This window comes from Eleutherodactylus coqui, chromosome 7 (assembly GCF_035609145.1).
Source record: "Eleutherodactylus coqui strain aEleCoq1 chromosome 7, aEleCoq1.hap1, whole genome shotgun sequence".
In the NCBI taxonomy this organism is placed as follows: domain Eukaryota; kingdom Metazoa; phylum Chordata; class Amphibia; order Anura; family Eleutherodactylidae; genus Eleutherodactylus; species Eleutherodactylus coqui.
In genome coordinates this window covers 2,272,829-2,417,007 of record NC_089843.1, presented here as the reverse complement: position 1 = coordinate 2,417,007, position 144,179 = coordinate 2,272,829, and the positions used below count along the sequence as shown (strand labels likewise).

The 144,179-nt window shown below is 48.5% G+C and overlaps 2 protein-coding genes across 4 annotated transcripts in view; both read right to left on the bottom strand.

The window, feature by feature from the left end:
• LOC136572304 (zinc finger protein 665-like) overlaps nt 1–190 on the bottom strand; it is a 26,147-nt gene extending 25,957 nt beyond the window's left edge. Inside the window, exon 1 of one of the 2 annotated variants that reach the window (XM_066572768.1) lies at nt 143–190. The gene's annotated coding sequence lies outside the window, so the exon portion shown is untranslated. Of the gene's footprint in view, nt 116–142 lie in introns of those variants that run through there. The other variant, XM_066572769.1, reaches the window with a different exon arrangement.
• Nucleotides 191–68,973: 68,783 nt separating this feature from the next.
• Nucleotides 68,974–142,113, bottom strand: LOC136572296 (zinc finger protein 420-like). Of its 2 annotated transcripts, XM_066572757.1 has the most exons (10): nt 142,016–142,113; nt 140,785–140,941; nt 140,524–140,676; nt 140,329–140,452; nt 140,138–140,220; nt 139,917–140,027; nt 139,656–139,808; nt 139,411–139,584; nt 84,412–84,469; nt 68,974–71,701 (listed from the first exon to the last, which is right to left on the bottom strand). In XM_066572757.1, exons 2-10 carry the CDS (start codon nt 140,890–140,892, stop codon nt 69,831–69,833), a joined length of 2,835 nt encoding a protein of 944 aa, XP_066428854.1. In that variant the 5' UTR covers nt 140,893–140,941; nt 142,016–142,113; the 3' UTR covers nt 68,974–69,830. The 2 variants fall into 2 exon arrangements, with proteins under 2 accessions (XP_066428854.1, XP_066428855.1); XM_066572758.1 differs by lacking the exons at nt 139,656–139,808; nt 139,917–140,027; nt 140,138–140,220; nt 140,329–140,452; nt 142,016–142,113 and having other exon boundaries at nt 68,975–71,701; nt 140,785–141,480.
• Nucleotides 142,114–144,179: the final 2,066 nt, after the last annotated feature.

Sequence of the window (144,179 nt, the reverse complement as noted above, 5' to 3'; positions counted from 1 at the left end):
GGTTACATATTAACCCTGTGTCTCCCATACACTCCAGCCGCTGCAGACATGGAGCTCTCAGAGCTGTCGTCATGGTAACGATTGCTGGGTCTGTCCCGGCCCTCCCGCTGCATGATGGGAGATCTAGTAGAGCCTCACTCACCGCTCACAGCAGTCCTGCCGTCCCTCATCCAGCAGCGTGACGTCACCGGAAAGGGCAGGGCCACTGCACAGCTCCGCCCATACAAGCAACAGCTCATCTGGGGAATTACATAGGACTGTATGTGGGGGAGGGGTGGTAGTTACATGGGACTGTATGTGGGGGAGGGGTGGTAGTTACATGGGACTGTATGTGGGGGAGGGGTGGTAGTAACATGGGCCTGCATGTGGGGGAGGGGTGGTAGTTACATGGGGCTGTATGTGGGGGAGGGGTGGTAGTTACATGGGCCTGCATGTGGCGGGGTGGTGATTAGGGAGTGTGTCCGTCTAATATCTCCCTCACTGTGGCACGGCCCGATCATATGTATTCGGCCCGCAGTTTGGGTTTTGTTATCTCTCCCTTCTGTGTCATATAGGAAGGCTGGGGTGTGAGAGATCAGAGACAGACAGAGAGAGACAGACAGAGAGACAGACACACACAGTGACAGACAGAGACAGACAGAGACAGACACACACAGAGACAGACACACACAGACAGACAGCCACACACAGAGACAGACAGACACACACAGAGACAGATAGACACAGACAGACACACACACAGACAGAGAGACAGAGACACACACAGATAGACACACACAGAGACAGACACACAGAGACAGACAGACACACACAGAGACAGACAGACACACACACACACAGACAGACACACACAGACAGAGACACAGACACACACACAGACAGACACACACAGACACAGACACACACAGGCACACACAGAGACAGACACAGACAGACAGACACACACAGGCACACACACACACACACACACACACACACACACAGAGACACACAGACAGAGACACAGACACACACACAGAGACACACACGGACAGACACAGACACACACAGACACACACAGACAGACAGACACACACAGGCACACACACACAGACAGAGACACACACAGACACACACAGAGACAGAGACACACACAGACACACACACAGACAGAGACACACACAGGCACACACACAGACAGACACACACACAGAGACACACACAGACAGACACACACAGACACACACAGACACAGACACACACAGACACAGACACACACAGGCACACACAGAGACAGACACACACAGACAGACAGACACACACAGGCACACACACACAGACAGAGACACACACAGACAGACAGACACACACAGACACAGACACACACAGGCACACACAGAGACAGACACACACAGACAGACAGACACACACAGGCACACACACACACACACAGACAGACACACACAGACAGAGACACAGACACACACACAGAGACACACACGGACAGACACACACAGACACACACAGACACAGACACACACAGGCACACACAGAGACAGACACACACAGACAGACAGACACACACAGGCACACACACACAGACAGAGACACACACAGACACACACAGAGACAGAGACACACACAGACACACACACAGACAGAGACACACACAGGCACACACACAGACACACAGACAGACACACACACACAGAGACACACACAGACAGACACACACAGACACACACAGACACAGACACACACAGACACAGACACACACAGGCACACACAGAGACAGACACACACAGACAGACAGACACACACAGGCACACACACACAGACAGAGACACACACAGACACACACAGAGACAGAGACACACACAGACACACACACAGACAGAGACACACACAGGCACACACACAGACACACAGAGACACACACAAAGACACAGACACACACACAGAGACAGAGACACACACAGACACACACACAGACAGAGACACACACAGGCACACACACACACACAGACAGACACACACAGACAGAGACACAGACACACACACAGACAGACACACACAGACACAGACACACACAGGCACACACAGAGACAGACACACACAGACAGACACACACAGGCACACACACACACACAGACAGACACACACAGACAGAGACACAGACACACACACAGACAGACACACACAGACACACACAGAGACAGACACACACAGACAGACAGACACACACAGGCACACACACACAGACAGAGACACACACAGACACACACAGAGACAGAGACACACACAGGCACACACACAGACACACAGACAGACACACACAGACAGAGACACAGACACACACACAGAGACACACACAGACAGACACACACAGACACACACAGACACACACAGGCACACACGGAGACAGACACACACAGACAGACAGACACAGGCACACACACACAGACAGAGACACACACAGACACACACAGAGACAGAGACACACACAGACACACACACAGACAGAGACACACACAGGCACACACACAGACACACAGAGACACACACAAAGACACAGACACACACACAGAGACAGAGACACACACAGACACACACACAGACAGAGACACACACAGGCACACACAGAGACACAGGCACACACAGAGACAGACACACACAGGCACACACAGGGACAGACACACACACACAGGCACACACACACAGACAGAGACACAGACACACAGACAGAGACACACACAGAGACACAGACAGAGACACACACAAAGACACAGACACACAGAGACACACACAGAGACAGAGACACACACACAGACAGAGACACACACAAAGACACAGACACACAGAGACACACACAGACACACACAGAGACAGAGACACACACAGAGACACAGACAGAGACACACACACAGACAGAGACACACACACAGAGACACAGACACACACAGAGACACAGACACACACAGAGACACAGACACACACAGAGACACAGACACACACAGAGACACAGACAGAGACACAGAGACACAGACACACACAGAGACACACACAGACAGAGACACACAGGCACACAGACACACACACAGAGACACACACAGACAGAGACACGCACAGAGACACACACAGAGACAGAGACACACACAGGCACACACAGAGAGACACACACACAGACAGAGACACACACAGGCACACACACACACACACAGAGACACAGACACACAGAGACACACACAGACACACACACAGACAGAGACACACACACAGAGACAGAGACACACACAGGCACACACACAGACAGAGACACACACAGAGACACAGACACACACAGAGACACAGACACACACACAGACACACACACAGACAGAGACACACAGGCACACACACACAGACAGAGACACACACACAGACAGAGACACACACACAGACAGAGGCACACACAGACAGAGACACACACAGGCACACACACAGACAGAGACACACACAGGCACACACAGAGACACAGACACACAGAGACACACACAGACACACACACAGACAGAGACACACACAGAGACAGAGACACACACAGGCACACACACACACAGAGACACAGACACACACAGAGACACACAGACAGAGACACACAGGCACACACACACAGACAGAGACACAGACACACACAGAGACAGAGACACACACACACAGACAGAGACACACACAGACACACACACAGACACAGACAGAGACACACACAGAGACACACAGACACACACACAGACAGAGACACACACAGACACACACACACACAGACAGAGACACACAGACACACACACAGACAGAGACTCACACACACACAGACACACAGAGACAGAGACTCACACACAGACAGAGACTCACACACAGACAGAGACACACACACAGACAGAGACACACACAGAGACAGAGACACACAGAGACACACACAGACAGAGACACACACACAGAGACAGAGACAGAGACACACACAGAGACAGAGACACACACAGAGACAGAGACACACACAGAGACAGAGACACACACAGAGACAGAGACACACACAGAGACAGAGACACAGAGACACACACAGACAGAGACACACACACACAGAGACAGACACAGAGACACACACATAGACAGAGACACACAGAGAGACAGAGACGCACACACAGACACAGAGACACACACACAGAGACAGAGACACACACAGAGACAGAGACACACACAGAGACAGACACACACAGAGACAGAGACACACACTGACAGAGACATACACAGGCACACACACAGAGACACACACACAGAGACACACACGCACAGAGAGAGAGACACACACACAGAGACACACAGACAGACACACACACAGAGACATATAGACACAGACAGATAGACAGAGACAGATAGACACAGACAGAGACAGATAGACACAGACAGACACACACAGAGACAGACAGACACACACAGAGACAGATAGACACAGACAGACACACACAGAGACAGACAGACACACACAGAGACAGACAGAGACACAGACAGAGACACACACACACAGACAGACACACACAGAGACAGACAGACACACAGACAGACAGACACACAGACAGACACAGAGACACAGACACACAGAGACACATACAGACACACACAGACAGAGACACACACAGACAGAGACACACACAGGCGCACACACACACACAGACAGACAGACACACAGAGACAGAGACACACACAGAGACAGACACACACACAGACAGACACACACACAGACAGAGACACACACAGACACACACACACAGACACACACACACAGAGACACACAGACACACACACAGAGACACACACAGACAGACACACACACAGAGACACAGACACACACACACAGAGACACAGACACACACACACAGAGACACAGACAGAGACACACACAGAGACAGAGACACACACAGGCACACACACAGAGACAGACACACACACACAGAGACACACACACACAGACAGAGACACACACACACAGAGACAGAGACACACACACACACACACAGACAGAGACACACAGACAGAGACACAGACACACACACAGAGACAGACACACACACAGAGACAGACACACACACAGAGACACACACACAGAGACACAGACAGACAGACACACAGAGACAGATAGACACAGAAAGACACAAACAGAGAGACAGACAGACAGAGACAGACAGACACACACAGAGACAGACACACACAGAGACAGACACACACACACACACCTTCGCCCGAGTTATATATATATATATATATATATATATATATATATATATATATTAGCTGATATACCCGGCTTCGCCCGAGTTAATTTGGTACTGGTGTTTATCTGGTGTTCACACGGAAAATCTTCTGAAGTCGTGGTTACTTTAGAGATACTGAGGAAAAACATATGTTCACCATTTTGCATAGTTCTCTGCGTTACCCAGGAAACACCACGGGGAGGTAACCATGCGACGTTTCCTTCATATAAAATGACATCAGGAAGTGAGAGAATTAGATTCCATACGTAAAATTTGGACGCTAATTCTTTTGCGCTTAGAATTGAATAATCGAGTTGGGACCTATTAACTTTTACTATTTATGACATAATCAATGCCCGTGCCAAATTTCACGTTTCTATGACATCGGGAAGTGAGAGAATTAGTTGCGACTCAGTGAGTCAGTCAGTGAATCAGTGAGTCAGTCAGTCAGTTAGTCTGTGAGTCAGTCTGTGAATCAGTGAGTCAGTTAGTCTGTGAGTCAGTCAGTGAATCAGTCTGTGAGTCAGTCAGTCAGTCAGTCAGTGAGTCAGTCAGTCAGTGAGTCAGTCAGTCTGTGAGTCAGTCAGTGAGTCAGTCAGTCAGTGAGTCAGTCAGTCAGTGAGTCAGTCAGTCAGTGAGTCAATCAGTCAGTGAGTCAGTCAGTCAGTTAGTCTGTGAGTCAGTCTGTGAATCAGTGAGTCAGTTAGTCTGTGAGTCAGTCAGTGAATCAGTCTGTGAGTCAGTCAGTCAGTGAGTCAATCAGTCTGTGAGTCAGTCAGTCAGTGAGTCAATCAGTCAGTGAGTCAGTGAATCAGTCCGTCAGTCAGTCAGTAAGTCAATCAGTCAGTGAGTCAGTCAGTCAGTCAGTGAGTCAGTCAGTCAGTGAGTCAGTGAATCAGTCAGTCAGTGAGTCAGTGAATCAGTCAGTCAGTCAGTCAGTGAGTCAATCAGTCAGTCAGTCAGTCAGTCAGTCTGTGAGGGCTTTCGTCTTTATATATATATACACACACCCCGTGTGTCAGAACTGGTTGTCATCGCCTAGGAGACGGCAGGGATTTGTAACCGTTTCGTATCTGACACTCGGCTGCTCCCCTCATGTCTCTCGGCTTACTTCCCTCTGGCAGCCGGGGGCGACCCCAGGTTGGGGTAAAGTATAATATCTCTAGGCTTCCACCAGACGTTATGCATAGGGGAGCGTGTGGGGAGAGCCGGCAGGACATGTGTATCTCTGCTCTGCAGAGCCTTAAAGGGGTTGTCCCGCCGCCCAAACTGATTTTTTTCCCCCCACTAATGCCCTGTGGAGTAGAAGCATCACACGCTACAGCATCACACGCTGCGGCATCACACGCTACAGCATCACACGCCGCAGCATCACACGCTGCGGCATCACACGCTACAGCATCACACGCCGCAGCATCACACGCTGCGGCATCACACGCCGCAGCATCACACGCTGCGGCATCACACGCTACAGCATCACACGCCGCAGCATCACACGCTGCGGCATCACACGCTGCGGCATCACACGCTGCAGCATCACACGCTACAGCATCACACAGCATCACACGCCGCAGCATCACACGCTGCGGCATCACACGCTGCGGCATCACGCACTACAGCATCACACGCTGCGGCATCACGCACTGCAGCATCACACACTACAGCATCACGCACTGCAGCATCACGCACTGCAGCATCACACACTACAGCATCACGCACTGCAGCATCACACACTACAGCATCACGCACTGCAGCATCACACACTGCAGCATCACACACTGCAGCATCACACACTACAGCATCACGCACTGCAGCATCACACGCTGCGGCATCACGCACTACAGCATCACACGCTGCGGCATCACGCACTGCGGCATCACGCACTGCAGCATCACACACTACAGCATCACGCACTGCAGCATCACGCACTGCAGCATCACACACTACAGCATCACGCACTGCAGCATCACACACTACAGCATCACGCACTGCAGCATCACACACTGCAGCATCACACACTACAGCATCACGCACTGCAGCATCACACGCTGCGGCATCACGCACTGCAGCATTGCACATAATCGATATTCTGCTCACCTTTTTATTCCTTTTCTTCCCCTTATAAAGCTGGCCTGAAGGATTTTTCAAAGATGGCGCCGCTGGGTAGTTCCCATGATGCACTGCTGCCTCTCTCTCCATAGCGTGCGCGCTTCCGATGACACCGGTCACATGACTGGAGGACCAGCGTCATAATGGAGACGCACGCTTCACTGCAGTAGCAGGAGAGCGTGATCTCTAGCAGCACTTTCAATGGCAGAGGATCGCGATCCTCTGCTATTGAAAGTGAAAGTAGCACCAAATATGCCCCCCCCACACACACGGCCCCCCTCACAGTGCCCCCTCCAGAGCCCACACACAGTGCACGCCCCCACAATGACCCCCCCCACAGTACACCCCCTCAGTGCCCCCACCACATACATGCCCCTCTACAGTGTCACCCCCCACAGTGCCCCTACCACATCTCCCCCCCCCCACCTCCGCAAGAAGTCTATGTGACAGCACCCCACGGCGACAAGTCTATGTGACAGCACCCCCACCACCGCAAGAAGTCTATGTGACAGCACCCAACAGCGACAAGTCTATGTGAAAGCACCCCCACCCCCGCAAGAAGTCTATGTGACAGCACACCCCACAGTGACAAGTCTATGTGAAAGCACCCCCACTCCCGCAAGAAGTCTATGTGACAGCACACCCCACAGTGACAAGTCTATGTGACAGCACCCTAAAAGCGACAACTCTATGTGACAGCAAACAGCACAGCGACAAGTCTATGTGACAGCACACCCCACAGCGACAAGTCTATGTGACAGCACACCCCACAGCGACAAGTCTATGTGACAGCACACCCCACAGCGACAAGTCTATGTGACAGCACACCCCACAGCGACAAGTCTATGTGACAGCACACCCCACAGCGACAAGTCTATGTGACAGCACACCCACCCCCGCAAGAAGTCTATGTGACAGCACCCAACAGCGACAACTCTATGTGACAGCAAACAGCACAGTGACAAGTCTATGTGACAGCACTCCCACCCCACAAGAAGTCTATATGACAGCACCCAACAGCGACAAGTCTGTGACAGCAAACAGCACAGCGACAAGTCTATGTGACAGCACCCCCACCCCACAAGAAGTCTATGTGACAGCGCCAAACAGCGCCAAGTCTATGTGACAGCACCCCCACAGCATCAAGGCTATGTGACAGCACACCCCACAGCGACAAGTCTATGTGACAGCACACCCCACAGCGACAAGTCTATGTGACAGCACACCCCACAGCGACAAGTCTATGTGACAGCACCCCCACAGTGACAAGTCTATGTGACAGCACACCCCACAGCAAACAGCACAGTGACAAGTCTATGTGACAGCACCCCCCCCCCCGTGCTAAGTGATAGCCCAACTCCTCCACCCCCCCCTGTGCTAAGTGACAGTGCGCCCGACTCCCGTACCCCCCTGTGCTAAGTGACCGTCCGCCCGACTCCCGCACCCACCCCCCCTGTGCTAAGTGACAGCCCGCTCGACTCCCGCACCCCCCCCCCCCCGCTAAGTGACAGCCCGACTCCTGCACCCCTCCCCCCCGTGCTAAGTGGCAGTCCGAATCCCGCACGCCCCCCCCCCCCCGTGCTAAGTGGCAGGGCGACTCCCGCATCCCCCCACCCCCGTGCTAATTGACAGCCCTTTCCCCCCCCCACCCCCGTGCTAAGTGACAGCCCGAATCCCGCACGCGCCCCCCCCCCCCGGTGCTAAGTGACAGCTCTCCCCCCCCCCCCGCGCACCCCCGTGCTAAGTGATAGGAAGAAAGGTTTCAATAAAGACTTATGGAACACCCTTTGAACCCTCCATGTAGCTGGCAAACCCAGTTCGTAGGCGAGAGGGTTCACCACACGTGTGATGACAAAGGGACCCATGTAACGTGGCGCCAGCTTCAAAGATGGGACCCTTAATTTGAGATTTTTAGAAGACAGGTACACCTTCTGTCCCACCCTGTACGGTTCAGATACTGACAGACTCCTCCCACTACGCAACTGCATATGGGCCCCCGTTGCTTCCAAGTTTCTCTGTACCTCTTTCCATACTCCTTGCAGCGCATCTGTGGCGACATCAGCTGCAGGACAGACAGATGGAGTAGGGATCGCTATAAGGAAGCGAGGATGCTGACCGTATACACAAAAGAATGGAGATACCCCAGTGGAGGGACAAGTGCGGTTGTTTAGTGCAAACTCTGCCAAGGGCAGGAACTCTGCCCACTGATGAGCCTTCTCGCTAGCAAACAACCGTAAATATTGCACTAAATCCTGGTTCTTCCGCTCAGTCTGACCATTAGTCTGCGGGTGGAATGCTGAGGAGAAGGAAAGTCACGTTCCCAGGTTTCTACAGAAGGCTCGCCAAAACTGCGCAACAAACTGAACCCCGCGATCAGATACGATGTTCTCGGGAACCTCATGTAGGCGAACGATTACTTTTACAAAAATCTTGGCAAACTCTTTTGCCGAAGGTAACTTCTTTAACGCCACAAAATGTGCCATCTTTGAGAAGCGGTCGACCACCACTAAGATAGTGGTGCACTTCTGGGATTCTGGTAGATCAGTGATAAAATCTACCGATAACTGCGACCACGGACTAGAAGGTACCGGTAACGGTCTCAGAGGACCCTCCGGAGGATGCCGCTGACTCTTATTGCGAGCACAGACCGAGCAACCCCTCACAAAGTTGCGGATCTCCTGAGACATGCCTGGCCAACAGAAGTGTCTAGAACAAAGATCCAGGGTTCCCTGAAACCCTGGATGACCCGCGAGAACCGACGAGTGAGATTCACCCATGACTCTAAGACGTAAGGTCTCTGGCACAAACCATCTGCCCTCCGGCACCCCCAAAGGAGCGTCCTGCTGAGCATTCTGTAGTTGAGGGACGAAGTAAGACTCTACAGCTGCCACCACCACGCCAGGTGCCAAGATATTCTCGTGGGTCATAGTCTCACTTTCCGGCACCCCGAAACTCCGTGACAGGGCGTCTGCCTTCACGTTCTTCTCTCCTGGGATATATGTCACGGCGAAATTAAGCCTGGCGAAGAACAACGTCCACCTGGCTTGACGAGCTGTGAGTCTTTTAGCATTGGCGAGATATACCAGATTCTTGTGATCAGTATATACGGTAATTGGGTGTCTAGCACCCTCAAGATGGTGTCGCCACTCTTCCAAAGCCCATTTGATTGCCAGTAACTCACGGTTACCCATGTCGTAGTTGCGTTCTGCTGAACTAAACTTCCGTGAAAAGAACGCACATGGGCTATAACCAGACCTCCCACTGACTTCCTGCGACAATACTGCCCCCGCCCCCACCTCAGACGCATCTACCTCAATGAAAAAGGGTAGTCGTGCGTCCGGCTGTATTAGCACCGGGGCAGTCGTAAATGCCCTTTTTAGATGACTAAAGGCCTCTAGGGCTGCAGGCGACCATTTTACTAAGTCAGCCCCCTTCTTAGTCAGATTGGTCAAGGGTTGAGCAATAACCGAGTAATCCTTAATGAATTTGCGGTAAAAATTTGCAAAACCCAAGAACCGCTGGAGAGCCTTGAGGTTGTCTGGTCTGACCCATTGGGAGATTGTTGCTACTTTGTCAGACTCCATCTGGATCTCCGTGGGTGAGATTACATAACCAAGGAAAGATACTTGTTTAGAACCAAATGTACATTTCTCCAACTTGACAAAAAGTTGATACTCGCGCAAACGGGTCAGGACCAACCTCAGGTGCTGCACATGTGAGTCCCAGTCAGGCGAGTACACCAGAATGTCATCAAGATAGATGACCAGAAATACCCCCAGGAAGTCGTGAAAGACAGCGTTCATAAAACCCTGAAACACAGCGGGGGCATTACAGAGTCCGAAGGGCATGACCAGACATTGAAAATGTCCTAACGGGGTGTTGAACGCTGTCTTCCATTCCTCTCCCTCTCAAATGCAAATTAAGTTGTAAGCCCCCCTTAAGTCGAGTTTGGAGAACCAGTGGGCCCCTACCATCTGATTCAACAAGTCAGGAATTAGGGGCAAGGAGCACTGGTTCTTCACAGTGATTTTATTCAAGGTCCGATAATCCACACAAGGCCTCAATGTCCCATCCATCTTCTCAACAAAGAAGAGGCCTGCCCCGGCAGGGGACCTGGATGGCCGGATATGTCGGTTGACCAGAGACTCCGAGATATAGGACTTAAGGGCTTCGTGCTCACGCCCAGACAAATTTAAAATGGCTCCCTTAGGGATGGGACTGTCGGGAATCACATCAATACCACAGTCCCACTCTCTATGGGGAGGCAAAGCCTCAGACAGTTTTTTGGAGAACATGTCCTGAAAATCCGACAAATATTCCGGAATAAGCACAGTATCTGCGGAGCACATGGCTATAGTAGACAGGTGACTATGACAGGATGATCCCCAATGAGTCAACTCCCGGGTGGACCAATCAAATTGGGGATTGTGCAGTGCCAACCAGGGCATACCAAGCACTACATCAACGGACATCCTTTCCATAATCAGGAAGGACAGATTCTCAGAATGGAGAACACCCAGTGAACTGCAGAATGGGAGTCCTCCATTTAACAACACCTGCGGAGAGAGGGGTCGAATCAATACCAATGAAGCGTATGGGGGGCTTCAGCATGGAAAATTTGGTTATTAGAGGTCTGACAAAATTTAAATTAATCAGATTGACGGCAGCACCCGAATCAATAAAGGCTTGACCGGACCGAATAAAATTCCGGAAGCCAATCTGACAAGGCACCAACAGCCTAGGGAGTACCTGTGATCCTAGGCGACCCTTCAGAGAATCGCCCAGGATCGGTAGTTCTTCCGCTGCTTCAGACTGATGTTGCCGTTGCTTCTGTGGACAGGTTGCTACTTGATGTCCCCACAGTAGAGGCAAAGATGGTGAGTCATCCGGAACCGTCGCCGATCCCCGGGACTTAGCTGGTCCACTTCCATAGGCTCGGCCCCTGGAGCTGGCATGGGGGAAATGGGAACGGAACTACAGGACTCCCTAGTTTTACAGGCCTGACGTTCCTTTTCTCTAGATCTCAGCCTCCTGTCAGCCTTTACTGCCAATACCATCGCCTCATTAAGTGTTGCAGGAGCGGGATGGGAAAGAAGTAGATCCTTGACAGCATCAGAAAGGCCCAACAAAAACACATCTTTGAGGGTGCCATCATTCCAGGAGGTTTCACCGGCATACTGTCTAAACGTAGAACAATAGTCTTCAACACACTGCTGCCCCTGACGCAAAGCCATGAGGTGAGATACGGCTAACCCCGCACGGTCCGGCTCATCAAAAATACCTCCTAGTTCCTGAAAAAACGAATCAACAGACTGCAAGCAAGCCGACCTCTCAGGTAAGGAGTAGGCCCATGTCTGGGGGGACCCTGCAGTAGGGACATAATCAATCCCACCTTCTGGGACTCAGAGCCGGAGGATCCGGGCGCATCTGGAAATACAGTCTGCATGCCTGCTGAAAAACAAAAAACTTGCTTCTCTCCCCAGAAAACACCTCAGGGAGAGGAAATTTGGATTCAGGAATAGATGGGGCGGCAGGAACCTGCGCCAACATCCGCTGCTCCTGGGCCACCACATGACCAGACAGGTCTTGGATCACGCCCACTAAACCCTGCAACTGATTAGCAAGGACACTCATAGTCTCCATTGGAGACCGAACAAAACCCGTAGGGAAATTTTAAGGGCAAGTTATTATGTTACGGGATCCAACCCAATGATACGCCAGCCCGGGTGCCCTAGATCTCACCCACAAACCCTGTACCTGCCTACTTGCCTCCACTCCTGGCTAACCCCAGGCGGGCAACTGGGCGGCGGTCCCTACACTCGCTAGGGACTGAAGAGGGATGCTGGCGTACCAAGATGGAACAGGGTAAGAAACCGACAGGAAGGGTAGGTGAATAAACCAACAGAAAATATAAGCAGACCGAGGCAGATGGGATAACCTGGCAGATAAAGCAAAGGCAGAGAACAAGAGACTGTCAGAGGCAGGAAGCTAGCAAACTGCAACACAAACCAATAACTGGCAGTGAACGGACCTCACTGCCAGCCTTATAAACAGAAGCCTCCGCCCAGGGGCGGAGAGGGGGAGGCGCTACCTCCCAGCAGAATCCCATGACAGGGACTCGTGCATAGAGCTGCACTCACAGACGCCTTGCACACGCCGCCGCCCGGACCCACGAGGGCGCGCACCGCGCCGACCAACCACCCACGGCCCCGGCAGCCGCCACATAGTAACACCGACTCCCGCACCCCCCCCCCCCCCCGTGCTAAGTGACAGCGCGCCCGACTCCCGCACCTCATGCTAAGTGACAGCCCGACTCCAACCCGTCACATCCAACCCCCCCCCCCCCCACACCCAGACTAGTGATATGCCGGCGCCCGCAGCCCGACCCCACCCCCCTTCCCAGTGACTTACCCAGAAGGACGGTCCACCGGGGGAAGCTACTCCTCTTCTGCCGGAGCCAGAGGAAGCCGTTGCCATGGAGCAGCAGGAGAAGACTGCGCATGCGCCTGCATCAGGCACGTTGACAGGGACCTGACCAGCCAGCAAGATCTACAGCGCCTGCGTGACTGTTGGGAGAAGAGCCACCGCTGGAATGGTCGTGTCCAAGGCAGCAGACAGGTAAATAAAGGGGGGCACCAGATCAGGTAGGTATATATCTTCTGTATGGCATAATTACAAAGCACACATTATATTACAAAGTGCTTTGTAATAGCCATACAGAAGTATATAGAGCCATTTTGCACAGTGGGACAACCCCTTTAACCTGATCTGTCTGCGGATGACCGGACTCGGACTCACCGGATGGCCGGACTCGGACTCACCGGACGACAAGATGGCCGGACTCGGACTCACCGGACGACAAGATGGCCGGACTCGGACTCACCGGACGACAAGATGGCCGGACTCGGACTCACCGGACGACAAGATGGCCGGACTCGGACTCACCGGACGACAAGATGGCCGGACTCGGACTCACCGGACGACAAGATGGCCGGACTCGGACTCACCGGACGACAAGATGGCCGGACTCGGACTCACCGGACGACAAGATGGCCGGACTCGGACCCACCGGACGACAAGATGGCCGGACTCGGACCCACCGGACGACAAGATGGCCGGACTCGGACCCACCGGACGACAAGATGGCCGGACTCGGACCCACCGGACGACAAGATGGCCGGACTCGGACCCACCGGACGACAAGATGGCCGGACTCGGACCCACCGGACGACAAGATGGCCGGACTCGGACCCACCGGACGACAAGATGGCCGGACTCGGACCCACCGGACGACAAGATGGCCGGACTCGGACCCACCGGACGACAAGATGGCCGGACTCGGACTCACCGGACGACAAGATGGCCGGACTCACCGGACGACAAGATGGCCGGACTCACCGGACGACAAGATGGCCGGACTCACCGGACGACAAGATGGCCGGACTCACCGGACGACAAGATGGCCGGACTCACCGGACGACAAGATGGCCGGACTCACCGGACGACAAGATGGCCGGACTCACCGGACGACAAGATGGCCGGACCCACCGGACGACGAGATGGCCGGACCCACCGGACGACGAGATGGCCGGACCCACCGGACGACGAGATGGCCGGACCCACCGGACGACGAGATGGCCGGACTCGGACCCACCGGACGACGAGATGGCCGGACTCGGACCCACCGGACGACGAGATGGCCGGACTCGGACCCACCGGACGACGAGATGGCCGGACTCGGACCCACCGGACGACGAGATGGCCGGACTCGGACCCACCGGACGACGAGATGGCCGGACTCGGACCCACCGGACGACGAGATGGCCGGACTCGGACCCACCGGACGACGAGATGGCCGGACTCGGACCCACCGGACGACGAGATGGCCGGACTCGGACCCACCGGACGACGAGATGGCCGGACTCGGACCCACCGGACGACGAGATGGCCGGACTCGGACCCACCGGACGACGAGATGGCCGGACTCGGACCCACCGGACGACGAGATGGCCGGACTCGGACCCACCGGACGACGAGATGGCCGGACTCGGACCCACCGGACGACGAGATGGCCGGACTCGGACCCACCGGACGACGAGATGGCCGGACTCGGACCCACCGGACGACGAGATGGCCGGACTCGGACCCACCGGACGACGAGATGGCCGGACTCGGACCCACCGGACGACGAGATGGCCGGACTCGGACCCACCGGACGACGAGATGGCCGGACTCGGACCCACCGGACGACGAGATGGCCGGACTCGGACCCACCGGACGACGAGATGGCCGGACTCGGACCCACCGGACGACGAGATGGCCGGACTCGGACCCACCGGACGACGAGATGGCCGGACTCGGACCCACCGGACGACGAGATGGCCGGACTCGGACCCACCGGACGACGAGATGGCCGGACTCGGACCCACCGGACGACGAGATGGCCGGACTCGGACCCACCGGACGACGAGATGGCCGGGCTCGGACCCACCGGACGACGAGATGGCCGGGCTCGGACCCACCGGACGACGAGATGGCCGGGCTCGGACCCACCGGACGACGAGATGGCCGGGCTCGGACCCACCGGACGACGAGATGGCCGGACTCGGACCCACCGGACGACGAGATGGCCGGACTCGGACCCACCGGACGACGAGATGGCCGGACTCGGACCCACCGGACGACGAGATGGCCGGACTCGGACCCACCGGACGACGAGATGGCCGGACTCGGACCCACCGGACGACGAGATGGCCGGACTCGGACCCACCGGACGACGAGATGGCCGGACTCGGACCCACCGGACGACGAGATGGCCGGACTCGGACCCACCGGACGACGAGATGGCCGGACTCGGACCCACCGGACGACGAGATGGCCGGACTCGGACCCACCGGACGACGAGATGGCCGGACTCGGACCCACCGGACGACGAGATGGCCGGACTCGGACCCACCGGACGACGAGATGGCCGGACTCGGACCCACCGGACGACGAGATGGCCGGACTCGGACCCACCGGACGACGAGATGGCCGGACTCGGACCCACCGGACGACGAGATGGCCGGACTCGGACCCACCGGACGACGAGATGGCCGGACTCGGACCCACCGGACGACGAGATGGCCGGACTCGGACCCACCGGACGACGAGATGGCCGGACTCGGACCCACCGGACGACGAGATGGCCGGACTCGGACCCACCGGACGACGAGATGGCCGGACTCGGACCCACCGGACGACGAGATGGCCGGACTCGGACCCACCGGACGACGAGATGGCCGGACTCGGACCCACCGGACGACGAGATGGCCGGACTCGGACCCACCGGACGACGAGATGGCCGGACTCGGACCCACCGGACGACGAGATGGCCGGACTCGGACCCACCGGACGACGAGATGGCCGGACTCGGACCCACCGGACGACGAGATGGCCGGACTCGGACCCACCGGACGACGAGATGGCCGGACTCGGACCCACCGGACGACGAGATGGCCGGACTCGGACCCACCGGACGACGAGATGGCCGGACTCGGACCCACCGGACGACGAGATGGCCGGACTCGGACCCACCGGACGACGAGATGGCCGGACTCGGACCCACCGGACGACGAGATGGCCGGACTCGGACCCACCGGACGACGAGATGGCCGGACTCGGACCCACCGGACGACGAGATGGCCGGACTCGGACCCACCGGACGACAAGATGGCCGGACTCGGACCCACCGGACGACAAGATGGCCGGACTCGGACCCACCGGACGACAAGATGGCCGGACTCGGACCCACCGGACGACAAGATGGCCGGACTCGGACCCACCGGACGACAAGATGGCCGGACTCGGACCCACCGGACGACAAGATGGCCGGACTCACCGGACGACAAGATGGCCGGACTCACCGGACGACAAGATGGCCGGACTCACCGGACGACAAGATGGCCGGACTCACCGGACGACAAGATGGCCGGACTCACCGGACGACAAGATGGCCGGACTCACCGGACGACAAGATGGCCGGACTCGGACTCACCGGACGACAAGATGGCCGGACTCGGACTCACCGGACGACAAGATGGCCGGACTCGGACTCACCGGACGACAAGATGGCCGGACTCGGACTCACCGGACGACAAGATGGCCGGACTCGGACTCACCGGACGACAAGATGGCCAGACTCGGACTCACCGGACGACAAGATGGCCGGACTCGGACTCACCGGACGACAAGATGGCCGGACTCGGACTCACCGGACGACAAGATGGCCGGACTCACCGGACGACAAGATGGCCGGACTCACCGGACGACAAGATGGCCGGACTCACCGGACGACAAGATGGCCGGACTCACCGGACGACAAGATGGCCGGACTCACCGGACGACAAGATGGCCGGACTCGGACTCACCGGACGACAAGATGGCCGGACTCGGACTCACCGGACGACAAGATGGCCGGACTCGGACTCACCGGACGACAAGATGGCCGGACTCAGACCCACCGGAGGACAAACTTTCCATGGTCCGGGTTCCGTTCTGAGGCTCTGCACCACTGGATCCGTCCTTGTGGAGCAGCGAGTCAGTGCTGCTTGTGCGCTGCTATCTTTCCATATGTCCAGTTTGGGTGGTAATGGTCCCAGGTTTAGTGTTCCTCCGTATATGTTCTCCCAGGGGTGCGGACCGGTGGAGCTGCTTCTGTTAAGAAGGAGTTTGCACAACAGCTTTGTCTATTGGCATTATTATAGTTTTTCCCAATGAACTCTGGGCCAGAATTGAAGCCATATTCAACAATCGTTGACATCGCAGTTGTCAGTCGGTCCTGCGTCTCCCAGGATAGTGCCAGCCTCTCCTCTCTAGTACCATGTTTAACGCCTACTTACCGCCATAAGCTGTCTTTTACTCACCAGGTTCAAAATAGCAGAGAGCTGTCACATTCCTCTATATAATGAAAAAGGGGGAGGGACTTGTTTTTTGTATAGCGCCAACTTATTCCACAGCAGTTTTAGGTACTCATCTTACCGACCTCGGAAGGATGAGTCAACCTTGAGCTACCTGAACCACGCGGGGATTGAACCGGCAACCTTCAGGCTGTGAGTGAGAGCTTAGGACTGCATTCTGCTGCGTTAATACTCTGCGCCACATGAAGTAAAAGTGTTAGTAAAACCCCCCCCCCCCCCCCCCCGGTAAATTGGCTATGAGATGACCGGTGATGGACGGTTTGCCGGCACTTTTGCTATACTTTTCATGTGAGTGTTTAATAAAGAGCTGGGCCCGTGGGACTCAACCACTAGGGGGTCTGTTCCTGGTTTAGGTAAAATGGTTCTCACTGCTTCCTTCCTAGACGTGGGGGGCTCACACCTAGGTTCAGCTTCATGACGTACCTCTATAGTAGGTGCGGCAACAGACTCTCCCCAGACGTCTTCTACATCTCTGTAGGCGAACGGTTCTGTAGGAGTGTAGTGCCTCTTGGATCCCCCGAGCAGCACGGCGTTCTCTCTGCTCTGGTGATGAGCAGGTCAGCCTCAGATTGGCCAAGTATTGCTCCCTCTGTCCTTGTGTTTTGTGGAGTCTGGAAGAGTACAAGGAACAGGAGGAACACCTGGTCTCACTGATCAGCAAGGTGTCCGCATCCATCCTTCCCTATCCCTTAAGCCAGTGATGTCTGTGGAGCCCTCCTGGGTCCGAGCCATGGCCGTCTGCAGGCTGTTGGGAGTTCCTGTCCCGGCACGCTTCATCTGTGTTTGATCTGTGGGATATTTAGAACGAGGAGACCTCGAAGCTTCCATGGTCTCCCATTCTGTGCAGACGGTTGTTGTTGGAGTATTACATGTGAAGTGTTCCTCCGTTAACCAATATGTATTGGAGCCACACTGTTAGTCTCCACGGGAGCGCCTCCCACTGGTCATTGTTGTTTCTCCAGTGACACAGGAGAGTGCTCTGATACTCAGCTGTCCCCGTGGTAATCTAACTCCCACCAGATCACGACGTGACTTCATGGGCTCATACTAGAGTGACGGCAGGAGTATTTAATAGTCTTCTTGCAGCAGGTGCCCCAGTGGGGTCGGGTTTCCCTCACTCCTGGTTCGCTCCATCCTTACTCTATTCCAGTAGGGGGCGACATCTGCATTAACATCACCTACCACTAGGATTGGGGTGTTTGGAATTCCCACCATGAATTCTAGTATTTGGCGCATTACTGTGCCATTTCAGGAAGGTGAAATATACGAGACAAGAGTACAGACACAGATCTAAAATTTACAATGCAAGCAGTCAGACCGCCCGCAGAATCCATCTTGGGAGAGAAGCAATGACATGGGCTTTATGATTCAGAATGTTACCTTGCCTAAGTCATTTGTATGTACTGAATGAAAGCTCTTCCCCACCCGGCGTACATGAACTGTCCGCAAACTGTCCTAAGATAGCTGCGTTTCTTGCAGACAGAGTACCAGTGGGTGATATGGCTTTACTCTGTGGATCACTCATGCCACGTATGCTCTATGAGATAATCTTAAGCTTCTCACCATAGCAGAGAGAAATATATGAATGTGCAGATGTACATACCCAGTTGGCTCCACAAGTAACCAGTAAACTGGATAATGGGAGTGATCGGGCCTGGTCAGCGCATGTGAGTATAACAAACATAAACCTTCTCCAGAACGAAAACTATAAACCTGTAATAACCCTGTCCCCCATCACCAGTCCTCCCATCACCATTACCCCATCGCAATTCCTCCACCACCGGTCCTACGATTATCAGTCCACAACTAGAACTCCCATCATCAATCCTCCCACCACCAGTCCTCCCACCACCAGTCCTCCCACCACCAGTCCTCCCACCACCAGTCCTCCCACCACCAGTCCTCCCACCACCAGTCCTCCCACCACCAGTCCTCCCATCACCAGTCCTCCCATCACCAGTCCTCCCATCACCAGTCCTCCCACCACCAGTCCTCCCATCACCAGTCCTCCCATCACCAGTCCTCCCATCACCAGTCCTCCATCACCAGTCCTCCACCACCAGTCCTCCACCACCAGTCCTCCACCACCAGTCCTACCATCACCATTACCCCATCACAAGTCCTCCACCACTAGCACCCCATCATCAATCCTCCCATCACCAGTCCTCCCATCACCGGTCCTCCCCTACCAGTCCTCCCATCACCAGTTCTCTCATCACCGGTTTTCCATCATCACTCCACCCATCACCAGTCCTCCCATCACCAGTCCTCCATCACCAGTCCTCCATCACCAGTCCTCCACCACCAGTCCTCCACCACCAGTCCTACCATCACCATTACCCCATCACAAGTCCTCCACCACTAGCACCCCATCATCAATCCTCCCATCACCAGTCCTCCCATCACTGGTCCTCCCCTACCAGTCCTCCCATCACCAGTTCTCTCATCACCGGTTTTCCATCATCACTCCATCACCAGGCCTTCCATTACCAGTCCTGGATCATCACTCCTGCGTCACCAGGCCTCCCATTACCAGTTCTCCATCATCAATCCTCCATCACCAGTCCTCCCATCATCACTCCCCCATCACCAGTCCTGCATCATCACTCCCCATCACCAGTCCTCCACCACTAGTACTCCCATCATCAGTCCTCCATTACCGGTCCTCTACCACTAGTCCTCCATAAATTAAGCAGTGTTCATTAGCAAAGATATTATTCACACTGTCTTGCCTGTGTTCACACAAGTTGCTGACCCGGGTATCTTGCCATTAATGTTAGGGTCTCTGCTGGGTTTGGCCTTCATTTGAATCCAACCAGACCGCAGCAGCTTATGCCATACAGCAGAGCTCTCGCCCTCGCTGGACTTACCATGGGGAATGTGCAAATGTGTCTGGTTATTTGGGAACAGTATGAAGGGATGATAAAGTCCTGACACCTAACCCATCTATAACATCGCCTATTCTGGAAAAACCTTTATCAGTCGACCAGTTGAATTGGGAAGGAGAAAGACCAGGTGGGAATTGGGATTTAAAAAACAATGGTGCAGCTGAACCCATTGCAAGGGAAGCTTAGCTTTAAGTCTGTCCTACATTGCCAGATTGTGGAAGGGTTGGACACATAATGGTTGGCCCAATCCTAGAGGGCAGCCAAGGACTAAGGTAATGGGGTCATTTCAGCAAGCTAAGGCCTGGATTTCCTCCCATAATGGTATCTGAGCTCACAAAAAGATTTGTGATACTTGAGCTAACCATCTGCGGCTGCCCGAACCCCCTGGAGTAAAGCATGCATCGTCTTGGCTCCTACCCTCCATCCCCTTAAGTCTCAAACAGATTTTAAAAGCTCATGTAAAATCTCTTTAAGGGCTTCGATAGGGACCTTAATAGGGAGAGTTTGAAAGGCATAAAGCAGTTGCGGTGAAACATTAATTTTTATAGAAACTGTTCGCCCCAAGCAAAACCATTAGATTGGATCATTTTTGTAAATCCCCTCGTATCATTTTAACCCTTTGCAATCCAATTTGGATTCAGGGTTTCCTAGGGGGCTTTCTCTTTCTGCCTTTTTACAATGGCGCCGTCTGCTGGCTAGAGCCAGTACTGCGGTATGGGACATGCTGCAGAGGCTCCCGACAACAGAGCGGCCAGTACTATACAGTACGAATACCCTGCCGGATGTCTTCCGACATCGGAGCTGCGCAGGTTGCAATCAGAATGTCTTCAGACAGTGAATTGGAAAGGGTTAAACAAGGGAGGATAATTGGCCCCTTACAGAGTTGATATAGAGTGAGTTAATTTCACCCCGATGGACGGTAGACTGACTGCCATATAAAGTCACAGTTTAGCTGAAGAAGCTTTACAACTCTTTGCTGTAGCTTCATATTAAGAGCTCGCGCCTTAGATGTTGAGAATAGGGTGTGTAGAGACATACGCAGCCGGGGAGTCCCAGAACGACCTACAGTGACGGCGCGGTTCCAGGAGCTCTGCCCGAGCATCCCAGTTCACCGACTGGAACCTGACAGAGTTCATAGAGCTTTGCAAGCACAAAATCCAAACGGCCCCCCAGGGACATTGTATTAAAGCTCCACTTCCACCGCACTAAAGAGCACTTGATGCACGCGATCGTCCCACAAGCCAACATTCCAGGGCCTTGACTACCAGTTGTTCCCCGATCTGGCACCATCGACACTATCCAAGAGGAGGGCCCTCAAGCCGTACTTACTGATCCTGCAACAGGAAAGGATACAATCCAGATGGGGGTCTCCATTTAATATGACGGTCTCACATCAGGATAAGGTGCACAGCGTTCCATCTCCTGAGGGTGCCCGACGCTGCTTCCAAGAATGAAACCTTCAACAACCTCCACCTCAGCCGGCCTCCACAGCTTCATCTCCTACATCCCCCTCACCTCCTATACCTACACCTGGAGTCAGGGAGTTCCTCTCATGGCTACAGATATTATACGCCCATCCCAGGGCCGTTGTGCACTACAGGGACTTCTGCTCAGACATCTCCCCGATCCACCGATGAACCCACAGGGTTGCCTTTGTCCCCTTTACTCTTCATTCGGGCCATAGAACCCCTGGCTATTAAACTTCACAATAATCCTGATATAAAGGGGATTGAGGTCGCTTCGGTTCACCACAAACTATCAAGGTTTGCAGATGATTTTCCAATGTTCATATCCTCCCCTCACACCACCATACCCAACCTCGTGGTGGAACTATCCAGATTCGGGTCTATCGCCAGTTTGACAATTAACCATGCAAAACCCAAAGCATTTAACCTCACGCTATCTGCTGAGTTGGTAGACGGGCTCCAGACAAACTTTTCCTTTCAATGGGTGACGGGCTCTTTGGGCTACCTGGGCATCCAATTGACAAACTCCCATGCGTCCTTATATAGTCAAAGCTACATCCCCCTCCTCCACAAAACAAGGGCACTCTTAGAGAGTTGGAGCCGATACCATATATCCTGGATTGGGAGAGTCAACGCCTTAAGGATGACACTCCTTCCTAAGCTTTTATACTGTTTCAGAGCTCTCCCGATACGGGTACCTGGATATATGCTGGAAACTCTTCAGCAGATGTCCCTTCGATTTGTTTGGAGTGACTCGGTTCCAAGGATCTCGTGATCCACCTTGTATAGACACGGACGGAAGGGCGGTTTAGGAGTCCCTAATTATTTAAAATACTACCAGGCGGTTCAACTAGCTCTCTTGCACTCCTGGAGAGTGGTGGCTTGGCTTGGAGTGAAGCTGACGTATAGGAGCGGGGCGTCAGCCGCCACGAAAGGCATCCTGTGTGGTGCCAGTTGAGGTGTGATCTGGGGTGCCAGGGATTGTTGTTCATCTGACAGGGAGTCTTGAGATCCATAAGGGTCATCTTCTTGTGGAGACATGAAATGGACCTTGGGGGTAGACGTATTGGGAGGTGCAACGTTAAGTTCTTGTATACTCGTGCGAGCCGCTTGGCTCTTACGTAAGCTGGGCTTCGTCAGTGAGTATTGTTCTCCTGCTCCCTCTGAGGTCGTCGTCGTTGAATGTCGCTTTGGCCTTGCACCATAATCCCTGTTTGCTAAAATGCCAGTATCCCGGCGGCGCATTGGTTTCAGAGGAGGTGGTCGGCCTCGGAACTTTTCTCCAGACCTGGTGACTCCTGTTTCCCCATCTTCCTCACTGTCTTCCCCACTGTCTGCCCACCAATCTTCATCTTCCTCCCTGGGGGGGGGGGTAGATCAGGGCCCCCCTGAGCTCCACCTTCACATTCCACAGGTCCAGTGATCAGCTGATCACTAGTAATTGGCTGCTCCCCTACGACTGGTTGATCTGGAAACAGAGGAACAGTTTGTCTCTGTGCTTGTAACATTTGAGGATCTATCACTGGATATAGTGGAGACATGGCAGGTGTATTGTGTCTCTGAGGTGTAGCAATATGGCTGCCTTTATGAGTGGATGGCTGGGTACTAGGCCTCTGGGGTGTACCAAGATGGCCATCGTAGGGAGTGGGTGTCTGTGCACTAAGCCTCAAACACCCCTCTCTGGGTATCCCAGGAAGCAAGTGGAATACACCCCCTTACTACCGACTCCATCTTATGGATACCGCCTAAACATAGGCCCCCAATTAGTAATCCCATTACTAGCCACTCCCTTCATATCTGGGACTCTATAAAGCATCCAGGGAAGCTAATTCCCCCTCACCTACCTCTTATGCCAATCCTGCAAAACCCTATGCTTCCACCGGGAATGGATTTACCCAAGTCGTTTGGGAATTGGACGAGATCAGGCCCCATCAGTGTACCAATTGTTCTCCATAAATGGACCCACTCCTCTTCCTTCCCTACAGGAAAAATTTAACTTGCCGCCTGCAGAAGTGTTCCGATACCTGCAGCTAAAGCATTTTATATCCTCCTCCCTTAAGAACATGAGCTCCCCATTAACTTTAACCCCACTTGAGAGATATTGTTATAAATACCCACACGCAAGAGGCCTCATCTCGCAGATTTACTCAGGACTGGTACACTCCCTCTACCGTACGCAATTACCGTACATATCGCGTTGGAGAGGGATCTAGGGGAAACGCTTTCCGAGGAAAACTGAATGGGAGTCTTCTAACAGCAGCGCCAGAAGTCTACTAATGCTAGAAACGTCATTGAAAATCCTGTTCCGCTGGTACTTAACCCCAGATCGAGAGCCCATGCAATACCCGGACGCTCTCCCAACTGTTTTCGTGGATGTTCGGTTTCGGGAGTTATGCTCCACTTCTGGTGGTCCTGTCCTCGGGTTAGGAGGCGATGGATTCGAGTCTACTCCTTAATATACTCAGTCACAGGCCACAACATATGCAAAACCCTTGGGAGGCGTGATTAATGAAAAGTAAAATCCCCCCGACTCTAGGAAACTAATTTCCTTCCTTTTTCTGGCCATGAAACAAGTCATTGCTGTTCGTGGCACGAGGCTTCCTTGGACTTTACCGAGGTCAGGCGCAGGATGGACTGGTATCTAAAAAATGAAAAACTGACCTCTATTCTAGCTAATAGGCATGGGAAATGTTTGAGAATATGGACCCCGTGGCTGAATAGTCCCCCCGCCTGTAAAGTAATAGACCCCTAGCCTCCCTGTGGAAGCAAACGCAGTAATACATGCCTACCAAATTACCACCCAATAGCCCGAGGCTCTTTTGTAGCGTCCACCCCATGGGAAAAACTCCACCTGTCTCAGGGGTCACCCCTTCCCCCGTCCCTACCTTTTCCTAAATCTTCCCAATCCCCCCTTTATCCAGGTTAGGCCCTGGCCCGGCCGTTAGTATTCTGTTCTTCTCAATTTACAGTCTAGTTTCAAGATTGGAGCGGGACAATGGGGAGAAGACTGTTCAAAAATTGAATTTCTGCCATGGTGTCTTCCTTCTTTCCCCTAATCTAGATCCTTGCGAACTGAGACTGCGATGCATCCCCGTTTATTGCATTATTGTAAAATTTGAACATTTCAAGTAAAAATTACAGTTAAAAAATAGCTAGTTCACGACTTTGTAGTATTCAGCTGTAAATCGGAAATCTCAGCATTAAGTGAAAAAGGTTCACAAGAGTTGTTAAAGGGGTGAAGCCATAAAAAGTAAATAGTCTGCAAATAAGGCCTCCGTCCACAGGCGACACGGCATCGCCGCCAGAAAATCGAAGTGATATTGCATCGCTGTATCTTCTCATGACAATACTGCGATTTAGTAGCGCTACAAAGTCACAAATAATAAGCTGTAGCTGAAGAGGGAAAAAAAAAAGTATACATCAGCTCTCCTGCACTGTCTGGGCGCCGCCGCTCTACTGCACTGTCTGGGCGCCGCCGCCGCTCTCCTGCACTGTCTGGGCGCCGCCGCTCTCCTGCACTGTCTGGGCGCCGCCGCTCTGCTGCACTGTCTGGGCACCGCCGCCGCTCTCCTGCGCTGGCTGGGCGCCGCCGCCGCTCTCCTGCGCTGGCTGGGCGCCGCCGCCGCTCTCCTGCGCTGGCTGGGCGCCGCCGCCGCTCTCCTGCGCTGGCTGGGCGCTGCTGCCGCCGCTCTCCTGCGCTGGCTGGGCGCCGCCGCCGCTCTCCTGCGCTGGCTGGGCGTCGCCGCCGCTCTCCTGCGCTGGTTGGGTGCTGCCGCAGCTCTCCTGCACTGTCTGGGCGCCGCTCTCCTGCACTGTCTGGGCGCCGCCGCTCTACTGCACTGTCTGGGCACCGCCGCCGCCGCTCTCCTGCACTGTCTGGGCGCCGCCGCCGCTCTCCTGCACTGTCTGGGTGCCGCCGCCGCTCTCCTGCACTGGCTGGGCGCCGCCGCCGCTCTCCTGCGCTGGCTGGGCGCCGCCGCCGCTCTCCTGCGCTGGCTGGGTGCTGCCGCAGCTCTCCTGCACTGTCTGGGTGCCGCCACCGCTCTTCCCGGGTCCCGGCACTGATCATCTTCTGGCCGGGGATTAAAAAATCCCCGCCTTCTGAAGCGCTGGCTGTGGTTGGTTCAATCACAGTCATTCATCGAGCACTGGCTGATTGGCTAAGCGTCAGATGATGAAGAGAAAGAGTGTCGGGACCTGGGGAGAAGCTGCAGCGTCGTCGGACAGCGCTTCTAAGGTGATGTATGTCTTTTTTGCATTTTTTTCTGCAGCTGGGGCTTAGCTTAAGCTTTGAAAGTAGGATTTCCTGCTGTCAAAGTTGCATCGCACCGCACAAAAGTCGCATTGTCATGCAATGTGATGCAACAGCAAGGAAGACTCCATAGGGAAACATGAGCGACAAGACGTCATGAGTCGCGTGCAGATCGCCGGACGGGCGAGGTTTGTGTGTTGGGTTGTCACATGCTACAAATCATCGCATGTATAAAGTAACCCACAGGAAAGCACGGGCTTCACTTACATGCGATGTGTAGCATTGTAGCAGCGCGACAAAATCACGTGACTGTCGGCCGTGTGAAGGAGGCCTTAAGCACACTTATGTTCTCTCGCTCCTACACTAAATCCCGTAAGTTAGGACACTGATTGTTCTCAGTGAGAGAAACCAAATAATCGTGTAGATATGAGACCGTTTAATGGCCAACACAAATACAGGATGTTACAGCGAGCCGAGAACCTACTTGGGGTTCTTCCTCAGGCTTATGGAATAGATCCAAAGCAGCAGGCATTTCTATATATATATACATATGACCCGGCACAGACAGGATGTGATTAATTTGCACTTTAAAAATACCAGAACAGGATGAGTAGAGGATGGTTGCTACAAGGGGCTCCATCGCCAAAATAAACAGAATTGGCAAAAGCGGGCACCGCTGCCTTGTACCTCTAAAAATATGGAATGGAACAGATCCAACCCTGTAATATTCACCCTATCTAGAGGAGCCCCATAGGATACCCTCAGCATAGACAGAAAATTAGGACCAAATCCGCACTTTGTAAGGCGAGATAAAGATAATCCCAGCTGATAGAACCAAATGCTTTTTTCAGGTCTAGCGATCATAAGATCCCCTCACCGCAGGACAGATGACCAACCCAATGAGGTTGTACTAAGGATACATCACCCTCGGTGTCTGATCTGCTGCTTGTCTTCCCGGATGTGAGCAGAGATGCAAGGTGAGAACTCCCCGCATCTGTCCTCTAATGCCATCCTGGCATATATCACCACTGTGGGGTTGGATAAGCCGCAGCACCGGCAACAGGCAGAGAGACTCAGATCCCTGAGCTCTGCAATGCCATGACACACTGCAAGCACAAAGAGGGGAAAGCTGGTGGCTGGGAGATCCAAGAAGGCGAGGGTGCACAGAGAGCAGCGGCGCAAATGCCCGACACTGACTGGGGCAGGAACAGACCCCCAGCCAGAGTAGGACAAAGCTCAGGAGGCTCCTAGAGACTCCACAAGCAATGGAGCAGCTGAACGGGCGCTGAGGGTATTATCAAACACCTTGCAACAGCTAGCTACACAAGTGAAAGACCACAGGAGACGGGATCCATCATGCATGCAGAGCCTACACTGAGAGGAATACCGGGGGTTATTAACCAGTGCTATACTGCCCTAGGTACATTACACAGCAAGTGGGGCCAATACCGGAGAATATGGGGCATATTAGACAGGATATGCAAAAAATGTCTGAACACATGACAGCAGTGGAGGATCAGATGATACCACTAGAGTGCGACACGCAGAGGCCGGACAGACTGTTTAATAGAAGACGATCTGGAAAACCGCACACAAGGCAACAGTGTCCGTGTTACTGGCCTCTCTGAGAAGCTAACGCACAACGATCCTTCAAATTAGTTTGAATCCTGATTAATTAACCTATTTGGCAGAGACTCCCGGCACCAATGTCTGTGATAGAGCATCCCATCACCCGCCACCACCAGGGGGTCCTCCATGGCCCATACCCATTAAACCCCTACATTTTAGGGCCCGGACTTAATTTTGTGAAAAGCCAGGGAGCAGAAAAATATACTTGTGGATGGGGCCAAGATATCCAGCCGATGCTCAGACAAAACGTTTGTGACTTTTCAGAAGGTTAAACACGCCTACAAAATCCACTAAGTCCAGCGAGGCCGAGAGCTCTGCTGTATGGCATAAGCTGCTGCTGGTTGGATCAAAATGAAGGCCAAATCCAGCAGAGACCCTAACATTAATGGCAAGATACCCGGGTCAGCAACTGGTGTGAACACAGGCAATACAGTGTCAATAATATCTTTGTTAAGTTACAGTTAACGAACACTGCTTAATTTATGGAGGACTAGTGGTAGAGGACCGGTAATGGAGGACTGGTGATGGAAGTACTAGTGGTGGAGGACTGGTGATGGAGGATTGATGATGGGAGGACTGGTGATGGGAGGAGTGATGATGCAGGACTGGTGATGGGAGGAGTGATGATGCAGGACTGGTGATGGGAGGAGTGATGATGCAGGACTGGTGATGGAGGATTGATGATGGGAGGACTGGTGATGGGAGGAGTGATGATGCATGATTGGTGATGGGAGTACTAGTGGTGGAGGACCGGTAATGGAGGACTGGTGATGGGGGAGTGATGATGCTGGACTGGTAATGGGAGGCCTGTTGATGGAGGACTGGTGATGAGAGGAGTGATGATGCAGGACTGGTGATGGGAGGACTGGTGGTGGACTGGTGATGGGAGTACTAGTGGTGAAGGACTGGTGATGGGAGGAGTGATGAAGCAGGCCTGGTGATGGAGGATTGATGATGGGAGGACTGGTGATGGGAGGAGTGATGATGCAGGACTGGTGATGGGAGGACTGATGGTGGACTGGTGATGGAAGTACTAGTGGTGGAGGACCGATAATGGAGGACTGGTGATGGGGGAGTGATGATGAAGGACCGTTGATGGGAGGCCTGGTGATGAGAGGACTGGTGATGGGACGACTGGTGATGGGACGACTGGTGATGGGGGACGGGGTTGTTAGAGGTTTATAGTTTTCGTTCTGGGGAAGGTTTATGTTTGTTATACTCACATGCGCTGACCAGGCCCGATCACTCCTATTATCCAGTTTACTGGTTACTTGAGGAGCCAACTGCGTATGTACATCTGCACATTCATATATTTCTCTCTGCTATGGTGACAAGCTTAAGATTATCTCATAGAACATACGTGGCATGAGTGATCCACAGAGTAAAGCCATATCACCCACTGGTACTCTGTCTGCAAGAAACGCATCTTTCTATGGAAAGTTTGTCCTCCGTGAGTCTGAGTCTGACCATCCTGTCCTCCATGAGTCTGAGCTGGGCCATCTTGTCCTCCATGAGTGAGTCTGAGTCCGGCCATCTTGTCAAAGTGATATATTGGGTCTTATATGATTCAGGACTTCTCTGTTTGTTCCTCTCGCCGTCCAGGGCATATGCAACAGCTTTCACCAGCAGCTCCAATGCATCAATTCTATCGGCTTCCCTCACAGTCCCGCTCTCACATTCATACATGGCTCTGGTGAATACAATGGTTTGCAGTCTCCTGTGTTCAGTTGCTACACTGATATCCCTACTTTTCCCGATTTTGTCCATGTTTAGCATCGTGCTTCACCCCACTGCTATCCTACGTTTTATCTCTGGGTCAGTTTTTGAGTGACGTCCCGCACACATTCCATCACCTCGTTGATGATTTTTTTATTTGAATTTGGCCATAATTTTAGTCTTCTTCACATTCAGACCCATTTTATCACTTCCAGTGTTAATCTTCCATATCAGCGGCTTCTGTTTCTGCAAGCAGAGTTGTGTCATCCGTAGAATGGAGATTGTTGATGTTCCTTCCACCTATTTCCAGTTCTTCCCGGTCCATTTTCTGCATGATCACTCTTGCATATAGTGAGAGGATGCAGCCCTCTCAGATGCCTTTTCCACAAGGCGCAGAAGGACTGCATGTTTAAGATTAGCGACACTATATAACCCCAAAGAGGAGAGTGGTTTGCTCTGCTTAATTCTATGGCAAATTTTCTTGCCTCTTAACTACAACACTTTAACCCTTTCCAATCCAGTTTCCCCAGTTCGTATTTATTTTGGGTGGGAAAGCACTTTGTAGGTTCCTTTTAATTACTCAACAGAAACACAGAAAGATGAACTCAAATGCTGAATTTATTAGAAATTGTTTGAAAATTAAATGTGAATTAAGATGCATATTCTGTATGTATTGCAGTAGTGCAGTACACAGAAGGGCCTGTAGAGGGACAGAGACAGGACTTCCGATGAGAGGGTTAACCAAGGGGTGGAGCAGGAACCAGATAAAAGCCAGTTCCTGCCAAAGAGTGAGGGGGAGAACCAGCGCAGCAGAGTGAGGTGCTGCAGGCTGGTGGCCTGGAAAGGCAAGAGGTTGACAGGGGGACGCCCCTAACCTCAACACCCAGGTGGGGTGTGTTTATATGGACTTTATGTTGTACTGAAGTACGTTATCTGGACTCTGTTATGTTGTTGGTGCCGTGAATAAAGACTGGCAGGAGCCAGGGTTAAAGAAATTTCCACGTCTCCAGAGAGTGTTTCTACACGACTGGTGCCCATTCCGGTCTAGAAGTTAGCGATCCCGCAGGCAAGAGTACCCCCCTTGCCACAGTATGTATAATATTCTGTATGTATATTACAGTATGCAGAAGAGAACTCTGAGGACGGGCTTCCCTTCTGCCTAGTGCTAGACACGTGTCCGACCTCGCCCGACCGGAGAGCTATGCAGAATCCGGTCTGACACTGGATTAGAAAGGGGTAAGGGATGGGCCTTAGAAGATGTAGGCCTCATGTCCACTGGGTAAATGGAATTGCGGATTGCCGCGGAATCCGCAGCGGGTTTTGCCCATAGGGAATCATTGCCATCCGCGGGTCCATTAAATTGATTTTTGCACCCGCAGATGGCATTTTAAAAGAATTGCGTTTTTCATGCTCGGGAGAAAAAACGCGGCATGCTGTATTTGCCGCGGAATCCGCGCGGATCGGCAACATTGCGATCACATTGATAGCAATGTGTGCGGATATCTGCATGCAAAAAAATACCATTTAAAGCAAATCCGTGCGATATCCACCACGGAAATCCGTGGCAGATTCTGCGCGGATGGTATTTTTTGAGTGGACATGAGGCACTAGAGGCTTTGAGGTTCCCGGACCGGAGACCGCAGGTTATAGAGACATAGTAACATAGTTCGTAAGACCGAATGAAGACAATGTCCATCTAGTCCAGCCTGTCTATCCTCCTGTGTTGTTGATCCAGAGGAAGGCAAAAAACCACAAGAGGCGGAGCCAATTAGCCCTTTTGGGGGAAAACTCCTTCCTGACTCCCTAATGGCAATCAGACTGTTCCCTGGATCAACCCCTAATAGTTCCTACCTGCCTATATACCCGGATTGACACTTAACCTAAGATTAATATCCTGTAATATCCTTCCTCTCCAGAAAGACATCTCGTCCCTCTTAACCTCTTCTATGGATCCTGCCATCACCACGTCCTCAGGCAGATCAGGTTAAGGCTCTGCAGAGCAGAGATACACACATGTCCTGCCGGCTCTCCCCACACGCTCCCTATGCATAATGTCTGGTGGAAGCCTAGAGATATTATACTTTACCCCAACCTGGGGTCGGCTGCCAGAGGGAAGTAAGCTGAGAGACTTGAGGGGAGCGGCCGAGTCTCTCAGATATTAAAGGGAGCGAAAAAAAACCTGTTACAAATCCCTGCCGTCTCCTGGACGATGACAACCAGTTCTGCCACACGGGGTGTGTGTATATATATATATATATATCTGTGTGTGTGTATATCTATCTATGTGTGTGTGTGTGTGTGTGTATATATATATTGTAGGGATGTGCTACAGAAGATGGCCTGTAGGGGGCAACAGACAATCAGTCTGATGCCTGAAACAAGAGGGAAAACACCCACAGGTGTGGTGAGTGATATAAAAAAGGGTTGTTCCTATGACAGAGAGAGAGTCAGTGTCTGGCTGAGAGATCCAGAGAGAGAGTGCGGGGCTGCCAGGCCCAGTGTGACAGCGCAGTGGAGCTGGGGCTGCCAGGCCCAGTGTGACAGCTCAGTGGAGCTGGGGCTGCCAGGCCCAGTGTGACAGCGCAGTGGAGCTGGGGCTGCCAGGCCCAGTGTGACAGCGCAGTGGAGCTGGGGCTGCCAGGCCCAGTGTGACAGCGCAGTGGAGCTGGGGCTGCCAGGCCCAGTGTGACAGCGCAGTGGAGCTGGGGCTGCCAGGCCCAGTGTGACAGCTCAGTGGAGCTGGGGCTGCCAGGCCCTTTGCGTGGCTGAGAAGGCCAGAGGTGGACAGGGAGACGCCCCTCACCTCAACACCTAGGAGAGGTGTGTGTGCCTGGGAGATACAGGCTGCAGTTACTCGGTGACTTCCAGTGTAACCAGAGAGGCGCTGTGGACGAGGCGCTGCAAGCTTCCAGCAGGATCCCTGGTGACCGCCTGCCTTGGACTAGAGACTGAAGGCACTAAAGACTGAGGACCAGCTGCGCCCTGGATACCCACAGGTCTGTGCAGAACCTATGGACTTATGTGGTCTCCTCAGCTGAGGATTTACCTGCTTTGCCCACGGACTGTAAAGGGTTAAAGCTATAAGAGCCTTTTGTCGTTTTCAATCATTTCTTCTTTATCTGGAGACCCAGTCGTTTGTGTTGGTTAAAGTTATGTGAATAAAGAGCAAGTAAAGAAGGAAGCGGCCGTTTGGCGTGATATGTAACCCCCGTGTTGTCACAATAGATATATATATATATATATATATCACACCCCAGCCTTCCTATATGACAAAGAAGGGAGAGATAACAAAACCCAAACTGCGGGACGAATACATATGATAGGGCCGATTAGTCACAGTGGCAGAAATAGTCCTTATATATCAAATCACCGAAAAGAACGAAAATATAACTTTTCTTATGAAATTTTAAAACTTAAGGGCCTGTATTTATTTTTACCACTGAGAGGCAGGAGACGTACATCAACGCAGATCCACGAAGAGGGACGATGTTCGTTACGGACGGCGCAGAAGTTGGTTCATGTCTCGGTGGGTGTTGATCCCACTAATACGGTGCGGTAATGTATTCTGATGCAGGCACACTGCTCTCCTGCTATTGGTGAGTAATCCCCATGTATTAATGTAGTGATAGAAAGGGAGAGAGATGTTAATTAATAAGGCAGTGGGCGGGTCACTAAGGGGTTAATAAGGATAACACTTAATCAGCGGCTCTTCTTCATTCCTTATTGAGCCGATGGATTAATAAATAAAAGCTACCAAAGGAAGAACGTTCAGTGCAGCCAATCCTCCATACACGGGTGTGCGGGCCAAGTTATGGGCCACAACAGTGATTAACTACACCGGATATATATATATACCAGGTGGTACTTATCTGGGCACCTGATTCTGCTGGTATTTCACAGCTGGTGATGAAGATCTGAGGAGCCATAGCTCGGGCCTATATTTCACTGCTGAAATAGAAAATGAGAGCCTTCCCTTCTTGGACCTACAGATTTCATGCAGCAAGAAGGATTGGTACAGACGACTATTGTGCACAAATCTACCACCACAAGTAGTCTGTTGCACTGGGGCAGCCATCAGCCAGCTCCCCTGAAGAGGGGTATTCCTAAGGGGCAACTAATACCAGCTACGGGAAACGGCTCCAATAATGCCGACTGGACACAAACCTGATGAGATGGCAGGGCGATCGGAGAGGAGGGATATTCCAAGGACATCACTCAGGAGGCCCATCGCTGGATAAGAGGAGACATGAGGATCCGAAACAACAGGAGCATAGGGATGTCCGTATCAGAGGCACATATGATGATTGTTCAAGTGAAGTTGGCAGGATTATCCCAAAGTACTGGGGAGTATTATGTAAGGACAAGGATGGGTCTGACTGCATTGTGGAGAGACCCCTGACCACATATAGAAGGGGCAGGAACATGAAGGATGGAATAGTGCATCTGCAACCGAAGCCTTCTCCATCAACTTGCCTAACTCTGAAGCCAGTTAAGGGGTCGTACCCATGTGGAGGGTGCCGAGCCTGCAGATACAGTTAGGGCCAGAAATATTTGGACAGTAACACAATTTTCGAGAGTTGGGCTCTGCATGCCACCGCATTGGATTTGAAATGAAGCCTCTACAACAGAATTCAAGTGCAGATTGTAACATTTAATTTAAAGGGTTGAACAAAAATATCTGATAGAAGATGTAGGAATTGTACCCATTTCTTTACAAACACTCCACATTTTAGGAGCTCAAAAGTAATTGGACAAATAAACATAACCCAAACAAAATATTTTTTTTTCAATATTTTGTTGCGAATCCTTTGGAGGCAATCACTGCCTTAAGTCTGGAACCCATGGACATCACCAAACGCTGGGTTTCCCCCTTCTTAATGCTTTGCCAGGCCTTTACAGCCGCAGCCTTCAGGTCTTGCTTGTTTGTGGGTCTTTCCGTCTGAAGTCTGGATTTGAGCAAGTGAAATGCATGCTCAATTGGGTTAAGATCTGGTGATTGACTTGGCCATTGCAGAATGTAACACTTTTTTGCACTCATGAACTCCTGGGTAGCTTTGGCTGTATTGGCTGTATGCTTGGGGTCATTGTCCATCTGTACTGTGAAGCGCCGTCCGATCAACTTTGCCGCATTTGGCTGAATCTGGGCTGAAAGTATATCCCGGTACACTTCAGAATTCATCCGGCTACTCTTGTCTGCTGTTATGTCATCAATAAACACAAGTGACCCAGTGCCATTGAAAGCCATGCATGCCCATGCCATCACGTTGCCTCCACCATGTTTTACAGAGGATGTGGTGTGCCTTGGATCATGTGCCGTTCCCTTTCTTCTTCCCATCATTCTGGTACAGGTTGATCTTTGTCTCATCTGTCCATAGAATACTTTTCCAGAACTGGGCTGGCTTCTTGAGGTGTTTTTCGGCAAATTTAACTCTGGCCTGTCTATTTTTGGAATTGATGAATGGTTTGCATCTAGATGTGAACCCTTTGTATTTACTTTCATGGAGTCTTCTCTTTACTGTTGACTTAGAGACAGATGCACCTACTTCCCTGAGTGTTCTGGACTTCAGTTGATGTTGTGAACGGGTTCTTCTTCACCAAAGAAAGTATGCGGCGATCATCCACCACCGTTGTCTTCCGTGGACGCCCAGGCCTTTTTGAGTTTCCAAGCTCACCAGTGAATTCCTTTTTTCTCAGAATGTACCCGACTGTTGATTTTGCTACTCCAAGCATGTCTGCTATCTCTCGGATGGATTTTTTCTTTTTTTTCAGCCTCAGGATGTTCTGCTTCACCTCAATTGAGAGTTCCTTTGACCGCATGTTGTCTGGTCACAGCAACAGCTTCCAAATCCAAAACCACACACCTGGAATCAACCCCAGACCTTTTAACTACTTAATTGATTACAGGTTAACGAGGGAGACGCCTTCTGAGTTAATTGCAGCCCTTAGAGTCCATTGTCCAATTACTTTTGGTCCCTTGAAAAAGAGGAGGCTATGCATTACAGAGCTATGATTCCTAAACCCTTTCTCCGATTTGGATGTGGAAAATCTCATATTGCAGCTGGGAGTGTGCACTTTCAGCCCATATTATATATATATAATTGTATTTCTGAACATGTTTTTGTAAACAGCTAAAATAACAAAACTTGTGTCACTGTCCAAATATTTCTGGCCCTAACTGTATATATCCCAGGCTAACGATTTGATTTAAGAGGGATGCATTTTGTGAGACAGGCTTCATAGGAGAAGGGACTCTCAGTTGTTTTGCCTTATATATGGGGCTAACGATTTGATTTCAGAGAGATGCATTTTATGGGGCTGGTTCCATAAGGAGAAGGGACCCTCGGTTGTTTTGCCGGTATATAAGGGGCTGACAATTTGAAAATTAAGAGGGATGCATTCTATGGAGCGTGTTATTATTATTATTGTTGTTCTAATATGCGTAAGACCTTATTAAAGAAGACAGAGCCCCTTATGGGCTGCCGCTGTGCGGATCAATTGATGGCGGAGAGACAAGGGTCACAATCTGTAGAATGTAAGAAAACTTATGAAAATGTGTGACATCGACCCGCATGGTAGATTACAGTATGGTGACTAGGAGGTTTTTAGGACCAAGAAGCGTGCCTTGAAAGACCAAGGTTTGCTAGAAAGTGCTGGAGTGAGGAGGAGAGAGAGAAAGTTAAGTATGTACACATTATTTGTCTAAGAAAGTATCCGTAAGTGAAATGTTGGAAAGTACAGTAAGTGATCAAGTGGCTGTCGGGAGAGTGTCTATTGAAGGTTACATTGGCAGCAAGGTAGGGAGAGAAGTATGGGAAACAAGCAAAGTCGAGAGGAAAGTTACAAAGCATGTGATTTGTTGGCAGAGAGAAAGAAGAAAAGGTGTATAATACAAGATAGATAATAGATATATATGTATATACTGTATGTGCAAATAGTTAACTGAGCTTGCTTTTAGAAGAGAAGGGTTTGTTTATGTAAAGCTGCAGCTTGTGTTTAGTTTTCAAGGTCAAGCGATAACAAAGCAGAAAGAATGCAATAATAACCCTGGATAATATCTTTGCTTGCTTAAATGGAATGAAAGCTTATAATGAATTTAATTAATTATACTGTCTTAGTAGGCAGGAAATATAGCAATTTCTAAGATATATTCTTACTTATACAGGGGTTGAAAATGAACATGTTGCAAGGTCCCAGCATATGTGTTAATTATGAGTTCAAATGCAGGGAATAGTTAAACTAAAACAACTTATTCAGTCTGTGTGTCATATTCGTAGAGAGATAACAGATATTTTACAAAGGTGGGGGCTTTCAGACTTGACTCAAACTCAGGGTCACAGAAACTAAAATACTTCAGCGTTTAATATAGCATATAATAGCTTCAGTAAATAAGAAATATAGAATGTCTCAGTCACTCAGCAAACTTTTTCACATAATTTGTCAAAGATAGCGCTCATTCACAATCTCATCTCAATAGAATCATGTACTTTATAACATTATAGCACTCACCTCGGTGTTTTTCAACTGATGTATGTATGTTTGTCAAACTTTTTTTTTTGTCTGTGCATCTGTATGTACTGGTACACCTTCAAAGGGGGTGACGGGGCAGACTTGAGCGCATGGATGGATGAGAGTTAATGACTGGGGATAAAAGTCCCCCCCCCCCCCATGCATGGGACTTTACTTGGTTGTGGTGTGGATGCTTAGACTGTTAAGCTTAAATGAAGGTTTGAAAAAAGACGCACGCAGCCAGTATCGAAGGGGTGGAGCTAGATGATGTAATAGTACGTAATGTGGGTCATCCCTCTTGTCCATAAGGGAGGGGGTGAGGATCTTGAGCAGCTAGTAAAAGTTTTTTTTTCTCTCTCAAATTTGATAAGACATTGCAGGCAGGAACAGATTAATAATGAATTTGCTTAAAGGAATATCACATTTCAAATATTAATAGATGTTTGTAGATTATTCTGCCCTGATGTAACTCATGTCTCTGTTATTGGTGCTAACATCTTACAGGCCTTATCTGCATCCATCAAATCTTTTTACAATGTTGTACTAACTTGAACCCGGCTACTATTCTTCCAATTGAGTACCCTGGTTCAAAGGGGGGGAGGAGAAGGCATAGGTGATCCAGGTATTGCAAATCAGCCATTTTTAAATTTTTTGCAACAAGATTCTAATCTTTTTGAAATAGAATACCAGCCTGATTGTCTAGCATTGATGTAACAAGAAAATTTAAGTTTTAAAAAGTTACTGAAAGCCCTTGTTAACAATGCATATTTTGAGTTGTTTTTTATAGATGGTACCCAGGGTGATTGACGACTCCACACTGGATATGCAATGGTCACACAACAAGATGTCCTAAAAACAGAATGCCTCCGCATGTCGCAGTACAAGAAGCAGAACTAAAAATGCCCTCGCTGAGACGTGTAGAGTGGTAGAAGGTAAGACGGCAACCTTTTACACTGACTCCCGGTATGCATTTGGCATAGCTCATGATTACGGCCCAACATGGAAGGCCAGACAGTTTTTTACCTCAGTAGGACAGCCAATTAAGAATGATGCAGCGGTGCAGAGCCTCATGGAGGCCCTACTTACTTCTACCTGACAAAGTGGAAAGCTCACACCTATTCCTACACCGGAGAAGCAAGAGGCAACGCCATCACAGACCACACAGCAAAAGCAATGGCCCTCAAGCCATGGAAGAAAAGAAGAAAAGAAGAATTTAACAATAACTTTGGACTTTGACAAAAAAAACTTGGACTTTGATAATAACTTTGGACTTTGATATGAACTTTGGACTTTGATAATAACTTTGGACTTTGATATGCTAAAGACTTTACAGTTACAAGCCAGCAAGGAAGAAAAGGAAAAATGGACTAAAAATGGACGGTGTATGGCGAACAGTCAACAGAACTTGCCCACCACGATCCCTGTGCCCTGTGATGGCCCAGCTGACACACGGAAAGACGCACCTCTCAAAGCAGCAATGATGTCAACGCTTGAACAAGGACGGGTGGCTCCTGGGTTTTCTGTAGCTGCTGCATCATTTGTCCAGTTTTGCATGATCTTTGCCGTAAGCAACAGGGCAGAAGTAAATTTGCCACATAACACTTGCCTAGACCACTCTACCCATTTCAGGGATTGCAAATTGGCTACACTCAGCTCCCACTTGTTGGGAAGTATGAATATGTGCTTGTTGTTGTTGATGTTTTGCAGGTTGGAGACCTACCCTGTTACCAAAGTAAATAAGCAGGTAACCGCACAGAAGCTCATGAATGAGGTAATCCGCAGATATGGGGCATCGGAAGTGATTGAGTCAAACAAAGGTACAAACGTCACAGGTGAAATAATGCAACACATCATGTCTGCTTTGGGTATATTTCAGGCTTTTCACACACCCTACCATCCGCGGAGTAGTGGGAAAGTAGATACAAAAGGCAATGGAGGAAACGGGCAAATCTTGACTTGAGTGTCTTCCATTAGTTCTTTCTCCGGAGGGTACATGCCACAGTAGCAGAGTTTGGGGAATGATTTTCTTGTTAATTTTGTCATAGGCCTCTCCAAGGAATTGTCAATAATGCATTCTGCAGTCTCTGCTTTTCTCCCAGATCCTACAGATGAGTGTCACAATCTGAAACCAGGTGACAGGGTCTATGTGAAAAAGTTTGAAAGAGAAACCCGGTTTGAATGTCCCTACCAGATGTTATTCACCACCCCAACTGCAGTCAAGCTCGAAGGAAAGCCCACTTGGATCCACACTTCGCACTGAAAAAACTAATGATCCTGCATATCCCTTACATGCTATAATGTGGTACAATTCCTCTAACACACACCTTTAACTACTGTACACTAGCCCCCTGTTTCAGAACAAATTAATACAATCAAATGTGCAATATGAAGCCTACACTGAGGGTGAGAATCCAACACCGCATCGTGCTAAGAGAGAAGTTGACGCTCCAGGTGGTAGCTTTAATCCACATGTACACATAGATGTAATAGGAGTGCCAAGGGGGGTGCCAGATTAATTTAATTCTAGAGATCAGGTTAAAGCAGGTTTTGAGTCCTTATTTGCTATTGTCACTGTTAATAATAATGTAGATTGGATGAATTATATCTATTACAATCAGCAGAGGTTTGTAAACTATACCAGGGATGCTTTTGCAAGGGTTAGCTGACCAGTTAGGGCCCACTGCATCCATGGCGTTCCAAAATAGAGTGGCCCTGGATGTGATTTTAGCAGAAAGAGGTGGGGTATGTAATTTCCTGTTTGTGTATTATCCCTTTGATCAAAAAGAGTATGAGTAAGGGACTGGACAATGTGACACCAAAATTTCCCTTGTTTGAAAAAAGATGAAGAGCCAGTTCCGATAGTGCCAACCACGTACAATACCAGAAAAATGGAGAAATGTACTAGTACTGCGCCTGCCCTGATCTCCTAAGATGAACTGTCAGTGGACTTCCCATTTGCCTAGGGATAGTGCAGAAGACCTTAGGTTCCGGCGAGGGCACATCCTGCGGGGTGTTAACTTGTACAGATAGAGGGTATGGATGCCCGGAAATAAGCCCAGGGAATCCATGGCCTCCTTCTGAGGTGAGGTAGGGATCCCCCCCTCCTAGGAGTAGGGACTTACGGGCAGTGGAGAAACCCTGACGCAAGGGAGAGACGACCGAGGAAGAGTGCAAGGTCTGATGCTTGATCTCCATATAAGTTTTTAGGGGGGTTTGTGAGGGTATATGTATATATTGCCATATGTTCTTTATGCTTTTATACCTGTATGCAAGTTCTATTCAAAGTTAAAATGAGAAAAACTTATATGTCGCCTTACATCAGATATGCCAAGAGGCCTTGCAAGGCGAAGACAAAAAGTATCTTGAACACAAGGAATAACCAGACAGGAAGGCCGCGTGTACTTGGCCGTTTTCCCAGAAGCGCCATATCTAGATGAAGACCGTTCAACTATGCATCTGAACTTTCACTGTCTCAGGCCGGAAATCCGGACTTCCCATATATGGTTATGAGCCCATCACCCATTTCTAGTGATGAGACCAAAGGGTATAAGATCTCATGTAATCTGTAATAAAGCGCAGCGCAGTCATGTCCCCGTGTGAGAAACTATTCCAGACCTCCGTGTGGTGTTTTCTTCTTTCCGCCGGCAGCGGGGCAAGTGGGGTGGGCCTGATTGGTGCTGTACTAAGAATTTTCCCTGACACTTCCCTCCATCGTCTTCTATGATTTCTCCTGCATTATTTGTTAAAGGGCCAGCGCTCTCCCTGCAAATCCTTTTGCTTTTAATATAATTGAAAAATAGTTTCGGGTTGTTTTTGCTCTCTTTGGCGATCCGTCTTTCCGCCTCCTCCTTGGCAGTTTTGATCGTATCTTTGCATATTTTATTTTTTCCCTGTACGATTTTAGCGCTTCTTCGCTGCCTTCTTGCTTTAGTAGTTTGAACGCTTTCTTTTTTTCATTTATTGCCCCCTTACCGTCTTGTCGAGCCACATTGGTTTACTTCTACTTGAAGTTCTTTTATTTTTGAAGGGAATGAACTGCTTACATGAGGTGATTAGGATCCTTTCGAACTCCCCCCATTTGTCCTCTGTACTGATATTTTTGAGGATGTTGTCCCAATTAATGTTACCGATATTAGTTCTAAGCTGATCAGATTTTGCTTTACTAAAGTTTAGTTTATTTGTCGCTCCCTGATAAGGCTTCTTATTGAATGACAGCTGGAAGTTGATTATATTGTGGTCACTGTTCCCCAAGTGTCCCTCAACCTGCACCCCCTTTATTCGGTCTGGTTTGTTAGTTAGTACTAAGTCCAGAATGGCCCTCCCTCTTGTTGGCTCCCGCACATGTTGGATAAGGTAATTATTAGAGATGAGCGAACGTACTCGTCCGAGCTTGATGCTCGTTCGAGTATTAGGGTGTTCGAGATGCTCGTTACTCGAGGCGAGCACCACGCGATGTTCGAGTTACTTTCACTTTCATCTCTGAGACGTTAGCGCGCTTTTCTGGCCAATAAAAAGACATGGAAGGCATTACAACTTCCCCCTGCGACGTTCCAGCCCTATACCACCCCTCTGCAGTGAGTGGCTGGGGAGATCAGATGACACCCGAGTATATAAATCGGCCCCTCCCGCGGCTGGCCACAGATGCATGGTGACAGAGATCAGGGAAAGTGCTGTCTTGCTGTAGCTGCTATAGGGAGAGTGTTAGGTGTTATTTTAGTCTTCAAGAACCCCAACGGTCCTTCTTAGGGCCACATCTGACCGTGTGCAGTACTGTTGAGGCTGCTTTTAGCAGTTTTGCACATTTTTTTTTTTTTTTGTATATCGGGCGTGCAGACCATTGCGTCCTCAGTCTGCAGTCATTGTACAGAGTATTGGGGCAGTACTGGTGAGGCAGGGACAGTGGGAAAGGTGAAAGAGATATACTGTCTATATAGGCAGTGGGCTTTTTCAAAAAAAATTGGGGGAAAATACTATATTTGGGCTGCCTGTGACCGTCTTCAGTGTACTGCGTGTCTGCTGGGGGTAGTAGTCCTAATTAATACGCAGCTAAGCGTTACAGCAGGCGTGCGCAAAATTGTTTCCTGGCTCTGCTGTGCCCGTTACATCACCGCCGTCATAGCACCAGAGGGAAACAGTAAACATAATATACGCTGCATACAGTATCTGTCTGGTGTTTCAGCTCAGCATTAAAAAAAAGGGAAGCCAAATACTTAAGGCGTACCACTGCCCTTTGGCCACTTGACTGCTTCTGCGCTGTGAATTCCACTAGCTCAGTCCTACGCACCTACGTCTCACTACAGGCGTGCGCAAAATTGTTTCCTGGCTCTGCTGTGCGTTCCGTAAGCGAAGTCAGCCTCCAACCACAGGCCAATAAGCGGCACATTTAATTACAGCATTCTGTTTCTGCTCTACTCGTAATACACCATGCTGAGGGGTAGGGGTAGGCCTAGAGGACGTGGGCGAGCACGCGGAGGCCCAAGTCAGGGTGTGGGCACAGGCCGAGCTCCTGGTCCAGGTGTATCGCAGCCAACTGCTGCGGGATTAGGAGAGAGGCAAGTTTCAGGGGTCCCCAGATTCATCTCACAATTAATGGGTCCACGCGGTAGACCTTTATTAGAAAATGAGCAGTGTGAGCAGGTCCTGTCGTGGATAGCAGAAAGTGCATCCAGCAATCTATCGACCACCCAGAGTTCTGCGCCGCCCACTGCTGCAACTCTGAATCCTCTGGCTGCTGCTCCTCCTTCCTCCCAGCCTCCTCACTCCATTACAATGACACATTCTGAGGAGCAAAAGAAATGAAAAAGGAGGGTGGAGCAAGACCCAGTGAGGGTAGTGGAATGTTTATGGAGTACAAAGAGTTTTCAATGATTGAGTATTTTGAATGGTGGAGGTGCTGCCAACCAGATGACGCTCCACCAGTGTGGGCGTAAGTGTAGCGAAAAGGAAGTGAAAAGAACTGGTATGGAGGCGCAACACTCTAAGCTACTGGAAGATGTAGATCAAAGTCCAATGTGTGATGGTGAAAGCACTTCTTTTTTATTATTTTTTCAGAAATTAAAAACCAGCAATGGAATACGCGTTTCGGGGAAGAACCCCTTCGTCAGTTCGGCTGGATAGGACAACAGGATGCCTAGGGGTGACACGATTCCAAAGATGTATAGAATGTGTCGGAGGTCCTGTGTGCAGGAGGACAGGGGAGAAAAAAAATGCTTTTTTCTCCCCTGTCCTCCTGCACACAGGACCTCCGACACATTCTATACATCTTTGGAATCGTGTCACCCCTAGGCATCCTGTTGTCCTATCCAGCCGAACTGACGAAGGGGTTCTTCCCCGAAACGCGTATTCCATTGCTGGTTTTTAATTTCTGAAAAAATAATAAAAAAGAAGTGCTTTCACCATCACACATTGGACTTTGATCTACATCTTCCAGTAGCTTAGAGTGTTGCGCCTCCATACCAGTTCTTTTCACTTCCTTTTCACATTCTGAGGAGCAGGCAGACTCCCAGGAACTGTTCTCGGGCCCCTGCCCAGAATGGGCAGCAATGGTTCCTCTCCCACCGGAGGAGTTTGTCGTGACCGATGCACAACCTTTGGAAAGTTCCCGGGGTCCGGGGGATGAGGCTGGGGACTTCCAGCAACTGTCAAGAGCTTTCAGTGGGTGAGGACGATGACGATGAGACATAGTTGTCTATCACTCAGGTAGTAGTAATTGCAGTAAGTCCGAGGGAGGAGCGCACAGAGGATTCGGAGGAAGAGCAGCTGGACGATGAGGTGACTGACCCCACCTGGTTTGCTAAGCCTACTGAGGACAGGTCTTCAGAGGGGGAGGCAAGTGCAGCAGCAGGGCAGGTTGGAAGAGGCAGTGCGGTGGCCAGGGGTAGAGGCAGGGCCAGACTGAATAATCCACCAACTGTTTCCCAAAGCGCCCCCTCGTGCCATGACACCCTGCAGAGGCTGAGGTGCTCAAAGGTCTGGCAGTTTTTCACTGAGAGTGCAGACGACCGACGAACTGTGGTGTGCAAGGTTTGTTGCGCCAAGATCAGCCGAGGAGCCACCACCACCAGCCTCACCACCACCAGCATGCGCAGGCATATGATGGCCAAGCACCCCACAAGGTGGGACGAAGGCCGCTCACCGCCTCCGGTTTGCACCACTGACTGTCCCCCTGTGCCCCAACCTGCCACTGAGATCCAACCCCCCTCTCAGTACACACGTACGACCGTCTCCCAGCCTGCACCCATACCCTCACCTCCGCTGTCCTCGGCCCCATCCAGCAATGTCTCTCAGTGCAGCGTCCAGCCGTCGCTAGCGCGACAGTTTGAGCGCAAGCGCAAGTACACCGCTACGCACCCGCACGCTGAAGCGTTAAACGTGCACATAGCCAAAATGATCAGCCTGGAGATGCTGCCGTATAGGCTTGTGGAAACGGAGGCTTTCAAAAACATGATGGCGGCGGCGGCCCCGCGCTACTCGGTTCCCAGTCGCCACTACTTTTCCCGATGTGCCGTCCCAGCCCTGCACGACCACGTCTCCCGCAACATTGTACGCGCCCTCACCAACGCGGTTACTGCCAAGGTCCACTTAACAACGGACACGTGGACAAGCACAGGCGGGCAGGGCCACTATATCTCCCTGACGGCACATTGGGTGAATTTAGTGGAGGCTGGGACCGAGTCAGAGCCTGGGACCGCTCACGTCCTACCCACCCCCAGACTTGCGGGCCCCAGCTCGGTGGTGGTATCTGCGGGGGTGTATGCTTCCTCCACTAAACCACCCTCCTCCTCCTACACAACCTCTGTCTTGCAATCAAGATGTGTCAGCAGCAGCACGTCGCCACCAGTCGGTGTCGCGCGGGGTGGCAGCACAGCAGTGGGCAAGCGCCAGCAGGCCGTGCTGAAACTACTCAGCTTAGGAGAGAAGAGGCACATGGCCCACAAACTGCTGCAGGGTCTGACAGAGCAGACCGACTGCTGGCTTTCGCCGCTGAGCCTCCAACCGGGCATGGTCGTGTGTGACAACGGCCGTAACCTGGTGGCGGCTCTGCGGCTCGGCAGCCTCACGCACGTGCCATGCCTGGCCCACGTCTTTAATTTGGTGGTTCAGCGCTTTCTGAAAAGCTACCCACGCTTGTCAGACCTGCTCGGAAAGGTGCGCCGGGTCAGCGCACATTTCCGCAAGTCCAAGACGGACGCTGCCACCCTGCGGACCCTGCAACATCGGTTTAATCTGCCAGTGCACTGACTGCTGTGTGACGTGCCCACTCGGTGGAACTCTACGCTCCACATGTTGGCCAGGCTCTATGAGCAGCGTAGAGCTATAGTGGAATACCAACTCCAACATGGGCGGCGTAGTGGAAGTCAGCCTCCTCAATTCTTTACAGAATAGTGGGCCTGGTTGGCAGACATCTGCCAGGTCCTTGGAAACTTTGAGGAGTCTACCCAGATGGTGAGCGGCGATGCTGCAATCATTAGCATCTCCATTCCTCTGCTATGCCTTTTGAGAAGTTCCCTGCAAAGCATAAAGGCAGACGCTTTGCGCTCGGAAACGGAGGCGGGGGAAGACAGTATGTCGCTGGATAGTCAGAGCACCCTCATGTCTATATCTTAGCGCATTGAGGAGGAGGAGGGGGAAGAGACAGCTTGGCCCACTGCTGAGGGTACCCATGCTGCTTGCCTGTCATCCTTTCAGCGTGTATGGCCTGAGGAGGAGGAGGAGGATCCTGAAAGTGATCTTCCTAGTGAGGACAGCCATGTGTTGCGTACAGGTACCCTGGCACACATGGCGGACTTCATGTTAGGATGCCTTTCTCGTGACCCTCGCGTTACACGCATTCTGGCTACTACGGATTACTGGGTGTATACACAGCTCGACCAATGGTATAAGGAGAACCTTTCCACTCTCATACCCGAAGAGGAAAGGGGTTCGAGAGTGATGCTATACCACAGGACCCTGGCGGACAAACTGATGGTAAAATTCCCATCCGACAGTGCTAGTGGCAGAAGGCGCAGTTCCGAGGGCCAGGTAGCAGGGGAGGCGCGGAGATCAAGCATGTACAGCGCAGGCAGGGGAACACTCTCCAAGGCCTTTGCCAGCTTTATGGCTCCCCAGCAAGACTGTGTCACCGCTCCCCAGTCAAGGCTGAGTCGGCGGGAGCACTGTAAAAGGATGGTGAGGGAGTACGTAGCCGATCGCACGACCGTCCTCCGTGACGCCTCTGCCCCCTACAACTACTGGGTGTCGAAGTTGGACACGTGGCCTGAACTAGCGCTGTATGCCCTGGAGGTGCTTGCTTGTCCTGCGGCTAGCGTGTTGTCGGAGAGGGTGTTTAGTGTGGCTGGGGGAATCATCACGGATAAGCGTACCCGCCTGTCAACCGACAGTGCCGACAGGCTAACACTCATCAAGATGAACAAAGCCTGGATTTCCCCAGACTTCTCTTCTCCACCAGCGGACAGCAGCGATACCTAAACAATACGTAGGCTGCACCCGCGGATGGAAGCATCGTTCTCTATCACCATCAAAAACGTGGACATTTTAGCTTCATCAATCTGTGTATTATATTCATCCTCCTGCTCCTCCTCCTGAAACCTCACATAATCACGCCGTACGGGCAATTTTTCTTAGGCCCACAAGGCTCAGTCATATGACTTTTGTAAACAATTTTTATACGTTTCAATGCTCATTAAAGCGTTGAAACTTTCACCTCCACCAATTTTTATTTTAACTGGGCTGCCTCCAGGCCTAGTTACAAATTAAGCCACAGTAACCAAAGCGATTAATGGGTTTCACCTGCCCTCTTGGTTGGGCATGGGCAATTTTTCTGAGGTACATTAGTACTGTTGGTACACCAATTTTTTTGGGCCCTCGCCTACAGTGTAATCCTAGTAATTTTTATGGGCTCCGCCTGCACTCATGGTACAGCAAGGTGTGTTGGGTAGGCCTACACTTTTGCTACATAAATGTAACTGGGGCCTTGTCTATACTGCAACTACTGAAATGTGAAAGAGACTGTTATCTCCCTAAACTGCTGCAACGGGAATGTTACTGGGGCCTGTCTTGACTGCTACTACTACTGAAATGGAACTAATACTGTGCTCCCCCTATACTGCTGCTTCGGAATTGTTACTGGGGCCTGTCTGGACTGCTACTACTACTGAAATGGAACTAATACTGTGCTCCCCCTATAATGCTGCTAGTGATATGTTACTGGGGCCTGTCCCTAATGCTACCGCTGAAATGTTACTAATTCTGGGCTCTACCTATACCGCTGCTAATGCTATGTCACTGGGGTGTGGAAACGGAGGCTTCCCAAAGACATGATGGTGGCGAGGCCATTTCCCACCAACGCGGTTACTGTTAAGGTGCATATAACCACGGACACGTGGAGAGGACACGTAGTGCCTCAAAAACATCCCCCTCCTCCTCCAACAATGAAAACATTCTTGGCAAATACCTTTGCATAGGTCCATCTGGTGGCAGTCCAAGAATTTTACCTTTACCGACACAACAAGAGAGCCCCCCCCCCCACCATCCCCCCGCCGCAGCCCACTTAATCCTGGCCACATTCCGAAAACCAACTAAATAAAACTCCGATACTAGGTCCGCAGTCGCCACCACATTCCCACCAATGCGGTTACTGTTAAGGTACATATTACCAGTCTGACTGGGGCATGCACTGTGGGCCGAAGTACACCTATATTGTATGTGACGTTAGCTCTGCTGTCCAGGGCACTGCAATGGGATACATTTATGTACCGCCGATGGGTTCCAACGAGCCACCCGTGCTGTGGGTCCACAGGGACTTCACATTAGGGAGTTGGACCTGCATGTGTCCACTTCTAAAGAACCCCAGTCTGACTGGGGCATGCAGTGTGGGCCGAAGCCCACCTGCATTAAACCTGACGTTACCTCAGCTGTGCTGGGCACTGCAATAGGATTTATTTATGTCCCGCCGGTGGCTTCCTGGGACCCACCCATGCTGTTGGTCCACATGGAGTTGTAACTGCATGTGTCCACTTCTAAGGAACCCCAGTCTGACTGGGGCATGCAGTGTGGGCCGAAGCCCACCTGCATTAAACCTGACGTTACCTCAGCTGTGATGGGCAATGCAATGGGATATATTTATGTACCGCCGGTGGGTTCCAGGGAGCCACCCATGCTGTGGGTGCACATGGAATTCCCATTGCGGAGTTGTACCTGCCTGTGACTATTTATAAAAAAACGCGGTCTGACTGGGGCATGCAGACACCTTGACAGAATGAATAGTGTGTGGCACATGGGTTCCCCATTGCTATGCCCACGTGTGCAGCTCCTGATGGAGGTGGCACAGGATTGGATTTCTCATTGCTTCTGTACAGCATTGTGGGCTATCACCCCGCCCCTTTTAAAGAGGGTCGCTACCTGGCCGTGCCAACCCTCTGCAGTGTGTGCCTGCGGTTCCTCCTCATGGCAGACGCACTTATAAATAGACATGAGGGTGGTGTGGCTATGAGGCCAGCGTGTGGCATGAGGGCAGCTGAAGGCTGCGCAGGGACACTTTGGTGTGCGCTGTTTACACTGGGTCGTGCGCGCGGGGGGGCAGCATGTTACCCAGGTGAAGTGGCAGCGGAGTGTCATGCAGGCAGTGATTGTGCTTTGTTGGAGGTAGTGTGGTGCTTAGCTAAGGTATGCCATGCTAATGAGGGCTTTTCAGAAGTAAAAGTTGTTGGGAGGGGGGGGGGCACTCTTGCCGCTATTGTGGCTTAATAGTGGGACCTGGGAACTTGAGATGCAGCCCAACATGTAGCCCCTCGCCTGCCCTATCCGTTTCTGTGTTGTTCCCATCACTTTCTTGAATTGCCCAGATTTTCACAAATGGAAACCTTAGCAAGCATCGGCGATATACAAAAATGTTCGGGTCGCCCATTGACTTCAATGGGGTTCGTTACTCGAAACGAACCCTCGAGCATCGCGAAAATTTCGTCCCGAGTAACGAGCACCCGAGCATTTTGGTGCTCGCTCATCTCTAGTAATTATCTTTAATTGTTCTCAAGAACTTATCACCCCTGTGAGATTTGCAGGTTTCCTTCTCCCATGTTATATCTGGATAATTAAAAGTCCCCCATGATAATTACTTCGTTGCGCTTTGACACTTCTTCTATCTGCCTTAGTAGTAAGTCTTCAGTTTCTTCTGTTGCTTTTGGTGGTCGATAGAAGACCCCTATCAGGATTTTGTTATTTTTTCCTCCCTGTATTTCTACCCACAGAGATTCCACCTGTTCGTCTCCTGCCCCTATATCCTCCCGTAGCCTCGGCTTTAAGTTCGATTTGACGTACAGACATACCCCTCCCCCTTTCTGGTTCCTTCGGTCTCTTCTGAAGAGATTGTACCCCTTTAAATTCACCGCCCAATCGCACTTATCATCAAGCCATGTTTCCATTATTCCGACTATATCATAATTTTCATCAGTCATTCTCTGAATGTTTTTTTCTTTTTCCTCACCTCTGTGATTTTATGTAATTTATCGTGAGTTAGCGTAGGTACTGACGGAAGCGGTGTGACCTCGACGCGGTCCGTCAGCCTATGCGTTTTGGCCAAAATGCAGTACTAACACCCGCATTTTATCAGTATGCATTAGTACTTTTGTATGTAGTTTGCTAGTTGGTGGGGGAGCCCAAGATGTCAGCCAGTGTGGCCCACCTTAGAGATACAGGGCAACCCGCTGTCATATCAGCCAGGGTTGATATCCTGTATGGTGGGTCACCACCTATCTATGGCTGACATCTTTGGTATCGTTCACATGTGCAGGCTTTTAGTATATGCAGTCACTCCTCCCCATTCTGGGCTGGGTTGAGTGGGTGACTGCATATTAGCCTGCCGGGAACAAGCTGCTCCTCCACACATTATTGTCTGGCTGACTACATATCCTCAGGGCTTAAGGCCATTACGCCTGCCCTACGGCGATTGTGCCGGTGGCGATTGTGCCTGCCTTATGGCGATCGTGCCTATGGCGACCGTGTCTGCTTTGCAGACCTTCAGGTATTTTTGGCTTTTTCAGTGAATGTTTGTTTTTTTTCTTTTTCCTCACCTCTGTGATTTCATCAGTCATTCTCGCTTCAAGCTCCCCCACTTTACCCATCAGACTTCTTGCATTCGTGGTCATACAAATTATATCGTTTTCTTGTTTTTTAAATTCATTTTGTTATCCGTGCTAATGGCTGATCTATCAGTTCTAACTGTACTAACCCCACCCCCTGCTCGACCCCCATTCCCTTTACTTAGACCCAGCTCGCTATTGACACTGTCTATCCCCTTGTTTTTCTTTTTGCCCTCCCCCCCAGTTCCTAGCTTAAACACTCCTCCAGCCTTCTAGCCATCTTCTCCCCCAGCACAGCTGCACCCTCCCCATTAAGATGCAGCCCGTCCCTACGGTAGAGCCTGTAGCCGACAGCAAAGTCAGCCCAGTTCTCCAGGAACCCAAATCCCTCCTTCTTACACCAACTCCGGAGAGAGGTAGAGAGAGGACATAGTGTTAGAGACAGCGGACAGACAGTCGGTGATATTTTGGAGGAATGGTTCAGAGATGTCACGGGGAAGAGGTGTATAGCTGGGTGTGGTCAGCGTAGAGGTGGTATTGGAGGCTGAATTTGTGGATGGTTTTGTTAGGGAAATTCAATCATTCCGTCAATATGCTGTGAGGCTCCAAATCAGAGGGGGTTATGGCGGCCGCCATGAGAAAGCAATGGGCGCAGATCAGGACTGTGTCTACAAGCAATCTACCTTTATTACAAAGCATCTTCCTTTATATAGTATTTAAAAGGAGAGTGGTCTATTGTCACTATGTGTACATTTCAGCCAGTCATGTGCTTTTACATAGATAGCAGTTAATCATTAAGGCTTTGTCTTTACTGGACACTGTTGTATACTGACCTTTGAACAATGTAACAGAAGATAAGGAAGAATGTAAGTTATATATAATAATCTTTATTTGTATAGCGCCAACTTATTCCGCAGCGCTTTCAGGCATGGATAAATGCAAAACAATACAACAATTACAATATAAGGTACATTGGGTTAGACACAAATGGGTTGAGGGTGGTACAGGAGGTGCAGGGGTTGGGGAACATAGGCAATACGAAATTTTATGTACAGATCATTTATCAGAAGGCAAACAGGGTGGAGCACCATAGGGAGGGGCGAGGGACTAAGTCAGGAGATTTGGTATGCTTCCCTGAAGAGGTGCGTTTTTAAAGGCACGTCTGAAATTTCGTGCATCGGGAATTGACCGGATGCCTTGGGGTAGAGCGTTCCAGAGGATGGGTGCTGCTCTGGTGAAGTCCTGTAGGCGAGCATGAGAGGTTCGTATTACAGGGGTGTTTAGTCTGAGGGTGTTAGCCGATCGGAGTGAGCGGGCTGGGTGGTGTAGGGACAGGAGGGAGGCGATGTATGGCGGTGCAGCGCCATGCAGAGCTTTATGAGTGAGGCAGAGGAGTTTAAATTTAGTTCTGCAGTGGATGGGCAGCCAATGCAGCGACTCGCATAATGCAGAGGCGTCTGAATAACGACTGGATAGAAAAATGAGTCTAGCTGCTGCATTTAGTATGGATTGGAGCGGAGCGAGCCTAGAGCGGGGGAGGCCAATGAGTAGTCAAGCCGGGAGTGGATGAGCGCAACCACGAGCGTCTTTAGCGTGTCCGTGGTTAGGAACGGACGTATTTTAGCAATATTTCTGAGGTGCATGTGGCATGTTTGGGCCAGAGATTGGATATGGGGGGTAAAGGAGAGGTCAGAGTCCAGTGTGACCCCAAGGCATCGGGCATGCCGTCGGGGGGTTATGATGGTGCCAGACACTGGAATGGAGATGTTGAGGGGAGGTCGGTTAGAAGGTGGAAAGACAAGGAGGTCAGTTTTAGAGAGGTTTAGTTTGAGAAAAAGGGAGGACATAGTGTTAGAGACAGCGGACAGACAGTCGGTGATATTTTGGAGGAATGGTCCAGAGATCTCACGAGAGGAGGTGTATAGTTGGGTGTCGTCAGCATAGAGATGGTATTGGAGGCCGAATCTGTGGATTGTTTGTCCAATTGGGGCAGTATAGATAGAGAAAAGAAGGGGACCAAGGACCGAGCCCTGGGGTACCCCGACAGCGAGAGGAAGTGGAGCAGAGATAGAACCAGCAAAGGAAACACTGAAAGAGCGGTCAGAGAGGTAGGAGGAGAACCAGGAGAGAGCAGTATCCTTTAGACCAATAGAGTGGAGCATAGTGAGAAGGAGATTATGGTCGACAGTGTCAAATGCAGCGGACAGGTCAAGGAGGATTAGTAGAGAGTAATCACCTCTCGACTTTGCAGTCATCAGGTCATTTGTTACTTTTGTAAGGGCAGTTTCGGTCGAGTGTAGAGAGCGGAAACCAGACTGGAGGGGGTCGAGGAGTGAGTTGTCAGAGAGAAAGCGAGTAAGCCGAGAGTAGACCAGGCGTTCCAGTAATTTGGAGATAAAGGGGAGGTTTGAGACGGGTCGGTAGTTAGCAGCATTAGTCGGGTCCAGAGTTGGTTTTTTAAGCAGAGGGGATATAATGGAGTGTTTGAATGAGGAGGGAAAAGTGCCAGAGGTTAGGGAGAGGTTGCAGATTGTGGTAAGGTGAGTAATGAGAGCTGGGGAAAGGGAGCGGAGGAGGTGAGAGGGGAGAGGGTCGCTAGCGCAGGTGGTGGGGCGGGCAGCGGAAAGGAGCCTGGAAGCTTCTTCCTCTGTCGTTGGTTCTAGCGTAGATAGTGAGTAGGTGCTGGGTGCAGTGCTGATGAAGCTGGGATCAGGGCTAACCATGCAGCTTTCAGAGATTTCTTTTCGAATGTGGTCGATTTTTTCTTTGAAATAGGCAGCTAGTTCTCCAGCAGTCAGGTCTGTCGCAGGGGCCTGTTCCTTGGGGCTGAGGAGGGAGTGAAAGGTCTCAAAGAGTTGTTTGGGGTTGTGGGATAGTGAGGAGACAAGGGAGGTGAAATAGACTTGTTTGGCATGGTGAAGGGCTAGGTTATACATTTTAAGCATGAATTTGAAGTGGAGGAAGTCTGCTGGCAGCTTTGACTTTCTCCACAGCCGCTCGGCGCACCTAGAGCACCGCCGGATGAAGCGCGTTTGGGACGTGAGCCAGGGTTGCCGTGGTCTGCGTTTGACAGCTCGCGTCACGGGCGGTGCCACTTCATCCAGGGCACGGCTGAGGGTGGTGTGGTAGTATTCGGCTGCCAGGTTAGGGCAGGGGAGGCGAGAGATGGGCGATAGGGAGGACTGAATAGTTTCAGCAAACTGTTTAGTGCGGACAGACTGGAGGTTCCTAGAGGTGCGATAGATAGGAGGGTCTATACTTTTGCTGAGTGCTATTCTCTATTTCTATTCCTGTAACAATCCAATCTGACTGTGCAAACAACATATGAATGTATAAGCGTATATCACAGATGTTCATAGGAGACAGGATGAAAAAATAGATTATACCTACCCCATAATCGGGTTTCCAGTAGTCTCCACGACAGCACCAATTGAGATTGCCTCCTCCTGATAGGACAGGAACACACTGAGAGGTTAAAAGCTCCCCCCCTTCCCCACTTTCCTCAGTGGATTCTAACAAATTGCCGGGGCAGGAGCTCAACTTAAATTTCTTCCCTTAACCGGGGTTTTTTGTTTTGTTGTTGTTGTTTTTTTTAATTATTATAAAATTATATTATGTATTTATTTATTATTATTATTTTTTTTATTTATTTTTTTTACATTTTATATTCTATAGTTTCTTTTTTATCAATTGAGGGGGGGGGGAGGTACGGGTGCTGTCATGGAGACTACTGGAAACCCGATTATCGGGTAGGTATTATCTATTTTTTCCCCAGTCGTCTCCACGACAGCACCACCTGAGACGTACCAACTAAAGTTTCCCTAGGGTGGGATTGCTGCCGAGAGGACTTTGCGGCCGAAGGCCATGTCCTCGTCCTGCTGCACTTTTACCCTATAGTGTTTAACAAACGTGTGGGGTTTCTTCCAGACTGCGGCTTTGCATATCTGCTCGACCGAGGCTGAGCTATGTTCGGCCCATGAGGATGCTACTGCCCTTGTAGAATGGGCTTTAAGAGCTAAGGGGATTTCCTTCCCGAAGGCCCTATAGGACTCTATAATGGCCAGGCGGATCCACCTGGCTATGGAGCTTTTCGCTGCTTTGTTCCCTTTATTTGGGCCACTGAACTGGACGAACAGGTTGTCATCCCGTCTCCAGTGGCTTGTCGCATCTATGTAGCCTAGGAATGCTCTCCTAACGTCCAGGCAGCTTAGGGTTTTTTCTTCCTCGTTTTTAGGTTTACTAAAAAATGAGGGTATTATTATGTCTTGGGACCTATGAAAATGTGATACTACTTTTGGCATAAACGCCGGGTCCGTTTTAAATACTAATTTGGTGTCCGAGATTTTCAGGAACGGGTGGCGAATGGACAAGGCCTGCAGCTCGCTAACCCGTCTTGCGGAGGTGATGGCTACTAAGAAAATGGTCTTGATAGTAAGCATTTTTATGGGTAGTGCTTCGATCGGCTCGAATGGTACCGTTGTCATGGCCCTTAGAGCCCAATTAAGGTTCCAGTCTGGAAAAAGATTTATGGGCCTAGGCCGTAATCTAGTTGCTGCTAGGAACCTGTTGACCCATCTGTTGTCTGCGAACTTTGTGTCACATATGGCGCTAAGGGCTGCGACCTGGACCTTCAGGGTGCTTGGAGAGAGGCCCATCTCTAGGCCCTCCTGCAAGAACTCTAAGATTAGAGGGATGTCCGGGATAGAATCCCCGCAATCCCTTCCCTGTCTCCATAAGGAAAACCTTCTCCAAACTTTCTGGTAGATAAGGTGGGTCGTCTTTTTTCTACTGGACATTAACATTTCTACTACTCTCTCTGAGAATCCCTTCTCTTTTAGTGAGGATTCCTCAAGAGCCATGCTGTTAAGTGGAGCTTGTCTAGGCTCGGATGGTTCAGTGGCCCCTGCGATAGAAGATCTGTCCAGGTAGGGAAGGTGACTGGGTCCTGGACGCTCAATGTTGCTAGAAGACCGAACCAGCTTCTTTTGGGCCAGAAGGGGGTCACCAGGATTAGTGTGCATACCTGGGTTCTGAAATGTTGTAAGACTCTGGGGATCAACGGTACAGGAGGAAAGGCATAGGCCAGCCCCTCTCCCCAGTCTTGGCCTAGGGCGTCTACTGCTGTTGGCCGATCTCCCGGCCGGAGGGAGAAGAAGTTGCTCACTTTGGCATTTTCCCTGGTTGCGAACAGGTCCAATTGTGGGGTCCCCCACCGGTTGGTCAGGATTCTGAACGCCTCCAGGGAGAGAGACAATTCTCCTGGGTCTATTTGCCTCCTGCTCAGAAAGTCTGCTTTTTGGTTTAGCGTCCCCTTCAAGTGGGTTGCCGTGATCGAAAGGATCCGGCCCTCTGCCCAGTGAAAGATTTTCTGTGCGATGTTTTGCAGGGCGGGAGATCTTGTGCCCCCTTGGTGTCATATATGGGCGACCGCGGTGATATTGTCTGACAGTATCTTTATATACCGGTTCCGTAGCGAGTTCCCTAACTGCTGTAGGACCTGCCATACGGCCTGTAGTTCCCTGTAATTTGAGGACTGTTCTTTCGTCCTTTGAGGCCATGGGCCCTGAAAGAACTGGTTCCCCACATGCACTCCCCATCCCCAGGCGCTTGCGTCCGTTGTGATGTGAGTGGCTGGGTTTTGTAGCCAATGAACCCCTCTCCTCTTGCCCATATCCACTGCGAACCTTAGGTATTTCCGGGACCCCTCGTGGATCGGTACGTGGAAATAAGCATCCTTTAAATCAATGGATGCCATGTAGGCTCCTTTGGGAATCAACTTTATCGTTGAGGTGATGGACTCCATCTTGAATTTTCTGTATCTGATGCAGGTGTTCAGAGGCTTCAGGTTTACTATCATCCGCTGCTTCCCGCAGGGTTTTCTTACTAGGAAGAGCCTGAAATAATGGCCCTGGGTTTCCTCGTCTTGCGGTACGGGGGATATTGTGTTTAGTTGTTGCGGGTCCCGAACGCTTTGCCTTAGTAGGTGTAACTGTTTGGAGCCTCCCGTGATAATGAATATTCTTCTGGGGAGGGACACCAGCTCTATCCGGTATCCCTGCTGTAAGATCTTTGGGATCCATGGGCCTTCACAAATCGCGGCCCATTGATCCACAAAGCTCCCCAGCCTTGCCCCTACGGGGATGGCGTCAGGGTCTCTGCTTTGGCTCCCCCTGATGGGGGTTAAAGAGGATGTTCCTTCCTCTGCCCCCCTTGGGGTAACTCCAGCGGCCTGTCTTGCCCTTGCCTCGGTAGGCCTCGGGCTGTTGCACTGGGGTCTCTGTGGCTTTTCTTCCGGGAATCCCTTCTTTTTGTCGGCCGCCTTCTCTAGAGTCTTGTCAAGGTCCGGTCCGAACAAAAACTGGCCGTAAAACGGGAGGGCACATAGCTTATTTTTTGAGGCTAGGTCGCCTGACCACGATTTCAGCCATAACACTCTTCTGGCTGAGTTAGAGCGGTCTGTAGCTTTCGCCGAGAGTTTGACAGTTTCGGCCGCGGCGTCTGCTAGGAAATTTGTTGCCATACGCAGGATCGGAAGGGAATTTAGAATCTGTTCCCTCGGCGTCTTACTGGTTAGGTGTAGCTCCAGCTGCTCTAGCCATACCCCCAGAGTCCGCGCCACACAAGTGGCTGCGATCCCTGGCCTAAGTATGTTTGCCGCTGCCTCCCATGATTTCTTTAGAAGGCCCTCCGCCTTACGATCCATGGGATCTTTTAACTGTGTGGTGCCCTCAAAGGGCAGGGTCGTCCTCCTGGCTACTTTGGCCACCGGGACGTCTACCCTAGGTACTTCCTCCCAGCTTGCGCAGACTTCCTCCTCGAATGGGTACCTTCTTTTTACCCCTCTAGCGGAGAAGGAGCCTGCGTCTGGTTTCCTCCACTCTTTCTGGATTATTTTGGTGATATTCTTGTGGACAGGGAAGGTATGCTTGCGCCTCTCCCCTAGTCCCCCGAATATCTCGTCTTGTAAAGTACGTGGCTCTCTGGGCTCTTCCATTTTTAGTGTAGCCCTGACTGACTTAATCAATTCCGTTAAATCATCCTGATGGAATAAGTATCTTTTGGGGCCCTCATCATCTGAGGACTCCTCGGCCGCCTGTTCCTCTTGCTCCGACCCGATAGAACTCTCGGAGTCGGAAGGCTCATCAGGAACATACGCCTTTTTCTGGCGTTTCGCTGGCGGTGCCGGCTGTGACGTTAGGGCTGATCTAACCTCCTCTTTCACAGCTTCCTAACGTCGTCCATGAATCCCCCCGATTCCTCTCTGACTAGCCTAGCTACGCACGCCTTGCATAGAGGCCTCTGGTACGTAGCTGGCAGTCTCGTCCCGCATTCCACGCATTTTCTGGGTTTTGTTCTGGGGGGGGGGGGGGGGAATGTCTTTTTTATCCCCCTGACAAACAAAGCATTTTTGCGGGTAAATATGCAATTTTTCCATACACAACATACTGGATATTTGCATTGTATTTTTTGCCGCACTGGCTACTTACAGCCGCTGAGGCTGAGGTTTCAGCTGTCTCTGGGGCTGGAGCACTCATTTCTGTACCGGTGCTGCAGACACCCTGCAACCTGTAGTGCTGGCTGTTCCGGCTTCTCTCAGGTTCCTTTGTTTTTTTTTAATTTTTGCGCTCCTGCGCTAAGCCCCGCCCCCTCCGCTCCTGATGCAGACGCGATGATGTCATCGCGCTGGACACGTGACGCGGCGCCCCGCCCCCCGCCGTCAAAGGGCTTGCTGGAGCGCCACCCTGTAACTTCTGCAGGGAGGACGTGGGGGACTGAGGCTCCTGCTTTGTACCCCCCATGGGTCGCCGCGGGAGGAACCTGGCCCGGGGGTTACCCCCGCATGTGGCGTCCCGGGAGTCGTCTAGCTTGGAAGGGAGGACAGGCTGAGCCACTGCCCTCCGATCCGCCTGTAAGTAATCCTGGCTAGCTTCTCCACCAGCTCCTCTCAGAGATCCTGCCTCCTGGCAGGACAGGAAGACACTGAGGAAAGTGGGGAAGGGGGGAAGCTTTTAACCTCTCAGTGTGTTCCTGTCCTATCAGGAGGAGGCAATCTCAATTGGTGCTGTCGTGGAGATGACTGGGGAAATATATATATATATGTTTAGCCCCACAGCCTTCACTAGGAGAGCCACTAGGGGGTAGTCCAGGACCAACTCAGAAGACTTGTCAACCATTGCTTGTACTGCTGCCAGCGCACGGACACAGGAGGGGGGCTCCTCGGGCCACCGGATCCATTCTCATGGAGTAATACCCAAGTGGCCGTGGACGTCCTCTGTTTTTGTGTCAATACTGCTGCTGCATGACCGAAAGTTCAGTGCAGAAGAGAGTGAAAGGTAAAGTGTAGTTGGGAATTCCCAGTGTTGGAGATCTGAGAATAGAGAGCTTTAGTGTTTTGAAGTTGTCAGTTGCTTCAGGAGTGAGAGAGAAAGGAACACTTGGAAGACAGTCATAGAGTGGTTGAATCAGGGATGAGGCAGAACGGATCCAAGGATGGCAGTATGAGACAAGTCCCAAAAAGGTGCGGAGTTTGGCCGCAGAAGGTGGTACAGAAATGGCTTGAACTGCAGCCTTTCGTTCTGCTGTGAGATGTTTGGCCCCTTGAGCTAGGCAATGGCCTAGAAACACAACCTTTTGTTTACAAAGCTGTAATTTTTCCTTTGAAGCCTTGCAGCCAGAGAAATGGATGCAGATTGACATGTTTTCAGATCCTCAGCACAAAGCAGAAGGTCATCAACATATTGCAACAGCACAGTCCCATCAGGTGGAGTCCAGGCCTATAAGACAGACTGGAGTGCCTGGGTGTACGTGTTTGGAGAATTCTGCGCACCTTGTGGCAGGACAGTCCAAGCATATTGTTTACCCTTACAGGTAAAGGCAAAAAGGTATTGGCAATCCGGATGGATCGGTACACTGAAAAACGCATTTGTGAGATCTATCACTGTGAAAATGTCACAGTGGGCTGGACTTGTGCTAAAAGCGGATGTGGATTTGGCACTACTGGGGTATCAAGTGCAGTTACTTCATTAATTTCCCTGAAGGTCATATACCATGCGATCTAGTCATGGGGTCTGGTAATTGCTGTATGAGCGACATATTCTCTTGTGGAATCCATGGTCTATCTTGGACTTTTTGTGATGTTGAATTATATTGGCTCCTTCTGCCTTCCCCCTGTGTTACATCTGCTCCTATACCACCCTTCGCTCCCTGCATCTCCTCCTTGTCCTCTTCCTCATGCTTTCACTCACTAGCCTTGGACCTAGTGAGCATAGGCGTAACTGGTCTGTGCTGAGGAGCTCCGCAAGCAGTGCAGCTCTCTCTCCAATCCGGGTGTTGGTGTCCACAATGCCAGCAGGTCCATCCCTCCGGTCCAATGTTTGACCTTGGAGTGGATGGCTTGGCATAAGGTGGGGGTGTAGTGGATATATGCAATATCTATATTCCGGTGATCGTGGACATACACTTTCATATGTAGTGGACAGTCTCCCTCATATATCCTTTTACATACTATACATTCTTTATCTTCTATATACCTATGACAGTATTTTTCCATCTTGCGTTTGCTTACACATATATATCTTTTTATATCTTAGATATCCGCTTCCTCATATGAGAATGTACAATAAAACTCTCGGTTTCCCTATTTTCTAGCAGACTTTAGCAGAAGCTGGCATTTAGTGGAACACTCTGTTTCCTGATTCCGAGCAGATTTTAGCTGAAGCAAGTCAGACACACGAAACCGCAGTTTTAACATTACCGCTTTTTAGCAATCGCAATAATCAGCACAAGCAGTTTGCAGGAAATGTATGCTAATAATCCGGGTCATAGCCTCCAATCATACCGATCATCCACACGTGGTACCTAAGACAACTCGCTCATCTCATCTTGCCCCCTCCTGACTAATGCCATGTGACGGGCAACGTCAAGAATAACAGATGACCAGATGAAGGAAGAATCTCAAGAAGCTTATCCAATAATCAATCAATACTTTTATCTATGCAATCTTTGGCCTGCCCAAAAAGGGCAGATATGTTACGCTCTATAAGAGAGGCTGCGTGCCCACTAATAAAGCAGAAATGAGGACGTTTTCATATGCTGAACTTGTGTCAGTGTGATCTCTTCTTGTGCACACAAACCATTTATGATTAATTTGGAAGGGTGCTAACGTTCCCATTACTCATTCCGTGGACCCCAAAGGTCATCCACGACAGAGGAGGAGGAGATGGTTGGAATTGAGATGGAGGGGGTGGAGATGGAAGAGGGAACTGACCCGGCAATGGGGGAGCATAATATACCTGTCCTTTGAATTCTTTTCTCTGGTACCCTGCTTCTTCTATATCTCTACTTGCCTTTTTCCAACTATTCAACATTTTCTGTAGTCCATTATCTTTTGCCCATCCAGCATGACTGTCTGCAAACCTTTCCCACTGCTGGAGATCTAATACTCCTCTCCCTTCATATCCTATGTGCTTTAACCCCTTAGTGACTAAGCCTGTTTGCGCCTTAGTGACGGAGCCAAATTTTGGAAATCTGACATGCGTCGTTCAACGTAGCATAACTCCGTAAAGGCTATACATATCCAAGTGATTCTGACGTTGTTTTTTCGCCACATGTTGTGCTTCATTTTGGTTGTAAAAAGAGACCGATATAATTTGTGTATATTTATTAAAACTGCCAATATTGGAAAAATTTTGAAATTGTCATTTTTTCACATTTTCAACTGTAATATCTCAAATATGTGCAAACATACTGTACAAATTTTTGATAAGATATGTATTTCCATCTGTTTACTTTATTCTGAATGCACATTTGAAAAACTTGTGTTTATAGGACGTACAAATTTAACATTACTTTTCAGCATTTTGAGGAACACTTTGTTTTCCTGCACCAAGCCAAGTTTGCAAAGGCTCATGAGTGTCAGAATAATAGATACCCCCCCAAATGACCCCATTTTAAAAACTAAACCCCTTAATGTATCCACTGAGGGGTGTCAGGAGTATTTTGACCCCACCAGTTTTTTTCAGGAATTAATTCAATTTAGAGGAGAAAAAATAAAATTTCATACTTTTGCAAATATGTCATTTTAAAGACATATGTTTTTCCTATACTGCCCATCAAAATGAGGATTTACACCCCAAAATGGATACCCCCGTTTCTCCCGTGTTCAGAAACATACCCCTTGTGGCCCTAATCTACTTAACGGACACATGGCAAGGCCTGTAATGCAGGGAACACCCGCTGGATTTCAGGGCATAACTGAATAAATTCCAGGCCCCATTGTTCATTTGTACGGAATAAAAATTGACTCCCTAAAAATCCCCCTCCCCCCCCCTCCGCGCCCTTTTCGGCGTCCCCCAAATCTTAGATAAAAGTAATAATGTGAACTGTGTGGTATTTCCGAAGACAGGGGTAATTACGGGGACTGGTTGGGATGGGCACATGGGGCAATAATACCAGGTATCCCCCTTCCTTTCATGCTTTTTGGGGGTCATTTCTTGACCTCAGCGGCGGGGATGGGGTGTAAAAAGTGGCGCACTGTGAGTTTCCGTAAGCTTGATGAGGTGCGGCGGTCTAACACAGCAGACGCTCAACAAGCTGCTCCTGGAACTGCATGAAGGCGAGCGTTCCCGGGGCTTCTTGTAAATTACGTATTACAGGTAGCGGTCTGAATAACGCCGGGCTCATGTAGCCGTAGGTGGAATCCGCTTGCGGAGGCCCGCAGCGGATCCCATCTGTGAGCCCGGCTGTGACCCTGCGTACGGCCGCCTAATGTACTGCGCATAACTGCCTACTCACACAGGCGGTCATGCGCAGTACTTTTTTTTTGTTTGCATTTCCCGCACCGTCGCTTAGCGATGACCCGGGTACCCGCAGCCCGTATACAAGGTAGTTGCATATGGGCAGCGGGTATATCCACAACCATGGAGCGCAATGGGCTCTATGTTGCGAATATCCGGGGTAAAATAGAACCTGCTGTGTTCTCTTTTCTGCGAGTGGATTATGTAATTCCGACCCGCTAATGTGAGCGGAATTGTGTAATCCAATGCGATTGATCTGCGTATTACTGCGGATCAGACGCATGCGGAATCCATAATTCCTATCTGGTCATGTGAGACCGACCGATGTTAGATCGCTACCTTTTTATCATGTGACCGGGGACCGCTCAACAAGGTCACTGCTCCAGGCTCTCGGCGACCGTTGGAGCAAGCAGCAAGGAGATTTTAAGTTTCCTGGGCTCCCCGCCTCCTGCGCATGTGTCCGGTGTTTTGCCGGCGGTCGCATGTGCAGAATCCGGGAAAGTTCACGGAAGAGGATCGCGTCGGTTTGCACATACGGAGGCATCGGTGAGGGGAGATGAAGCTTCACCTTTTTTTTACTTTTACGTGATCGCCATTATCCATTGGATAATGGCGAACACGTGATCAGGAACCGCTCACCGCGGCCCCCCGTGAAATCTCCAGGCTCTCGGCTAAGTTTTGTAGCCAGGAGCAGGAAGATTTTAAATTATCCTGGCAATCCACGGCTTTTGCGCATGCGCCTGCCATTGTGGCGACAGGCGCGTGCGCAGAAGCTGGGGTAAGGTCCGCGGATAAATCCGCGGGCCTTAGGTACGTCATTTCATCCTCCCTCATGGATATGATCCGTGGGGGGAGATGAAACGCAAGCTTTTTTAACTTTTTTAAAACTTTTGTAAACTTTTTTTTTACTTTACACTTTTTTTTTACTTTACATCATGTCCGCGGTATAATCTCTCTGCTCCTGGCTACACATGGCAGCCAGGAGCAGAGGGATTTTGAATTTCCCAGGGCTCGAGCCCCTCTGTGCATGCGCCCGATGTCAATCATCGGGTGCGAATGCGCAAAGGGCGACTTCGGGTCCCGGAACACCGGCGGACCTGAGGCGAGTATTTTCACCTCCCCTCATGGATCAGATCCATGAGGGGAGGTGAAACTGACCCTTTTTTTTTACTTTTGTAACTTTTTCGCGATCGCCAATATCCAATGGATAGCGGTCCCCGGTAACACCTCCTGGTTCCCGGCTACCTTCAGGAGCCGGGAGCCAGGAGATTTCAAATTTCCCGGGGGCTCCCAGGCTTCTGCGGGATGCGCCTGACGTCATCGTCTGGCGCGCATGCGCAGAAGGCCGGCGGCGGGTCCCAGAGGACCCCATCTTCGGGGGACACCGTGGACAAGCCGGGTGAGTATTTTCAGCTGCCCTGATGGATCCGATCCATCAGGGCAGCTGAATAACTAACTTTTTTGACAGTTTTGTTTACTTTTTTGCGATCGGCGCTATCCATTGGATAGCGCCGATCGCAATGCCGGGGGGACTGCCCGCATCCTGGGATGACAGCTCCATGCTGTCAGCTACCTGCAGGCACCGACAGCATGGAGCTGTCACGTCCTCAGGCAAGTGGGCATTAATCCTAAGAGGATGCATAAAACTACGTCCTCTAGGATTAAAGCCCACTTTCTGAGGACGTAGTTTCCCGATGGGGCAGTCGTTAAGGGGTTAACAATTTATCACATCCTCTACCCACTGCAGCTCTGCCTTCTCTTTCTTGTAGATTTTCTTTAGCCGTCTCCCACACCTTATCCTCTTTGCCAGCAATATTCCCCATGGCTGGTGGTTTATGTATACCAAAAGGTTTATTATTTTTATTCTCACACACATAAAACAATCCCCTGGCCATTGAAATATACAAACGGAACCGCAGGGGGCCCTGTCCATAATCGTGGCCTTGTTAGGGACTCCTTACAGCGTCACTGATCGGGTTCCTGTTAACACGGGACACAGAGATTTATGTTTGCACGCCGGAGGTCAGGTTCTGTAGATCAGGTCAGCTCATCTCAATCACTCACTCATAAACAGGCACACATAAAGACAAAAACATTTACATGTCAGTTCATTCTTTAACCCCTTGAGTGGCACGCCCGGAAAATTTCCGGGACGAGCTCCACTGCTCATAGCAACATAGCCCGGAAGATTTCCGGGCTATGTATCACTATGGGAGCTGCAGAGCACAATGCCACAAGCTGTGACAGTGTGGTCTGCCTGCACAGACCCACAGAGAACAAAGCAAGGGCTTTGAAAAACCAGCAGAAGATATTGCCGATATGTCGGCAATCTCCTGCTTTGTTTACAGGTTGCCATAGAGACCATCGGCTTGTCAGAAGCAAGCCGATGGTCTCTGTGGCAGGGAGAGCTGGTTGTTAGCTGTCAGAGGACAGCTAGGTACTAGCTCTTACAGCAGAGATCAGAGAAAACCTCCGATCTCTGCTGTGTTAACCCCTTACATGCTGCAGCATGTAAAAGGGCTGTCACTGCAGCATGTAAAGGGCTGTCACCATCGGACCCCCGGAATGTGATCAGGGGTCCTGATGGGTCCCCGTGGAAGTCCCCTAAAGGGACAAAAAAAAAATAAAAAAAAAAAGTTATAAAAACACTTGTCTCCCTTTACTTAGTAAAAAAAATCAAAAATAAAATCACACATGTGGTATCCATGCGTCGTAATAACCCAGAGAAGTTAATGCATTATTTAACCCCTTAATAACATGGTCCCTGTTTTTCTTTTTTCCCCATTTCCTTTTTTCCTCCCCCCTGTTTAAAAAAATCACAACTTGTCCCGCAAAAAACAAGCCCTCATATGGCCATGTCAATGGAAAAATGAAAAAGTTATGGCTCTTGAGACGCAACTGCAAAATTAGTTGAAATTCAATGATTAGACCATTTTAAAAAACCTGCCCTGGTGGGCACGACAGGGTGGTAGGAAACCCGCCACTCAAGGGGTTAAAGTGTCAGTACTTCCTCACCCTGCTTATTTCCCCTCGTTTCTACTACTTCTCTTATGCCTATAAGAGGATCCCATCAGGGATTCTATCCCCTAAATACTTTAGGCTTCCCTGGTACAACTTATACCATGCCTTCCAGAGATCGGCAAGAGGGTTTCATATTCTGTAAACTGACCACGCAAAGTAACAAATAAAGACAATAACAGTTAAAGAACACCCGCACAGCATATTCAGCCCACCATATGGATTCTTTTAAAACCTTGAAGACTTATAAGAGGCATGCACTTCTTACCCCTCGGACAGGAAAGGAGCAGCCAAGAAACACGGATAGATTGGCAAGATAAAGCCTTACCTTACTGCGCAGTTTTGTCAATCCTTGGTTCCGAGTGGCTCCTGATCCCATCTGGTTCCAGAGGGGTTTGAGGTGTAAGTGGTCCTCTTGTTCCTCCAAGCCCCTCAAGTTGGGCGCCAGTTTGGTAGGGAAATTCAATCTTTCCATCAATATGCTTAGAGGCTCCAAATCAGAGGGGGTTATGGCGGCCGCCGTGAGAAAGCAATGGACACAGATCAGGACCGTGTCTACAAGCAATCTACCTTTATTCCAAAACATCTTCCTTCATATAGTATTTTAAAGGAGGGTGGTCTATTGTCACTATGTGTACATTTCAGCCAGTCATGTGCTTTTACATAGATAGCAGTTAATCATTAAGGCTTTGTCTTTACTGGACACTGTTGTATACTGACCTTTGAACAATGTAACAGAAGATAAGGAAGTATGTAAGTTGTATATACACGTTTGCTGAGTGCTATTCTCTATTTCTATTCCTGTAACAATCCAATCTGACTGCGCAAACAACATATGAATGTATAAGCGTATATCACAGATGTTCATAGGAGACAGGATGAAAAAATATATGTATATGTTTTAGGCTCATAGCATTCAGAAGCGTATATCAGAGATGTTCATAGGAGACAAGATGAAATATATATGTATATGTTTTAGGCCCACAGCCTTCACAGTTTGTCCAATTGGGTCTGTGTAGATAGAGAAGAGAATGGGACCGAGGACTGAGCCCAGGGGGACCCCAACAGCGAGAGGAAGTGGAGCAGAGCTAGAACCAGCAAAGGAGACACTGAAGTCAGAGAGGTAGGAGGAGAACCAGGAGAGAGCAGTGTCCTGTAGACCAATAGAGCGGAGCATAGTGAGAAGGAGGTCATGGTGGACAGTGTCAAATGCAGCAGACAGGTCAAGGAGGATTAGTAGGGAGTAGGAAATGCCTATAAACCCTAATATTAAGTTTATTTTCTGAACATAGCTAAAAAACTAGATGCAAATGTGAGCGAGAACTGGGAGGGGATAAGGGTACTGGGGTTTATGATGTAAAATAATGAAAAAGTTAATTAAAATTATTACTAAATTTGACATTAACTCCCCTCCTTAAATGGGTTGAGGGAATGGCGACGCGCCGGGCCTCTCTCCCGCTCACTCTAGTGGGCAAAGTCAATCTGTTAAAAATGAAGCTACTACCCAAATCTTTGTACGTCCTGCATAACTCGCCTGTCCTGGTCTCAACCAGATTCTTTGCCATGCTTCGTGGGATTGTACTGCGTATCCTGTGGAGAGGCTCCACCCCCAGGGTTAAATTGGAGACCTTGTGCCTCGCAGTGAGCTGGGGAGGATTAGCCTTACCCCACTTCTCCTACTACTATCTGGCCAGCCAGCTGGTGTATGCTTGGTGGTGGCTGACTTCATCGGATTACAATCCGGTAGTGGGACTGGAGCGCAGGGTGGCGGGCTCTGCCCTGGGATTGAGGGGTCTGCTGATGCGTGGCCCCTCCTCTCCTATTGCCCCCTTACCTGACCCCATGCTGGTAACACAAAATATGGCACAAGGCCTTGCAGCTGTCCCCTGTAGTGGAAGTCACATGGTCCCTACATACTCCTTTGTGGGATAATCCACACTTGCCGCACCTGCAACACTTTACAGAGTCTGCATTCTGAAGAGCTCAGGGTATTAATGTACTATCGGACACAGTCAGTGAGGGCAACTTCTGCACTTTCCTCCAGCTGCAGTTAATCTACAACCTGCCTGAGCACTCCTATTTTAGATACTACCAGCTACGACATGTGATCAGGGCTCAGTTCAGGGCTTGTCCATACCGCTGTCCCTGACTCAGTTGGAAGGCTTGGCACAGATGTGCAACCTAGTAAGACCACTGTCCAGTTTCTATGCCCACTTGGTGCAGTGTCTTGCCCCGTTGAGGGAGAGGGCGACCCAGAAGTGGGTCATTGACATTCCTGATCTGTTAGTGGAGGAGAGTGAAGACATATTGGCGAGCTCTGGTCCTCCTTTGATTAGTGCTAGAGATAGGCTTATCCAGGTGAAGTTCCAGGTGAAGTTCCTTCGCCGTATATACTACACCCCATCCAGGCTACATGTAATGGGTCTGCTCCCCTCAGCGACCTGTCCCGGATGCTTAATTGCCGATGGGACCATCATGCACATGTTCTGGGACTGTGGTGTCATGCGAGACTACTGGGGGGACATTCTTGTATTTATGGAATCTCACCTGGGGGCCCCGAGGATCATGCACCCTGGGGTTTGCCTCTTTGGGCTTGTTGGAGACCTACCAGTGGCAGCCGCAACCCGCACCTTATATAAACTACTGTTTTTCTATGCTAAGAAGGTGATTTTGTTAAACTGGAAGCACCCTGGTAGGCTGACCAGAAACGCATGGATCCGGGTGGAGAACTCTGTGCTTCCAATGTATAAACTGACTTATATGGCGAGGGGATGTCCTGAGAAGTTTGACAAGGTTTGGGGGCACTGGGTGAACTGTCCGGCAACAGCAGCAGAGATGCCTGTCTAGATATTGGGAATGGATATGGTGAGGGATACCCGCCTGAACCGATCTACTGTTTAGGCTAATTCTTTTTTTCTTTAAGAGTCGCGCAGGGATGTTGTTTAAGGGAGGGGGGGGGGGGGTTGTTTTATCTATTTTTTTTTGCCCCTTTATTGGTTGTTTTGTTTTTTCCTTCTACCTTTTTCTCCTGGTGTCTTGGGGCTCCAGACTGGTTTGGGTTTGTTCCATTATGAAGTTGATAAATGTGAAAATGAACAGCCAAGTATTCTGTTTTATGAGAAATGCGCACGAATCTGCCAGACACTCAGTGTTTTCACTTTTGTCTTTTTTTTCCAGTTCTCATGTACTGATGTATCAGCAAGGTGCGCATCCTTTATGATGTCTTTAGGATGTCTGCTGTTACTGTATATTTGTCTTTTGGTGAAATAAATGTTCCTTAAAAAAAAAAAAAAAAATTACTACTAAAAAGAATTTAAAAAAAAGAATTTTAAAAAAGGAGAACGGAGTTTGTTTGTAATTTCATGTCATTATTCATTAAAGATGCAGCTCAGTAATTCACACTTAATGAAAGAGTCTCATTAGCTTTATGACTTTTCTAGTCGCCATATAATATTCCGGGCCTCACTGATAGGAATGAAAAGGCTGCTAAATTAAGGGATCAGTTGCGGGGCCAATTTTTTATACTCCAAAGCACCAAATCTATCCAAAGCAGAAGTACTAGATAATTTCGCAATCCTAATTGTTTCTTTAGCTTCCTCTGGTGTTATTTCCTTTTCTAGATCACAATGAGAGGTGAGCGAGGAGGCAGTTCAGTTTCTTCCAAAAATCCTGTTAAATTCTGTTCCTTTTCAAGAAGAGTGTCTTGGTAAGGCCATCTCAGTCTAGAGGACATTTGGATTATTTTCCCATGTATTGTTGCCTTGTGGGCCACCAGTAGGATTGCCAGAAGTAGGGTATATTTTTAACCACTTAATGCTACGGGATGTAAGTTTACAATACATTACATGTATCAGAAATGGTACCAATAACAACTACAGCTTATCTGTCCTGGTGAGGGTTATTGATGAGGAATGTAGCCATTGACAAACAATAGCTGTCACGGAGCTCATACAAAAAAACCTCAGCATTAAGCAGTGATGGTTTTCTGTATTGCAGCCAAGCATCCGAAGGCATCCTGGGGCAGCAGGTCATACAATGGAGCTCCACACCTGCTGCATTTCCCACATTCTGAACATGATTTTGTTTTTTTGCCTGTGTGAATTCTTTGATGCTTAACAAGACCTGACAAACATATTTCCTGTATCCCGATTGGCTACTCCCCTGTGTGACTTCTGAGATGCTCAGCAAGATCTGATTTATGGGTAAAACGGCTTCCACATTCTAAGCATGAAAATAATTTCTCCCCTGTGTGAATTCTCTGATGTCTCTCAAGATGACCTTTAAGCATAAAACGTTCCCCACACTCTGAACATATAAAGGACTTCTCTCCTGTGTGAGATCTTAGATGTTCCACAAGAGAATCTTTGTGTGTAAAGCCTTTTCCACAGTCCAAACATGAATACGGATTCTTTCCTCTGTGACTTCTCTCATGCCTAAGAAGACTAGATTTCTGGGTAAAACATTTCTTACATTCAGGACATGAAAATGTCTTCTTTTCATCATGAGTTCTCAGATGTTCCAATAGAGAGAATTTAACCGTAAAACATCTTCCACATTCTGAACATGAATACGGTTTCTCTCCTGTGTGAGTTCTCTGATGTGTAACCAGATAGGATTTCTGTCTAAAACTTTTCCCACATTCTAAGCATGAATACGGCTTCTCTCTTGTGTGAATTTTCTGATGCTTAGCTAGACTTGATGCATCTATAATGCATTTCCCACTTTCTGAACATGAATATGGCTTCTCTGTGTGAGTTTTCTGATGTTTAACAAAAGCTGCTTTCTGTTTAAAATCTTTCCCACATTCCTTACATGAATATGGCATCTCTCCTGTATGAATTCTCTGATGCTCAACGAAAACATATTTACTACTAAAACCTTTCCCACATTCTGGACATGAAAAAGGCATCCCTTCTTTGTGAATTCTGTTATGTTTAGCTAGAGCTGATGAAAATGTGAAGCATTTTTCACATTCTGAACATGAATATGGCTTTTCTCCTGTGTGAGTTCTCTGATGCATATTTAGTCTGTCTTTAGTAATAAAACCTTTCCCACATTCTGAACATGGGTATGGCTTCTCTCCTGTGTGAATTCTCTCATGTATAACAAAAGCAGATTTTGATGTAAAATATTTCCCACATTCTGAACATGAAAAAGACTTCTCTCCTGTGTGACTTCTTAGATGTTCTGTTAATCTTGATTTACGGGTAAAACCTTTCTCACATTCAGGACATGAAAATGGCTTCTCTTCAGTGTGAGTTCTCAGATGTACCACAAGAGAGAATTTAGAGGCAAAACACCTTCCACATTCTGAGCATATATACGGTTTTTCTCCTGTGTGAGTTCTCTGATGTGCAACAAGCCTTGATTTATGTCTAAAACTTTTCTCACATTGTGAACATGAAAACGGCTTCTCTCCTGTGTGAGTTTTCTGGTGTTTAAAAAAACATGATTTCCGATTAAACCTTTTCCCACATTCCTTACATGAATACGGCATCTCTCCTGTGTGAATTCTCTGATGCTCAACCAAAACGGATTTCCTACAAAAACATTTCCCACATTCTGAACATGAAAGAGGCTTCTTTCCTGTACGACCTCTCTTTTGTTTAGCTAGATTTGATGCATCTGTAAAGCATTTGTCACAGTCTGAACAGGAATGCGGCTTTTCTCCTGTGTGACTTCTCTTATGCATAACAAGAGTTGATTTACATCTAAAACACCTTCCACATTCTGAACATGAATATGGCTTCTCCCCGCTGTGAATGGCTTGATGTTCAGTGAGAACGGCTTTCATAGTAAAGCATTTGCCGCACTCTGAACATGAAAATGGCCTCTGATCGATGTGAATTCTCCTGTGGATGGAAAGAGTCGATTTCCTTTTAAAACGTTGCCCACACCCAGAACATGCAAACATCTTGCCCAGTCCATGGCCACTTTCCCTGCCAGTCTGTGATTGATGATGTTTTAGTTCAGAATTGGGGGATAAAAGGTGATGTCCATGAGAGCCTCCTATGCAGTCTTTACCTGGAAGAGGGAACAAATATTTAAGCAAACCAAATAATTGATGCTTTACTACACAATGAGCAAGGCAGTCAGCAAATCAAGTTACAGACATGAAGGTTGATTCTAAGCTGCCACCAGATTCTGTTCAATACATTAAACAGCAGCTACAAAGTGCCAATTTGAGGATCCCCAAATCCATAGAAACATGGACTCTCTTCCCAAGAATTTTAGGGGTTCTCATCCAATCATGAGGTTTGAGCCACATCCAAAGCCCCTGGACAACAGTTGAGTTTGATGGGGAAAGATGCACTGATATCTCTGCTAATCCCCTTTAAGAAGGCCTGCTTTCTTTAAGACATCAGAGTCATGCTGACTCTTTAAAAGGCCTCATCTAACTAGACATAGTACAATATCTTGGAATTGTAGCTACATTTTCTCTGCTCAGGAATTGGTTTGGCTCATCTATGATGATTGTCACAAGAAGCCTCCTGTTTATCATGAATGGTCATTTATTGTGAAAGATGACCAGCTGGGGGGATGTTTTTACCAAATAGGATTTCCACACACGTCGGCCATTTCGGAGCCTGGGAAGATTATTTTACTGCCAAGAATGGATGTAGTCGCATACCTTGATGTTGTCTTACTCGTGAGACATCCTATTTCCATACATTTGGTAACAGCTACCATAAAAGATGATGAGGGGCAGATCATCAGCTCAGAGCTGCTTTTCCCTTTGACTAAACTCGGCATTTGCCGTCTGTTTTATGGAAAGGATGTGGTCATATGCGGCTCTCGTTTTAACTCTAGCTGAAGAATTTCTTAAACATTTCCTCTGAAGCTGCAGGGCAAATGCTGTGTTATATGGCAGGCATTATATGGCTATCAGCTATGTAATACATGGACAGCTTGTATTTGCCATAGTGGGAGTAACACTCAAACTGCAACTCTCCATTCTGAATCATAGAATGGGGTCCCGAGCAGAGGACTCATCCGTGAGGTCTATATTCCTTTATCCGGTCTGGTCTAGATTCACAACAACCCCATCATCAGCACTACAGCCGCAGCCTTTTCCCAGCCCGGGCTAGATGCACTACAGCCGCAGCCTTATCCCAGTCCGGTCTAGATGCACAACAGCCGCAGCCTTATCCCAGTCCGGTCTAGATGCACTACAGCCGCAGCCTTTTCCCAGCCCGGGCTAGATGCACTACAGCCGCAGCCTTATCCCAGTCCGGTCTAGATGCACAACAGCCACAATCTTACATTTTACATGGTTTCTCAGTGTTCTCAGCCAAGTAGCCTCTACTGAGATAAATGCCATTAATGTCCCCCGGGGCTATGATGATACGCTGTGCTATTAACTTCACAGCATCAGGAGGCGCTCCACACACACTGTTCTATATCCCAGCAAGAAGCATTACAATCTGCCTCCATCCTGGGCGCACAGACATGAAACTGATCCGAACCATCATCAGCCGAGCTCTACAGGCCGCCGGCCACCTGATGCCATCAGTATCTTCAGGACACCAGCAGATCTCCATGGCCGCTCACTGTGATCCAGGATACTAGGCCTTGACCGACAGCAGAATCTGCTTCATCTACGCCCCATCAGCCCGTCCTGCTCTGACTTACACCCACCGGCCACCACTGATATGTGAAGTCCAGGCTGAGCCCCGGGCCAACTGGGGGATAACGCTAGGACTAAATTTACAGACTAACCCCTACGACTTCCGGCTGGTAACCTTACCAGCAGAGAGAGCAGCTGAAGACTCTCTCCTCTCTCATAGACCACCTGTAAGGATCCATCAGACCAAAACAGAGACTTCTTACTCCACATCTTGCCTGCAGGACTAGATTGGAAGGAGCAGGGACACAGCAATATGGCGTTCATTGGTCTCATGCAGAGAAGATAACTTCCCATAACACCACAGATCAGCCACATTAGGAGGCATATTTCCATTTAGGAGAGGCTAAGTGCTCTTCACGCTCCATGCCTGACCCCAATCTTATTCCCCTCTCCAACATTAAAGTACCTACATTGGCCAACTCCTAAAGTACTGATCATCTGCCGCTATTTAGGGAACATTTCAGACATCCTCATTTTCTCACAAAGACACAGCTAGCTTAAAACGGTTGTAACAAGTTCTAACGATAACTTTGTGATCGGTCGGGGTCTGACTGCTGGGACCCCAAGTAATCTCGAGAATAGGGGTCTCAAAGGTGCCTGTAATCGCACCAGCATGCCGCTGCTTTATTCATTTCAATGGGAGTGCTGGAAATTGACAGTTGAGCGCTCTGCAATCTCCGGAGATGAAATTGGAATACACGGAGCCAGGGCTTGCACATGTGGGAACTTTTAGACCTCCCACTGATTGGGCCCCCGCAGATCAAAAACTTATCCTGTGGATAAGGAATAGCTTTATAACATGGCACGACCCCTCTAACTCGCTTAGGTGCTCACAAGTGTATCCTGCCCCGCACAAACCTAGGAAAGCCTCACCCTGTCTGCCCCCAGACTGAGTTCTACAATTCCCCCTGCAGCACACAGGCACACGAGGCATTGGTTTTTCCCTTTCAGCTCTCCGCCACAATAATGTCACTCCTGGCATGAGCAGCCAGCTCCCTCATGTCAAAGTAGGTCCAGACAGTCTTCAGACCCTCCACTTTTTGTTTTACACGTTGTGGCCTTATTTTCTCCATCTTTCTGCACCAAATACTCCATAATGACAAAGTGACAACAAAATGGGGGAAATCTTTGAACATTTAAAAAAAACAAAAAACCAACTAGTATTTTGCAGTGACATAAGTATTCACACCCCTGTACTCAAGACTGGCTGGATGTTCTTAAGGACAGAAATGTCCAAGACGGTTGGGAAATCTTATAAAATGAGATTCTCAAAGCACAATCGTTACCAATCCCTGAAAGAAGGAAGAATGGGAGGCATTTAAAGAGACCAGGATGGGCGGGGAGACCATTGTGCTGCAGGAGGAAGAAGTGTGACACCGGCCCCACTATCAGCACTTACGGAACGGGGAGGAGGGCAAAAGACACGGAGCCGCAGCCCACAACACCGGTAAGAGGCTGGGGACCAGCCCGCTAGCCCCTCCAGAGACTACGGACCACCACTGAAGGGCAAGGCAAGCCATAAGGCAGCGCTTTCTCAGGGGTTTGCAGATCGGAGGAGCCTTATGACCCTGCGCCGGCCAACACCGCAGCCTGAACCTTAGGCGCCTAGCCAACCAGACCAGTGGCCGAGGACTGAAGGACCCCCAGGGCTATCAGCAGGCTCTAACAAAGCAGGGGAGGACGGGCTGACACAGTGGGGAGTGTGACGGCAGTGACTTGCCACCGTACTTGAAAAGGTGAGAGTGGAAGCCCCTTTACGTCCCCCTGCCTAGGCCCATTGAAGTAAAGCAGGAGGAAGGAGGAAAAAAAAGGGGAAAAAACTTAAACATACCTGATCAGTATTCGAGCTGCCCCCCACTCCAGACTGAAAGCTCTATCGGGAGCCGCGCACCATCTTACCCTGAGGCCACTGCTGCCATCTATCGGTGAAATAGAGAACTGCAACTCTGTCCACAATTCCCTGAGAGTGCTGCTGACATCTAGTGGCAAACATTAGCACTGCATCTATAACCCATATTTTTCAAGCTTTTGTTGCCACCTAGTGGCCAGTGCTGACAACGTACTCTGTCACAACTTATACATATAAGTGAAAAAGACCGCAATTGGCAGAATTGACCCGGCTCTGCGAATTACCTGTCCAATTCAACTTTTAACATCTAGACTTATGCTGCAGATCCACTAAGAACCCCCGCTAAGCCGGAGGGCCACATACACAGTCACAATGTTTTTTTCTCCTCTGTGACCTGTGCTCCACCCCGTCCTGGTCATTTTGATGGAATCTGAGTCGATACCACACCACTATGCCAAAGAGAATTAACAAACAGAACAAGTTACGACCTTCTACTTCCCAGAGCACGCTTTCGGAACTCTTCTCAATTTCTCAACCCATCATTACCAAACCAGAAAGGCCACAGATACAGGCTCCAAATATGGACAAATCAACATCACCACCATTGGGAGACCAAGCTACTTCCCTACCGCTAACATCGGACGATTCCTCACTCTCTGTCTCTGATACGGCGCTCTTTCTACATATACAACACCTATTCAAAGCGGAACTACAGTCCGCGCTTCGCAATAGCCAGATTCATGACCTGGGGCAACGCATCGCTGACCTAGAACATAAGACAGGCGACATAGTGGAAGCCCTGGATCAGGAACGAGCCAAGGACGAAGATGTCTCTGAGTGGGTAGAGGCTCTAGAACTGAAGACCTGGAAAACAGAAGTACACGAGCAAATATCCGAATCAGAGGAATGCCAGAGGCAATCACCAACCTGCGGGAAGCAGCAACTAACCTATTCTCTGCGCTGCTACCACAAGTCTCCCAAGAAAGCTTACGTATCATCCGTATCCATCGGGCCCTGAGTAGACCTAACAACCCTGATCTACCTAGGGACATCGTCCTCAAACTCCACTATGATGAGATGCGCGACCAGATACTAGCAGCTGCAAAAAACCCAATAGTACTTCCAGGGGTATCGCCAACCGTCCAGATATATGCGGATATCGCCCCAATCACCCTGGCTAAAAGAAGGAGCCTGAGACCTCTTACCCAGGCGCTACAAAGAGCAAACATCCGCTACAGATGGAACTTCCCCTTTGCATTGAACATCAGGATCAACCAACGAACATATAATCTCCGAACATTGGAAGAAGGAAGACGTGTCCTAGAGGAAGAATGAATCCGTTTTGACACAACGAATGTCGTGACTCCTAGAACCCAAAGGCCGACAAGGACCTGGTCAATGACTGGAACCCCGCATCGAGCCCAGCCTCCCCAATAGAACAGCACCTCATTCAACAATGGAACTATACGGTACACCTGTATGCACCCCACTGACCCACCGGGGATAGGGAGGGGGGAATTACTGGGAGGAGGTTATATTAGCAGACTCTAAACAACTAAAGACTCACCTCTCCGACCCTCCAAACAAAAGAGTCGTGACATTCTGCTCCTCTTCACCGGGGGCTAAACCAGGCAATTAGTCGCTCAGAGGTTTGCATAGAGGGCCCTGCGTGCCGTGACGGTTCTGTTTAGCCACCCCCAGAATCTACGTGACACATAGTTTGGCCAATGTTAAATATAGTTAAAGTTTGAGGCCTGTGGATGTGATCGAATTTCCAACCTTTTATTTTCTAGCTATATTTAGCTCCAGGATGGAATGGAGGTATTTGTTGTCCACTCCGCTCCAGACCTCGTGAGTACCCCACATCATATGGGGGATACACCCGACGTCAGGACCACCTTGGGCTTACAAGCCCAATACGCTGTTATGTTACTTTTAATTACAAGCTCTTCCAACTATAGATCTTTATCTAAGGCAACACCCGCAAATCACCACAATACGTACCTATCACACTATGCAGGATTATCTAGGAAAGCAACCTGCTGGAGACCAGCAACACGCAAATCGGGACCTCCTTACCCAACCTGATTAGATCCCTTGACTCCCTTGCAGAGGTGTCAGGCTTAACGGTCAATATGGACAAGACTGAGGCTCATTATATTAATATCCCCAACCAGACAAAAAAGCTGATAGACCTCAATTTTGGGTTCCACATTCCCCCCCACTATCTTACTTAGGTATAAAGCTAACCCTTGATCTAGCCTCGTTATACAGGCGGAACTATCCCCCATTATTTAAATCCGTTAAGGCAGATTTGAGGAGATGGGACCGGCCCACCCTGTCCTGGATTGGACGCATAAATGCTATCAAAATGACAATACTACCACAACTACTCTATCTTTTCCAATGCCTCCCCATTAACATCCTGGCGGCAGACCTGAAAGAGATCCAAAAAGCGGTCTTCCAATTTATCTGGAGGGGAAAGAGACCAAGAATCAGGCAAAATGTTATGCACTACCACAGACGGGTGGGCGGATTATCTGTGCCAACTTTCAAAAATATTTTATGGCGGCCCAATTGTCTCAGATCCCCCTGATATTCGCAGGGGCGGGAGCACCAATTTGGGCAGAACTTGAGTCCTCTATGATAGCCCCAGTGGACCCCCATACAGTTTTTTGGCATAGAGGCTTCAAAGTCTCGGACTTGCAACTACTGTCCCCATTGACAGCTCACCTTTTTGATATCTGGAGAAAAACTAGATTTAAATATTCCTTGATGACAGATTTCCCACCCCTTCTACCCGTTATTCCTAACCAGAACTTCTCTTTGAGTACCCAACAGGGGGCTTTCCGGTGGTGGAGGAGCAAGGGTATAACACATTTACATCGCTTCCTTCAGTTCCAAAAGCTCCTAAGCATTCCCCAGATTATTGAGAAATATGACATCCCTAACAATCGATGGCTCAAACTTCACCAGATCTGCAGTTTTGTCAGAGCATTGCTGCCTAGGTCGACATCTATACCCAACACCACCACATTCGAAAAGATATGCCTATGGACCCCCCTTCAACCGGGGACTATCTCCTGTCTATATGCATCTATGAACCAACCCCCTCACAACAGAAAACTTCCGTATATGATTAGATGGAAAAGAGACCTTAATATTTCTCTCTCTCTGCCACGTTGGCATCATTGTTGCACATTTGATTCTAAGGGTAGCCACCAGGTGACATTGGCAGAAACCTTAATTAAGATCCTCCACAGCTCATTGTCTTGCTTTCGAGGCTGTGCGGAATTGGACTCTATTGTGCACACCTGGTGGACCTGTCTGGGGGTGACATCCCTTTGACTGATCCCCAGTGACATGTTTGCTGGCGAATAAACAGCTAGGCTTCAACAACCAACAGCATAAACTGGCTCAAGACATTTGTATGGCAACGAGAATATATATAGCGTCACAGTGGTTATCGCGCGTCTTGAAGATAGGCCCGGTCAAGGCTAGAATCTCGCTGATGATGAGATACGAGAAGCTTTCAGCTATCAGAGAAGACAGGATGGAGGTGTTCTTGAAAACATGGCAGCAGTGGTCCGAATATTTAGGAGCTGCAGGTCTCACAGAGGCCCTCCAGCGATAAGTTGGGGAGGGGAGAGAGATATAAAGTAGCCCTACAGAAAGTATGGATAGCAGCAGAACTAACCCCAAAAATATATTACACGGTTTGCGGAAGTTGTTGCCTGGATACTTGACTGAGCTTTATTATGTTATGTTTTGTTTTACGAATCTTTTCACTTCCAAATCCCCCTGCGAGGGGTACATCTATAGATACCATATTGTAATAATTTGGAAAAATTAATAAAACCATTTGAAACTAAAAAGACCAGGATGGATGAACACAGAACTTGTACATATGTTAAAGAGGAAGAAAAATATGTTTATCAAATGGGAAGAGGAGGGATATCTAAAGAAGAATATAATGGGGTCTGCAGAAACTGTAGGGCAAGGGTCAGAAAAGCTAAAGCTGAAAATGAATTGAGACCTGCAAGAGAGGCCAAAAGCAATAAAAAAGGATTTGGGGGGGTTAAAAGAAAAGTCACAGATGCTAATGGATGCCTACAGGATGAAAATGGTGAATTGGTTAAGAATGATGAGAAGGGCGAACTTTTAAATTCCTATTTTGTATCTGTTTTCTCTCAGAAAGTAGATGTAACATCAACTGATCTTTGCTGTGCTATTGGGGGAATAAAAGAATGCAGGCTATCTGTAAGCAGAGGGATGGTGAGGGAACACTTAGCTAACTTACATGAATTCAAGTCTCAAGGTCCAGATGAATTACATCCTAGGAAACTAAAGTAAGCAGCGGAGGTAATTACTGAACCACTCGCCATAATCTGTGACAATTCCTGGAGAACAGGGGAAGTCCCAGAAGATTGGAAAAGGGCAAATGTTGTCCGTATCTTCAAAAAAGGGAAGAAGGTGGATCCAGGAAACTACAGGCCTGTGAGCCTGACGTCTATACTAGGAAAGATCTTTGAATAAATACTTAAACAGCGTGTATGCAAGTACTTGGATGAGAATGGAGTAATTAACAAGAGACAGCATGGGTTTGTAACACACAAGTCATGCCGGACTGATCTAATGTCCTTCTATGACAGAATCACCGACTGGGTTGATCAGGGAAATGCGGTGGATATAGTATATCTTGGCTTCAGTAAAGCATTTGACAAAGTATCTCATACCGTTCTTATTGAAAAAAATGACCAAATCTGGGATTGACAAGGCAGCTGTTAGGTGGATTCACAACTGGCTGAGTGATCGTACTCAAAGAGCGGTCATAAATGGCTGCACATCCAAGTGGAAGAATGTATCAAGTGGGACCACAAGGCTCTGTCCTAGGCCCAGTGTTAGTCAACATTGTTATAAATGATCTGGAGGAGGGAATTGTGGGAAACTGATCAAATTTGGATCAAATGAGGCTGAAGGATACATCCAAAGGAAAAAAAAAGGAGAACTACCGCACTCCAATGAACAGGTCTCTCTATATAATAATCACCCCTTGGTACTGTGTTAAAGCGACCCAAGGTATCGAATACAAGTACAAAGTTTACAGGCACTCTGCCTTACCGTCTGGGGTTAATTGTGGAAATGTATGGCGCCGGAGGCCCATCTTCAAACACCAGACGCTGCTCTAAAATTAGGTGACGTCAATCAATTACTCACAGCTTGCCGTAGTTACATATCTACTGCGCATGTGTAGTTTTCGTGGAACGCAAATGCGTTCCGGCGTTTGGGCTTAAAGGGGTTGTCCCGTGGCAGCAAGTGGGGGTATACACTTCTGTATGGCCATATTAATGCACTTTGTAATATACATCGTGCATTAACCCTTTCCAATCCACTGTCTGACCTCTGAAGACATTATGATTTAAGGTTGTACAGCTCAGATGCTGGAAGACATCTGTCGGGGTTCTCTTACTGTATATTGCCAGCCTCTCTGCTGTTGGAGCCTATCCAATGTGTCATCTCATGCAGTACTGGCTTTACCCAGTATATAGCGCCGTTGTATAACGACAGACAAAGAGTAAGCCCCCTAGGAAACTAGGATACAAATTGGATTGGAAAGGGTTAAATATGAGCCATACAGAAGTTATTCACTTACCTGCTCCGTTGCTAGCGTCCTCGTCTCCATGGTTCCGTCTAATTTCGGTGTCTTCTTGCTTTTTTAGACGCGCTTGCGCAGATGGATCTTCTACCTTCGGCTCGGAAGCATCGGCGATTTGGCTCCGCCCCTTGTATGCATCATCGCGTAGCTCCGCCCCGTCACGTGCCGATTCCAGCCAATCAGGAGGCTGGAATCGGCACACGTCATGGGGCGGAGCTACGCGATGACGCGTACAAGGGGGCGGAGCCAAATCGCCGATGCTTCCAAACCGAGCCGAAGGGAGAAGATCCATCTGCGCAAGCGCGTCTAAAAAAGCAAGAAGACACCGAAATTAGACGGAACCATGGCGACGGGGATGCTAGCAACGGAGCAGGTAAGTGAATAACTTCGGTATGGCTCATATTTAATGCACGATGTATATTACAAAGTGCATTAATATGGCCATACAGAAGTGTATACCCCACTTGATTTCGCGAGACAACCCCTTTAAGCCAGCCCGTCAATCAACCTCCCACGGACAGAGATAAAGTTGTTGTAATTTTGAATGACAATCCATAGCACTTCCCTACCTTCAGCAGGCTGGATGTGTTCCACAGCCACTGGATTCCTCCACTATAGCTTGGGGGGTATCCACTGTCTCCCCAATGCTTCTCCTCTCAGGGGTAATTCCTGGGGGTGACAAGATACACACCCACAGGGACACCTGCATCCATTGCCCCTAATTCTCCTAACTTTTTAAAAGTAAGAGTCGGGGATAGATTAAGGACGGCATTAAGTGGTATGTTGCAGATGTAGGCCGCAGGCTGATGCAGGGGGCCTGGCGCCACCACGGGAGAAGACCACAACGGGAGCCCCAACACCGCTGTGAAAGAAGAGGAAGACCATGGTCTGCAGAGGGGATCAGAGTGCCGCGGAAAGAGTCCCAGCGCTCCTATGGAAGTAAGCCGATGTCAGTAGCTGTAGCTCTGCCATGGGAGGTCCTGTCACGCAGTGGGCGCCCAAGTCTGAAGCCTCCAACTGCAAGTGAGTCCTCTACAGGGATTAATAGCTGGGAGGTCTAACCGCAGAATCTCACTGCTTGAGCGATGACTTTCAGGTGATCCGGAAGCGCAGGTCCCGCAGTTGCTAGTTTCCAACATGGAGGTCTCAGTCCATCCACCAGAGCAGGCTGCAACTGGGGCTCTGATGTAACGGGTTACTTCAAGGAGACTTCCCAAGGTAAAGGAAAGAGGAGTCTGTGTGCATGCAAGGGGGATGGGGAAAGTTCAACGGTAGAATCCTTTGTTTTAGTATGGATTCTCCCTGGGAGCCCAAACCATGTGCTGTTAGGTTGTGCTGGCTGGGATCTGTTGTGCTACATTGGTTTCTAGCAGCACAGCATCACCTGTATGGAATGATTGAGCTGGCTGGGTCTGGTGTTCTCCTGCTAGCCAATCACCACAGGTCTATTTGCAGATAAATATCCTCCCTCTGCAAGAGAAAGCTAGTATCCCTTCACTCTAGGGTTGCAGGTTTTGCATGCCTGACCTTGTGTTATGGGTTTGTGCAGGTGGCCGAACAATAGGTGTGGATAGCCCTGTTCTGTGTATATGGTGTGAACAGTGTCAGGTTCTGTATGTCTGTGCAGGTGGCTGGACAAGAGGAGTGAGCTGTCCTGTTCTATGTGGTTGTGTGTCTGGTATGCTAACTCTAGTGTGTTGCTGTGTGAATGGTGCCCTGTGCTGCCTGCTTAGTGTCTTGCTAGAGTAGGGACTGCAAGACACGAGGAGCCTTGTCGTGGCCTTGCAGCTTAAGTTCATTGGCGAATGTATGGACTAATCCCTCACTTTTATATTCAGCTTTACCATCTGCTTTAGTGTGTGAGGCTGTGTGGTAAGTGAGTTTGTGCATTTATTGTGTCAGTTCCACCTGGTTGCGAGTATCACCCTTTCAGGGACAACAGGGCCGAGGTTCCAGCGTGGGGCCGCCTTTATAGAGGTGATAGCCCTGCTTGTTAGGTAGGGCCTTGTCATCTTCCCTGCAGCACTGGGCAAATTGTCCCAAACCTGTGTCTTCAGGTCACATTCTGCTGGTCACTAAGCCACGCTCCCCCATCCTAAATTTTTTAAAGTGTAAAATATTGTCTCACAATATCTATGGGTTCAACTCTCCACCGAAGTGGAGAAAGGCATTTCTTACTGAAAATATCGATCCGACTTATTCTGTCTACAAGTAGCAGTAGTTCTTTCTTTACATTAGCCCGTTCTAGTTGGAACTTATTTTATGCATATATTGTGCCTTTAAGGTTACACCCACACGCACCCGTTCATAAATTTCTGTAACCTTTACTTTATAGTTTTGTTGGTTACCGGCCATTCTGCAGTCACTTTGGTTTTAATGCTGCACCAAACTTTCTTTACCGGCTTCATATCCGGCTATTTCCCGGCGCCTCAAGTCCGGATTCATTAAACACAAGCATCACGTTGTGCGGACTGGCAAGGAGCTCCATCCAGTTCTGGAAACTTCTCACTGAGCTGATTAAACAGGAGAGTCTCCATCATATTCCGGGACTGGAACCGATCCATCATTCCTATTACTGCATGCAGATGAGCCGGCCCTCTTACTAGGATGACACCCCAGAGCGGCCGTCAGTCCGGAGGGAGAACCTTTAGGACAACGCAGTCCTCTGGGGTTCCTCTTCCGGCTTCTTCCTCACTTACAAGTAACTGTCGCCCGTCATTTTAATCCCAAACTCCTCAGAAATGTGGGCTCTTTCCCAATCTTCTGAAGTCCTAATCTTATATTGCTTGGCCGATCCAAGGTGCATAACCTTTAATTGTGGAGTCAAAGGCTACTCCTTCCTGGATGGATAAGACTGGTAACCTGCATCGCCTCCTCCTCGTAGTCCTACAGCCTAAGGAGTGCCTGCACTTTCATAAAACTTTTGTATCATAGAGTCAAAAGTATTGATCAGTGGGGGTCCCGCTGCTGAAACCCGCACTGATCGCCAGAATGAGGGTGCTGCAGTGCTCTATGAGGTAGTCTGCAGCTGCCGAAAGCAGCCAAAAACTAGCGGTAGGGCGAGCGCGGCAGCACCCCCATTCTAGCGATCAGCAGGGACTCCAGCAGCGGGACCCCCACGGATCAATACTGTTAACAAGTCTCTATGAGACAAGTGATATGACAGTGCGGGCACTCCTAACGTCACACCACTGCATTCCATCTGCCTTCGGAATATTCAAGCACAGTTTAAAGCGTAATCAGTCATCCTTAGGGCGGGTGATTTATTGGCCTTCCACAGCACACCCTTCTGTTCATAGACAAGTCCTGACCCAAATCCAGTCGGTTTAGTATCGGAGACACTAGCGATTATTTATAAATCAATTTCAGAACACTCCAGTTTTACCCAGTTTACGAGATGAAATATCACCAAACCATCAAATCCTATTCCCAGGCTTCCAGTAAACCTGTTAATACCCACTGATCCACCTGACTGGAGGAGCAGGAGACCAGCAGGTGTCTACATGACATCCGTCGCCTCCATTGGGCGGCAGGTAGAACATTTTACATCTCAGTCTACAATTTAGGACAGACTAACCAGCAGATTCACGGACGGCTCTTACCGTTCACCGCCACCATTATGGGCTCTTCCAGTCCATCCGCTCTTCCACCATAACTTTCCTACAAGGATCCCACAGGAGACGAGGAGAAAGACAAAGGAAGACAAGATTATCCAGATGGAGGTCAAAAATCCCTAAACGACATGAAGCAATCTAAAGGATCCCCCTAAGTGGTGACCAGACGGGGCCAACATCCAGCCACGGATTCTACATCTGGCCAGGTTTCTGTCTTCCTACATGAAATGGTCTCCGTCTATCTAGAGGTGACGACGGCTCAGTAACCCCAGATCTCAGGTCAGTCAGCGACCTCACGGCTTTTACAGTAAAGACCCTTCTATTAGCGCTGCAGACTGAACCTTCTTTCCTCCAGAGCGGTCGCTCTTCTCCTTTGTGATCAGCTCACTGCACACGGTGTTCTTGTATCTATTTGTACCAATGCATCATGTCCTCCCTAAGACGACTCTGGTGGCCACTGCGGCACATTCTAGAGGAGGCCACACAAATAACGCTGGGAGATATCACTTATAGTCAGGGTTACCCCCCCCCCCCCATTACACATTATTATTATTTACCACATTTACAAACTATCAGCTGTTTGCAGAAAACAATCAAACAAGAACCATATAAAGAGCTGAACACAACTAATATAACAAGCGGTTTCTCCAAGTTCACAACAACATAAAATATTCCCACCTTCATGACTAACATCTTTAGAATTTGGAGGAGAGTTCAGAATAGTGCTGGTTACAGGGGATAGTGGTGACTGTAGAGAGGACAGAATAGTGCTGATTACAGAGGATAGTGGTGACAGTAGAGAGGACAGAATAGTGCTGGTTATAGGGGATAGTGGTGACAGTAGGGGACAGAATAGTGCTGGTTACAGAGGATAGTGGTGACAGTAAAGGACAGAATAGTGCTGGTTACAGAGGATAGTGGTGACAGTAGAGGACAGAATAGTGCTGGTTACAGAGGATAGTGGTGACAGTAGAGGACAGAATAGTGCTGGTTACAGGGGATAGTGGTGGCAGTAGAGGACAGAATAGTGCTGGTTACAGGGGATAGTGGTGACAGTAGAGAGGACAGAATAGTGCTGGTTACAGAGGATAGTGGTGACAGTAAAGGACAGAATAGTGCTGGTTACAGAGGATAGTGGTGACAGTAGAGGACAGAATAGTGCTGGTTACAGAGGATAGTGGTGACAGTAGAGTACAGAATAGTGCTGGTTACAGGGGATAGTGGTGACAGTAGAGGACAGAATAGTGCTGGTTACAGAGGATAGTGGTGACAGTAGAGGACAGAATAGTGCTGGTTACAGAGGATAGCGGTGACAGTAGAGGACAGAATAGTGCTGGTTACAGAGGATAGTGGTGACAGTAGAGGGGACAGAATAATGCTGCTTACAGGGGATAGTGGTGAGAGTAGAGGACAGAATAGTGCTGGTTACAGGGGATAGTGGTGACAGTAGGGGACAGAATAGTGCTGGTTACAGGGGATAGTGGTGACAGTAGAGAGGACAGAATAGTGCTGGTTACAGGGGATAGTGGTGACAGTAGAGGACAGAATAGTGCTGGTTACAGGGGATAGTGGTGACAGTAGAGAGAGGACAGAATAGTGCTGGTTACAGGGGATAGTGGTGACAGTAGAGGACAGAATAGTGCTGGTTACAGGGGATAGTGGTGACAGTAGAGGACAGAATAGTGCTGGTTACAGGGGATAGTGGTGACAGTAGAGGACAGAATAGTGCTGGTTACAGGGGATAGTGGTGACAGTAGAGAGAGGACAGAATAGTGCTGGTTACAGGGGATAGTGGTGACAGTAGAGAGGACAGAATAGTGCTGGTTACAGGGGATAGTGGTGACAGTAGAGGACAGAATAGTGCTGGTTACAGGGGATAGTGGTGACAGTAGAGAGAGGACAGAATAGTGCTGGTTACAGGGGATAGTGGTGACAGTAGAGGACAGAATAGTGCTGGTTACAGGGGATAGTGGTGACAGTAGAGGACAGAATAGTGCTGGTTACAGGGGATAGTGGTGACAGTAGAGGACAGAATAGTGCTGGTTACAGGGGATAGTGGTGACAGTAGAGGACAGAATAGTGCTGGTTACGGGGGATAGTGGTGACAGTAGAGAGGACAGAATAGTGCTGGTTACAGGGGATAGTGGTGACAGTAGAGGACAGAATAGTGCTGGTTATAGAGGATAGTGGTGACAGTAGAGAGGACAGAATAGTGCTGGTTACAGAGGATAGTGGTGACAGTAGAGGACAGAATAGTGCTGGTTACAGGGGATAGTGGTGACAGTAGAGAGAGGACAGAATAGTGCTGGTTACAGGGGATAGTGGTGACAGTAGAGGACAGAATAGTGCTGGTTACAGGGGATAGTGGTGACAGTAGAGAGGACAGAATAGTGCTGGTTACAGAGGATAGTGGTGACAGTAGAGGATAGAATAGTGCTGGTTATAGGGGATAGTGGTGATAGTAGAGGACAGTATAGTGCTGGTTACAGAGGATAGTGGTGACAGTAGAGGACAGAATAGTGCTGGTTACAGAGGATAGTGGTGACAGTAGAGGACAGAATAGTGCTGGTTACAGGGGATAGTGGTGACAGTATAGGACAGAATAGTGCTGGTTACAGAGGATAGTGCTGACAGTAGAGAGAGGACAGAATAGTGCTGGTTACAGGGGAGAGTGGTGACAGTAGAGAGAGGACAGAATAGTGCTGGTTACAGAGGATAGTGGTGACAGTAGGGGACAGAATAGTGCTGGTTACAGGGGATAGTGGTGACAGTAGAGGACAGAATAGTGCTGGTTACAGGGGATAGTGGTGACAGTAGAGGACAGAATAGTGCTGGTTACAGAGGATAGTGGTGACAGTAGGGGACAGAATAGTGCTGGTTACAGGGGATAGTGGTGACAGTAGAGGACAGAATAGTGCTGGTTACAGGGGATAGTGGTGACATTAGAGGACAGAATAGTGTTGGTTACAGGGGATTGTGGTGACAGAGAGGACAGAATAGTGCTGGTTACAGAGGATAGTGGTGACAGTAGAGGACAGAATAGTGCTGGTTACAGAGGATAGTGGTGACAGTATAGGACAGAATAGTGCTGGTTACAGAGGATAGTGGTGACAGTAGAGGACAGAATAGTGCTGGTTACAGAGGATAGTGGTGACAGTAGAGGACAGAATAGTGCTGGTTACAGAGTATGGTGGTGACAGTAGAGGACAGAATAGTGCTGGTTACAGAGGATAGTGGTGACAGTAGAGAGGACAGAATAGTGCTGGTTACAGAGGATAGTGGTGACAGTAGAGAGGACAGAATAGTGCTGGTTACAGAGGATAGTGGTGACAGTAGAGGACAGAATAGTGCTGGTTACAGAGGATAGTGGTGACAGTAGAGGACAGAATAGTGCTGGTTACAGGGGATAGTGGTGACAGTAGAGGACAGAATAGTGCTGGTTACAGGGGATAGTGGTGACAGTAGAGGACAGAATAGAGCTGGTTACAGGGGATAGTGGTGACAGTAGAGAGGACAGAATAGTGCTGGTTACAGGGGATAGTGGTGACAGTAGAGGACAGAATAGTGCTGGTTACAGGGGATAGTGGTGACAGTAGGGGACAGAATAGTGCTGGTTACAGGGGATAGTGATGACAGTAGAGGACAGAATAGTGCTGGTTACAGGGGATAGTGGTGACAGTAGAGGACAGTATAGTGCTGGTTACAGAGGATAGTGGTGACAGTAGAGGACAGAATAGTGCTGGTTACAGAGGATAGTGGTGACAGTAGAGGACAGAATAGTGCTGGTTACAGGGGATAGTGGTGACAGTAGAGGACAGAATAGTGCTGGTTACAGGGGATAGTGGTGACAGCAGAGGACAGAATAGTGCTGGTTACAGGGGATAGTGGTGACAGTAGAGGACAGAATAGTGCTGGTTACAGGAGGATAGTGGTCACAGTAGAGGACAGAATAGTGCTGGTTACAGGGGATAGTGGTGACAGTAGAGGACAGAACAGTGCTGGTTACAGGGGATAGTGGTGACAGTAGAGGACAGAATAGTGCTGGTTACAGGGGATAGTGGTGACAGTAGAGAGAGAACAGAATAGTGCTGGTTACAGAGGATAGTGGTGACAGTAGAGAGGACAGAATAGTGCTGGTTACAGAGGATAGTGGTGACAGTAGAGGACAGAATAGTGCTGGTTACAGAGGATAGTGGTGACAGTAGAGAGGACAGAATAGTGCTGGTTACAGGGGATAGTGGTGACTGTAGAGAGGACAGAATAGTGCTGATTACAGGGGATAGTGGTGACCGTAGAGGACAGAATAGTGCTGGTTATAGGGGATAGTGCTGACAGTAGAGAGAAGACAGAATAGTGCTGGTTACAGGGGATAGTGGTGACAGTAGAGAGAAGACAGAATAGTGCTGATTACAGGGAATAGTGGTGACAGTAGAGGACAGAATAGTGCTGGTTACAGGGGATAGTGGTGACAGTAGAGGACAGAATACTGCTGGTTACAGGGGATAGTGGTGACAGTAGAGAGAAGACAGAATAGTGCTGGTTACAGGGGATAGTGGTGACAGTAGAGAGAAGACAGAATAGTGCTGATTACAGGGAATAGTGGTGACAGTAGAGGACAGAATACTGCTGGTTACAGGGGATAGTGGTGACAGTAGAGGACAGAATAGTGCTGGTTACAGGGGATAGTGGTGACAGTAGAGGACAGAATACTGCTGGTTACAGGGGATAGTGGTGACAGTAGAGAGGACAGAATAGTGCTGGTTACAGAGGATAGTGGTGACAGTAGAGAGGACAGAATAGTGCTGGTTACAGAGGATAGTGGTGACAGTAGAGGACAGAATAGTGTTGGTTACAGAGGATAGTGGTGACAGTAGAGAGAGGACAGAATAGTGCTGGTTACAGGGGAGAGTGGTGACAGTAGAGAGAGGACAGAATAGTGCTGGTTACAGAGGATAGTGGTGACAGTAGGGGACAGAATAGTGCTGGTTACAGGGGATAGTGGTGACAGTAGAGGACAGAATAGTGCTGGTTACAGGGGATACTGGTGACAGTAGAGGACAGAATAGTGCTGGTTACAGAGGATAGTGGTGACAGTAGAGGACAGAATAGAGCTGGTTACAGGGGATTGTGGTGACAGAGAGGACAGAATAGTGCTGGTTACAGAGGATAGTGGTGACAGTAGAGGACAGAATAGTGCTGGTTATAGGGGATAGTGGTGACAGTAGAGGACAGAATAGTGCTGGTTAAAGAGGATAGTGGTGACAGTAGAGAGAGGATAGAATAGTGCTGGTTACAGGGGATAGTGGTGACAATAGAGAGGACAGAATAGTGCTGGTTACAGAGGATAGTGGTGACAGTAGAGAGGACAGAATAGTGCTGGTTACAGAGGATAGTGGTGACAGTAGAGGACAGAATAGTGCTGGATACAGAGGATAGTGGTGACAGTAGAGAGGGGACAGAATAGTGCTGGTTACAGGAGATAGTGGTGACAGTAGAGGACAGAATAGTGCTGGTTACAGAGGATAGTGGTGACAGTAGAGAGGACAGAATAGTGCTGGTTACAGAGGATAGTGGTGACAGTAGAGGACAGTATAGTGCTGGTTACAGAGGATAGTGGTGACAATAGAGAGGACAGAATAGTGCTGGTTACAGGGGATAGTGGTGGCAGTAGAGAGGACAGAATAGTGCTGGTTATAGAGGATAGTGGTGACAGTAGAGGACAGAATAGTGCTGGTTACAGAGGATAGTGGTGACAGAAGAAGACAGAATAGTGCTGGTTACAGGGGATAGTGGTGACAGTAGAGGACAGAATAGTGCTGGTTACAGAGGATAGTGGTGACAGTAGAAGACAGAATAGTGCTGGTTACAGGGGATAGTGGTGATAGTAGAGGACAGAATAGTCCTGCTTACAGAGGATAGTGGTGACAGTAGAGGACAGAATAGTGCTGGTTACAGAGGATAGTGGTGACAGTACAGAGGACAGAATAGTGCTGGTTACAGGGGATAGTGGTGACAGTAGAGAGGACAGAATAGTGCTGGTTACAGAGGATAGTGGTGACAGTAGAGAGAGGACAGAATAGTGCTGGTTACAGGGGATAGTGGTGACAGTAGAGAGGACAGAATAGTGCTGGTTACAGGGGATAGTGGTGACAGTAGAGAGGACAGAATAGTGCTGGTTACAGAGGATAGTGGTGACAGTAGAGAGAGGACAGAATAGTGCTGGTTACAGGGGATAGTGGTGACAGTAGAGAGGACAGAATAGTGCTGGTTACAGGGGATAGTGGTGACAGTAGAAGACAGAATAGTGCTGGTTACAGGGGATAGTAGTGACAGTAGAGGACAGAATAGTGCTGGTTACAGAGGATAGTGGTGACAGTAGAGAGGACAGAATAGTGCTGGTTACAGGGGATAGTGGTGACAGTAGAGGACAGAATAGTGCTGGTTACAGAGGATAGTGGTGACAGTAGAGGACACAATAGTGCTGGTTACAGGGGATAGTGGTGACAGTAGAGGACAGAATAGTGCTGGTTAAAGGGGATAGTGGTGACAGTAGAGGACAGAATAGTGCTGGTTATAGAGGATAGTGGTGACAGTAGAGGACAGAATAGTGCTGGTTACAGGGGATAGTGGTGACAGTAGAGGACAGAATAGTGCTGGTTACAGGGGATAGTGGTGACAGTAGAGGACAGAATAGTGCTAGTTACAGGGGATAGTGGTGACAGTAGAGGACAGAATAGTGCTGGTTACAGGGGATAGTGGTGACAGTAGAGAGGATAGAATAGTGCTGGTTACAGAGGATAGTGGTGACAGTAGAGGACAGAATAGTGCTAGTTATAGGGGATAGTGGTGACAGTAGAGGACAGAATAGTGCTGGTTACAGGGGATAGTGGTGACTGTAGAGGACAGAATAGTGCTGGTTATAGGGGATAGTGGTGACAGTAGAGAGGACAGAATAGAGCTGGTTACAGGGGATAGTGGTGACAGTAGAGGACAGAATAGTGCTGGTTACAGGGGATAGTGGTGACAGTAGAGGACAGAATAGTGCTGGTTACAGGGGATAGTGGTGACAGTAGAGGACAGAATAGTGCTGGTTACAGGGAATAGTGGTGACAGTAGAGAGGACAGAATATAGCTGGTTACAGAGGATAGTGGTGACAGTAGAGGACAGAATAGTGCTGGTTACAGAGGATAGTGGTGACAGTAGAGGACAGAATAGTGCTGGTTACAGGGGATAGTGGTGATAGTAGAGAACAGAATAGTGCTGGTTACAGGGGATAGTGGTGACAGTAGAGGACAGAATAGTGCTGGTTACAGGGAATAGTGGTGACAGTACAGGACAGAATAGTGCTAGTTACAGAGGATAGTGGTGACAGTAGAGGACAGAATAGTGCTGGTTACAGAGGATAGTGGTGACAGTAGAGGACAGAATAGTGCTCGTTACAGAGGATAGTGGTGATAGTAGAGAGGACAGAATAGTGCTGGTTACAGAGGATAGTGGTGACAGTAGAGGACAGAATAGTGCTGGTTACAGAGGATAGTGGTGACAGTAGAGAGGACAGAATAGTGCTGGTTACAGAGGATAGTGGTGACAGTAGAGGACAGAATAGTGCTGGTTACAGAGGATAGTGGTGACAGTAGAGGACAGAATAGTGCTGGTTACAGAGGATAGTGGTGACAGTAGAGGACAGAATAGTGCTGGTTACAGAGGATAGTGGTGACAGTAGAGGTCAGTATAGTGCTGGTTACAGGGGATAGTGGTGATAGTAGAGAGGACAGAATACTGCTGGTTACAGAGGATAGTGGTGATAGTAGAGAGGACAGAATAGTGCTGGTTACAGAGGATAGTGGTGACAGTAGAGGACAGAATAGTGCTGGTTACAGAGGATAGTGGTGACAGTAGAGGACAGAATAGTGCTGGTTACAGGGGATAGTGGTGACAGTAGAGGACAGAATAGTGCTGGTTACAGAGGATAGTGGTGACAGTAGAGGACAGTATAGTGCTGGTTACAGGGGATAGTGGTGATAGTAGAGAGGACAGAATAGTGCTGGTTACAGAGGATAGTGGTGATAGTAGAGGACAGAATAGTGCCGGTTACAGGGGATAGTGGTGATAGTAGAGGACAGTATAGTGCTGGTTACAGGGGATAGTGGTGACAGTAGAGAGGACAGAATAGTGCTGGTTACAGGGGACAGTGGTGATAGTAGAGGACAGAATAGTGCCGGTTACAGAGGATAGTGGTGATAGTAGAGGACAGTATAGTGCTGGTTACAGGGGACAGTGGTGATAGTAGAGGACAGAATAGTGCCGGTTATAGGGGATAGTGATGATAGTAGAGGACAGTATAGTGCTGGTTATAGGGGATAGTGGTGATAGTAGAGGACAGTATAGTGCTGGTTACAGAGGATAGTGGTGACAGTAGAGGACAGAATAGTGCTGGCTATAGGGGATAGTGGTGACAGTAGACGACAGAATAGTGCTGGTTACAGAGGATAGTGGTGACAGTAGAGGTCAGTATAGTGCTGGTTACAGGGGATAGTGGTGACAGTAGAGGACAGAATAGTGCTGGTTACAGAGGATAGTGGTGACAGTAGAGGACAGAATAGTGCTGGTTACAGGGGACAGTGGTGATAGTAGAGGACAGAATAGTGCCGGTTACAGGGGATAGTGGTGATAGTAGAGGACAGTATAGTGCTGGTTACAGAGGATAGTGGTGACAGTAGAGGACAGAATAGTGCTGGCTATAGGGGATAGTGGTGACAGTAGACGACAGAATAGTGCTGGTTACAGAGGATAGTGGTGACAGTAGAGGTCAGTATAGTGCTGGTTACAGGGGATAGTGGTGACAGTAGAGAGGACAGAATAGTGCTGGTTACAGAGGATAGTGGTGACAGTAGAGGACAGAATAGTGCTGGTTACAGGGGATAGTGGTGACAGTAGACCTGACAGAATAGTGCTGGTTACAGGGGATAGTGGTGACAGTAGAGGACAGAATAGTGCTGGTTACAGGGGATAGTGGTGACAGTAGAAGACAGAATAGTGCTGGTTACAGGGAATAGTGGTGACAGTAGAGGACAGAATAGTGCTGGTTACTGGGGATAGTGGTGACAGTAGAGGACAGAATAGTGCTGGTTACAGAGGATAGTGGTGACAGTAGAGGACAGAATAGTGCTGGTTACAGGGGATAGTGGTGACAGTAGACCTGACAGAATAGTGCTGGTTACAGGGGATAGTGGTGACAGTAGAGGACAGAATAGTGCTGGTTACAGGGGATAGTGGTGACAGTAGAAGACAGAATAGTGCTGGTTACAGGTGATAGTGGTGACAGTAGAGAGGACAGAATAGTGCTGGTTACAGGGAATAGTGGTGACAGTAGAGGACAGAATAGTGCTGGTTACTGGGGATAGTGGTGACAGTAGAGGACAGAATAGTGCTGGTTACAGAGGATAGTGGTGACAGTAGAGAGGATAGAATAGTGCTGGTTACATGGGATAGTGGTGACAGTAGAAAAGACAGAATAGTGCTGGTTACAGGGGATAGTGGTGACAGTAGAGGATAGTGGTGACAGTAGAGGACAGAATAGTGCTGGTTACAGGGGATAGTGGTGACAGTAGAGAGGATAGAATAGTGCTGGTTACATGGGATAGTGGTGACAGTAGAGGACAGAATAGTGCTGGTTACAGGGGATAGTGGTGACAGTAGAGGACAGAATAGTGCTGGTTACAGAGGATAGTGGTGACAGTAGAGGACAGAATAGTGCTGGTTACAGAGGATAGTGGTCACAGTAGAGGACAGAATAGTGCTGGTTACAGAGGATAGTGGTGACAGTAGAGGACAGAATAGTGCTGGTTACAGAGGATAGTGGTGACAGTAGAGGACAGAATAGTGCTGGTTACAGAGGATAGTGGTGACAGTAGAGGACAGAATAGTGCTGGTTACAGAGGATAGTGGTGACAGTAGAGAGGACAGAATAGTGCTGGTTACAGGGGATAGTGGTGACAGTAGAGGACAGAATAGTGCTGGTTACAGGGGATAGTGGTGACAGTAGAGGACAGAATAGTGCTGGTTACAGTGGATAGTGGTGACAGTACAGGACAGAATAGTGCTGGTTACAGAGGATAGTGGTGACAGTAGAGGACAGTATAGTGCTGGTTACAGGGGATAGTGGTGATAGTAGAGAGGACAGAATAGTGCTGGTTACAGAGGATAGTGGTGATAGTAGAGGACAGAGTAGTGCTGGTTACAGGGGATAGTGGTGATAGTAAAGGACAGAATAGTGCCGGTTACAGAGGATAGTGGTGATAGTAGAGGACAGTATAGTGCTGGTTACAGGGGACAGTGGTGATAGTAGAGGACAGAATAGTGCTGGTTACAGAGGATAGTGGTGACAGTAGATGTCAGTATAGTGCTGGTTACAGAGGATAGTGGTGACAGTAGAGAGGACAGAATAGTGCTGGTTACAGGGGATAGTGGTGACAGTAGAGGACAGAATAGTGCTGGTTACAGAGGATAGTGGTGACAGTAGAGGACAGAATAGTGCTGGTTACAGGGGATAGTGGTGACAGTAGAGGACAGAATAGTGCTGGTTACAGAGGATAGTGGTGACAGTAGAGGACAGAATAGTGCTGGTTACAGGGGATAGTGGTGACAGTATAGGACAGAATAGTGCTGGTTACAGAGGATAGTGCTGACAGTAGAGAGAAGACAGAATAGTGCTGGTTACAGGGGATAGTGGTGACAGTAGAGAGAAGACAGAATAGTGCTGATTACAGGGAATAGTGGTGACAGTAGAGGACAGAATAGTGCTGGTTACAGGGGATAGTGGTGACAGTAGAGGACAGAATACTGCTGGTTACAGGGGATAGTGGTGACAGTAGAGAGAAGACAGAATAGTGCTGGTTACAGGGGATAGTGGTGACAGTAGAGAGAAGACAGAATAGTGCTGATTACAGGGAATAGTGGTGACAGTAGAGGACAGAATACTGCTGGTTACAGGGGATAGTGGTGACAGTAGAGGACAGAATACTGCTGGTTACAGGGGATAGTGGTGACAGTAGAGAGGACAGAATAGTGCTGGTTACAGGGGATAGTGGTGACAGTAGAGCACAGAATAGTGCTGGTTACAGAGGATAGTGGTGACAGTAGAGGACAGAATAGTGTTGGTTACAAAGGATAGTGGTGACAGTAGAGAGAGGACAGAATAGTGCTGGTTACAGGGGAGAGTGGTGACAGTAGAGAGAGGACAGAATACTGTAGTGCTGGTTACAGAGGATAGTGGTGACAGTAGGGGACAGAATAGTGCTGGTTACAGGGGATAGTGGTGACAGTAGAGGACAGAATAGTGCTGGTTACAGGGGATAGTGGTGACAGTAGAGGACAGAATAGTGCTGGTTACAGAGGATAGTGGTGACAGTAGGGGACAGAATAGTGCTGGTTACAGGGGATAGTGGTGACAGTAGAGGACAGAATAGTGCTGGTTACAGGGGATAGTGGTGACAGTAGAGGACAGAATAGTGTTGGTTACAGGGGATTGTGGTGACAGAGAGGACAGAATAGTGCTGGTTACAGAGGATAGTGGTGACAGTAGAGGACAGAATAGTGCTGGTTACAGAGGATAGTGGTGACAGTATAGGACAGAATAGTGCTGGTTACAGAGGATAGTGGTGACAGTAGAGGACAGAATAGTGCTGGTTACAGAGGATAGTGGTGACAGTAGAGGACAGAATAGTGCTGGTTACAGAGGATAGTGGTGACAGTAGAGGACAGAATAGTGCTGGTTACAGGGGATAGTGGTGACAGTAGAGGACAGAATACTGCTGGTTACAGAGGATAGTGGTGACAGTAGAGGACAGAATAGTGCTGGTTACAGGGGATAGTGGTGACAGTAGAGGACAGAATACTGCTGGTTACAGAGTATGGTGGTGACAGTAGAGGACAGAATAGTGCTGGTTACAGAGGATAGTGGTGACAGTAGAGAGGACAGAATAGTGCTGGTTACAGAGGATAGTGGTGACAGTAGAGGACAGAATAGTGCTGGTTACAGAGGATAGTGGTGACAGTAGAGGACAGAATAGTGCTGGTTACAGGGGATAGTGGTGACAGTAGAGGACAGAATAGTGCTGGTTACAGGGGATAGTGGTGACAGTAGAGGACAGAATAGAGCTGGTTACAGGGGATAGTGGTGACAGTAGAGAGGACAGAATAGTGCTGGTTACAGGGGATAGTGGTGACAGTAGAGGACAGAATAGTGCTGGTTACAGGGGATAGTGGTGACAGTAGGGGACAGAATAGTGCTGGTTACAGGGGATAGTGATGACAGTAGAGGACAGAATAGTGCTGGTTACAGGGGATAGTGGTGACAGTAGAGGATAGAATAGTGCTGGTTACAGAGGATAGTGGTGACAGTAGAGAGGACAGAATAGTGCTGGTTACAGGGGATAGTGGTGGCAGTAGAGAGAGGACAGAATAGTGCTGGTTATAGGGGATAGTGGTGACAGTAGAGGATAGAATAGTGCTGGTTATAGGGGATAGTGGTGACAGTAGAGGACAGAATGGTGCTGGTTATAGGGGATAGTGGTGACAGTAGAGGACAGTATAGTGCTGGTTACAGAGGATAGTGGTGACAGTAGAGGACAGAATAGTGCTGGTTACAGAGGATAGTGGTGACAGTAGAGGACAGAATAGTGCTGGTTACAGGGGATAGTGGTGACAGTAGAGGACAGAATAGTGCTGGTTACAGGGGATAGTGGTGACAGCAGAGGACAGAATAGTGCTGGTTACAGGGGATAGTGGTGACAGTAGAGGACAGAATAGTGCTGGTTACAGGAGGATAGTGGTCACAGTAGAGGACAGAATAGTGCTGGTTACAGGGGATAGTGGTGACAGTAGAGGACAGAATAGTGCTGGTTACAGGGGATAGTGGTGACAGTAGAGGACAGAATAGTGCTGGTTACAGGGGATAGTGGTGACAGTAGAGAGAGAACAGAATAGTGCTGGTTACAGAGGATAGTGGTGACAGTAGAGAGGACAGAATAGTGCTGGTTACAGACGATAGTGGTGACAGTAGAGGACAGAATAGTGCTGGTTACAGAGGATAGTGGTGACAGTAGAGAGGACAGAATAGTGCTGGTTACAGGGGATAGTGGTGACTGTAGAGAGGACAGAATAGTGCTGATTACAGGGGATAGTGGTGACCGTAGAGGACAGAATAGTGCTGGTTATAGGGGATAGTGCTGACAGTAGAGAGAAGACAGAATAGTGCTGGTTACAGGGGATAGTGGTGACAGTAGAGAGAAGACAGAATAGTGCTGATTACAGGGAATAGTGGTGACAGTAGAGGACAGAATAGTGCTGGTTACAGGGGATAGTGGTGACAGTAGAGAGAAGACAGAATAGTGCTGATTACAGGGAATAGTGGTGACAGTAGAGGACAGAATACTGCTGGTTACAGGGGATAGTGGTGACAGTAGAGGACAGAATACTGCTGGTTACAGGGGATAGTGGTGACAGTAGAGAGGACAGAATAGTGCTGGTTACAGAGGATAGTGGTGACAGTAGAGGACAGAATAGTGTTGGTTACAGAGGATAGTGGTGACAGTAGAGAGAGGACAGAATAGTGCTGGTTACAGGGGAGAGTGGTGACAGTAGAGAGAGGACAGAATAGTGCTGGTTACAGAGGATAGTGGTGACAGTAGGGGACAGAATAGTGCTGGTTACAGGGGATAGTGGTGACAGTAGAGGACAGAATAGTGCTGGTTACAGGGGATAGTGGTGACAGTAGAGGACAGAATAGTGCTGGTTACAGAGGATAGTGGTGACAGTAGAGGACAGAATAGAGCTGGTTACAGGGGATTGTGGTGACAGAGAGGACAGAATAGTGCTGGTTACAGAGGATAGTGGTGACAGTAGAGGACAGAATAGTGCTGGTTATAGGGGATAGTGGTGACAGTAGAGGACAGAATAGTGCTGGTTAAAGAGGATAGTGGTGACAGTAGAGAGAGGATAGAATAGTGCTGGTTACAGGGGATAGTGGTGACAATAGAGAGGACAGAATAGTGCTGGTTACAGAGGATAGTGGTGACAGTAGAGAGGACAGAATAGTGCTGGTTACAGAGGATAGTGGTGACAGTAGAGGACAGAATAGTGCTGGATACAGAGGATAGTGGTGACAGTAGAGAGGGGACAGAATAGTGCTGGTTACAGGAGATAGTGGTGACAGTAGAGGACAGAATAGTGCTGGTTACAGAGGATAGTGCTGACAGTAGAGGACAGAATAGTGCTGGATACAGAGGATAGTGGTGACAGTAGAGAGGGGACAGAATAGTGCTGGTTACAGTGGATAGTGGTGACAGTAGAGGACAGAATAGTGCTGGTTACAGAGGATAGTGGTGACAGTATAGGACAGAATAGTGCTGGTTACAGAGGATAGTGGTGACAGTAGAGGACAGAATAGTGCTGGTTACAGAGGATAGTGGTGACAGTAGAGGACAGAATAGTGCTGGTTACAGAGGATAGTGGTGACAGTAGAGGACAGAATAGTGCTGGTTACAGGGGATAGTGGTGACAGTAGAGGACAGAATAGTGCTGGTTACAGGGGATAGTGGTGACAGTAGAGGACAGAATACTGCTGGTTACAGAGTATGGTGGTGACAGTAGAGGACAGAATAGTGCTGGTTACAGAGGATAGTGGTGACAGTAGAGAGGACAGAATAGTGCTGGTTACAGAGGATAGTGGTGACAGTAGAGAGGACAGAATAGTGCTGGTTACAGAGGATAGTGGTGACAGTAGAGGACAGAATAGTGCTGGTTACAGAGGATAGTGGTGACAGTAGAGGACAGAATAGTGCTGGTTACAGGGGATAGTGGTGACAGTAGAGGACAGAATAGTGCTGGTTACAGGGGATAGTGGTGACAGTAGAGGACAGAATAGAGCTGGTTACAGGGGATAGTGGTGACAGTAGAGAGGACAGAATAGTGCTGGTTACAGGGGATAGTGGTGACAGTAGAGGACAGAATAGTGCTGGTTACAGGGGATAGTGGTGACAGTAGGGGACAGAATAGAGCTGGTTACAGGGGATAGTGGTGACAGTAGAGAGGACAGAATAGTGCTGGTTACAGGGGATAGTGGTGACAGTAGAGGACAGAATAGTGCTGGTTACAGGGGATAGTGGTGACAGTAGAGGACAGAATACTGCTGGTTACAGAGTATGGTGGTGACAGTAGAGGACAGAATAGTGCTGGTTACAGAGGATAGTGGTGACAGTAGAGAGGACAGAATAGTGCTGGTTACAGAGGATAGTGGTGACAGTAGAGAGGACAGAATAGTGCTGGTTACAGAGGATAGTGGTGACAGTAGAGGACAGAATAGTGCTGGTTACAGAGGATAGTGGTGACAGTAGAGGACAGAATAGTGCTGGTTACAGGGGATAGTGGTGACAGTAGAGGACAGAATAGTGCTGGTTACAGGGGATAGTGGTGACAGTAGAGGACAGAATAGAGCTGGTTACAGGGGATAGTGGTGACAGTAGAGAGGACAGAATAGTGCTGGTTACAGGGGATAGTGGTGACAGTAGAGGACAGAATAGTGCTGGTTACAGGGGATAGTGGTGACAGTAGGGGACAGAATAGTGCTGGTTACAGGGGATAGTGATGACAGTAGAGGACAGAATAGTGCTGGTTACAGGGGATAGTGGTGACAGTAGAGGACAGTATAGTGCTGGTTACAGAGGATAGTGGTGACAGTAGAGGACAGAATAGTGCTGGTTACAGAGGATAGTGGTGACAGTAGAGGACAGAATAGTGCTGGTTACAGGGGATAGTGGTGACAGTAGAGGACAGAATAGTGCTGGTTACAGGGGATAGTGGTGACAGCAGAGGACAGAATAGTGCTGGTTACAGGGGATAGTGGTGACAGTAGAGGACAGAATAGTGCTGGTTACAGGAGGATAGTGGTCACAGTAGAGGACAGAATAGTGCTGGTTACAGGGGATAGTGGTGACAGTAGAGGACAGAATAGTGCTGGTTACAGGGGATAGTGGTGACAGTAGAGGACAGAATAGTGCTGGTTACAGGGGATAGTGGTGACAGTAGAGAGAGAACAGAATAGTGCTGGTTACAGAGGATAGTGGTGACAGTAGAGAGGACAGAATAGTGCTGGTTACAGACGATAGTGGTGACAGTAGAGGACAGAATAGTGCTGGTTACAGAGGATAGTGGTGACAGTAGAGAGGACAGAATAGTGCTGGTTACAGGGGATAGTGGTGACTGTAGAGAGGACAGAATAGTGCTGATTACAGGGGATAGTGGTGACCGTAGAGGACAGAATAGTGCTGGTTATAGGGGATAGTGCTGACAGTAGAGAGAAGACAGAATAGTGCTGATTACAGGGGATAGTGGTGACCGTAGAGGACAGAATAGTGCTGGTTATAGGGGATAGTGGTGACAGTAGAGGACAGAATAGTGCTGATTACAGGGAATAGTGGTGACAGTAGAGGACAGAATAGTGCTGGTTACAGGGGATAGTGGTGACAGTAGAGGACAGAATACTGCTGGTTACAGGGGATAGTGGTGACAGTAGAGAGAAGACAGAATAGTGCTGATTACAGGGAATAGTGGTGACAGTAGAGGACAGAATACTGCTGGTTACAGGGGATAGTGGTGACAGTAGAGGACAGAATACTGCTGGTTACAGGGGATAGTGGTGACAGTAGAGAGGACAGAATAGTGCTGGTTACAGAGGATAGTGGTGACAGTAGAGGACAGAATAGTGTTGGTTACAGAGGATAGTGGTGACAGTAGAGAGAGGACAGAATAGTGCTGGTTACAGGGGAGAGTGGTGACAGTAGAGAGAGGACAGAATAGTGCTGGTTACAGAGGATAGTGGTGACAGTAGGGGACAGAATAGTGCTGGTTACAGGGGATAGTGGTGACAGTAGAGGACAGAATAGTGCTGGTTACAGGGGATAGTGGTGACAGTAGAGGACAGAATAGTGCTGGTTACAGAGGATAGTGGTGACAGTAGAGGACAGAATAGAGCTGGTTACAGGGGATTGTGGTGACAGAGAGGACAGAATAGTGCTGGTTACAGAGGATAGTGGTGACAGTAGAGGACAGAATAGTGCTGGTTATAGGGGATAGTGGTGACAGTAGAGGACAGAATAGTGCTGGTTAAAGAGGATAGTGGTGACAGTAGAGAGAGGATAGAATAGTGCTGGTTACAGGGGATAGTGGTGACAATAGAGAGGACAGAATAGTGCTGGTTACAGAGGATAGTGGTGACAGTAGAGAGGACAGAATAGTGCTGGTTACAGAGGATAGTGGTGACAGTAGAGGACAGAATAGTGCTGGATACAGAGGATAGTGGTGACAGTAGAGAGGGGACAGAATAGTGCTGGTTACAGGAGATAGTGGTGACAGTAGAGGACAGAATAGTGCTGGTTACAGAGGATAGTGGTGACAGTAGAGAGGACAGAATAGTGCTGGTTACAGAGGATAGTGGTGACAGTAGAGGACAGTATAGTGCTGGTTACAGAGGATAGTGGTGACAGTAGAGGACAGAATAGTGCTGGTTACAGAGGATAGTGGTGACAATAGAGAGGACAGAATAGTGCTGGTTACAGGGGATAGTGGTGGCAGTAGAGAGGACAGAATAGTGCTGGTTATAGAGGATAGTGGTGACAGTAGAGGACAGAATAGTGCTGGTTACAGAGGATAGTGGTGACAGTAGAGGACAGAATAGTGCTGGTTACAGGGGATAGTGGTGACAGTAGAGGACAGAATAGTGCTGGTTACAGGGGATAGTGGTGACAGCAGAGGACAGAATAGAGCTGGTTACAGGGGATTGTGGTGACAGAGAGGACAGAATAGTGCTGGTTACAGAGGATAGTGGTGACAGTAGAGGACAGAATAGTGCTGGTTATAGGGGATAGTGGTGACAGTAGAGGACAGAATAGTGCTGGTTAAAGAGGATAGTGGTGACAGTAGAGAGAGGATAGAATAGTGCTGGTTACAGGGGATAGTGGTGACAATAGAGAGGACAGAATAGTGCTGGTTACAGAGGATAGTGGTGACAGTAGAGAGGACAGAATAGTGCTGGTTACAGAGGATAGTGGTGACAGTAGAGGACAGAATAGTGCTGGATACAGAGGATAGTGGTGACAGTAGAGAGGGGACAGAATAGTGCTGGTTACAGGAGATAGTGGTGACAGTAGAGGACAGAATAGTGCTGGTTACAGAGGATAGTGGTGACAGTAGAGAGGACAGAATAGTGCTGGTTACAGAGGATAGTGGTGACAGTAGAGGACAGTATAGTGCTGGTTACAGAGGATAGTGGTGACAGTAGAGGACAGAATAGTGCTGGTTACAGAGGATAGTGGTGACAATAGAGAGGACAGAATAGTGCTGGTTACAGGGGATAGTGGTGGCAGTAGAGAGGACAGAATAGTGCTGGTTATAGAGGATAGTGGTGACAGTAGAGGACAGAATAGTGCTGGTTACAGAGGATAGTGGTGACAGTAGAGGACAGAATAGTGCTGGTTACAGGGGATAGTGGTGACAGTAGAGGACAGAATAGTGCTGGTTACAGGGGATAGTGGTGACAGTAGAGAGGACAGAATAGTGCTGGTTACAGAGGATAGTGGTGACAGTAGAAGACAGAATAGTGCTGGTTACAGGGGATAGTGGTGATAGTAGAGGACAGAATAGTCCTGCTTACAGAGGATAGTGGTGACAGTAGAGGACAGAATAGTGCTGGTTACAGAGGATAGTGGTGACAGTACAGAGGACAGAATAGTGCTGGTTACAGGGGATAGTGGTGACAGTAGAGAGGACAGAATAGTGCTGGTTACAGAGGATAGTGGTGACAGTAGAGAGAGGACAGAATAGTGCTGGTTACAGGGGATAGTGGTGACAGTAGAGAGGACAGAATAGTGCTGGTTACAGGGGATAGTGGTGACAGTAGAGAGGACAGAATAGTGCTGGTTACAGAGGATAGTGGTGACAGTAGAGAGAGGACAGAATAGTGCTGGTTACAGGGGATAGTGGTGACAGTAGAGAGGACAGAATAGTGCTGGTTACAGGGGATAGTGGTGACAGTAGAAGACAGAATAGTGCTGGTTACAGGGGATAGTAGTGACAGTAGAGGACAGAATAGTGCTGGTTACAGAGGATAGTGGTGACAGTAGAGAGGACAGAATAGTGCTGGTTACAGGGGATAGTGGTGACAGTAGAGGACAGAATAGTGCTGGTTACAGAGGATAGTGGTGACAGTAGAGGACACAATAGTGCTGGTTACAGGGGATAGTGGTGACAGTAGAGGACAGAATAGTGCTGGTTAAAGGGGATAGTGGTGACAGTAGAGGACAGAATAGTGCTGGTTACAGGGGATAGTGGTGACAGTAGAGGACAGAATAGTGCTGGTTACAGGGGATAGTGGTGACAGTAGAGGACAGAATAGTGCTAGTTACAGGGGATAGTGGTGACAGTAGAGGACAGAATAGTGCTAGTTACAGGGGATAGTGGTGACAGTAGAGGACAGAATAGTGCTGGTTACAGGGGATAGTGGTGACAGTAGAGAGGATAGAATAGTGCTGGTTACAGAGGATAGTGGTGACAGTAGAGGACAGAATAGTGCTAGTTATAGGGGATAGTGGTGACAGTAGAGGACAGAATAGTGCTGGTTACAGGGGATAGTGGTGACTGTAGAGGACAGAATAGTGCTGGTTATAGGGGATAGTGGTGACAGTAGAGAGGACAGAATAGAGCTGGTTACAGGGGATAGTGGTGACAGTAGAGGACAGAATAGTGCTGGTTACAGGGGATAGTGGTGACAGTAGAGGACAGAATAGTGCTGGTTACAGGGGATAGTGGTGACAGTAGAGGACAGAATAGTGCTGGTTACAGGGGATAGTGGTGACAGTAGAGGACAGAATAGTGCTGGTTACAGGGAATAGTGGTGACAGTAGAGAGGACAGAATATAGCTGGTTACAGAGGATAGTGGTGACAGTAGAGGACAGAATAGTGCTGGTTACAGAGGATAGTGGTGACAGTAGAGGACAGAATAGTGCTGGTTACAGGGGATAGTGGTGACAGTAGAGGACAGAATAGTGCTGGTTACAGGGAATAGTGGTGACAGTACAGGACAGAATAGTGCTAGTTACAGAGGATAGTGGTGACAGTAGAGGACAGAATAGTGCTGGTTACAGAGGATAGTGGTGACAGTAGAGGACAGAATAGTGCTGGTTACAGGGGATAGTGGTGACAGTAGAGGACAGTATAGTGCTGGTTACAGGGGATAGTGGTGATAGTAGAGAGGACAGAATAGTGCTGGTTACAGAGGATAGTGGTGACAGTAGAGAGGATAGAATAGTGCTGGTTACAGGGGATAGTGGTGACAGTAGAGGACAGAATAGTGCTGGTTACAGAGGATAGTGGTGACAGTAGAGGACAGTATAGTGCTGGTTACAGGGGATAGTGGTGATAGTAGAGAGGACAGAATAGTGCTGGTTACAGAGGATAGTGGTGACAGTAGAGAAGACAGAATACTGCTGGTTACAGGGGATAGTGGTGACAGTAGAGGACAGAATAGTGCTGGTTACAGAGGATAGTGGTGACAGTAGAGGACAGTATAGTGCTGGTTACAGGGGATAGTGGTGATAGTAGAGAGGACAGAATAGTGCTGGTTACAGAGGATAGTGGTGATAGTAGAGAGGACAGAATAGTGCTGGTTACAGAGGATAGTGGTGACAGTAGAGGACAGAATAGTGCTGGTTACAGAGGATAGTGGTGACAGTAGAGGACAGAATAGTGCTGGTTACAGGGGATAGTGGTGACAGTAGAGGACAGAATAGTGCTGGTTACAGAGGATAGTGGTGACAGTAGAGGACAGTATAGTGCTGGTTACAGGGGATAGTGGTGATAGTAGAGAGGACAGAATAGTGCTGGTTACTGCGGATAGTGGTGACAGTAGAGGACAGAATAGTGCTGGTTACAGGGGATAGTGGTGACAGTAGAGGACAGAATAGTGCTGGTTACAGAGGATAGTGGTGACAGTAGAGGACAGAATAGTGTTGGTTACAGGGGATAGTGGTGATAGTAGAGAGGACAGAATAGTGCTGATTACAGGGAATAGTGGTGACAGTAGAGAGAAGACAGAATAGTGCTGATTACAGGGAATAGTGGTGACAGTAGAGGACAGAATACTGCTGGTTACAGGGGATAGTGGTGACAGTAGAGAGGACAGAATACTGCTGGTTACAGAGGATAGTGGTGACAGTAGAGGACAGAATAGTGTTGGTTACAGAGGATAGTGGTGACAGTAGAGAGAGGACAGAATAGTGCTGGTTACAGGGGAGAGTGGTGACAGTAGAGAGAGGACAGAATAGTGCTGGTTACAGAGGATAGTGGTGACAGTAGGGGACAGAATAGTGCTGGTTACAGGGGATAGTGGTGACAGTAGAGGACAGAATAGTGCTGGTTACAGGGGATAGTGGTGACAGTAGAGGACAGAATAGTGCTGGTTACAGAGGATAGTGGTGACAGTAGAGGACAGAATAGTGCTGGTTACAGGGGATAGTGGTGACAGTAGAGGACAGAATAGTGCTGGTTACAGAGGATAGCGGTGACAGTAGAGGACAGAATAGTGCTGGTTACAGGGGATAGTGGTGACAGTAGAGGGGACAGAATAATGCTGCTTACAGGGGATAGTGGTGAGAGTAGAGGACAGAATAGTGCTGGTTACAGGGGATAGTGGTGACAGTAGGGGACAGAATAGTGCTGGTTACAGGGGATAGTGGTGACAGTAGAGAGGACAGAATAGTGCTGGTTACAGGGGATAGTGGTGACAGTAGAGGACAGAATAGTGCTGGTTACAGGGGATAGTGGTGACAGTAGAGAGAGGACAGAATAGTGCTGGTTACAGGGGATAGTGGTGACAGTAGAGGACAGAATAGTGCTGGTTACAGGGGATAGTGGTGACAGTAGAGGACAGAATAGTGCTGGTTACAGGGGATAGTGGTGACAGTAGAGGACAGAATAGTGCTGGTTACAGGGGATAGTGGTGACAGTAGAGAGAGGACAGAATAGTGCTGGTTACAGGGGATAGTGGTGACAGTAGAGAGGACAGAATAGTGCTGGTTACAGGGGATAGTGGTGACAGTAGAGGACAGAATAGTGCTGGTTACAGGGGATAGTGGTGACAGTAGAGAGAGGACAGAATAGTGCTGGTTACAGGGGATAGTGGTGACAGTAGAGGACAGAATAGTGCTGGTTACAGGGGATAGTGGTGACAGTAGAGGACAGAATAGTGCTGGTTACAGGGGATAGTGGTGACAGTAGAGGACAGAATAGTGCTGGTTACAGGGGATAGTGGTGACAGTAGAGGACAGAATAGTGCTGGTTACGGGGGATAGTGGTGACAGTAGAGAGGACAGAATAGTGCTGGTTACAGGGGATAGTGGTGACAGTAGAGGACAGAATAGTGCTGGTTATAGAGGATAGTGGTGACAGTAGAGAGGACAGAATAGTGCTGGTTACAGAGGATAGTGGTGACAGTAGAGGACAGAATAGTGCTGGTTACAGGGGATAGTGGTGACAGTAGAGAGAGGACAGAATAGTGCTGGTTACAGGGGATAGTGGTGACAGTAGAGGACAGAATAGTGCTGGTTACAGGGGATAGTGGTGACAGTAGAGAGGACAGAATAGTGCTGGTTACAGAGGATAGTGGTGACAGTAGAGGATAGAATAGTGCTGGTTATAGGGGATAGTGGTGATAGTAGAGGACAGTATAGTGCTGGTTACAGAGGATACTGGTGACAGTAGAGGACAGAATAGTGCTGGTTACAGAGGATAGTGGTGACAGTAGAGGACAGAATAGTGCTGGTTACAGGGGATAGTGGTGACAGTATAGGACAGAATAGTGCTGGTTACAGAGGATAGTGCTGACAGTAGAGAGAAGACAGAATAGTGCTGGTTACAGGGGATAGTGGTGACAGTAGAGAGAAGACAGAATAGTGCTGATTACAGGGAATAGTGGTGACAGTAGAGGACAGAATAGTGCTGGTTACAGGGGATAGTGGTGACAGTAGAGGACAGAATACTGCTGGTTACAGGGGATAGTGGTGACAGTAGAGAGGACAGAATAGTGCTGGTTACAGAGGATAGTGGTGACAGTAGAGGACAGAATAGTGTTGGTTACAGAGGATAGTGGTGACAGTAGAGAGAGGACAGAATAGTGCTGGTTACAGGGGAGAGTGGTGACAGTAGAGAGAGGACAGAATAGTGCTGGTTACAGAGGATAGTGGTGACAGTAGGGGACAGAATAGTGCTGGTTACAGGGGATAGTGGTGACAGTAGAGGACAGAATAGTGCTGGTTACAGGGGATAGTGGTGACAGTAGAGGACAGAATAGTGCTGGTTACAGAGGATAGTGGTGACAGTAGGGGACAGAATAGTGCTGGTTACAGGGGATAGTGGTGACAGTAGAGGACAGAATAGTGCTGGTTACAGGGGATAGTGGTGACAGTAGAGGACAGAATAGTGTTGGTTACAGGGGATTGTGGTGACAGAGAGGACAGAATAGTGCTGGTTACAGAGGATAGTGGTGACAGTAGAGGACAGAATAGTGCTGGTTACAGAGGATAGTGGTGACAGTATAGGACAGAATAGTGCTGGTTACAGAGGATAGTGGTGACAGTAGAGGACAGAATAGTGCTGGTTACAGAGGATAGTGGTGACAGTAGAGGACAGAACAGTGCTGGTTACAGAGTATGGTGGTGACAGTAGAGGACAGAATAGTGCTGGTTACAGAGGATAGTGGTGACAGTAGAGAGGACAGAATAGTGCTGGTTACAGAGGATAGTGGTGACAGTAGAGAGGACAGAATAGTGCTGGTTACAGAGGATAGTGGTGACAGTAGAGGACAGAATAGTGCTGGTTACAGAGGATAGTGGTGACAGTAGAGGACAGAATAGTGCTGGTTACAGGGGATAGTGGTGACAGTAGAGGACAGAATAGTGCTGGTTACAGGGGATAGTGGTGACAGTAGAGGACAGAATAGAGCTGGTTACAGGGGATAGTGGTGACAGTAGAGAGGACAGAATAGTGCTGGTTACAGGGGATAGTGGTGACAGTAGAGGACAGAATAGTGCTGGTTACAGGGGATAGTGGTGACAGTAGGGGACAGAATAGTGCTGGTTACAGGGGATAGTGATGACAGTAGAGGACAGAATAGTGCTGGTTACAGGGGATAGTGGTGACAGTAGAGGACAGTATAGTGCTGGTTACAGAGGATAGTGGTGACAGTAGAGGACAGAATAGTGCTGGTTACAGAGGATAGTGGTGACAGTAGAGGACAGAATAGTGCTGGTTACAGGGGATAGTGGTGACAGTAGAGGACAGAATAGTGCTGGTTACAGGGGATAGTGGTGACAGCAGAGGACAGAATAGTGCTGGTTACAGGGGATAGTGGTGACAGTAGAGGACAGAATAGTGCTGGTTACAGGAGGATAGTGGTCACAGTAGAGGACAGAATAGTGCTGGTTACAGGGGATAGTGGTGACAGTAGAGGACAGAATAGTGCTGGTTACAGGGGATAGTGGTGACAGTAGAGGACAGAATAGTGCTGGTTACAGGGGATAGTGGTGACAGTAGAGAGAGAACAGAATAGTGCTGGTTACAGAGGATAGTGGTGACAGTAGAGAGGACAGAATAGTGCTGGTTACAGAGGATAGTGGTGACAGTAGAGGACAGAATAGTGCTGGTTACAGAGGATAGTGGTGACAGTAGAGAGGACAGAATAGTGCTGGTTACAGGGGATAGTGGTGACTGTAGAGAGGACAGAATAGTGCTGATTACAGGGGATAGTGGTGACCGTAGAGGACAGAATAGTGCTGGTTATAGGGGATAGTGCTGACAGTAGAGAGAAGACAGAATAGTGCTGGTTACAGGGGATAGTGGTGACAGTAGAGAGAAGACAGAATAGTGCTGATTACAGGGAATAGTGGTGACAGTAGAGGACAGAATAGTGCTGGTTACAGGGGATAGTGGTGACAGTAGAGGACAGAATACTGCTGGTTACAGGGGATAGTGGTGACAGTAGAGAGAAGACAGAATAGTGCTGGTTACAGGGGATAGTGGTGACAGTAGAGAGAAGACAGAATAGTGCTGATTACAGGGAATAGTGGTGACAGTAGAGGACAGAATACTGCTGGTTACAGGGGATAGTGGTGACAGTAGAGGACAGAATACTGCTGGTTACAGGGGATAGTGGTGACAGTAGAGAGGACAGAATAGTGCTGGTTACAGAGGATAGTGGTGACAGTAGAGGACAGAATAGTGTTGGTTACAGAGGATAGTGGTGACAGTAGAGAGAGGACAGAATAGTGCTGGTTACAGGGGAGAGTGGTGACAGTAGAGAGAGGACAGAATAGTGCTGGTTACAGAGGATAGTGGTGACAGTAGGGGACAGAATAGTGCTGGTTACAGGGGATAGTGGTGACAGTAGAGGACAGAATAGTGCTGGTTACAGGGGATACTGGTGACAGTAGAGGACAGAATAGTGCTGGTTACAGAGGATAGTGGTGACAGTAGAGGACAGAATAGAGCTGGTTACAGGGGATTGTGGTGACAGAGAGGACAGAATAGTGCTGGTTACAGAGGATAGTGGTGACAGTAGAGGACAGAATAGTGCTGGTTATAGGGGATAGTGGTGACAGTAGAGGACAGAATAGTGCTGGTTAAAGAGGATAGTGGTGACAGTAGAGAGAGGATAGAATAGTGCTGGTTACAGGGGATAGTGGTGACAATAGAGAGGACAGAATAGTGCTGGTTACAGAGGATAGTGGTGACAGTAGAGAGGACAGAATAGTGCTGGTTACAGAGGATAGTGGTGACAGTAGAGGACAGAATAGTGCTGGATACAGAGGATAGTGGTGACAGTAGAGAGGACAGAATAGTGCTGGTTACAGAGGATAGTGGTGACAGTAGAGGACAGAATAGTGCTGGTTACAGAGGATAGTGGTGACAGTAGAGGACAGAATAGTGCTGGTTACAGGGGATAGTGGTGACAGTAGAGGACAGAATAGTGCTGGTTACAGGAGATAGTGGTGACAGTAGAGGACAGAATAGTGCTGGTTACAGAGGATAGTGGTGACAGTAGAGAGGACAGAATAGTGCTGGTTACAGAGGATAGTGGTGACAGTAGAGGACAGTATAGTGCTGGTTACAGAGGATAGTGGTGACAATAGAGAGGACAGAATAGTGCTGGTTACAGGGGATAGTGGTGGCAGTAGAGAGGACAGAATAGTGCTGGTTATAGAGGATAGTGGTGACAGTAGAGGACAGAATAGTGCTGGTTACAGAGGATAGTGGTGACAGTAGAGAGGACAGAATAGTGCTGGTTACAGGGGATAGTGGTGACAGTAGAGGACAGAATAGTGCTGGTTACAGAGGATAGTGGTGACAGAAGAAGACAGAATAGTGCTGGTTACAGGGGATAGTGGTGACAGTAGAGGACAGAATAGTGCTGGTTACAGGGGATAGTGGTGACAGTAGAGAGGACAGAATAGTGCTGGTTACAGAGGATAGTGGTGACAGTAGAAGACAGAATAGTGCTGGTTACAGGGGATAGTGGTGATAGTAGAGGACAGAATAGTCCTGCTTACAGAGGATAGTGGTGACAGTAGAGGACAGAATAGTGCTGGTTACAGAGGATAGTGGTGACAGTACAGAGGACAGAATAGTGCTGGTTACAGGGGATAGTGGTGACAGTAGAGAGGACAGAATAGTGCTGGTTACAGAGGATAGTGGTGACAGTAGAGAGAGGACAGAATAGTGCTGGTTACAGGGGATAGTGGTGACAGTAGAGAGGACAGAATAGTGCTGGTTACAGGGGATAGTGGTGACAGTAGAGAGGACAGAATAGTGCTGGTTACAGAGGATAGTGGTGACAGTAGAGAGAGGACAGAATAGTGCTGGTTACAGGGGATAGTGGTGACAGTAGAGAGGACAGAATAGTGCTGGTTACAGGGGATAGTGGTGACAGTAGAAGACAGAATAGTGCTGGTTACAGGGGATAGTAGTGACAGTAGAGGACAGAATAGTGCTGGTTACAGAGGATAGTGGTGACAGTAGAGAGGACAGAATAGTGCTGGTTACAGGGGATAGTGGTGACAGTAGAGGACAGAATAGTGCTGGTTACAGAGGATAGTGGTGACAGTAGAGGACACAATAGTGCTGGTTATAGAGGATAGTGGTGACAGTAGAGGACAGAATAGTGCTGGTTACAGGGGATAGTGGTGACAGAAGAGGACAGAATAGTGCTGGTTACAGGGGATAGTGGTGACAGTAGAGGACAGAATAGTGCTAGTTACAGGGGATAGTGGTGACAGTAGAGGACAGAATAGTGCTGGTTACAGGGGATAGTGGTGACAGTAGAGGACAGAATAGTGCTAGTTACAGGGGATAGTGGTGACAGTAGAGGACAGAATAGTGCTGGTTACAGGGGATAGTGGTGACAGTAGAGAGGATAGAATAGTGCTGGTTACAGAGGATAGTGGTGACAGTAGAGGACAGAATAGTGCTAGTTATAGGGGATAGTGGTGACAGTAGAGGACAGAATAGTGCTGGTTACAGGGGATAGTGGTGACTGTAGAGGACAGAATAGTGCTGGTTATAGGGGATAGTGGTGACAGTAGAGAGGACAGAATAGAGCTGGTTACAGGGGATAGTGGTGACAGTAGAGGACAGAATAGTGCTGGTTACAGGGGATAGTGGTGACAGTAGAGGACAGAATAGTGCTGGTTACAGGGGATAGTGGTGACAGTAGAGGACAGAATAGTGCTGGTTACAGGGAATAGTGGTGACAGTAGAGAGGACAGAATATAGCTGGTTACAGAGGATAGTGGTGACAGTAGAGGACAGAATAGTGCTGGTTACAGAGGATAGTGGTGACAGTAGAGGACAGAATAGTGCTGGTTACAGGGGATAGTGGTGATAGTAGAGAACAGAATAGTGCTGGTTACAGGGGATAGTGGTGACAGTAGAGGACAGAATAGTGCTGGTTACAGGGAATAGTGGTGACAGTACAGGACAGAATAGTGCTAGTTACAGAGGATAGTGGTGACAGTAGAAGACAGAATAGTGCTGGTTACAGAGGATAGTGGTGACAGTAGAGGACAGAATAGTGCTGGTTACAGAGGATAGTGGTGACAGTAGAGGACAGTATAGTGCTGGTTACAGGGGATAGTGGTGATAGTAGAGAGGACAGAATACTGCTGGTTACAGAGGATAGTGGTGATAGTAGAGAGGACAGAATAGTGCTGGTTACAGAGGATAGTGGTGACAGTAGAGGACAGAATAGTGCTGGTTACAGAGGATAGTGGTGACAGTAGAGGACAGAATAGTGCTGGTTACAGGGGATAGTGGTGACAGTAGAGGACAGAATAGTGCTGGTTACAGGGGATAGTGGTGACAGTAGAGGACAGAATAGTGCTGGTTACAGAGGATAGTGGTGACAGTAGAGGACAGTATAGTGCTGGTTACAGGGGATAGTGGTGATAGTAGAGAGGACAGAATAGTGCTGGTTACAGAGGATAGTGGTGATAGTAGAGGACAGAATAGTGCCGGTTACAGGGGATAGTGGTGATAGTAGAGGACAGTATAGTGCTGGTTACAGGGGATAGTGGTGACAGTAGAGAGGACAGAATAGTGCTGGTTACAGGGGACAGTGGTGATAGTAGAGGACAGAATAGTGCCGGTTACAGAGGATAGTGGTGATAGTAGAGGACAGTATAGTGCTGGTTACAGGGGACAGTGGTGATAGTAGAGGACAGAATAGTGCCGGTTATAGGGGATAGTGGTGATAGTAGAGGACAGTATAGTGCTGGTTATAGGGGATAGTGGTGATAGTAGAGGACAGTATAGTGCTGGTTACAGAGGATAGTGGTGACAGTAGAGGACAGAATAGTGCTGGCTATAGGGGATAGTGGTGACAGTAGACGACAGAATAGTGCTGGTTACAGAGGATAGTGGTGACAGTAGAGGTCAGTATAGTGCTGGTTACAGGGGATAGTGGTGACAGTAGAGGACAGAATAGTGCTGGTTACAGAGGATAGTGGTGACAGTAGAGGACAGAATAGTGCTGGTTACAGGGGACAGTGGTGATAGTAGAGGACAGAATAGTGCCGGTTACAGGGGATAGTGGTGATAGTAGAGGACAGTATAGTGCTGGTTACAGAGGATAGTGGTGACAGTAGAGGACAGAATAGTGCTGGTTACAGGGGATAGTGGTGACAGTAGACGACAGAATAGTGCTGGTTACAGAGGATAGTGGTGACAGTAGAGGTCAGTATAGTGCTGGTTACAGGGGATAGTGGTGACAGTAGAGAGGACAGAATAGTGCTGGTTACAGAGGATAGTGGTGACAGTAGAGGACAGAATAGTGCTGGTTACAGGGGATAGTGGTGACAGTAGACCTGACAGAATAGTGCTGGTTACAGGGGATAGTGGTGACAGTAGAGGACAGAATAGTGCTGGTTACAGGGGATAGTGGTGACAGTAGAAGACAGAATAGTGCTGGTTACAGGGAATAGTGGTGACAGTAGAGGACAGAATAGTGCTGGTTACTGGGGATAGTGGTGACAGTAGAGGACAGAATAGTGCTGGTTACAGAGGATAGTGGTGACAGTAGAGGACAGAATAGTGCTGGTTACAGGGGATAGTGGTGACAGTAGACCTGACAGAATAGTGCTGGTTACAGGGGATAGTGGTGACAGTAGAGGACAGAATAGTGCTGGTTACAGGGGATAGTGGTGACAGTAGAAGACAGAATAGTGCTGGTTACAGGGAATAGTGGTGACAGTAGAGGACAGAATAGTGCTGGTTACTGGGGATAGTGGTGACAGTAGAGGACAGAATAGTGCTGGTTACAGAGGATAGTGGTGACAGTAGAGAGGATAGAATAGTGCTGGTTACATGGGATAGTGGTGACAGTAGAAAAGACAGAATAGTGCTGGTTACAGGGGATAGTGGTGACAGTAGAGGATAGTGGTGACAGTAGAGGACAGAATAGTGCTGGTTACAGGGGATAGTGGTGACAGTAGAGAGGATAGAATAGTGCTGGTTACATGGGATAGTGGTGACAGTAGAGGACAGAATAGTGCTGGTTACAGGGGATAGTGGTGACAGTAGAGGACAGAATAGTGCTGGTTACAGAGGATAGTGGTGACAGTAGAGGACAGAATAGTGCTGGTTACAGAGGATAGTGGTCACAGTAGAGGACAGAATAGTGCTGGTTACAGAGGATAGTGGTGACAGTAGAGGACAGAATAGTGCTGGTTACAGAGGATAGTGGTGACAGTAGAGGACAGAATAGTGCTGGTTACAGAGGATAGTGGTGACAGTAGAGGACAGAATAGTGCTGGTTACAGAGGATAGTGGTGACAGTAGAGAGGACAGAATAGTGCTGGTTACAGGGGATAGTGGTGACAGTAGAGGACAGAATAGTGCTGGTTACAGGGGATAGTGGTGACAGTAGAGGACAGAATAGTGCTGGTTACAGTGGATAGTGGTGACAGTACAGGACAGAATAGTGCTGGTTACAGAGGATAGTGGTGACAGTAGAGGACAGTATAGTGCTGGTTACAGGGGATAGTGCTGATAGTAGAGAGGACAGAATAGTGCTGGTTACAGAGGATAGTGGTGATAGTAGAGGACAGAGTAGTGCTGGTTACAGGGGATAGTGGTGATAGTAAAGGACAGAATAGTGCCGGTTACAGAGGATAGTGGTGATAGTAGAGGACAGTATAGTGCTGGTTACAGGGGACAGTGGTGATAGTAGAGGACAGAATAGTGCTGGTTACAGAGGATAGTGGTGACAGTAGATGTCAGTATAGTGCTGGTTACAGAGGATAGTGGTGACAGTAGAGAGGACAGAATAGTGCTGGTTACAGGGGATAGTGGTGACAGTAGAGGACAGAATAGTGCTGGTTACAGAGGATAGTGGTGACAGTAGAGGACAGAATAGTGCTGGTTACAGAGGATAGTGGTGACAGTAGAGGACAGAATAGTGCTGGTTACAGAGGATAGTGGTGACAGTAGAGGACAGAATAGTGCTGGTTACAGGGGATAGTGGTGACAGTATAGGACAGAATAGTGCTGGTTACAGAGGATAGTGCTGACAGTAGAGAGAAGACAGAATAGTGCTGGTTACAGGGGATAGTGGTGACAGTAGAGAGAAGACAGAATAGTGCTGATTACAGGGAATAGTGGTGACAGTAGAGGACAGAATAGTGCTGGTTACAGGGGATAGTGGTGACAGTAGAGGACAGAATAGTGCTGGTTACAGGGGATAGTGGTGACAGTAGAGGACAGAATACTGCTGGTTACAGGGGATAGTGGTGACAGTAGAGAGAAGACAGAATAGTGCTGATTACAGGGAATAGTGGTGACAGTAGAGGACAGAATACTGCTGGTTACAGGGGATAGTGGTGACAGTAGAAGACAGAATACTGCTGGTTACAGGGGATAGTGGTGACAGTAGAGAGGACAGAATAGTGCTGGTTACAGGGGATAGTGGTGACAGTAGAGCACAGAATAGTGCTGGTTACATAGGATAGTGGTGACAGTAGAGGACAGAATAGTGTTGGTTACAAAGGATAGTGGTGACAGTAGAGAGAGGACAGAATAGTGCTGGTTACAGGGGAGAGTGGTGACAGTAGAGAGAGGACAGAATAGTGCTGGTTACAGAGGATAGTGGTGACAGTAGGGGACAGAATAGTGCTGGTTACAGGGGATAGTGGTGACAGTAGAGGACAGAATAGTGCTGGTTACAGGGGATAGTGGTGACAGTAGAGGACAGAATAGTGCTGGTTACAGAGGATAGTGGTGACAGTAGGGGACAGAATAGTGCTGGTTACAGGGGATAGTGGTGACAGTAGAGGACAGAATAGTGCTGGTTACAGGGGATAGTGGTGACAGTAGAGGACAGAATAGTGTTGTTTACAGGGGATTGTGGTGACAGAGAGGACAGAATAGTGCTGGTTACAGAGGATAGTGGTGACAGTAGAGGACAGAATAGTGCTGGTTACAGAGGATAGTGGTGACAGTAGAGGACAGAATAGTGCTGGTTACAGAGGATAGTGGTGACAGTAGAGGACAGAATAGTGCTGGTTACAGAGGATAGTGGTGACAGTAGAGAGGACAGAATAGTGCTGGTTACAGAGGATAGTGGTGACAGTAGAGGACAGAATAGTGCTGGTTACAGAGGATAGTGGTGACAGTAGAGGACAGAATAGTGCTGGTTACAGGGGATAGTGGTGATAGTAGAGAGGACAGAATAGTGCTGGTTACAGAGGATAGTGGTGACAGTAGAGGACAGAATAGTGCTGGTTACAGAGGATAGTGGTGACAGTAGAGGACAGAATAGTGCTGGTTACAGAGGATAGTGGTGACAGTAGAGGACAGAATAGTGCTGGTTACAGGGGATAGTGGTGACAGTAGAGGACAGAATACTGCTGGTTACAGAGGATAGTGGTGACAGTAGAGGACAGAATAGTGCTGGTTACAGGGGATAGTGGTGACAGTAGAGGACAGAATACTGCTGGTTACAGAGTATGGTGGTGACAGTAGAGGACAGAATAGTGCTGGTTACAGAGGATAGTGGTGACAGTAGAGAGGACAGAATAGTGCTGGTTACAGGGGATAGTGGTGACAGTAGAGGACAGAATAGTGCTGGTTACAGAGGATAGTGGTGACAGTAGAGGACAGAATAGTGCTGGTTACAGAGGATAGTGGTGACAGTAGAGGACAGAATAGTGCTGGTTACAGGGGATAGTGGTGACAGTAGAGGACAGAATAGTGCTGGTTACAGAGGATAGTGGTGACAGTAGAGGACAGAATAGTGCTGGTTACAGAGGATAGTGGTGACAGTAGAGGACAGAATAGTGCTGGTTACAGAGGATAGTGGTGACAGTAGAGGACAGAATAGTGCTGGTTACAGGGGATAGTGGTGACAGTAGAGGACAGAATACTGCTGGTTACAGAGGATAGTGGTGACAGTAGAGGACAGAATAGTGCTGGTTACAGGGGATAGTGGTGACAGTAGAGGACAGAATACTGCTGGTTACAGAGTATGGTGGTGACAGTAGAGGACAGAATAGTGCTGGTTACAGAGGATAGTGGTGACAGTAGAGAGGACAGAATAGTGCTGGTTACAGAGGATAGTGGTGACAGTAGAGAGGACAGAATAGTGCTGGTTACAGAGGATAGTGGTGACAGTAGAGGACAGAATAGTGCTGGTTACAGAGGATAGTGGTGACAGTAGAGGACAGAATAGTGCTGGTTACAGGGGATAGTGGTGACAGTAGAGGACAGAATAGAGCTGGTTACAGGGGATAGTGGTGACAGTAGAGAGGACAGAATAGTGCTGGTTACAGGGGATAGTGGTGACAGTAGAGGACAGAATAGTGCTGGTTACAGGGGATAGTGGTGACAGTAGGGGACAGAATAGTGCTGGTTACAGGGGATAGTGATGACAGTAGAGGACAGAATAGTGCTGGTTACAGGGGATAGTGGTGACAGTAGAGGACAGTATAGTGCTGGTTACAGAGGATAGTGGTGACAGTAGAGGACAGAATAGTGCTGGTTACAGAGGATAGTGGTGACAGTAGAGGACAGAATAGTGCTGGTTACAGGGGATAGTGGTGACAGTAGAGGACAGAATAGTGCTGGTTACCGGGGATAGTGGTGACAGCAGAGGACAGAATAGTGCTGGTTACAGGGGATAGTGGTGACAGTAGAGGACAGAATAGTGCTGGTTACAGGAGGATAGTGGTCACAGTAGAGGACAGAATAGTGCTGGTTACAGGGGATAGTGGTGACAGTAGAGGACAGAATAGTGCTGGTTACAGGGGATAGTGGTGACAGTAGAGGACAGAATAGTGCTGGTTACAGGGGATAGTGGTGACAGTAGAGAGAGAACAGAATAGTGCTGGTTACAGGGGATAGTGGTGACAGTAGAGAGGACAGAATAGTGCTGGTTACAGAGGATAGTGGTGACAGTAGAGGACAGAATAGTGCTGGTTACAGAGGATAGTGGTGACAGTAGAGGACAGAATAGTGCTGGTTACAGAGGATAGTGGTGACAGTAGAGAGGACAGAATAGTGCTGGTTACAGACGATAGTGGTGACAGTAGAGGACAGAATAGTGCTGGTTACAGAGGATAGTGGTGACAGTAGAGAGGACAGAATAGTGCTGGTTACAGGGGATAGTGGTGACTGTAGAGAGGACAGAATAGTGCTGATTACAGGGGATAGTGGTGACCGTAGAGGACAGAATAGTGCTGGTTATAGGGGATAGTGCTGACAGTAGAGAGAAGACAGAATAGTGCTGGTTACAGGGGATAGTGGTGACAGTAGAGAGAAGACAGAATAGTGCTGGTTACTGGGGATAGTGGTGACAGTAGAGAGAAGACAGAATAGTGCTGATTACAGGGAATAGTGGTGACAGTAGAGGACAGAATACTGCTGGTTACAGGGGATAGTGGTGACAGTAGAGGACAGAATACTGCTGGTTACAGGGGATAGTGGTGACAGTAGAGAGGACAGAATAGTGCTGGTTACAGAGGATAGTGGTGACAGTAGAGGACAGAATAGTGTTGGTTACAGAGGATAGTGGTGACAGTAGAGAGAGGACAGAATAGTGCTGGTTACAGGGGAGAGTGGTGACAGTAGAGAGAGGACAGAATAGTGCTGGTTACAGAGGATAGTGGTGACAGTAGGGGACAGAATAGTGCTGGTTACAGGGGATAGTGGTGACAGTAGAGGACAGAATAGTGCTGGTTACAGGGGATAGTGGTGACAGTAGAGGACAGAATAGTGCTGGTTACAGAGGATAGTGGTGACAGTAGAGGACAGAATAGAGCTGGTTACAGGGGATTGTGGTGACAGAGAGGACAGAATAGTGCTGGTTACAGAGGATAGTGGTGACAGTAGAGGACAGAATAGTGCTGGTTATAGGGGATAGTGGTGACAGTAGAGGACAGAATAGTGCTGGTTAAAGAGGATAGTGGTGACAGTAGAGAGAGGATAGAATAGTGCTGGTTACAGGGGATAGTGGTGACAATAGAGAGGACAGAATAGTGCTGGTTACAGAGGATAGTGGTGACAGTAGAGAGGACAGAATAGTGCTGGTTACAGAGGATAGTGGTGACAGTAGAGGACAGAATAGTGCTGGATACAGAGGATAGTGGTGACAGTAGAGAGGGGACAGAATAGTGCTGGTTACAGGAGATAGTGGTGACAGTAGAGGACAGAATAGTGCTGGTTACAGAGGATAGTGGTGACAGTATAGGACAGAATAGTGCTGGTTACAGAGGATAGTGGTGACAGTAGAGGACAGAATAGTGCTGGTTACAGAGGATAGTGGTGACAGTAGAGGACAGAATAGTGCTGGTTACAGAGGATAGTGGTGACAGTAGAGGACAGAATAGTGCTGGTTACAGGGGATAGTGGTGACAGTAGAGGACAGAATACTGCTGGTTACAGAGGATAGTGGTGACAGTAGAGGACAGAATAGTGCTGGTTACAGGGGATAGTGGTGACAGTAGAGGACAGAATACTGCTGGTTACAGAGTATGGTGGTGACAGTAGAGGACAGAATAGTGCTGGTTACAGGGGATAGTGGTGACAGTAGAGGACAGAATAGTGCTGGTTACAGAGGATAGTGGTGACAGTATAGGACAGAATAGTGCTGGTTACAGAGGATAGTGGTGACAGTAGAGGACAGAATAGTGCTGGTTACAGAGGATAGTGGTGACAGTAGAGGACAGAATAGTGCTGGTTACAGAGGATAGTGGTGACAGTAGAGGACAGAATAGTGCTGGTTACAGGGGATAGTGGTGACAGTAGAGGACAGAATACTGCTGGTTACAGAGGATAGTGGTGACAGTAGAGGACAGAATAGTGCTGGTTACAGGGGATAGTGGTGACAGTAGAGGACAGAATACTGCTGGTTACAGAGTATGGTGGTGACAGTAGAGGACAGAATAGTGCTGGTTACAGAGGATAGTGGTGACAGTAGAGAGGACAGAATAGTGCTGGTTACAGAGGATAGTGGTGACAGTAGAGAGGACAGAATAGTGCTGGTTACAGAGGATAGTGGTGACAGTAGAGGACAGAATAGTGCTGGTTACAGAGGATAGTGGTGACAGTAGAGGACAGAATAGTGCTGGTTACAGGGGATAGTGGTGACAGTAGAGGACAGAATAGTGCTGGTTACAGGGGATAGTGGTGACAGTAGAGGACAGAATAGAGCTGGTTACAGGGGATAGTGGTGACAGTAGAGAGGACAGAATAGTGCTGGTTACAGGGGATAGTGGTGACAGTAGAGGACAGAATAGTGCTGGTTACAGGGGATAGTGGTGACAGTAGGGGACAGAATAGTGCTGGTTACAGGGGATAGTGATGACAGTAGAGGACAGAATAGTGCTGGTTACAGGGGATAGTGGTGACAGTAGAGGACAGTATAGTGCTGGTTACAGAGGATAGTGGTGACAGTAGAGGACAGAATAGTGCTGGTTACAGAGGATAGTGGTGACAGTAGAGGACAGAATAGTGCTGGTTACAGGGGATAGTGGTGACAGTAGAGGACAGAATAGTGCTGGTTACAGGGGATAGTGGTGACAGCAGAGGACAGAATAGTGCTGGTTACAGGGGATAGTGGTGACAGTAGAGGACAGAATAGTGCTGGTTACAGGAGGATAGTGGTCACAGTAGAGGACAGAATAGTGCTGGTTACAGGGGATAGTGGTGACAGTAGAGGACAGAATAGTGCTGGTTACAGGGGATAGTGGTGACAGTAGAGGACAGAATAGTGCTGGTTACAGGGGATAGTGGTGACAGTAGAGAGAGAACAGAATAGTGCTGGTTACAGAGGATAGTGGTGACAGTAGAGAGGACAGAATAGTGCTGGTTACAGACGATAGTGGTGACAGTAGAGGACAGAATAGTGCTGGTTACAGAGGATAGTGGTGACAGTAGAGAGGACAGAATAGTGCTGGTTACAGGGGATAGTGGTGACTGTAGAGAGGACAGAATAGTGCTGATTACAGGGGATAGTGGTGACCGTAGAGGACAGAATAGTGCTGGTTATAGGGGATAGTGCTGACAGTAGAGAGAAGACAGAATAGTGCTGGTTACAGGGGATAGTGGTGACAGTAGAGAGAAGACAGAATAGTGCTGATTACAGGGAATAGTGGTGACAGTAGAGGACAGAATAGTGCTGGTTACAGGGGATAGTGGTGACAGTAGAGGACAGAATACTGCTGGTTACAGGGGATAGTGGTGACAGTAGAGAGAAGACAGAATAGTGCTGATTACAGGGAATAGTGGTGACAGTAGAGGACAGAATACTGCTGGTTACAGGGGATAGTGGTGACAGTAGAGGACAGAATACTGCTGGTTACAGGGGATAGTGGTGACAGTAGAGAGGACAGAATAGTGCTGGTTACAGAGGATAGTGGTGACAGTAGAGGACAGAATAGTGTTGGTTACAGAGGATAGTGGTGACAGTAGAGAGAGGACAGAATAGTGCTGGTTACAGGGGAGAGTGGTGACAGTAGAGAGAGGACAGAATAGTGCTGGTTACAGAGGATAGTGGTGACAGTAGGGGACAGAATAGTGCTGGTTACAGGGGATAGTGGTGACAGTAGAGGACAGAATAGTGCTGGTTACAGGGGATAGTGGTGACAGTAGAGGACAGAATAGTGCTGGTTACAGAGGATAGTGGTGACAGTAGAGGACAGAATAGAGCTGGTTACAGGGGATTGTGGTGACAGAGAGGACAGAATAGTGCTGGTTACAGAGGATAGTGGTGACAGTAGAGGACAGAATAGTGCTGGTTATAGGGGATAGTGGTGACAGTAGAGGACAGAATAGTGCTGGTTAAAGAGGATAGTGGTGACAGTAGAGAGAGGATAGAATAGTGCTGGTTACAGGGGATAGTGGTGACAATAGAGAGGACAGAATAGTGCTGGTTACAGAGGATAGTGGTGACAGTAGAGAGGACAGAATAGTGCTGGTTACAGAGGATAGTGGTGACAGTAGAGGACAGAATAGTGCTGGATACAGAGGATAGTGGTGACAGTAGAGAGGGGACAGAATAGTGCTGGTTACAGGGGATAGTGGTGACAGTAGAGGACAGAATAGTGCTGGTTACAGGGGATAGTGGTGACAGTAGAGAGGACAGAATAGTGCTGGTTACAGAGGATAGTGGTGACAGTAGAGAGGACAGAATAGTGCTGGTTACAGAGGATAGTGGTGACAGTAGAGAGGACAGAATAGTGCTGGTTACAGAGGATAGTGGTGACAGTAGAGGACAGTATAGTGCTGGTTACAGAGGATAGTGGTGACAGTAGAGGACAGAATAGTGCTGGTTACAGAGGATAGTGGTGACAATAGAGAGGACAGAATAGTGCTGGTTACAGGGGATAGTGGTGGCAGTAGAGAGGACAGAATAGTGCTGGTTATAGAGGATAGTGGTGACAGTAGAGGACAGAATAGTGCTGGTTACAGAGGATAGTGGTGACAGTAGAGGACAGAATAGTGCTGGTTACAGGGGATAGTGGTGACAGTAGAGGACAGAATAGTGCTGGTTACAGGGGATAGTGGTGACAGTAGAGAGGACAGAATAGTGCTGGTTACAGAGGATAGTGGTGACAGTAGAAGACAGAATAGTGCTGGTTACAGGGGATAGTGGTGATAGTAGAGGACAGAATAGTCCTGCTTACAGAGGATAGTGGTGACAGTAGAGGACAGAATAGTGCTGGTTACAGAGGATAGTGGTGACAGTAGAGAGGATAGAATAGTGCTGGTTACAGAGGATAGTGGTGACAGTAGAGGACAGAATAGTGCTGGTTACAGGGGATAGTGGTGACTGTAGAGGACAGAATAGTGCTGGTTATAGGGGATAGTGGTGACAGTAGAGAGGACAGAATAGAGCTGGTTACAGGGGATAGTGGTGACAGTAGAGGACAGAATAGTGCTGGTTACAGGGGATAGTGGTGACAGTAGAGGACAGAATAGTGCTGGTTACAGGGAATAGTGGTGACAGTAGAGAGGACAGAATATAGCTGGTTACAGAGGATAGTGGTGACAGTAGAGGACAGAATAGTGCTGGTTACAGAGGATAGTGGTGACAGTAGAGGACAGAATAGTGCTGGTTACAGGGGATAGTGGTGATAGTAGAGAACAGAATAGTGCTGGTTACAGGGGATAGTGGTGACAGTAGAGGACAGAATAGTGCTGGTTACAGGGAATAGTGGTGACAGTACAGGACAGAATAGTGCTAGTTACAGAGGATAGTGGTGACAGTAGAGGACAGAATAGTGCTGGTTACAGAGGATAGTGGTGACAGTAGAGGACAGAATAGTGCTGGTTACAGGGGATAGTGGTGACAGTAGAGGACAGTATAGTGCTGGTTACAGGGGATAGTGGTGATAGTAGAGAGGACAGAATAGTGCTGGTTACAGAGGATAGTGGTGACAGTAGAGAGGATAGAATAGTGCTGGTTACAGGGGATAGTGGTGACAGTAGAGGACAGAATAGTGCAGGTTACAGAGGATAGTGGTGACAGTAGAGGACAGTATAGTGCTGGTTACAGGGGATAGTGGTGATAGTAGAGAGGACAGAATAGTGCTGGTTACAGAGGATAGTGGTGACAGTAGAGAAGACAGAATACTGCTGGTTACAGGGGATAGTGGTGACAGTAGAGGACAGAATAGTGCTGGTTACAGAGGATAGTGGTGACAGTAGAGGACAGTATAGTGCTGGTTACAGGGGATAGTGGTGATAGTAGAGAGGACAGAATAGTGCTGGTTACAGAGGATAGTGGTGATAGTAGAGAGGACAGAATAGTGCTGGTTACAGAGGATAGTGGTGACAGTAGAGGACAGAATAGTGCTGGTTACAGAGGATAGTGGTGACAGTAGAGGACAGAATAGTGCTGGTTACAGGGGATAGTGGTGACAGTAGAGGACAGAATAGTGCTGGTTACAGAGGATAGTGGTGACAGTAGAGGACAGTATAGTGCTGGTTACAGGGGATAGTGGTGATAGTAGAGAGGACAGAATAGTGCTGGTTACTGCGGATAGTGGTGACAGTAGAGGACAGAATAGTGCTGGTTACAGGGGATAGTGGTGACAGTAGAGGACAGAATAGTGCTGGTTACAGAGGATAGTGGTGACAGTAGAGGACAGAATAGTGTTGGTTACAGGGGATAGTGGTGATAGTAGAGAGGACAGAATAGTGCTGGTTACAGAGGATAGTGGTGACAGTAGAGAGAAGACAGAATAGTGCTGATTACAGGGAATAGTGGTGACAGTAGAGGACAGAATACTGCTGGTTACAGGGGATAGTGGTGACAGTAGAGAGGACAGAATAGTGCTGATTACAGCGGATAGTGGTGACAGTAGAGAGGACAGAATAGTGCTGGTTACAGAGGATAGTGGTGACAGTAGAGGACAGAATAGTGTTGGTTACAGAGGATAGTGGTGACAGTAGAGAGAGGACAGAATAGTGCTGGTTACAGGGGAGAGTGGTGACAGTAGAGAGAGGACAGAATAGTGCTGGTTACAGAGGATAGTGGTGACAGTAGGGGACAGAATAGTGCTGGTTACAGGGGATAGTGGTGACAGTAGAGGACAGAATAGTGCTGGTTACAGGGGATAGTGGTGACAGTAGAGGACAGAATAGTGCTGGTTACAGAGGATAGTGGTGACAGTAGAGGACAGAATAGTGCTGGTTACAGGGGATAGTGGTGACAGTAGAGGACAGAATAGTGTTGGTTACAGGGGATAGTGGTGACAGTAGAGGACAGTATAGTGCTGGTTACAGGGGATAGTGGTGACAGTAGAGAGAGGACAGAATAGTCCTGGTTACAGAGGATAGTGGTGATAGTAGAGGACAGAATAGTGCCGGTTACAGGGGATAGTGGTGATAGTAGAGGACAGTATAGTGCTGGTTACAGGGGATAGTGGTGACAGTAGAGAGGACAGAATAGTGCTGGTTACAGGGGACAGTGGTGATAGTAGAGGACAGAATAGTGCCGGTTACAGAGGATAGTGGTGATAGTAGAGGACAGTATAGTGCTGGTTACAGGGGACAGTGGTGATAGTAGAGGACAGAATAGTGCCGGTTATAGGGGATAGTGGTGATAGTAGAGGACAGTATAGTGCTGGTTATAGGGGATAGTGGTGATAGTAGAGGACAGAATAGTGCTGGTTACAGGGGATAGTGGTGACAGTAGAGAGGACAGAATAGTGCTGGTTACAGAGGATAGTGGTGACAGTAGAGGACAGAATAGTGCTGGCTATAGGGGATAGTGGTGACAGTAGAGGACAGAATAGTGCTGGTTACAGGGGATAGTGGTGACAGTAGAGAGGACAGAATAGTGCTGGTTACAGAGGATAGTGGTGACAGTAGAGGTCAGTATAGTGCTGGTTACAGGGGATAGTGGTGACAGTAGAGGACAGAATAGTGCTGGTTACAGAGGATAGTGGTGACAGTAGAGGACAGAATAGTGCTGGTTACAGGGGACAGTGGTGATAGTAGAGGACAGAATAGTGCCGGTTACAGGGGATAGTGGTGATAGTAGAGGACAGTATAGTGCTGGTTACAGAGGATAGTGGTGACAGTAGAGGACAGAATAGTGCTGGCTATAGGGGATAGTGGTGACAGTAGACGACAGAATAGTGCTGGTTACAGGGGATAGTGGTGACAGTAGAGAGGACAGAATAGTGCTGGTTACAGAGGATAGTGGTGACAGTAGAGGACAGAATAGTGCTGGTTACAGGGGATAGTGGTGACAGTAGACCTGACAGAATAGTGCTGGTTACAGGGGATAGTGGTGACAGTAGAGGACAGAATAGTGCTGGTTACAGGGGATAGTGGTGACAGTAGAAGACAGAATAGTGCTGGTTACAGGGAATAGTGGTGACAGTAGAGGACAGAATAGTGCTGGTTACTGGGGATAGTGGTGACAGTAGAGGACAGAATAGTGCTGGTTACAGAGGATAGTGGTGACAGTAGAGGACAGAATAGTGCTGGTTACAGGGGATAGTGGTGACAGTAGACCTGACAGAATAGTGCTGGTTACAGGGGATAGTGGTGACAGTAGAGGACAGAATAGTGCTGGTTACAGGGGATAGTGGTGACAGTAGAAGACAGAATAGTGCTGGTTACAGGTGATAGTGGTGACAGTAGAGAGGACAGAATAGTGCTGGTTACAGGGAATAGTGGTGACAGTAGAGGACAGAATAGTGCTGGTTACTGGGGATAGTGGTGACAGTAGAGGACAGAATAGTGCTGGTTACAGAGGATAGTGGTGACAGTAGAGAGGATAGAATAGTGCTGGTTACATGGGATAGTGGTGACAGTAGAAAAGACAGAATAGTGCTGGTTACAGGGGATAGTGGTGACAGTAGAGGATAGTGGTGACAGTAGAGGACAGAATAGTGCTGGTTACAGGGGATAGTGGTGACAGTAGAGAGGACAGAATAGTGCTGGTTACAGGGGATAGTGGTGACAGTAGAGGACAGAATAGTGCTGGTTACAGGGGATAGTGGTGACAGTAGAGGACAGAATAGTGCTGGTTACAGGGGATAGTGGTGACAGTAGAGAGGACAGAATAGTGCTGGTTACAGGGGATAGTGGTGACAGTAGAGGACAGAATAGTGCTGGTTACAGAGGATAGTGGTGACAGTAGAGGACAGAATAGTGCTGGTTACAGGGGATAGTGGTGACAGTAGAGGACAGAATAGTGCTGGTTACAGGGGATAGTGGTGACAGTAGAGGACAGAATAGTGCTGGTTACAGAGGATAGTGGTGACAGTAGAGGACAGAATAGTGCTGGTTACAGAGGATAGTGGTGACAGTAGAGGACAGAATAGTGCTGGTTACAGAGGATAGTGGTGACAGTAGAGGACAGAATAGTGCTGGTTACAGAGGATAGTGGTCACAGTAGAGGACAGAATAGTGCTGGTTACAGAGGATAGTGGTGACAGTAGAGGACAGAATAGTGCTGGTTACAGAGGATAGTGGTGACAGTAGAGGACAGAATAGTGCTGGTTACAGAGGATAGTGGTGACAGTAGAGGACAGAATAGTGCTGGTTACAGAGGATAGTGGTGACAGTAGAGAGGACAGAATAGTGCTGGTTACAGGGGATAGTGGTGACAGTAGAGGACAGAATAGTGCTGGTTACAGGGGATAGTGGTGACAGTAGAGAGGACAGAATAGTGCTGGTTACAGGGGATAGTGGTGACAGTAGAGGACAGAATAGTGCTGGTTACAGGGGATAGTGGTGACAGTAGAGGACAGAATAGTGCTGGTTACAGTGGATAGTGGTGACAGTACAGGACAGAATAGTGCTGGTTACAGAGGATAGTGGTGACAGTAGAGGACAGTATAGTGCTGGTTACAGGGGATAGTGGTGATAGTAGAGAGGACAGAATAGTGCTGGTTACAGAGGATAGTGGTGATAGTAGAGGACAGAGTAGTGCTGGTTACAGGGGATAGTGGTGATAGTAAAGGACAGAATAGTGCCGGTTACAGAGGATAGTGGTGATAGTAGAGGACAGTATAGTGCTGGTTACAGGGGATAGTGGTGACAGTAGAGGACAGAATAGTGTTGGTTACAGAGGATAGTGGTGATAGTAGGGGACAGAATAGTGCTGGTTACAGAGGATAGTGGTGACAGTAGAGGACAGAATAGTGCTGGTTACAGAGGATAGTGGTGACAGTAGAGGACAGAATAGTGCTGGTTACAGGGGATAGTGGTGACAGTAGAGGACAGAATAGTGCTGGTTACAGGGGATAGTGGTGACAGTAGAGGACAGAATAGTGCTGGTTACAGGGGATAGTGGTGACAGTAGAGGACAGAATAGTGCTGGTTACAGGGGATAGTGGTGACAGTAGAGGACAGAATAGTGCTGGTTACAGAGGATAGTGGTGACAGTAGAGGACAGTATAGTGCTGGTTACAGAGGATAGTGGTGATAGTAGAGGACAGAGTAGTGCTGGTTACAGAGGATAGTGGTGACAGTAGAGGACAGAATAGTGCTGGTTATAGGGGATAGTGGTGACAGTAGAGGACAGAATAGTGCTGGTTAAAGAGGATAGTGGTGACAGTAGAGAGAGGATAGAATAGTGCTGATTACAGGGGACAGTGGTGATAGTAAAGGACAGAATAGTGCTGGTTACAGGGGATAGTGGTGATAGTAGAGGACAGTATAGTGCTGGTTACAGGGGACAGTGGTGATAGTAGAGGACAGAATAGTGCCGGTTGCAGGGGATAGTGGTGATAGTAGAGGATAGAATAGTGCTGGTTACAGGGGATAGTGGTGACAGTAGAGAGGACAGAATAGTGCTGGTTACAGGGGATAGTGGTGACAGTAGAGGACAGAATAGTGCTGGTTACATAGGATAGTGGTGACAGTAGAGGACAGAATAGTGCTGGTTACAGGGGATAGTGGTGACAGTAGAGGACAGAATAGTGCTGGTTACAGAGGATAGTGGTGACAGTAGAGGACAGTATAGTGCTGGTTACAGAGGATAGTGGTGACAGTAGAGGACAGAATAGTGCTGGTTACAGAGGATAGTGGTGACAGTAGAGGACAGAATAGTGCTGGTTATAGGGGATAGTGGTGACAGTAGAGGACAGAATAGTGCTGGTTACAGAGGATAGTGGTGACAGTAGATGTCAGTATAGTGCTGGTTACAGAGGATAGTGGTGACAGTAGAGGACAGAATAGTGCTGGTTACAGAGGATAGTGGTGACAGTAGAGGACAGAATAGTGCTGGTTACAGAGGATAGTGGTGACAGTAGAGAGGACAGAATAGTGCTGGTTACAGAGGATAGTGGTGACAGTAGAGGACAGAATAGTGCTGGTTACAGAGGATAGTGGTGACAGTAGAGGACAGAATAGTGCTGGTTACAGGGGATAGTGGTGACAGTAGAGAGGACAGAATAGTGCTGGTTACAGGGGATAGTGGTGACAGTAGAGGACAGAATAGTGCTGGTTACAGGGGATAGTGGTGACAGTAGAGGACAGAATAGTGCTGGTTACAGGGGATAGTGGTGACAGTAGAGAGAGGACAGAATAGTGCTGGTTACAGAGGATAGTGGTGTCAGTAGAGAGGACAGAATAGTGCTGGTTACAGAGGATAGTGGTGACAGTAGAGGACAGAATAGTGCTGGTTACAGAGGATAGTGGTGACAGTAGAGGAGAGAATAGTGCTGGTTACAGAGGATAGTGGTGACAGTAGAGGACAGAATAGTGCTGGTTACAGAGGATAGTGGTGACAGTAGAGGACAGAATAGTGCTGGTTACAGAGGATAGTGGTGACAGTAGAGAGGACAGAATAGTGCTGGTTACAGAGGATAGGGGTGACAGTAGAGAGAGGACAGAATAGTGCTGGTTACAGAGGATAGTGGTGACAGTAGAGGACAGAATAGTGCTGGTTACAGGGGATAGTGGTGACAGTAGAGGACAGAATAGTGCTGGTTACAGGGGATAGTGGTGACAGTAGAGAGGACAGAATAGTGCTGGTTACAGAGGATAGTGGTGACAGTAGAGAGGACAGAATAGTGCTGGTTACAGAGGATAGTGGTGACAGTAGAGGACAGAATAGTGCTGGTTACAGGGGATAGTGGTGACAGTAGAGAGGACAGAATAGTGCTGGTTACAGAGGATAGTGGTGACAGTAGAGAGGACAGAATAGTGCTGGTTACAGAGGATAGTGGTGACAGTAGAGGACAGAATAGTGCTGGTTACAGAGGATAGTGGTGACAGTAGAGGAGAGAATAGTGCTGGTTACAGAGGATAGTGGTGACAGTAGAGGACAGAATAGTGCTGGTTACAGAGGATAGTGGTGACAGTAGAGGACAGAATAGTGCTGGTTACAGAGGATAGTGGTGACAGTAGAGAGAGAACAGAATAGTGCTGGTTACAGAGGATAGGGGTGACAGTAGAGAGAGGACAGAATAGTGCTGGTTACAGAGGATAGTGGTGACAGTAGAGGACAGAATAGTGCTGGTTACAGGGGATAGTGGTGACAGTAGAGGACAGAATAGTGCTGGTTACAGGGGATAGTGGTGACAGTAGAGAGGACAGAATAGTGCTGGTTACAGAGGATAGTGGTGACAGTAGAGAGGACAGAATAGTGCTGGTTACAGAGGATAGGGGTGACAGTAGAGAGAGGACAGAATAGTGCTGGTTACAGAGGATAGGGGTGACAGTAGAGAGAGGACAGAATAGTGCTGGTTACAGGGGATAGTGGTGACAGTAGAGGACAGAATAGTGCTGGTTACAGGGGATAGTAGTGACAGTAGAGGACAGAATAGTGCTGGTTACAGGGGATAGTGGTGACAGTAGAGGACAGAATAGTGCTGGTTACAGGGGATAGTGGTGACAGTAGAGGACAGAATAGTGCTGGTTACAGAGGATAGTGGTGACAGTAGAGAGGACAGAATAGTGCTGGTTACAGAGGATAGTGGTGACAGTAGAGGACAGAATAGTGCTGGTTACAGAGGATAGTGGTGACACTATAGGACAGAATAGTGCTGGTTACAGGGGATAGTGGTGACAGTAGAGGACAGAATAGTGCTGGTTACAGAGGATAGTGGTGGCAGTAGATAACAGAATAGTGCTGGTTACAGAGGATAGTGGTGACAGTAGAGGACAGAATAGTGCTGGTTACAGAGGATAGTGCTGACAGTAGATAACAGAATAGTGCTGGTTACAGGGGATAGTGGTGATAGTAGAGGACAGTATAGTGCTGGTTACAGAGGATAGTGGTGACAGTAGAGGACAGAATAGTGCTGGTTACAGAGGATAGTGGTGACAGTAGAGGACAGAATAGTGCTGGTTACAGGGGATAGTGGTGACAGTAGAGGACAGAATAGTGCTGGTTACAGAGGATAGTGGTGACAGTAGAGGACAGAATAGTGCTGGTTACAGAGGATAGTGGTGACAGTAGAGGACAGAATAGTGCTGGTTACAGAGGATAGTGGTGACAGTAGAGGACAGAATAGTGCTGGTTACAGAGGATAGTGGTGACAGTAGAGGACAGAATAGTGCTGGTTACAGGGGATAGTGGTGACAGTAGAGGACAGAATAGTGCTGGTTACAGAGGATAGTGGTGACAGTAGAGGACAGAATAGTGCTGGTTACAGAGGATAGTGGTGACAGTAGAGAGGACAGAATAGTGCTGGTTACAGGGGATAGTGGTGACAGTAGAGGACAGAATAGTGCTGGTTACAGAGGATAGTGGTGACAGTAGAGGACAGAATAGTGCTGGTTACAGAGGATAGTGGTGACAGTAGAGGACAGAATAGTGCTGGTTACAGGGGATAGTGGTGACAGTAGAGGATAGAATAGTGCTGGTTACAGAGGATAGTGGTGACAGTAGAGGACAGAATAGTGTTGGTTACAGGGGATAGTGGTGACAGTAGAGGACAGAATAGTGCTGGTTACAGGGGATAGTGGTGACAGTAGAGAGGACAGAATAGTGCTGGTTACAGGGGATAGTGGTGACAGTAGAGGACAGAATAGTGCTGGTTACAGAGGATAGTGGTGACAGTAGAGAGGACAGAATAGTCCTGGTTACAGGGGATAGTGGTGACAGTAGAGGACAGAATAGTGCTGGTTACAGGGGATAGTGGTGACAGTAGAGGACAGAATAGTGCTGGTTACAGGGGATAGTGGTGGCAGTAGAGAGAGGACAGAATAGTGCTGGTTACAGGGGATAGTAGTGACAGTAGAGGACAGAATAGTCCTGGTTACAGAGGATAGTGGTGACAGTAGAGGACAGAATAGTGCTGGTTACAGGGGATAGTGGTGACAGTAGAGGATAGAATAGTGCTGGTTATAGGGGATAGTGGTCACAGTAGAGGACAGAATAGTGCTGGTTACAGAGGATAGTGGTGACAGTAGGGGACAGAATAGTGCTGGTTACAGGGGATAGTGGTGACAGTAGAGGATAGAATAGTGCTGGTTATAGGGGATAGTGGTCACAGTAGAGGACAGAATAGTGCTGGTTACAGAGGATAGTGGTGACAGTAGAGAGGACAGAATAGTGCTGGTTATAGGGGATAGTGGTGACAGTAGAGATCAGTTCGCTATTATAACTTGCTGCAGATGTACAGTGAATATAAAAAGTCCAAACACCCTGAAAAATGCCATATTTTGGTAATAAGTTGGCGCTATACAAATAAAGATTACTATTATAAATCCAACAAAGATGCATCATGTCAGATTTCCCTCCTCTTTCACCGTTTCGTGTTTCTGTAGAATTCCATTGAAAAATGTACTTATTTTTGAGTAAAAAATTAAAATAAAACTAAAATAATGTGTCTACGTACGTGTGAACATCCTCCTATATTTGGGGATATGTTGGAATCTAGAATTAGCCAATCACATGTAACCTCCTAATAGATAGTAGTCAGCACTCCGCTGCCATTATCTACAGGGAGTCTGGGTTCCTCCATATAAGGTTTGGCTCTTATAGGAAGATTTTCCTGACATTTTCTTGGTCCATAAGGATCTCACAGCACATTAAAGGGGTCTGAACGGGTTATGGTCTAAGGAAACCGAGGTTGAACCTTTTGTCTATAATTCTAAAAGATATGTTTGATGTAAAGCCAACACTGCCATCACCAGAAGAGCACCGAGCCTGCAGTACAGATGGTAGAGGCAGCATTAATGGGGGGCTGTTCTGCTGCTGGAACTGGGGCTATCGTCAAGGGGCTATGAACAGTACCAAATATCAGTCCATTTTGGTCCAAAACCTTTAGGCCACTGCTAAAAAGATGAAAAGAAATGTCACCTTTTAGCCTGATACTGACCCAAAGCAGACCTCCAAATCACCAAGAGAATGGCCCACCAGAGCCCCAATCTGAACCCCATTGTAGATCTGTGGGTGACCTGAAGATCTGGAGCGTCTGCAAACAAGATGGCCAAGTCAAGATGTGACATGCTGATAGAAAGCTACCCAAAATACTGAAAGCTGTCATAAAGTCACAGGGTACTTCAACACAGTCTTCGTTTTAGGGTGTGCATATGTATTACTTTTTACTACTTTTCATCCCTCTAACATTTCAGTTTGTTTTCCAATAGAGTTGTACAGATGACGGGTCACAGGGAAGGTGGAAAGTGATCGAAAGGATTCATCTTTGTAAGATTGTTTTAACCCCTTAACGACCAGCCCATAGTGTTTTTACGTCCTCCCGAAGTGGGCTCTATTCTCTGAGGACGTAAAAACATGCTTCCTGCAGAGAATAGTGCCCCTCGGGCTGTGGACGTGACAGCTCCATGCTGTCGGTGTCCGCAGGTAGCTGACAGCATGGAGCTGTCATCCCGGGCTGTTCGGAGCCCCCCCCGGCATTGCGATCGGCGCTATGCAATGGATAGCGCCGATCGCAAAAAAAGTAAATAAAAGTGCCCAAAAAGTTAAAGATTCAGCTGCTCTGATGGATCGGATCCATCGGAGCAGCTGAAATTACTCACCGAGGTCTGGCACGCTGCTCCCCGCTCTCCTGCCGCTCCGGGGCCCGAAGCCGGTCTTCTGCGCATGCGCGCCAGGCGGCATTACGTCAGCCGCATGCGCAGAAGGCCCGGCGGCGCGGGAGATTTAAAATCTCCTGGCTCCCGGCTCCTGTAGGTAGCCGGGAGGCAGGAGATGTCAGCGGGGACTGCGGTGAGCGGTCCCCGGTACCGCGATCGCCGTTATCCAATGGTTAGCGGCGATCGCGAAAAAGTTTTAAAAAAGTTTTAAAAAAGTCAGTTTCACCTCCCCTCATGGATCGGATCCATGAGGGGAGGTGAAAATACTCACCCCCAGTCCTCAGCGGTGTCCCGATGTCCCGGGACCCGAATCCCCGTCTGCGCATGCGCGCCCGATGATTGACATCGGGCGCGTGCACAGACGGGCTCGAGCCCCGGGAAATTTAAAATCCCTTTGCTCCTGGCTGCCATGTGTAGCTAGGAGCAGAGAGATTATCCCGGGGACATGATCACTGTCATCCAATGGATGACAGTGATCATGTAAAGTGAAAAAAAAGTGTAAAAAAGTAAAAAAAAAAAAAAAGTTAAAAAAAAGTTTTTAAAAGTTTAAAAAGCGTACGTTTCATCTCCCCTCATGGATCATATCCGTGAGGGAGGATGAAAGTACGTACCTAAGGCCCCCAGATTTATCCGCGGACCTTACCACAGCTTCTGCACACGCGCCCGTCGCCAAAATGGCGGGCGCATGCGCAAAAGCTGTGGATTGCCAGGATAATTTAAATTCTCCCTGCTCCTGGCTACAAAACGTAGCCGAGAGCCTGGAGATTTAATGGGGGTCCGCGGTGAGCGGTTCCTGGTCACGTGATCGCCATTATCCAATAATGGCGATCACGTAAAAGTAAAAAAAAAAATTTGAAGTTTCATCTCCCCTCACTGATGCGATCGGTGAGAGGAGATGAAACTTTTTACCGGAGGCCTGCGTATTTGAATCCCGTCGCGATCTTCCTCCGTGGACCTTCCAGGATTCTGCACATGCGATTGCCGGCAAAAAGCCGGACACATGCGCAGGAGTCAGGGAGCCCAGGAAACTTAAAATCTCCTTGCTCCCAGCGACCAATGGTCACCGAGAGCCTGGAGCAGTGACGGGTGGCCTCGTTGAGCGGTCCCCGGTCACGTGATAAAAAGGTAGCGATCTACCTTTGGCCGGTCTCACATGACCGGATAGGAATGACGGATTCCGCATGCGTCTGATCCGTGGTATTATGCAGATCAATCGCATTGGATTACACAATTCCGCTCACATTAGCGGGTTGGAATTGCGTAATCCACTCGCAGAAAAGAGAACGCAGCAGGTTCTATTTTACTGCGGATATCGGCAACATAGAGCCCATTGTGCTCCATGGTCATGGATATACCTGCAGCCCATATGCAGCTACGTTGTATACGGGCTGCGGGTACCTGCGTCATCGCTAAGCGATGGTGCGGGAAATCTAAACAAAAAAAAGGTGTATTGTGCATGACCGCCTGTGTGAGTAGGCAGTTATGCGCAGTACATTACGCAGCCGTACGCAGGGTCACAGCCGGGCTCACAGATGGGATCCGCTGCGGGCCTCCGCAAGCGGATTCCGCCTGCACCCACGTGAGCCCGGCGTTATTCAGACCGCTACCTGTGATACGTATTTTACAAGAAGCCCCGGGAACGCTCGCTTTCCTGCAGTTCCAGGAGCACCTTGTTGAGCGCCTTCTGTGTGAGACCGCCGCACCTCATCAAGCTTACGGAGACTCACGGAACGCCACTTTTTACACCCCATACCCGCCACTGAGGTCATGAAATACCCCCAAAAAGCATGAGAGTAGGGGGGGGGGGGATACCCGGTTTTACTGCCCCATGGGCCCATTCCAACCAGCCTCCGTAATTACCCCTGTCTTCGGAAATACTACACAGTTCACATTTTTACTTTTATCTAAGATTTGCGAAAGCCAAAAAGGGCGTGGAGGGGGAGGGGGGGAATTTTTAGGGAGTCAATCTTTATTCTGTACAAATAAGCAATGGGGCCTGGAATTTATTCAGTTGTGCCCTAAAATCCAACAGGTGTTCCGTCCTTTATAGGCCTTGCCATGCGTCCTGTAAGTAGATTAGGGCCACAATGGGTATGTTTCTGAACTCGGGACAAAAGGGGGTATCCATTTTGGGGTGAACGTCTTCATTCCTATGTGCACTGTACAAAAAAACTGTTTTTAAATTGAAAAAATTGCCAAAAAAATTGAAAATCGTAACTTTTTCCTTCTGCTTTGCTTAGATTCATTCAAATACTGTGGGGTCAAAATACGCAGTACACCCCTAGATGAATTCGTTAAGGGGTCTAGTTTTCAAAATGGGGTCATTTGAGGGGGTTCTTTATAGTTTTGGCCGCTCAATGGCTCTACAAGTGGGCAATGGGGCCTGAAATTTATTCAGTGGTACCCTGAAATCCAAGGGGTATTCCTTTCATTGTAGGCCTAGCCATGGGTCCTGTAAGTCTATTAGGGCCACAATGGGTATGTTTCTGAACACGGGACAAACAGGGGTATCCATTTTGGGGTGAAAGCCTTCATTTATATGTGTGCTGTACAAAAAAACCTGTTTTTAAATTGACACAATAGCCCAAAAAATGAAAATCCTATTTTTTTTCTTTTGCTTTGCTTGAATTTATTCAAAAACTGTGGGGTCAAAATATGCAGTACATCCCTAGATAAATTCGTTAAGGGGTCTAGTTTTCAAAATGGGGTCATTTGTGGGGGTTCTATATGGTTTTGGGCGCTCAAGAACTCTACAAGTGGGCAATGGGGCCTAAAAGGACTTCAAGCAAAATCTATGTTCTGAAAGCCACCGATTACTCCTTTTATTTTGGGCCCCGTTGTGCATGCGGACATAAGATTAGGGCCACAATGGGTATATTTCTGAAAACAGCACAAACAGGGGTATCCATTTTGGGGTGTAGGTCTTCCTTCATATGTGTGCTGTACAAAAAAAGCTGTTTTTAAAATGACAGAATTGCCAAAAAAACAAAAATCCAAATTTTTTCCTTTTGCTTTGCTTGAATTTATTCAAAAACTGTGGGGTCAAAATGCGCAGTACACCCCTAGATAAATTCGTTAAGGAGTCTAGTTTTCAAAATGGGGTCATTTGTGGGGGTTCCCTATGGTTTTGGGCGCTCAAGAACTCTACAAGTGGGCAATGGGGCCTAAAAGGACTTCAAGCAAAATTTGTGTTCCGAAAGCCACCGGTCGCTCCTTTCATTTTGGGCTCCGTTGTGTATCCAGACATAAGATTAGGGCCACAATGGGTATGTCTCTGAACACGGGACAAACAGGGGTATCCATTTTTGGGTGCAAGTCTTCCTTCATATGTGTGCTGTACAAAAAAAGCTGTTTTTAAAATGACAGAATTGCCAAAAAAACGAAAATCACAATTTTTTCCTTTTGCTTGGTTTGAATTCATTCAAAAACTGTGGGGTCAAAATATGCAGTACACCCCTAGATAAATTCCTTAAGGGGTCTAGTTTTCAAAATGGGGTCATTTGTGGGGGTTTTCTATGGTTTTGGGCGCTCAAGAACTCTACATGTGTGCTATGGGGCCTAAAAGGACTTCAAGCAAAATTTCTGTTTTGAAAGACACTGACTACTCCTTTCATTTTGGGCCCCGTTGTGGACTCAGATATAACAATAGGGCCACAATGGGTATATTTCTGAACACGGGAGAAATAGGGGTATCCATTTTGGGGTGTAAATCCTGATTTTCATGTAAACTATAGGAAAAAAATATGTCTTTAAAATGACAGATTTGCAAAAATATGAAATTTTACTTTTTCTCCTCTAAATTGAATTAATTCCTGAAAAAAAACTGTGGGGTCAAAATACTCATGACACCCCTCAGTGAATACATTAAGGGGTGTAGTTTTTAAAATGAGGTCATTTGGGGGGGTATCTATTATTCTGACACTCATGAGCCTTTCCAATCTCGGCTTGGTATAGGAAAACAAAGTGTTCCTCAAAATGCTAAAAAGTAATGTTAAATTTGTACGTCTCCTAAATAGTTAAAAAAAAACAAAAGTTTTTCCAATGTGCGCCCAAAATAAAGTAAACGGGTGGAAATATAAATCTTAGCAAAAATTTCTATATTATGTTTGCACATATTTAAGATATTGCAGTTGGAAATGTGAAAAAATGACGATTTTTTCAAAATTTTCCCAATTTTGGCGCTTTTAATAAATAAACACAATTTCTATCGGTCTATTTTTTCCGCCTAAATGAAGCACAACATGTGGCGAAAAAACAATGTCAGAATCGCTTGGATATGCAAAACCTTTCTGGTGTTTTTCCATGTTAAAGTGACACATGTCAGATTTGCAAAATTTGGCCTGGTCATTAAGGCGCAAACAGGCTTGGTCACTAAGGGGTTAAGGTGACAATAACATGACATTCTAACAGGGGCGTGTAAACCTCCACTACATACCCAGGCAGCGGTCCAGAGGAATGTTACCCCGTTCCTTATGGACAACGGCCTCCGGGTCACTAATATTCCTGGATTTGTGTGCTGCAGCCGCCTTCTTCACATCCCACCAAAGATCTTCTATGGGATCCAAATCCGATGGCTGACAGCCCCTCCAGAATCTGCCAGGACTTTGTGGACGGTGAGGTCTGCTTGGGATTATTGTCCTTTTGGAAGGTCCATTTCTCCTCCAGTTTTCCAGCCACAGATCATCATCGACTGCCGTCGTTCTGCACTGCAGGCGCGGGAGGGGTTCTTCTCAGCTTCTGCTTCCTTCTTCCTCTCCTCATGAATCTGGTGGCATCTGGTGATAGCGCCCTCATCCTGCCACATTCACATAAGGCAGCTCGTACTCCTGTAACTCTGAACTTGTAAATTGCTTCCAACTATATCTCGAAGAAAATTCAGTGGCTTTTCTATCCTTTTGCATCATTTTCCTTCCATGTACAATGATCTCTTCTCATAGATCAAACAGTCGGGAGCACGAGGTTATCTTGTGAAGGTATTCTGCTTTTACTTATAGTGCTTGCTTACAGGATATATATCGGAGGCGGAGTACGCGTTTCGGTCAGTCATCAGATTTGAATCCCATAAAAAAATCTTTGGTGGGATGCATGGCAATATTGTGCTGGCTTTAGCAGCAGCTGATAGACGCTGTGCAGCTAGTTTATTATTTACATTGCAGAACTTTATATTTCTTCCAAACGATTCTCATTTGTCAACTAGGTATCCAAACAGATGGAAGCTCCACAATATCTTTTATGAAACCAGAAACCATTTGTAACCCCAACCGACCACAGCCAAGAAGATGGACTAGAGCGTCTACTGCAGGCGGCCGGAGGAGTCTAGTAGGAAGCTGCATTACATCAACCTATAGAGGATTTGTCGAATCTTAGCGTCATCTACCTGCTGGTTCTCCGGGACATCTTCCTCTGGACGGTCCTGGGAATACGATGTACGAAATGTATAAGGGCGGTGGCCCTTCATCACGATGTCTTTGTACAGATCCTGGTGTCCCTCTAAATACTCCCACTCCTCCATGGAGAAATAGACGGTCACATCCTGACACCTTATAGGAACCTGAAAACACAATATTCAGTAGTCAGCCAGAGCCCCCCTGTGTAATCTCCCCCCACATTCCCCGCAGTCACCTCTCCTGTCAGCAGCTCCATCATCTTATTGGTGAGGTCTAGGACCTTCAGGATCAGGGAGTGAGGGGGAGGAGCTGTGATGGGGCTCCACCCTCCTGACTCCTGGAGATGGATGATGGGAGTCACAGCCGCTGTCTTCACTACTGTGTACTCCTGTGGATGATGAGACACTGATCACTACATGGAGGCCAAGAATCCTTCACCTTCCAGTCATTACCTGCTTTACTAGCAGAGAGGAGTGATATCATGTGGAGCTCTCACCTCTACGGTTATCAGGTCAATCATGTCTAGGGTGAGGTCTAATATCCCCACAGCCATGTTCCTTCGGTCCTTCTCCATCTTTGGTGGGTCATCAATGAGAAGCATCATCATCTATTAACAACAAGATGGACTAGAGTGTCTACTGCAGGCGGCCGGAGAAGTCTAGTAGAAAGCTGCATTACATCAACCTATAGAAGATTTGTAAAACCTCAGTCATCTACCTGCTGGTTATCCGGAACATGTTCCTCCTGGGAATCAGGGGGACGGCGACATCTCTCTGGTGGGGATCTATTACGGGATCCATCTATAGGTAATAACCAGAGACTGAATACATTGTATATATGTGATAATGGGTGAGTCTAGGTGATCCTCATCCCCGCTCTCCTCTATAATCAGGAAGGACTCCTCTTACCCCGAAATGTACGAGGCCGGTGGTCCTCCATCATGATGTCCTTGTACTGATCCCGATGTCTCTCTAAATACTCCCACTCCTCCATGGAGAAATAGACAGAGACATCCTGACACCTTATAGAAACCTGACAACACAATATCCAGTCATCAGCCAGAGCCCCCCTGTATAATGTCCTCCCACATTCCCCGCAGTCACCTCTCCTGTCAGCAGCTCCGTCATCTTATTGGTGAGGTCTAGGACCTTCTGGATCAGGGAGTGAGGGGGAGGAGCTGTGATGGGGCTCCACCCTCCTGACTCCTGGAGATGGATGATGGGAGTCACAGCCGCTGTCTTCACTACTGTGTACTCCTGTGGATGATGAGACACGGATCACTACATGGAGGCCAAGAATCCTTCACCTTTCAGTCATTACCTGCTTTACTAGCAGAGAGGAGTGATATCATGTGGAGCTCTCACCTCTCCGGTTATCAGGTCAATCATGTCTAGGGTGAGGTCTAATATCCCCGCAGCCATGTTCCTTCTGTCCTTCTCCATCCATGTTGGGTAATTGATAGAAAAGACCATTGTTTTTCAAAAGTGACCTTAAGATGTGAGAGTCCTGTACCTCCGACACCTGGAAGAAAAATGGCTTATCATAGTAGGATACATTAGTCAGCCAGCCATAAGAGCTTCCACCCTCTTACTGGGTCAGATTCGAGGGATGGGAATGATAAATGTGTGAGGGAAGCTGTATTTACTGTCCTCCATGCTGTCTTGTAACCTGCTCTTCTCTATTATTGTCTTTCCTTTAGCACATATTCAGATATGATTGCCTCGATCACAGGAATGCAAGGCTGTTTTCCAAAGCCATTTACTGAGCGTCCATCAGCCTGAGAGCAGTCCTGCCTCTGAGGAGCCGTCATAGCACATTATTAACTAATGAGAATAATTAGATTTACAAGTCCGGCGTCTTCCAGCCTCCTTCCAAATGTCTTTGTATAAACAGCTCTATGGATTAACTAATAAATGAGACCACTGTGTGTGATTTGGAAGCTTCCTCGCGCTCCAGCATTAACTCTTAATTAGGACCTGAAAACATTCCGACTAGCAAATACTTAGGTTAACAAGATGAGATACAAGACCGAAAATGTATATCATAAAAGATGGAAAATCATGGCAACAATTATTAGGAAACTGTACATAAAAGTGTCTGGACTCAAACCTGGGACCTCCTGTGCCCCAGGTAGTTTCTCTCCCCAGTGAGCTATCCAGCTTGCTGGACAAGCTTTTCTGTTGATCCTAGTATTGTGCTTGCTCCTGTGAAATCCACTTCCTGTCTCCCTGTCCTGGCCCCACTTCTCATCAGGCTCACTACAAAAGCTTGACTCGGCCACTGCACCAGTGCATGATTATTGTGCACCAAGTCTTCATCAAGTTCTACTTCTGCCTGCTCCTCTGCTATTCAACTGAGACCTCCTGTTGCTGACCCCTGGCTTCCCTTCTAACTACGCTACCTGCCTCCTCCATTCGTACTGTGAACTGTGACCTCCCATTGCTGACTCCTAGCTCTTCGTCGACTACTCCCCATGCCGGCAGCTGTTACACCTAAGGCTCCACCCTAGTGCCTGAAACAGCTACATAAGGAGATGCACATCACAGGAGACACTTGGGCTTTACAATCAGCAATGATTACAATATATTCTAGTACCTTTAGCTTGCAGTCTGTTACACGTCCCACCAGGTTACCATATAGTTGTTAGCGCAATTTTCGCTATTCGATATACTGTGGGTGCCATATTAGATAGGAATAATGTACAGGCCTGGAGAGCCTTTCAAAGCCCACACGTCTGACCATCATGTGTTCCAAAAGAGTCCGTCTTTATTTAGGCAGGTAAAAGTTTATATAAGCTTTCAAATCAGGAAGTGAAGTAATTTAGGATACAGTTACATTATTTTGTGTGCTGATAGGTCATTCTCAGAGGGAGGTATTTGTGATGTAGCTGTGAGATCATTCACCCAGGAGGAGCTTCCCTTGAGCATGCTCTATTCATTCTTGACTTGTTGTCCGAAGGAAATACTTCCTGTTTTCTCTTCCAGCCATTTCCTGTCCCTTTACACAAAGACATTCCTAGATAAGTTCTCTGCTGGTTACAACCAGTTTGACCAGTTTATGGACACAAAGCACCCCCAGAGGATTAGATTAGAGACACAATATAGCATCTTCACAGTTGATAAAAATACAGACAAAATGGCGAACCACTCAGCCATCTCCCACATGGTCCTCTTCTTTTCACTCTCATGATTTGTTGCAGCCAAGCAATAATTAATTCTTCCTGGTCCTGCGCTCTGCTGCTACTCAGCGGTCCTCGGTGAGCTCCTGGGGTTTGTTATATACTCAGTCAGATGTGGCTCAGATGAGTAAAGGAGAGCATCTTGAAGGTGTGAGTAGACTTATAAAGGCCATCCATGCTCCATTGAGAAATTTGTGCAAATGGAAGATGAGATCTAATATCCCCGCAGCCATGTTCCTTCTGTCCTTCTCCATCCCTGTTGGGACATTGATAGAAAAAAACATTGTTTTTCAAAAGCAACCTTGATATGTGAGAGTCCTGCACCTCCGACACCTGGGAGAAAAACTGCTTATCATAGTATGATACACTAGTCAGCCAGCCATAAGAATTTCCACCCTCTTACTGGGTCAGATTTGAAGATGGAACAATGTCTGTACAGCGCCACCTAATGGAAGGGAGTAAGGAAAAACGTTACCTTTTCCGACCCACATCATAGCATCTCACCCAGTCAGCCAGCTACCTACTGTACACTGATGGGAGGTGTAAACCCCAATACAGTCTGTACATGGTTCTCTCTTCCTTCTGGAGAAGACTCTGGTTTTAGCTCATATTCCCAGTCCTTATTACAAAGCCTGTTAAAAGGTCTGACAGTGACTTGCAGGAATGCTGCTTCCCAATAGGTGGCGCTGTAGAGGCATGTTCCGCCTTTCTATTTGCAGAAATTTCCGAGAGGATCATACATGACCTTATAAGTCTCCTGAAACCTATTGTGCGCTCTCTCCAAGGAGAAACGTTACCTCTTCCAACACACTTCTAATCCGCACCCTATTACAATGTATGGTGCACTGTAGGAGCATAATTTTTCAGAATTTTTTCTGTCCAAGCAGTGTGCAGTACAGGGACAGCTACAAGCAGACACACAGCGGCATCTGCTTTCAAAATTAGAAATAAAAATTATTTAAATGGAAAGAAAAAAAAAAAAAGGAGTAAAAATTTCTGGTAAAAGAAAGAATGTCAGAGGACGTGGGAGAGAAAAAAAAGAAAGCCATGTCCTCTGCCAGTAAGGAGATTGGTACCAGCACCAGCCATTTGCCCAGGCCCGGCACCAGTAGCAGTAGCCATGTGCTCAGATCCATTACCAGTAGCAGCAGCCATGTGTCCAGGCCCGGTACCAGTAACCATGTGTTGTTGCCCAGTACCAATAACCATGTGCCCAGGCCCGGCACCAGTAGCAGCAGCCATGGACCCAGTTCCAGCAGCCATGTGCCCAGGTATATTACCAGTAACAGCAGACGTGCTCAGGCCTGGCACCAGTAGCAGCAGGTCCACTGTTCAGACTACCCCTTTTTCCCCTATGTCTGGCAGACGCGGGCGTCGTCCTGCTCTGTTTGTTATCTGGGCTCATACCCATCTTTTTCCAGTACTTCTAGGGTTAATGACTTCAGGTATTCCAGCGCAGCTGTAGGACCTTTTTAATCACCGCCCTATATAGCTGACCTAGGACTTCCTTTCAGTGTTGTAGTGAGTTCAGCTCTCTAACTTCATGGTTGACCCCTACTTCTGCAGTTATCTTGTGATCAG

Coding starts and splice junctions, on each gene's coding strand:
- LOC136572296 (XM_066572757.1), bottom strand. CDS start 140,892: ATGGTCTTTTCTATCAATTACCCAACATGGATGGAGAAGGACAGAAGG. Junction 139,809..139,916: donor TTGACCTGATAACCGTAGAG/GTGAGAGCTCCA, acceptor CATCATCCACAG/GAGTACACAGTAGTGAAGAC. Junction 71,702..84,411: donor CATAATGGTGGCGGTGAACG/GTAAGAGCCGTC, acceptor TCCCTCTTCCAG/GTAAAGACTGCATAGGAGGC.